The 144,179-nt window shown below is 43.5% G+C and overlaps 2 long non-coding RNA genes across 5 annotated transcripts; both read left to right on the top strand.

Moving 5' to 3' along the window:
• Nucleotides 1-24,768: 24,768 nt before the first annotated feature.
• On the top strand, nucleotides 24,769-121,389 carry LOC119034818 (uncharacterized). 4 transcript variants are annotated; one of them, XR_008393011.1, is made up of 6 exons: nucleotides 24,769-24,988; nucleotides 36,009-36,103; nucleotides 97,049-97,244; nucleotides 98,218-98,305; nucleotides 98,567-98,686; nucleotides 121,018-121,389. It is a non-coding gene; the product is annotated as an uncharacterized LOC119034818 (long non-coding RNA). The 4 variants fall into 4 exon arrangements; XR_008393012.1 differs by lacking the exon at nucleotides 121,018-121,389 and adding an exon at nucleotides 101,966-102,080; XR_008393010.1 differs by lacking the exon at nucleotides 121,018-121,389 and adding an exon at nucleotides 101,963-102,080.
• On the top strand, nucleotides 104,219-108,226 carry LOC128628584 (uncharacterized). Its single transcript, XR_008393013.1, has 2 exons — nucleotides 104,219-104,262; nucleotides 104,932-108,226. It is a non-coding gene; the product is annotated as an uncharacterized LOC128628584 (long non-coding RNA).
• Nucleotides 121,390-144,179: the final 22,790 nt, after the last annotated feature.

The raw sequence follows: 144,179 nt of genomic DNA, 5'->3' as shown, positions 1-144,179 counted from the left end.
TAATACAGCTGATTATAAGATTTTAATGACTTCAAGTTCATTTCCTGGGAGGAGGGGGAGGGAAGGGAGGCAGATGGAGACAGAGAAAGAGCGTGGAGACGGGGAGCAAGGGGAGCTGAAGACTTCACTCCCAGTTGTAGCCGGGAGGAGCTGCACCCTTTGATTTTGAAAGAGAAGAACATTTCATCTTTTGAGTCACCCTTTGTTTTAGGCCTGGTCTCGCCTCAACCCCTGTGTCCAGTTGAAGGAATGGTGAATCCTGTCTGCCTTTTTCCTCTTTGTTTAAAAAAAAAGACAAGTATGGCTGTCCCGGCAGCTTGCTATTGCCCCACCCTCCCCCGCCACCCACCCTGTCAACTTCGAGGAGTGCTGGCTGAGTACCTCAACAGGTCAACCGTCCCTGGGTTTCAAAGGCTCGTCCCTAGCAAAGCCCCCAGGGAGCACAAAGCCACCAGTAAGCTTCCTTCCTCTTGTTCTGTAGTCACAAAGCTGTTCCCTGCCTGTAACGCAGGAGGCTGAGCCCAGAGATCTCGACTGCTGATTGCTTATTTGGATAACCTGAAAAAAACCACAGGGAGGACTGGATGGAACAGCCACAGCCTTTATGCTCACATTACAGGGAGCACCGACTGGAGCAGATCAGCGAAGCAGGACTGCACCCCCGAGTCCAAGCCTTGTTTTCAGGGGTCCCAGACAAAGAGGGCACGTGTCTTGCTTGTGACTCTAAACTACATTACCTCGGTGTGTATAGGCAGAGGGGAAAAAGGTCAAGAAGCAGTCACACAGGACAAGGAGCTGCTCCCAGAAGGAGATAAGAAGGGAGTTAAAATTCATTTCCAAACAGTACACATTCCTTCTGGCCAGGGGCCCTCTGGCCAGCCTTCCATCATGGGGTTTGGAAGAGCCATGTCCAGCACAATCCCACACAGCCCTTCTTCATGTGCAGAGCACCCCAGGGATGGGTGCCTTTGATGGGAACTTTGAGTGGTGCATGTGGACCATCTACACTTGGCCTGAGCCATGCAATGGTGAGAGGTCCAGGTGGTGCATCTGCTCAGCTGCTTCTCTGCTCGCAGATTCCCCACAATAAACCCCATTTTGTATCTGTACGGCATGATCCCTTCTGCTCCTTGGGTACTGGAGTCCTTTTCAAAATGAGGTTAAGTCTCTCCAGGTACCTGGAATAGCAGAGGGACAGTCCCCCTACTGCAAGAGATTAACAACCAAGAGAACTTTTTTCCTGGGAGCAGATGAAAAGGAGAGAGGCAAGAAAGGTAGATCAGTTTTTCTTGATGCTGAAGAGAAGCCAGTTCTTAGAATTTTCTTTTGAAAAGGACGTCGATAAATGCTTCTCTTACTATTTCCAGAAGCTGTCTAGAGCCGCTGGCTTCTTGGGCGCTGGCTGATTTTTTTTTTTTTTTTGCTTGTTTCTGGGGAAAATAGTTATGGGGTTGCTGAGGGCAGTAGGTTCTCTCTGACTCCTGAGTGAGGACAGAAGGACAGATGGTGAAGTGTGGACCAGTGAAGTGATTTGTTGATCAGCACGTGAAGTGCACGACAGTACTGTGGGCACAGTGGCTGTGGTGGGCGCAGCTCCTATGTGGAGGGATCATCCTTCCTTCCACAGCCTCCAGTTCAGTTGTCTGTTTCTTCCAGAAAGGACCCTGGAGAGCTCGCGCCTGAGGCCCCTGGGCAGATGCCCTCAGGTGCAGAGCCCCAGCGTCCGGGCAAGGGGCGCTGCCTTATCATTCTGGAAGCTGGCTAAAGTAACTACAGAAGAAATTGATTTCTTTTACTGCTGAAAAACAGCCTTTGTGCAGATGGAAGGTGGCAGCTCCTGATCCAAGCATATTGATTTGCTACAGTTGTTGGTCTGCTCAAGTTGTAGAAAAACTCTGCACAATTGGCTGGCTAAGGAAGCAGGAAGGAGGCGCAGCCAGGCAGACTCAAGTTGGGATTGGCCAGATGTGGGTGGAGCCTGCGGCCTTTCAACAAACAGTTCTAGTGAGGGGCCACTTCTCTGGCCTAGCCTCTGTCTTCAGGGCACGGGCTCCAACTTCAGCATGAGAGTCAGACAGACAGTCCCAGCTTCCAATTTCCCTTCCCTCAGGTACTAGATAGTGGACTCGATCAGGTACTTAACCTCTTCTCATTCATAGTCACAAGATTTTTACTGAGCTCCTACTGCATGTGCTAGACACTCTGCTAGGGCCTGGGGATAAGGGGTGAGTGCCGCAGTGCGCTCCAGCCACGCATCCCAGCTGGCACTAGCACCACTGTCTGGGGCTGCTGCTCAGTGAATGCCAGCCTCAGGTCCTGGGAAATCTCTGCGCTTTCACATGCCTGTGAGGCAGCTTTGGCTTCCTTTATATTCTGGATATGTGCAGACTGCCAAAGGTACAGATGGGAGGGAGGCTGCCTGGCTTCCCTCTCTAGCAGTTTAATTGGGAAAGAAACTTGAACCCAAGGCGGCCCCTCATGTTCTGTGAAAAACACTATTTTGTTTCCCTAAAAAGAGTCTGGAAGCAGCCAGAAGCTGTCTAGGAGAAGAGACAGGCAGCTGTCACCTGAGAGAGAGCCTCGCATAAATCACATGGACGCAAGGAAAGGAGGGCAGGTTCAACTAGAACATCAGGGCATTTGTGGCTTTTATCCATTGATGACCTGCCAGAAAATGGGGCTGTGCTTTTTTTCTTTTCCTACAAATCAACACTTTAGAGCTAAAAGCCCTAGCCCCTGCCACTGTCCCCTTCAGACAGATTAAAGGACAGTTCTGGACACCCAACCATGGCTCTTTAAACATTTCTCCTCCCATGACTGCTTTTCCAGGACAACCAATGCTGATCTGCTCAGCACTCTTGCAGCGTTCTCTCCTGGGCTGCCTGATACCATGATTATCTGATGCTAGGTGCTGAGCATATTCCAAAATCATAGTTCCTTCCAATTAAACATGGCAGTTTAACCCACTGCAGTCAGCTCTCCTTCCTCCTGCAGCCTCACTATTATTCTATTCTTTGGTGACTGCCAAAGAATACAATGCTCTGACACACAGGATAGAGGAAATGTGGGAAACTATGAGAGATGTCCATGCTTTCTTAGAGGACAGAAAGCAGATGAAGACCTGAATGGTGACTGACTCACCAGGGAGAGGAAAGCTAGGGCTGCGGTGACCAGGGAGGGGACTGTGGAGAGGCGAGCCAGTGTACCACGGGGGGCTGCATGGGCTGAGCCAAGGGCTTGATTGAAAATCTGCCTGGGTTCAGTTCAAGCCCCAGGTCCTTCCCCAGTCGTGGCAGAGAGGTGATAAACACCCTCCTCCCCTCCAACACTCCCAGATTCTCCCTTTAGAATCTGATGCAGGAGAGGCTCAGGCCAGGAGGACATCGTGCCCCGCAGATGGTGGGGGTAACACGCAGGTCGACTTGGGGATCCATTACAGGTCCACAGTCAGAATGAGGGGGCCCCCAGCTCCCTTCTGGAGCCCAGCCCTCCATGTGCTTACAGCCAGGGCCTGACCCTCCTCCACAAGGGTGGTTTCTTCCCTGAGGAACCTGAACAGGAAATGCTTACAGATGTCTGAGGACCTCCTTAAACCTTAGAAATTGGTAAGTCTAGCCTAAGCATTCAGAACTTCCCAGTGCTTTTATTTTTATTTGTTTCTTATAAAATAAGTCCAAACTCAAACTGCAGACTCCTTCCCCCCTGTGGTGGGCGGTGTCTGAAATCTCAGTTTCATGTGTTAGCCTTAGCTGAGTGGCGTGCCGCCTGCCAGCACTCTGTGGTTTGGGAAGCAGCCAGGGCCAGGGTGGGCGTTTATACGCAGAATTTGGGCTTCCCCTTGTCTGAATCTCTCCTCCCCAGATTGCCCTTCACTTTGTTATTGCCCAGGACCCTGATTATTCAAGCCAGCAAGCCTGAGGGTGTCTATTAAAGTGTTTACCCTCTGCTTGGTACAGAATTATACTTTCTCTTGGTCTAGAAGCCATAACAGAATGAGAAATGACCCTTTGCTTCCAAATGTCAACTGTTCTCCAATATCTGTTGACTTTTGATTGCTTTCCAGGGCCTTCATGTTATTTGTTTTTTATATTTTGTTCAGAGTTTACAAGCCCCCCTTTTTTGAGGAGGGTGGGTTTGATAAGAGCTAATAGGAACTACATTTTTCGGTGTATAATGTACGCCAACATTTTTGGCCCAAACTCAGGAAAATAATCTTTAGTTTTAATTTTTAATCATTTATATTTAGATACATGTTTTTGGTATTATAAAGCAATTTTAGCATTTACTTTTGAACATATTATGGTACAAGAAATTTTATGTAATAAATAATTACAAAACACAAGAACAGATACAAGGTATTTTAGGCGCTACCCACGTATAATGTGCACCCTTATTTTTCCCTCAGAAATGTGGACAAAAAAGTGCACATTAAATGTGGCAAAATATGATACTTTTTGGTAACTTTTGTTCTCTCATCATTTTCTCCGCCTGACTTTTAAATATGAACAAATGGCTGAGGATCAGTAGATGTTAGAGGAGAGTGTCCGGCATAAAGACAGAGAACAAAATGAAACGGACAAGCAACAGGGAAATTTGGGGAGGGAGGTGCTCAGAGGAAACAGAGATATTGCCCAGAGTAGAACAAAACCTAAAGATAAACCTTCCATCATAACATTCTTAGAAAGACAAAAATATTTAATCTGCAAAATAATAGCTGGCTACTGTTTGAAAAAAACAGGATACAAGAAAGGTCTTAGAAATTAAATACTAGAAATACACAAATATTCAGTAGTGGGAGAAATTCCATAAAGTCCACAATTCCATGAAACCAAAAGACCGATGAGGACACTAAGATTAGAGAATCTACCTAAGAAGGCCAACACCCGACTAATAGAAGATCTAGAAAAGGAGAAAAGAGAAGATGGAGAGGAAGATATTATCAGACAAATAACACAAGAAAATGTCCCTGAACTGAGGACCATGAATATGTAGAGTCTAGATCAGGGTTTAACAAAAAATGGCCCATGGGCCAAATTCACCCGGCTACCTGCTTTGTAAACAAAGTTTTGCCAGAACACAGCCATGCCCATTGTTTACCTGTTACCCATGGCTGCTTTGCTCAAAGGACAGAGTTGAGAGCTGTGACAGAGACTCTGTGGTCTGCAAAGCCTGAAGTATTTACTATTGTGTCCTTTCAAAAAAACACTGGCTGACTCCTCGTCTGGATAAAAAGATCCTAGCATTGGCCAACACAATGAAAAGGAAAAAAAAAAAAAAAGACTCAGACCAAGGACAAACTCCAAGGATAAAGAGAAAATCCTAAGAGATTTCAGAGGGAAAAGAATGTTACATACAAAGGACCAGAAATCAGAACGGGACTGAACCGCTCAAAAGCAACGTTGGAGGTTACAAGAAAATGGAGTGATGCCTTTGAAACAGCAGCAGATGAACAACTTCCAATCTGGAGTCCGGTCAAGGGTAAGGATGGGATAAAGGTGTTTTTAGACAAGCAGAACTCAAACATTGTACTTTCATTTTTCTTTTTTAAAAGATTTTATTTATTTTTTTTTAGAGAGAGGGGAAAGGAAGGAGGAACAGAAGGAAAGAAACATCGATCAATGAGAGAACATGGATTGGTTACCTCTCACTTGCCCCCAGCTGGGGACCTGACTGGGAATTGAACCAGTGACATTTTAATTTACAGGCCAGTGTGAAATGCACTGAGCCACACCAGCCAGAAAAACTTTCACAACAAAGGAGTAAGCCAAGAAATGGAATGTTATGGAGGCCTCCGTGCAGGGCAGTGATGGGGGGTCCTGGGACGACAGCTGTGTTCCAGGCCCAGACAGCAACCAGTGCAGGTGGGCGGGTGTGGTGGGGAGGGTCTGGGGGAAAGCACAGGGCACTGATGGCTTGTCTGTGTAGGGGAAGAAAACTTCCCCTGTCCTCTCAGATTCTGCGACTGGCCTAAGAATGAAACCAACATAAGATAAATTAACAGGAGAAAAATATACAAACTCATTTAATATGTGCACACTGTAGTCTTCAAAATAAAAATGAAGAAAGCTCAACAAACGTTATTATAGAAAGAATAATAAATCATGGGGATGTGACAAGACAATGGGGCTTGGGCTCCGGGCAGTGAATCGTGGGGCCTGGGAATGGGAAATGCATGGTGGGAACTGATGGAAGATAAGGGCCGAGTGAGTTCGCACAGGTCCATTTTGGCATAGACTCCCAGACTCTGGTGATAGGATTGTTTTTCTCTTCCTGTTACAGGAAGGGTACCTTTCTCATGGGGAGTTTCATGACCTGCTTTTAGGTAGAAACAAGGAGTGGAGAGAGCCCTTCCTGTAGCTGCTATTTCTCAAATGCCTTCAGCCCAAATCACTAACGCGCCGCAGCGGCACGTTTCCGGTGGCACGTTTTGAAATGTTTCATCTCTGTGCTGGGTGCAGCGCAGGCGAACACTGGAGGGGTTTCACACACTGGGGAGTGTTGGGCAACACTTAGCACTGGTTTTGTAGTAAATCCCCCCCAAATGCAATTATTTCAGGGAAAACCACAAAAAGTTGTTTGAGAAGGAAAATGTAGTCCCAGTACCAACTCAACAGTGACTTGCATCCTCCGCCACTTGGCCCCTGTGTGTTTCCCCTCCCGAGGGGGGCGTCTGAGGAACAAGTCATTCCCCTTGTCCCGCCAGCCCTGGGGATGGCAGGATTGGGAGCTGCTGATCTTTCAGCAATTCTAACACTTTCTAACCAACACTCTAGACTAAATTTTCCTTGGTTGGGTTATCTGGCATAGGTTTATGGAGTCTGACTGGTATAGAAGTCAGTTAATAATGTCTGAAATGGATAAATCAGGAAATAGCAGAGTAAGCATCAGGGTAATTATATGGAAGTAAGGGTCAGAAAAGAAAAGAAAGTGAAAGAGTTGAACATGTTGGCCTTTGAACTTGGAGATGGGGTTGAAGGAAGAAGGATATATTATGGGAGATGAAGAAGGGATGAATATTTTACAAAATAGGTCAATGGTCTTTTTGGTTCTGAAAGACAAGATTTTGGTACAGTTTAATTAAGACAGAAGAGGTCTACCCAGTCTGCCTGAGCAGAACTATTGAGCCACTCCCTTCCCAGTCAGCTCAGCCACCCCAAACCCATCAGCATGGGAGCCAACATGGGGAGTCTCCCTGGGGAGAAAGGAGACGAGGGAACCAGTCCCAAGCACGTGACACAGACGCACCTGGGAGAGAGCAGGTCTAGCACGTGTCTGCGGGGGTGGGGATGGTCTGGAAGCTCTAGGACAGTGATGCCCTTCCTCCAAGGGGAGTGTTTTCCTGATCAGTACCCTGATCCTTGTCTGCTGTTGAGAAAAGGTCCACTTCCCATGGCAACCTGGGAAGATGTTAGTGGGACTAGAAGAGAAGTGGCCATTGTCCAGGTGTTGGCCCTTGGTGAACAAGACTCAATGGCCCGTGAGGGGTGGGAGCTCAGAGAGAGGGAGGGATGACCACCAGAAAAGTGGAAGTGCTGTCTCCCCTGGAGTGCTCAGTCCTAGCGAGAAGGAAGCGGGACGTCCTGCTCTTTGGTTTTGCACGGATTCAACAAATAGCGGCTGAAGGACTTCTCTGTTCCAGGCTCTGCCTGGGCACTGGAGACACAGGCTGAATAAGGCAATGTCTTTGCCTCCTTTTTGTTGCTGTCAAATTGATCCTAGTGCCTTTTGTTTTACCAGTCTTTCTTTAAAAGGTTATCTTGCACTAGTGAATCTCATTGGCTAAACCCAGGCCATCAGCCCTGAAAGGAGAGAGCATACAAGCCAGATACACTTTGCTGTCCCCATCAGCGATGACCGTTTACTGGTGCTGTGTGCCAGGCATCCTGTCAAACTCCCTATGTACCTAATGTAATGTGACAGCAACCAGCATCTGTCTGACTCCGAAGCTATGTTCTGGACCATTTAACATCATTCAAATACTAACATCTTAAAACCCTAATTTACTTTCCAAGAAAAGTACTTCAGCCCCAGCCAGTAGAAGGTTATTTTAGGATCTGCATCTTTGGGGGAGGACAGTTTTCAAGCATTCTTTCTCTCAGGAGAGGTTTTTGAATGTCCTTTAGATCAAATATGCCTAGGCTTAAATAGCCTGATTGTTAAAATATTCTCTTTTAAATGTTAAAAATCTCACTTTCAACCTCAGGTTCCTTGTTCAGCTGTCATACAAAGTGCTGTGTAGACTACGTAGCATGTTAGTACATGAGAGAGTACATCTTCACGCACAGATAAAATTCAGTACCTGAAGGTCAGATCTCGACGGGAGTCAGGTGGAATATGACATGGTCTAACGGTCCCATGCAAAATGTCCCCATGCTTATTAGAAATATAACTGAGGTCACCATCGGGGACTGTTGCAACAAAATCCCTTGGAGAAAAAATGCTAATTTTTAATTTCAATTACCGGTGTGCTCTTTAATTCAAATAAAATGCTCCTTGTGCACTGAATGTTTTATGAGATTCATCCGGAAGACCATCCTCCCAGCCCTCAAGGGATTTCTATCAAGGAAAGGTCTGATACATCCTGGGGCCAGAGAGGGCTGGACAAACGCTACAGAGGACAAGGTGCTTGAGCTTCTTTTCTTGTGTCAGACGCCACAGAGACTAACCCTGACTAACGTTTCTTCTCCTGTTTGGAGCCTTGCTGTGGGTAGATAAAGACAGTGGATGGAGCAGGACTGATACTTCCTTTCTTCAAGTGTGCACGAGCTCACCTCGAAATCAGACCCTCAGTCATCAGCACCAGCAGTAAAATGAAAGCCACACAGGCTCTTCCAGCCTTTATCAGACCTATTTTCTCACCTGTCAAATCATCTCAGGAGTTTGTAAGGAAAGTAAACTCTTTTCAAGCAATTTCCCCTGCTCATTCTCTGCTGTGATGGGTGATGACTAGGAAATGGCCATGTGTAGTGAGTCCAAGGGGACACTGGTTTGTTCAGAGTCTGCTGGAATGAGTCATTCCTCCTGCTACACTTTTCTCTGGTGGAGGTGGCTTCAGTTCTTATCTGGTACCCCTTTACTAGGTGTATGCATCAGTTAAGGTTAGTTTAGTAAGGCTGCAAGTAATGGCCCAGATATAGAATGAAAACATACCAATCATTTAACTCATTAACTGAAGAAGAAGCCAGTAAGATATTAAAACCTATTCAAAGGAAAATTCCAAGACCAGAGGCATATATAGACAAGGAGGAATACTAAAACGAATTTGCTTAGTAGAGTAAAACTGTGGGAGATCAGCTGCACTTCTGCCAACAAAATTCAATTGTATATTTACAGGCAAGAGCCATTTACATTGCTGGCAGTCCCATATGATTTTACAGAGCCGTGAAATGGCTCAACAATACCAACTCACACAGAGATTCCACAGAACCAGTTAAACCTGGAGGGTGCACTGCTGTTAGATAATAACTAAGTTCCCTTTGAAGACGATTGGTCCATGTTAACATCCTTCATGTTTTCCCCCTTGCCCTGCAGTGGCTTAAACCAGTAGGGTGTTTATTTTTCTCATGTACCCAGAAGCCTGGAGATAAGCAGTCCTAGGGTGGGGCATGTTTTATGGAAGCATTAGATCCGGTCTCCTTCCATCTCCTGTTTTCCATCCTTAGGTTCATCCTCAGGTTCATCCTCAGGTTCATCCTCATGGTTTCAAGGTGGCTGCCTCCAGGCATTTCTTTTTGAACTCCAGGTGGGAAGAGGGGGAGAAATCCTAATCCTTCTCTTTTTGAGACTTATCTCTTCACATTTGGGAGGGAAAAAACCTGCTCAGGAATCGTATGGCCACCCCTGGCTGTAAGGGAACGTGGGAAGGTGAGTGTTTTGGCTTTGTGTCCTCCACAGCAGAGGGAGATGAGGGGGAAAGGGCACACACGGCAGTTTTGTGGAAGTCTGTCTGTATCTGCCATCGTATGTGGAATTCCTCATTCATAGTTTCAAATGGGGATCCTACAGAGTATCTTTATTCAACACTATAGATAAACCTGTATTTAAGGTTGTAAAGACATTCACATTAGGTACATGCAGCAAATTACACGTATAACAGTAAGATTACAAAATATTGAGCTTAAATATAAAAACCCAGCCTGCTACCAGGAGGGTCATGAACCAAAGCTCCAAGTTCAGAAAATCCCTCAGGCATACAGAGTTGTCTGGAAAAAGCTTCCAAGGAGTTGAGTTGATACATGGAAGAAAGCTTTTTACCTTCATTATTTTTAGGACTGATAATTGAATCCAAAAGTCTTACAGCTAGAGGCTTTTGTGCTGTATGTAGTAGGTAGAATTTGTAGCAATGGAACATTTGAAGTGGTGTGTTTGATCCAGGAGGGTTATTCTTTTGTGCTTTTTGTCTTAGATTTTCTATTCCTTTTGATAGGGAAACTGCCCCAGATGTGTGAGCTGCGTGCTTCTAGGTAGTGATGTGGAAAGCCTTACCTGCTATTTAGTGTACGTTGCTCTCCACTTTGGGAACACAAGAACTCAATCCTATTGGTGTGTGTCACTTTGTGGGTTAAGACGAAAGTTTTCTCTCCCTGTCGAGGTTTTCTCAGCTGATCTAATAATTGAATCTACACGAGACACATTAACAGCAAAAATAACCCAGTTTTATTATATATGTACATATGAGAATCCACATACATGAGAGTCAGAGGTCCCCCATGCACGAGAGGTTTAGGGAAAGTTAAAACGAGGCATATGTGACGTTCTGAGCTAAGAATGAGGCGAGGCACCTTGTGGCTTCACAGGGGAGGATGGTCATCGCAGGATGGTCCTGTAATTAGTAGTTCACCCTGCCATCTAGATAAGTCGAAAAGTACATCCTTGATAATCTCTTATTATGAGCAAGGCCCCTAGTTTGAATTCTTCTACATAACGCCAGACAGGAGAGTGGGGGGCCATGGGTCACAGGAGTTTCTGTGGAGCCTGCAGAGTCTTGGTTGCTTTCAGCTCAAAATAATTCACATATCACAGAGGCACACCTTAGGGTGACTCATTCTGAACCCCTACAACCGCAGCCTTCTACATTCAGAAGGTTACAGAAGTTTCTATTCTGCAATCCTTGCCTCTGCTTTTTTTGAGTGGGTCAGAGGTACAGATAACTCCTCCTTGGGCACTGGTTTCTGTAGCGTTGGTCTGGTGTCCCCTCAAAATGTCTCAAAGACATTTGTCATTTGGATGGGATTTTATTTATTTTTTAAAAGATTTTATTTATTTATCTTTAGAGGGGAAGAGAAGGAGAGAGGGAGAGAAATATCAGTGTATGGTTGCCGCTCATGCATCTCCTGCTGGGAACTGGCCTGCAACCTAAGCATGTGCCCTGACTGGGAATTGAACCACGATCCCTTAGTTTGCAGGCCCACGTTCAATCCACTGAGCTATACCAGCCAGGGCTGGATGGGATGTTAACTATGATTTACTGAGTATTATAGTTTCGGTAGCCAGAAGGAACCCCACGTGTCTTGTATCATCCATCACATCTCTCACTCGGGGAAGTGGTAAGAATTGTCAAGCCATGCAAGTCTAGATGTGTGATTCCTTTCTCTTTTTGAAAGTTAGACCATTCCTGGTTGACCTACAGAAGAAAAAAACTTTTTAGTCTATTTATTGGTCCATTCAGTCTGCTATAACAAAATCCCACAGACTGGGTGGCTTATACACAACAGAAATTTATTTCTCACAGTCCTGGAGGCTGGGAAGTCCACGATCAGGACCCCAGGAGATTCAGCGTCTCGTGACGGCCGTTTTTCTTCCATTTCCTCACACAGCAGAAGGGGTGAGGGGTCACTCTGAGGTCTCTTTTACAAGGGCCTTAATCCCAGTCAGGAGGGCTCTGCCCTCATGCCCTAATAACCGCCCGAAAGTCCCACCTCCTGGTGCCAGCACATGCACTCAACACGTGAACGCTGCGGGGACGCAGGCGTTCAGTCTACACCACCACGTCAGGTTCACTGGCTGCAGCCTTGTGCATTAGACTGATGCAAGACAGATTAACCAGAGAAAAACAAACAAGTGTATTATCGTCTGCACTGATCGGATACACATGGGAACACCTAGTAATGAGTAATTCAAAGGAGTGGTTAGAACTTGGGCTTATGTGGAATCTTAGCAAAAGAACAATACATTTTAGAGAAATGACAAAAAAAAGGAAAAGGACTTTGAGTTTCTAGGGAGACAAATTGTGGGAAGTAAATATATGGGGAACCTAATGGAAGAGGAGGGCTGTTTAGTAAAATTTGTGTAGATTCCTCTGGTGCCATTTGTGGGCTGATAAGTGTATAGAATTGTCTCTGGTGATTAACTTCTGTCTAGGGTGGTTGACAGGGGAGGGGAGTCACTTTTACAAGCTCATGTCCAGTTTTTGGATAAATAGGGGGAGGGCAGAGAGTTTTCTTGTATCTGCTTCTTCTCAATTGCCTTCACTCAAGATAATCCTTGTGGTGTTCTTCCAGAAAGTGGCCTGAGTTGACCTCTGAGAGTGGTTCCTTATTGACTTGACCTAGAAAACTGCACAAAATCATGCAGATTGAGAAGTTCCAATCTTTGTATTCACTAGAAGAACACCTGTGGGGCTGCCCAGGCCATCAAGGCTGAGCACATCCGAAAAGCCACCAAGGATCTGAAGGATGTCACTTTACAGAAGCAATGTGTGCCATTCCGTCATTACAATGGTGGAGTTGGCAGTTAAGCCCGGGCCAGAGAGTGGGGCTGGACACAGGATCAGTGGCCCTGCAAAGTGGTGCATTGTTGCTGCATGTGCTTAAAAATGCAGAGAGTAATGCTGAGCTCAAGGGTTTAGATGTAGATTCGCTGGTCATGGAGCACGTCCCGGTGAACAAGTCTCCCAAGATTCAGGGCAGAACTTAAGAGAGTTCATGGCTGCAGTAACCCCTTCGCCTCACCAAAGGGATCCTCACTGGAAAAGGGCAGATTGCTCCCAAACCAGAAGAGGGGGTTGCACAGAAGAAAAAAGATATCCAGAAAAAACTGAAGAAACAAAAACTTATGGCCCGGCAGTAAATTAAGCATAAAATAAAAACTAATAAAAGTAAAGAAAAAATTCCTTTTGCCAAAGTGATGTTATTTAGGGGTAGCATACACTGTACTGACGGGCTCCGGGCTCTTCTGGGGAGCGGCTGCCGGCTTGAACTCTGTGCTCTTTCTGCTGTGTGCCTCTCCAGCTCCCAGTTCTACTTTTCAGCTTTCTCATTTCCTCCTCTTTTTATACAGCTGTTTTCTTCCTCTCCTATCTCTGCGACTTTCCGTGTATCGATTTCTCAATATTTTTAAGCCCCTGTCTCTGATTTGACTCCCTTTCCTTGGGCTCAGTGAGGGCCTTCTGGTTTCTTCTCAGGAGGCCATCAGGAGGACGGTCTCCCCAGGACACAGATCCCTCGTTTCTGGGAATCCCTGCTTTTTAGACACAAAACCAGGACGCTTTCTTTCATTCAGAACATCTATCGTTGAAGCTGGTGGCAGAGGCCTGCAGGGATACAAATGGCTGCAGTTCAAAGGCTGACTGCTGATGGGCACCCTGAAGAGCCCAGGGTAAAATATACCTCGGGGCTTTTAACCTTCCTTGTGGGGGTCACAGTACAAATTGTCCATTTCCATTTTGATGAGTAATGTGAGGCTGGAGAACTGCTGGCTTGCTGAAAAATGTCAGTGCCAATGTAACAACGGATAAAGGGGAGCTGCCTCCTGGAGAAGTCGCCGGGCCCCTCTTACAAGCACAGAGCTTGTTCAGGGTTGCCTTCAAGCCACCCAGGGGCAAACTGGGAATAAATGAGTGTTTGGTGAGAATGAAAAGTCTTGACCAGGTCTCTATCTTCAGTGTGGGTAGTGGGAAGAGTCCCAAACCCCAATGAGGAGATTTGGTGCTAATCTTGGCTTTGCCCCTAGATGGACAGATTTTGCTTTTCATGACCTCTCTGGATCTTAGTTTTAAAAATTATTAAGTTTACAGTCTCCAGGAGCATTTCAAGCTCCAAATACGTGTTTCTCAAGAGTTTTCTATTTTCACCAACAGAACCCGGCTGAAGGGCAAGGATAGTCAACACTCTTGCTCAGGAGGCGTGTTTGATGGGACGGGCCCTCACAGTGCAGGGCAGGCATTACCTGAAGGGGTAGCAGTGCTTCATAGAAAAGTTCTTTGTTACTAACTAGAACACCCCATGCATGTTTCCTTTGTGTCCTTGGAGTGATGGATTCAAAGAGCTTAAATGACTTCAGGAAAGAAACTTAAATTTTTGAGAAAGCAAACCTTTATTTTCTACAAACTGCACTAGAAAAGATGTTCACAGAAGTGCATGCCATAGAGAACAACCTTGGGCACCCAAGTATCAGGGGCTTTATCTTCCACCTTTTCTTTCCAAAAAATAAAAAAGCAGAAACTTGCCTCTCAGCAGACCCATAGTTGAAACAAAGATCATGGACCATCAGGGCAGATACTTCCATTTAGATCTTTGATTTTATTCATCAGTGTGATGTCATGTCCATCAAAAACATCCTCTATGTATTTTTCGGATTTATACATGCTTCTTTTCCTGGACTGATTGTAAATTTCATGTCTATATGTTCATTGCTAGTATATAGAAATCAAATAGACTTTTTTATGTTGTTTGTAAAGAGTAGATGCCTCCATGCTGTAGGCCAGTTTAGGGAAAGGCCAGTGAACAAAGAGAATAAGGGAGTCTTTGACATTATGTATGAAATGTGTTGAAGAAGAGAATAGATGAAAATATGACTTTACCCTTCAAGGTGAGCAAACAGTTACTCCCCTTTGAGTCAGACAGTGATGCAGTTTCTGGTAACATGAGCAATAATAATTAAAATTCCTAGTCAAGATTTACTGAGTGCTGATGGCTGGATATAGCGTCTAAAGGGCTTTCCAATTCGACCTTCACTACTGCCCTATCAGGTAGGTAATATTATTATCAGTGAAGAAACCAAAGCTCTGAGAAATTATGTGCCCTCATTCTCGAAGTAAGTCAAGGGTGCCGGGATTGGCATTTGTACCTGCAGGTGGAGTGTGTAGCGATGCATATGTGAAGTGTTGTGTCTGACCCAGGAGGGTTATTCTTTTGGGTTTTACCTGACCGGAGAGGTCATGCTCTCAACCACTTTCTGTTGTCTTTAGTTCTTGTCAGGACGTGGTGGCCTCACTCAGCACAGCTGCTGCCATTGGCTACTCTAACTGCTAGTGCGGCATTTTCCAAACCTTTCTTCTGAAACTGAGGCTCTAGAAGAAATGTGCCAGGCTTGTGAGGGGCACTTTGCAAATGGAGGTAGCCTCTGGGCACCTCGTGAAGTCACTGTTTTCTCCCAACCCCCACTTTAAGTTTGTACATTGTGTATTTTTCCCTCTTGAGTTCAAATCGTTTTTTCCTTTCCTTCTCCAAATTCCATCCCCATTTTCATTTCTAATGCAATTACAGTCTGTTTCAGAAAGCTAAATCTGTAAGTGTTTCTGGCTAAAGCAGAAAATTCATTATATTTCTTTAATTGTAACCCACATAGGAAAAAACACAAGGATGAACTTTTTATTACAATTCCCATCCAACCCACATCTCTTGTCCTCCCACCACCCTATTTCCCCCACCCCCCTTGCTGCTGCAAGATCGTGCAGAGTTCCCTAAGGAGGGGCTGAGCGGTGCAGGAGGGAGGGTCTGAAATGATTGCCTGGGTAGGCCTTCCGCCTTCCAGAGGGTCATTTTTAGCAAATGAGGAAATAAGAAAAAAAGACCTTTATAAATGCATATCCAATATTTAAAATTCCTGTTTAGAATACCCTGAGTACATATTTCTGGGCAAAGACCCATTATTTGGGGGGTTGGAAATTTCATTCTGTTTGTCCTTGTGGTCTATCTCCCCTATTGTTTTGAATTGGATCCAGTGAATGGGTGATACAAATGCAAGCCTCTATGTTGAATTTCCTTAATCTATGCTAAACTCCTCTATTCGTGTTGAACAAATAAACCATTGGACGTTAAGGAATCATCTGTTCATTTTGTTTTTCTCCTGAAAAAGTGAGCTGAGAGTTATAAGGGAGGGAGGGGGACTGTGAAGCTGGGAGAATTCCCAGAGCAGCTCTGCTTGGGGAAGCAGGTTTTCTGCCTTCTGTCTCCTCCTCACCCTGGTGTGCTGGTTAAGCATTTGGAAGCGGAGCTCTCCTTGGGCCCTGAAGGGCTTATGGCTGGTGCATCGCTCCCTGAGGTGTCTTTAAAAGGAAGGGAGAGGAAACCGGTGGATTTCTGGGGATTTACCTGCTCGGTGCTCAGGTTTCTGAGAGGAAACTAGCCAGCGGGAAGGTAGCTCAGCCCAGTGGACTCAAGATGCCTGAGAGCTCCTGCGGGATTTATTGTAATCGCTCCCCACAGCGCGCATTGCACCAGTGTAGTCCTGCCCTTGCCCACCAGGAGGGTGGCAGCTTAGACAAGCACAAAGTTTGAAACGTATCACAGACACCCTGCGGGCCTTGCTTTTGCTGCACTTGTAGCTAAACGGGGTCATCCCCAGCCTGAATCCTGAGTGGAGGGACATTCCCTTCAGCAGTTCATGAATGTTTCCTTTCTACCATAATAACAACAACCTTGAAGGTTGGTTTAGGGCTCTGTAGGTCACCAAGACTTTCGTGTCATTTAAACCTCTTTCTAGGCAGACACCCCACCCCCAACATACACACACATTGAGGCAGGTCCCCACTGCCTGTTATCCCATCTGGACCCTCCTTTAGACTATGTCTGGTCTATTTCTGCATTCTCCCGGTGTCCAGCAAACCCGATCTCAAGCATTTGTTTGGACAGTTGTGAATTGAATCCAGGCTCCAAGTTCTCTCCCAGATGTCTGTCTAATTAGTTTAAGCATTAGCGGTAAGGCAGCCATGAGTGAAAACAAGTTGATTTGTTGCTCATGTCAGGGCAACTGGCCTTCTTGCATTTTATTTTTAGTAATGATCTCAAACAACAGGCTCCTTAAAAAGCATGTTTCTTTAATGGTGGAGTTTGAGACTTTGTGTCTTGTTGCACTGGGGAGTTTTTTGTATGTACTGTATGCTGTACCACTGAAGTCCGCCCCTTATATAAGCATGGCTTGCCCCTCTACCCTCCACCAGACGTTCACTGAAGGCCTTCTACAGCTCAACCGCTGTGCCAGGCCCTGAGAAGTTAAGATAAAGATGAGGATATCCAGTGCTAAGCCTGGGGGCCAGGGGCAGGGTCTAAGGAAGAGACCAAAAGAGAACCACCGGGTAGGTGATAGCAGGAAAACAAGGGAGGAGGGAGTCACAAAAAGAAAGATAGTAGGTAAATGAGTAGGAATCAGACCCTTCCAATGCCCAGAAATATGTAACTATATGGTAGAATGCTCTGGGAAAGTTAATAAAGCTTCTGCCAGTCCTATGTGAACACGGGGCAACATGGAGAGAACTTGCTTCCCCCGCTCGAGAGCAAATAGTGGTAAAACAACGTGTCTGAGTTTCAGGTACACAAGGGGATGATGGGATATATGTATATATTTTCAAATGGTTACCACAGTCAGGTTAGTTACTACATCCACCACCTCACAGTTGCTATTGTCTTTTTGTATATGTGTGTCCTGAGAGCTTTTCTGATCTACTCTTTTAGCAACTTTCAAGTGCATTATCTGGTACTGTTAACCACAGTCATCATGCTCTACATTAGGTCCCAGAACTTATTTGTTTGACTTATAACCGGAAGTTTGTACCTTTTGGCTACCTTCACCCGTATGACCACCAATGTACTGTTTCTATCAGTTTAGGTATTATTATTTTTTGCCTTTCTCTTTCTAACTTATTTTACTTATTATGATGTCCTCAAGTTTTCTCCATGCTGTGTAAATGGCAGGATTTCCTCCTTTTTTTAATGGCTGAATAATATTCTATTACATGTAATGGACTATTTTTATATATATCAAATTTTCTTTATCCATTCATCCATTATGGACACTTAGGTTGTTTTCATGTCTTGACTATTGTACATAATGCTGCAGAGAACATGGCAATGTAGTTATCTCTTCAAGATAGTGATTTTATTTTTTTTGGATATGTAACCAGAAGTGGGATTGATGGATCACATGGTAGTCCTATTTTTAAATTTTTGAGGAACCTACATATAGTTTCCCATAACAGCTGTACCAATTACATTCCCACCAGCAGTGCACAAGTGTTCCCTATTCACCAGCACTATCTCTTCCCCTCTTTAATGATTTTATTTTTTTAGAGAGAGAGAGGAAGGAAGAAATAGATGCATTAACTTGTTGTTCAGTCATTCATTCGTTCATTGATTCCTGCATGCGCCCTAATCAAGGATCAAACCCACAGCCTTGGTGCATGGGGATAATACTCCAATCAACTGAGCTACCTGGCCAGGGCTCTCTCGTCTTGATAAAAACCATTCTAACAGGTGTAAGAGAATACCTCACTGTGGTTTTGATTTGCATTTTTCTGATGATTAGTGATGCTGAAACATCAGATTAGTTGATTTTTGATTTTATGGTGTTGAGTTGTATGAGTTCTTTTTAAACTTTGGATATTAACCCCTTATTAGATATATGGTTTGCAAATATTTTGTCTCATTCTATAGGTTATCTTTTTATTTTTTATTATTTCTTTTGCTGTGCAGAAGCTTTTTCGCTTAATATAGTCTCACTTTTTGGTTTCTGCTTTCATTACTTGTGCTTTGTGTCATTTCATAAAATCATTGCCAAGGCTGATATTAAGGACCTTTACCCATGTTTTCTTCTAGGAGTTTTACATTTAAGCCTTTAATCCATTTCAAGTTAATTTTTGCTAGTGGCAAAAAGTAGAGATCCAGTTTCATTCTTTTGCATGTGAAAATTCAGCTTCGCCAACACTATTTATTAAGAAAACTATATTTTCTCCATTGAGAATTCTTGGCTCCTTTGTCAAATATTAGTTGACTATATATGCATTGGTTTATTTCTGGGCTTTTGAATCTATTTCATTTGTCAATGTGTCTTTTTTTAATGCCAGTATATACTGTTTTAATTACCATAGCTTTGTAGTATAGTTTGGAATCAGGAAGTATGATGCCTCCAGCTTTGTTATTCTTTCTAAAGATTGCTTTGGCTATTTGGGGTCTTCTGTGATTCAATATACATTTTAGAACTGTTTTTTATTTATGTAAAAAACTCAAAATAGAATATTAAGAGGTATTGCACTAATCAATAGATGGCTTTGGATTGTATGAACATTTTCACAATAATAATTATTCCGACACATGAAGATGGGGTATCTTTCCATTTGTTTGTATCCTCTTTAATTTCTTTCATCAATGTCTTACAGTGTTCAGTGCATAAATGCCTTCATAAGTATTTTATTATTTCTGATCCTATTGTAAATGAGATTGTTTTCATTATTCATTTTTCAGATATTTATGGTCAGTGTACAGAAACACAACTAATATTTGTATGTTAATTTTGTATCTACAAGTTTATTGAGTTTGTTTATTAGTTGTAACAGTTTTGATTGAGTTTGTAGGGCTTTCTTTCTTTATAATATCATGGAATTTGCAAACTTCTTCCTTTCCAACTTAAATATGTTTTATTTCTTTTTATTTCCTATTGCTCTGGATGAGAGCTCCAGTGCTAAATAGTAATGATGAGGGTAGACACCCTTATCTTATTCCTGATCTTAGAGAAAAAGCTTTTAGTTTTCAGCCACTGAGCGTGATGTTAGTTGACAGCTTCCTCAGGCAGTAGACGTTCCTTGTTTTCAGTATGTGTCAATATAAATGCATTAGGAAAGAGCTGTTTTCATTTCAGAATGATCTGGACCTGATCGAAAAATATGCTGTTTTTGCTGACCAAGGATACTCAAAGAAGATTTTCACTTTTACAAAAGAAATGTTCCTATACTCATGTAGGTCTTTAGTAAAATTAAAGCAGCTTACCACAGACTTTCAGAAAGCAAGAGATACTCTTTGCTTTAGACATTTTGACTTACTAAAGGTTTCATAGGAACACTATATTTTCAAATAATGGGGGAAACCTGTATATAGTTGTATTAAGTTCTCATGGAACGTGTATAAAAAATGAATCAAAGTAATTAAGTCCTTACAAATTTTAAAGATTTGATATTTTTCAGATCATACTCAATGATTGCAATGCTAACAAATTAGAAATCAAAAAGATAAGAAGACACACATTTGTAAACTTTAACGGTTACTTCTAAATAATCCCTGTGTCAGAAACCATGGGTATTAAAAAGTGTGTTAAGTAAAAAGCACTAGCTGAGCTGAGCACTAGTAAAGCTGTTGTTAAAGACTTGTACACACCAAAAGATGTATAGGTGTGCACGCGAGATATAGTGAGGAAAATGACTTCCCAAGGATACTAGGGAAAGAATTTTTATTCAAGCGGAGATAAAGATTAGGTTGTTTACCAAATCAAAGGACTGGCAACTGCATAGGGAATGAGCTCGACTTGGTCTTAGTCTATTTGGTCAGTCTTTGTATTCAGATTTTAAAGTTGGAGTTTATGCTCAAGTGAGTACTTATTCATGATACTATTGGGGCTGATTGGTTTAGGAATTAGTGTCTTGTTTGGGAATTACTGGAAAATATAGATCAGGTATAGACTGTGACAGATTACGGTGGTTGTAAATGTGAATTATGCACAGATTGTAGGTATTACAGGATGCTATTGCACTTAGAGGTAAACAACAAAGAAATACTATGTATCATAATGTGTGATAGTGTATTCAGAGGGAAATTTATAGTCTTAAAAATATATGTGCTACTTAGAGGGAAATTTATAGCCCATCAGGTTCATATTGAAAAAGAAGCCTGAAAATAAATAAGCTTAGCATCCAAATTACGAAGTTAAAAAGAATATAAACTTCCAAACCCCTAGAAGGAAGAAAGTAATCAACAAAAGGCAGAAATGAATGATCTAGGGAAAAGAAGTTATAGTAAAATGATCAACAAAAATAAAAGTTTTGTTCTCAAAGCTCTAAGAAATTTACAAATCTCTGGCAGAATTAAGAAGAGAATGGCAGAAGCCACAAAGAAATAATATCAAGAATGATACAAAGAACAAAACTACTTACACAGGCAAGTTTAAGAATATTAAAAAAGAATGTTAGGAATAGCTTAATGCTAATGAGCCCTAAGGTATGAGAAATGCCCACATTTGTAGAAGGTGTGAGTTATTAAAGAGTGCGACAATACAGAGCTAAAGCAGCCAGAATTCCACTGCCCTTCCCATCCATCTTGTCTATTGCATCATCCCTCGTCTGTGTCATGAAACACGGTCTCCATAAATATTTGTTTGAATTACTGATTAAATTCACATATAGCAATTGTTACCTATCAGCGTATTTATTTTTATATGTATTTTAAAACGCAGTTCATTTGTATGTTGTTTTTTTAAGCACCAATTACACAGCTACTTTCATAGATATTAGATTTAAAATGAAGTGTAAAAGACAGACAGCGCCTGGCATTTTTTTCACCACTTAAAAAAAAATCTATGAGTTTTAAAGCAGCTAATCTTATCGCAGTTTCTTTGGCAATGAGAGGGATAATACGCTCTTCCTACAGCCATCCTTTTGTGAAGGAAAAAGAAAAAGAGATTTTTCTAGCAGTTCTCCTGGGACAGCATCCTATCCACATGGAGTTTGATTGTTATTAGCAAGGACTGGAACAGCATTACTATTATTTTATAATGTTATTAGACAAAATTAGCAAGCCCTGGGGACTGTCGTATATGGCTCAGGACCCAGTTTCCTGGCACCAATCAGTGTGGAAACAAAAAGGGAAAAATAACACGAAGCATCGTAAAGAAAGCTGTTCCTCCGGCAGCAGACCTCATCTGAAAACATAAATACGGCTCTGGCCCCCAAACTGTGTAGAGATCAGCTACAAGTCCTTTCTGACCACCAGTTTTATCTTCCCTTGGACGGAATGACTTTCCTAAAACTTTTCTTCAAGAATGCATGGGTGGTGGGTTTTTTTAGTGCTTGTATGTCTGGGAATGTTGTTGTTGTCTTTCCAAGTGAAGGACAACCTATCCAAGGTGAAAATTCTCATGGACCTCACTCCCTCATTCTTACATACTAGTGTTAGGTGTTTTTCTGGGTACATGTGTGTATATATGTAAGGGTACAGAGAAAATTCTGAAAGGATATGTGCCAAATTTTCAACAGTAGTACTCTTGCTAAGTAAGGAATAGATTGTGTGTGTATGTGTGTGTGTGTAGTATAGTGTGGGGAGTGGGTAGTAGTCAGAGACCCTGCTAATGTCAGCTGTAGAATTTTAATTTTTTAAAGCAAGGAGGGTGTGACATACTCCACATAAAATTAAAACCTAAAGCAATCTCTTGGGCCATGACATTTTTTCCTTCAAGAATCTGTAGACATCGTTTTACTGACTCTGGCACTTAACAAATTTCTTGAACAATTTTTGAATGCCAACTAGCATCATTGTACAGGGGATGCCTTAATGAGGAAAAACGGACTTCACGCGGCTTCCAGCAAACTGGGAGGCAGAGACGCTAATCAAGGAGTCAAAGAAGAAAGACAGTGGTAAGGTCTTTGAAAGGGAGGTATCCGATGCAATTTTCCTGTTGACCTGGTCTGGAGGTCAGCAAGGAGCCCCTGAAGAAGGGACTGTGACATAGAAGGGGGAAAGCACTCAGGGAGAGGGAACTGTCAGTGTGAGGTTTCTGTGACAGGAGACGAGCTTGGCACCTCTGAGGAACTGAGGGAAAGTCAACGTGTCTGGAGAGAGTGGTAAGTAGCAGCCAGTCTATGGAAAAGCCTTATAAGCCAAGCTAAGGACTTTTTGTTTGCCCTAATACCATAAGAGGCAACTGAATGGTAGAAATATGGGATATATCAGATTTGCATTACGAAGAGGTCACTCTGGGTACTGTGTGGAGAATTCAATGCAGAGGAGCCAAAGTGAAACTATGACGACAGAAAGGAGTCGATGGCAGCGTGCTGGGAGAGAGATGCAAGTTGCCTGGACTAGAAAGAGTATAGAGATGGGGGGCCGGTATATTTGAGAGACCTTTGGGAGAGAACACATACAGGACTCCATGATCAATGAAATGTGGGGGTAGGTGGTAGAGTGGAGTCCATCCAAGACAACTCCTAGTTTCTGGCCCAGGTGACTGGGATGATGATGGGGTCGTCCATGGAGGTGTCATAGGAAGAGGCCCATAGGTTTGGAAAGACTATCACAAATTTCGTTTTGGATGGGTGGAGTTCAATAATCATTTTAAATATTTAAGTGGAGATGCTGAGTAGCGGTGGTTCTGCAGATCCAGACCCAAGGGAGAGTCCGAAGTGGAGATTTGATTCTCTGACTCAGGCTACAGATTTCAGTGGAAAGCAAAACACCAGTCTTCTGAGAGCATAAAGCTCTGTACTTGGACTAGACTGCAGACAGCTGGGAACCAGAAATCAGAAAAGCCTCCTAGATTAATGTTTCCACCCTGCGATTTCTATCAAGAATGCTCCTCTGTCTGCTTTTGATGTGCGCTCAGCTAAGAAACCTTTCTTCACCTTCCGTTAGGGAAACACAAGAACCAACTTCTTGTGGGCCAGTTAACTTCACTCTGTCCCTTTGCTGACACCATTTTGGAAATGCTTTGTTTTTGTTTACAGAATGGTCTGGCTGAGAGAACAGGGAGGATAACTTGAGTTACGCAGTCTGGGAGCCCTGGAAAGGCGATCGGAGAGAGAGGATGGTTGCTTTACGAAACCAAGCTGACCAGAGAGCAGCTAAGTTGCTGCCCCACATCTGTCACTTCACGCGGACTCAGACTCTGTCAGCCCTGAATTCCTCAGGGAGCACACACCTAATTCCCTGGGAAGCGTGTGAAATGTGAGTTCATGACATCATCTGTGTTAAAGACTCAGGACTGGGAGACAGCTAGTTTGGAATGTGACTTTGGGCAGGCCGCCTCTGTGTCCTGTGAGCCGGGACAATCTGCTCTGATTAGCTATGAACTAGGTCTGCGGATGGTGGAGTGAAGGGGCTCATTACTGTCTCTGTCTCCGGGGCCATCTTGATTAGCACCAAGAAGCACTCTTTTCTCGGGGGCTAGAGAGTCTAAGCTGAAGGAACCGCTACAAACCTAAGATGTGGGGCCTGGACATTAATGCATACTGACATGAGTCCGCATGTGTATTTCTCTCAATTAGATCCCCTCTCTTCTTTGGAATCCAGCTGCCCCAGCTGCTGGCGGCGTTGTCATTAGCTGAAGGCTGACAGCACCCCTGGAAATGAGCTTATAAAGAATAAATGAACCTTGGGTTCAAACCCCTTCGGGGTCTGGCTCTCTGAAGCTAGGCAAAAATGAAAACTCAGCTGCCTAGGCTTTGCGTTATTACATTTTCTAGGTTATATTGGTCTCCAGGGGATCTGCTTGAAGCATTTCTAAGTTGTTTGTTTTGATTTTTAACTGGGGAGATCAGATTTTAAATAACCCTCAATTTTCAGAGAAGCCTCCTTTAAAATAAGAGTTATGGGCAGCAAGGTGACTATTTTAAAATGCCCCGTTCTCAGTTAGTATGCGGAGCCCCAAGCCATGGTCCTGGCTGCTGACTTGTGTGCAGCCGCAACTTTTTGCCCCAGTTAGCATTTGTTGGGTCCAACACAGCTATAGGCTGCTAGTTTTTCTGCTGCCTCATCAGCAAAATGGACAGTTAAGTTCCCATTGCTGAGGCTTTATTACTTTTGAAGATGTGAGAGGCAGAATAGAGCACAGCTGGGTCCCTGGCCCAGGTGGAGTTTGCAGGGCTGGCAGAGAGGGGAGTCAGCTTTTGACTGTGAACTGAAGACAGTTTAACCTATAGGTGATTGTGAGGGATTCTAGTATGAAACCCCCAGATGCTGGTGTCTGAATAACTGTCCTTTCGGGAGTTACACATCAGGGTTCAACACTTCCTCAGGTAAGTGTCATCAAAAAGGCCAAAGGGAAACAAGTTTTAAGAAGCTCAGCCATTGGGATGAGGCGGCTACAGTGGGTCCTGAGGCCGGACAATTCATCCACCAGTGTATTTGAGTGGCTCCCACTGTCTTGGAAATGCCCCTTCCAAGAGGCATTAGAGCTCAGTCTGACGAAAGCGGGGCTTAGGGATGGAAGCACCATGGTGATTTCTTGTTACATAATTGTGTGGGCGGAGGAGGCCTTCGAGCTTTCTAGGCTCAGGTCTTAGTTAAATCTGTGGGTAATTGTGTGTGGCCACATGTTCATGTGTTTCTATTTCCTAAAATGAATGTTTTTTTTTTAAAGATTTTATTTATTTATCTTTAGAGGGGTAGGGAAGGAGAGAGGGAGAGAAACATCAATGTATGGTTGCCTTTCATGTATCCCCTGCTGGGAAGTGGCCTGCAGGGAACTGGCCTGCAACCCCGGCATGTGCCCTGACTGGGAATCGAACCGCGATTGTCTGGTTCGCAGGCCCGTGCTCAATCCACTGAGCTACACTAGCCAGGGCCTAAAATGAATGTTTACTCCAGAAAAGACCCCAAGTGCAGAATAGCAGCACTTTCCCCGGAAGTGGATACACAACAGTCCTTTTTTTTCCACGCAGGCCCTTGCTCGAGATGGTGATTTACCAAAAGTGAGCAATTGTGCAGTTGAAAAGTCTTTAAATTAGATTGTCTTGGACATGCCGTGGAGTGTCTCACTGCAGGCCAGGTGTGTGTGCAAAGTAATGAGACTGAGGTTTAAATTTTTATGTAACGTATAAAACAGAAACAATGATTCTGAACTTTGACTTCTCTCTTCCTCAGCTTACCATAGAGTAATTAAGGCAGGCCCCCGAACACTTGGTAGAGCAACACTCTATTTTATGTGGCAATCTTTCATCAAGGGCTCCTGTTGCTTCTTCTGTACTTGTTAACCATCTCCAAGGAGGACAGGTCTCTCGTGATCTGGGGCTTGTTGAGGGAGAGGGGAGTTTTCGTCCTGGAGCCTCACTAGGCATGTAGTTGCTCTTAGAATCCTCTTGTCTCCTGAACTGAAAGGTTGGTTGGCTGCACAGTCCACTTTTTGCAGTCTTTTGTTCTCATTTTTTCCTATTTTCCAAGAAAAGAGTGGACCAGGTTAGCAACTTTCTACTATCAACAATTCCTTATTTCATTTGGTGGCTGGTTTCTGAATAAAGAGCTAATAGGAGCCTCAAAATCATCTAAATTTCTTAGTAGAATCTCAAAGCATTAGAAATTAAGAAGGGCATTAAGCAAGGCAGGCATTTCTGACAGGGAACTTGTACAAATTAGAACACGTACATTTCAGATAGCTGTGATTTCTCTTCACACTGGTCATCTTAGGAATCCATGAACTTATTCCAACAACGATGCCATTGCTCAAAATGTCCATACATCTCTACTCATGGAGTTGTCTCCCAAGCTGGTTGGCAAATCATATGACCTATCTCAAAATGATTCACTGTCTCATTTTTTAAAATCAAGACCAGTATTTTTTTTTCAGTACTGCATAGCTGGATCACTTCCACTCATCTTTATCTATCAAGATGAGCTCCAAACAACTTCACATTCTCAAAATCAAATTTATCCCCAAAGGATGAATACTTATCAGCCACTATTAATGGGATTTTAGAGAAAATGCCATAGGCTATGAAAGCAATTCCTAAAATGAAGCTCCATGAATTTTTTAAATGGCAGTCATGTTTGACTAGTGGAGATTTCTTTGGAGCAAATAATACTTGTTCAGATGTGCAAGTTCTGATAGGCTGGTTAAAAAGAGGTCTCATTTGGTTGGGGAAATGAGATAAGATGGTTTAAAACCTTATTTCATTTGAGAAAAATGTTCCCTAGCTTTGCCAGTGAACACAGGGAAAGTATTAAGCATCTCTAGATTTCTGATTCTTTACTTTGAAAGTGAAGAGTTTAGATTAGAAAATCCCTAAGGACTCTTAGTTTCAACACACCACAATTCATTCATCAAATATTTATTGGGCAACTACTCTTAAGTATCAGATGCTGTTCTAGAAAAAGTGTTACAAAATTCTTGTCCTAAAAAAATCTCAAAATCTATCCAGGAATGTGGATGATGCACAATTAAAAATCATCAGTATTGTCAGATGATATCCTACCATCTATTATTTTATACAACATAATATAATATTTATTGCTGTGTAAACTGGCTACTCGTTCACCACATATTTTTCTTTTCTTCCCAGGGACTCTTTTTCCAGACTCCTTTGTAATTAATTAGGTGAAGCCAGGTGACAAGAGCCTGGCTAATTGATGTCGGCAGAATTGACACTCTAGAACTGGTCCATGAAACCCTCCCGTGTAATAGAGAGAGACCGCCACAAAGCAGGAGAAGTGCAGAGCCTAAAAAATGAAGGAGGCTGGGGCCCTGAATGCCTGTGTGAAACTAGGGTTCACCCATACATCCTGACAACCTGCACTGGACTGTAGTATGAGGGAGAAACAGCATTTACTGGGTTAGTCCACTCCCATTTAGGGATAGGTGGCTATGATTGTTAGGTTTCCCTGCTCAATGCATTTGTCTTTCGGAGGAAGATGGTGGTGAAGGCAGATAGCTGTTATCACAGTGCCTCAAGTGGTCAAAGAGCTAAAGTGAGTCCTGGGGGCAGGGGGACCAGCTATGAAAGGAAGATCAGCGCAGAAAGAGGGTGGAGGGAGAGAGCAGCGAGGAACTGACAATAGCGTAATTATTAGAGTAGCTGATTGCCTAGCCCCAGGATGTCTGTCTACAAAAGAAATTACTTGGGGAGGCGGGGAAATGGTCTATTCAGCAGTAGTAGAGGTAATGGCCACTGTTTGAAATTAATCAGTTACTCATGAGAATTCTGCAGACAATTCACCAAGTCACAATTGTCCGACCTAGACAATTGGCATGATTGTCTCCTAATGTCTTCTACCCTGGCCTCTGTCTCTGCTGCCACACTGCCTTTGTGACTCATGACTCTTTTTTTTTTTTAAAGATTTTATTTACTTATCTTCAGAGGGGAAGGGAAGGAGAGAGGGAGAGAAATATCAATGTATGGTTGCCTCTCATGTGTCCCCTGCTGGGAACTGGCCTGCAACCCAGGCATGTGCCCTGACTGGGAATTGAACTGAGATCGCATGGTTTGTGGCCTACGCACAGTCCACTGAGCTACACCAGCCAGGATGTGACTCATGACTCTTGTGAGAGCCATTCTCCTGGGCACAACTGTCCTCCCCAGGTGACCATCATTGATGTTTTCTCTCTGGCCCTGGGGGAGAGGAAATACTGCTTTCCTCTTGTCTAAACATCCCCCCAAAAAACAAGTGTTCAGGTGAGGGGGAAACTTCCCTTGCAAGTCCCCCCGAGTGCCATGGATGAAAGTGAATGTGACCGAGATATGATGTGATCTGCTTGGGGAGGAGAAGTGGCCATTTTCCCAGAGGAAAAAGGCTGTAGGCTGGTGGCCAGTTTTTCCTAGGAGAAAAAGGCCTCAAGCCCCCTCCTCCATAGCCTTTTACTGGGTTCTAATACACAAGAATACAGGGTGGCAAGGATCAAACAGTAGATAACATTTCAAAGAAATCTGAGAGCTTAGTATGAGTCAGTCTGTCAGGAACAGAGTTTTAGGGTTTCCTGCTCAAACCCTTAACATATGAATGAAAGCACTCTTAGCAGAGCAGATTTCACAGATTTATCAGGAAATCTTTGTGATGCCAGATTTTTCCCCAGGACAAACTCTAGCAAGGTAAGGAGCTGTACCTCTCCCCATCAGGTATTCAGGCTTAAGGGGATTACAGTCAGGAAGCCCTTCTCCCAGAGAACATGAGGACTTGGGCTATGTCAAAACCGGGGGGATTTGAGTCCATTGCTCTTTGTTGCAGCCCCCCCATCCCCAGTCCTTCCACAAAGGCCTTCCAAGTGATTGAGTCTGGCTTAGATTGCCCCCTGCTGTGAGGGGTCTTACCCGTCATTGACTTCTGACCAAGCTTTGGGGGCAGGGAGAGGAACTGAGGCAGTGTTTGCTACCAGAGACAAGCTTTGTCTCCTGCAGCTGGCATTCCAGAGGTTGTCCCTCGCCCTTAGCCACAAGGGGTTGAGATACAATTCCTAGAACCAGGCAGAGCAGTCTACATTTGGAGCTTCTGATTCAAGATGTAAAAACTGCTCACTCATGGGCACCCCTTCTACCTGAGACCTGGTTGAAATTTCAGGACTTAGAGAAAACAGAAAAAGGAATAAGCTTATAATGGCAAAGAGTGTGGGAAGAGATATCATTGGTGAATAGATTATTTTAAGAAATCCACAGAAAGGGATATTGAAATGCGTTGCTTAGTGAGCAAAGCAGAAGAAGCCACAGTGGGTCTTGCAGAAGAGGTAGAAGCTGACCTTTTCTGTGAAACCCGTAGGAGGTCCTGCACACTGCGTCAATAGTTATAGAGGGTAATAGTGAGAGGGAGGTGAAATGAGAAGCATTGGTTGGAGAGCTGCAGAAGTCAGCCCATTCTCCCCTTCTCCTTCACCTCCTGCCATGGAACAACCAGGGGATTGCATTTACTTCAAGACTAAAACACAAATAAAAGCCAAAAACAAAAAGCCGGACAAACCATAACTGAAATAGATTCTCTTTCTCTAAATAGAGAGAACAATCTATAGAGACCTAAGACATTTGACGAATATTGCTGCCCCAGAATTTAGCATTTTTTCTTCTGGAATTTGGGCACATTGTCCTTCACTGAGCACCTTGAAGCAAAGCCTGCCATTAAACCTATCCCACTCAGATGCACACAGGTAACAGTTGGCCAAGGCAGGGTTCTGTTGGGGGAAGTAATTGTACAGACCTATAAAGCAGCAGACGGGAACTGTACCAGCTACCTAGAATGACCAGCCTTGTCCCTTACTCTTGATTGTGAGTGAACAGTACATGAGGAAGAAGAGCAGTATGTAAAAGAAAGACTAAAACAAATATAACTAACCTGAGAGAAGCTATTTCAGGAAATAGAAGATACTGTTTAAAAACCTGATCACGTCTTTACAGAGAATTCAGAAGATTTGTGCTCAAAACAAGAATAAAAAATGATATAATAATTGTCAAATAATTAACTTTTGCAATAAAAATTATGTTGAAAATCTTTTAAAATCAATAACAAGTATTGATAAAGAAGTGGAAGCAACAGTCCAAACCATAGAGCAGGGAGATAGACAGAAATCATGAGCTAAAAACTTATATAAAGAGAAGATTGATCCAGGGTCCAACATATGATTAATGGTAGTTCCAGAACTAGACTCTATAATATAGAGTAAAAAATTTTTATTGTGAGAAAACTTTCCCAGAGTTGAAAAAAAACCCACAAGTCTTTAATTCGACAGGGCTCATCAAGTGCTGAGCAGTATGAAAGGAAAAAAGATCCACACATAAGAAGAATCTCATCTAACTCAGAGAGGTCAGAAAAAGAGAAGGTCCTAAAAGTTTTCAGTGTGAAACAATTAGCAAATCAAATATTCTGTATTGTAACAACAATCAGCTGGTATCAGCAACATGGGTTGCTGGGAGTTAATGGAGCAATGCCATCAAGTTCAAAGGGAAAATTAATTTGACCTGGATTTTATTTGATCTAAAATTCTGGTATCCTGCCATGCTGCCAATCAAGTGAGAAATTAGAATACATTTTTAGACATGCAGGGCATCAGAGTATTTCCTTGGCAAAATAAGGGAGTGATTTTTAGCAAAAATGAGGGACAAGAAAGCCATGATTAAGGAGAGTGGTTCCAACCCAACAGTGCGGTGAAGGAAAGTCCAGCACGGAAGCTGTGCGTCGGGCCTGGAGAGCGATCAGTCCACAGGGAGAGAAGCCTCTTGGAGGTTGTCTCTGAGAAATTGGAGTTTCCATGCAACACTAACATTGAGAAAAAGGAAAAAAAATTGAGGATACTTTAACAGCCTATTAATTTTCTTTTAACAATAAAAAGAAAAGGCAATTAGAAATCTCAGGGAAATTCAAATAGGTTTATAACAAAATCATAGGTTGTATAGAAGTTTTCTTATATTGTGACATGATTGGAGCATTGGCTGAGTGTCTGGACAGGTAATGTATTTGACCTTGACACTCACAATGTTCCTCTCCAGATGTTTCAGGGGTTATGGCATTTTATCTGTAGAGAAGAAAAAATAATTATATGATACTATTTGACACTATAGTAATTAATATTTACATAGTAATTACAGCAAAGAAGGTATTTATTGGCTTGTTAAGTTTTAGGCTTCCCCTGTAAACAAAGTGTGGAAGGCTTAATTAAGGTTATGGAATAGCATTTAAAAGTTATTATCATCAACCATGCATAAGAAAATATACAAAAGAAATATGGATAAGAAAAGTAGAGAAGTAGGGACAGTGAATTATGGACAGTAAGATAGTAAGTGGCAGGTGATGGTCAAAAAACACTGTCGAAAGTTGATGGGGAAAAATAGGTGTTTATGTACAGTATTTAAAATTGCACTGGTTGCTAATAGATACTGTGAATAGTCAGTTGAGTGTCTCTATTTATTCCTGATAGAAAACAGAAGGTGGTAAGAGAAACACTGTTGTCATATTCTCAGCTCATCACTAAGCAGTAAATAATCGTGTTAATTGCTAAGAATGTTGACTGGGGAATATTTTCAAATTAATGAGTACAAAAATACAGTGCCTTTTAATTATGAAAACTTTTTCTCTAAAGGGGAGGGGCCCTCTAGGGCACTGACTTCCTGTTTTCAGTGCTTGAGGCCCAAACAGAGTAAAGAGTACAAATATTCCAGGTTTCCAACTGTCCTGATTGTCCTTGATAATCATAAAACTGTTGGAGCAATACGGTGTTAAAAGCCAAAGAAGGCCAATTTCCAGATGCACCACTGAGCACGAGTGTGCTCATTTTGCCAGCCTGTTTGATTGCAGTTCAAGTGGCACTTTCTCGGGACGTGGGGTTGGAGGCAGCTGTCCCTTCTGTAGACCCCAGGAGTCCACCGAGGCAACCTGTGGGCCTCCTGTGACCAGGACAACCCTCTTGCTGAGCCACCCCCTTAGATTCAGATGCCAGAGGATGTATGCTTGGGGCCCATGTCTTGTATTAAGCTCATGGCTGCTTCTGCCCCATGTCAGTGCCCTGCTTGCTGACTGACAAGGCAGTAGAACTAAGTGGGAAAGACAGTCCTTCCTGGGCAGGCTGTCTTCTGAACTGTTCTAGAAACATGAGCTTCTCATTATGAGGAAAGAGATGCTTCCCATTCTGGGAGAATTGCCTGCTGACATCAGTAAACCCACTAAGCCTGACACTCTCAGTAGGAGGCCCCTTCAACTGGGCCTTTAGTCTGGCATCTAAACTAACTTTTCTGTACAGTGATATCTTCCACTTTAGAGTGGAACTTGGGTCAAATATCTATATTTATTGTCTTTCTTACAATGAAGAGGGTGAGCTTCCATAAAATACAGTTTTCAAAACTAGTATTGATTTAATACAATCCAAGAGATAGGCAAAAGTGTATTTAGCTAACTGACAATGGATCTCTAATATCCTAATATTTCAAATGAGCTAAGCCTTGCAAAGCTGAGCCTCATACTGAGGGATCCTCATGAACTGCTTTCTAATGATGGAAATAGTGGCTGAGTTTTACAAAGTGGAACCTCACTGCCATAGCTTCAACTGATTAGACCAGCAAAGGTGTATAGATTGGGACATGTATAGATTAGGAAATCCATAGGCTGGCCAGTGGCGACCTATGATGTCCCATGAAAGCTCTGCCAAATAGGGACAGCATGTCTTCCTCAGAAGTCTGGACTACAGTTAGGGCTGGAGGGTTAATTAGTTTCTAGGAGGGGCAGAAATGGGACAGCACGGTGAGTGAAGGTAGGACATGGTATTATGGCACAGAAGCGTCCAGGAGCACATGATAAGCATGAGTGTACAAGTTATAAGGCAGAGAAGGGTCACTAGAGTAGAGGCTGACTTGGTTTGTAGGGACAGGAGTGGCAGGAGCAGAAATGGGGATGTGTCAGTGCTAATGGTGGAGTGCAGAGTAGAAATTAATGAATTGCTTTGACTGAGAGAATATCTGAATTAGGCTCCTGTATTTCTTCAAGGCCTATTATGTGTCTGTTTCTGGGGTTCATGGCACCCCCTTGCTTCCATGCATGTCATTGTGATAGACTTCCACAGTGTGAACTGAGCTGCATGGGTCTCTCTTTTTTGCAGCCCAGAGATCCTGGCTGAACATGCCAACCCATGCGTCCTGCCTCTCTAGTTGGACAAACTCCTGTGAGTTTGCTTTTCTGAGATGAGGGAGGGATAGTGATGAACTGAGACAATGAAAAGATGGTCTGAAACAAAGCAAGTCAGCATTGTCCTCTAAGGACTGATAGCAGTCCACCAAAGAGATCTTTCCTGGGAGACTAGGAGGCAGCAGGAGGGCAGTGAGGAGAAAGTGCTGTATGCTTGGGAATTATGGCAGAAACTCAATGTCTAATGTCTTTACCACTGAGGACTCCTGCCTCCCACAGCCCCCCTCCCACAACCGCTGTGATTTTCTCCATGGACAGGAAAGCAATGGTATTCATTTAGGTAATAAATTACTTCCCCATTGGAATAGATATGAATTCTATCCATAAACTCAGAATGCACAAATCTTACTTTTATAATCTCTAATTTGATTCTAATTCCTCATTTCACTGAGTTGGAAGGAAATGTAACCCCAGTCATTCTTCAAGTCCTATGTCCCAAGTGGAGCGGAGTGTAGGGGATGATGCTGGTCAATTATGTACATGAGCTGTCAGTTCTGAGATCTCCACGGTCCCTTCAGGCCCATCTGCCACTCTCCCATACCATGTTTAGGGCATTAGAATCTTCACTGTGGCTGGAAGCCCAGGACTGGGGACCTTTCTGAGTATGGTGTGCTGTCGTCCCCTCTGAGGGTTGCCCCTTCGCTGGGAACATTATCTTGAAAAAAAACCAGCAGTCCAAGCTCTTTTTCTTTCTTTCCTGAGCCAGATAGGAAATCTGTAATTTTTAATTGGGAAGAGCCTTCTTCTCTAAAATGTACCTGGGTGATAGATGGAGCAGGAAGCTCAGTGCCTGTGGGAAATCTATAGCTAGAACTTGAACATTCAGACACACACAAGTGTGAGTGTGTGTGCATGTGTGTGCTCACGTGGATTAACATCGTCTCTCAAATCGTGGTTTCTCTCCCAGAATGCAATAGTAAATATGTTGATTGTGTGAGCACTGTGTCTGAGGCAACATGGTAAGTATTATATAGAAGCCATGGGATTTCTGGGGTTTCCCTCGGTTGAGTCTCAAAGGGAAGAGGAGCCACGTGGGTTAAAGACACTTGTAAAATAAATTCTGCAAATCAAGTCAATGAACTATCAGGTCAATGTCATTAACTTTAGGGAGACCCCAGATGAAGCTTTATTTCTAACATATCTGGTTACAGGAAAAGTAAAAATGTGTAAGTGTCTCCTTAACGCTTCTTGTTGCCACTAAATTGCTGTCCACTTTTTTCTGACTCTGGGTCTCTGCAAATGAATGGCATAACCCTGGACTTGAGGACAGGTTTCCTTCCAGGACTCCTGAGATTCTCTTCTCAGTGCCTTCCTGTTGATCTTCCAGAGTGCATGGAAGTGGCCTCCTCTTTCAGTTTTTTGTCTGCTGATAGCTTGACATCGTAGACGTGATTTCTGTGGCTGGAAGGTGCTGGCTCATCAATTCCAAAGTTTTCTAAAAAGTGCCTTTTGTGCCCTGTGGCAGGAGAGAGGGAAAAGCCAAGTTGAAGTAACTTTCCTTTGACCAAGTTGAGTGTACTCAGGACTTTGTTTCTGTTATTTCATCTGACTTCACGTAGCCTTGCAGAGTAATGGTGTTCTTTATTTACAAATGTGAAAATGGGGCTCAGAGAGGTGGAGGGATTTGCTCAAGGTTTCAGAGCAGAGCAGAAACTGGAAGCCAGTTCCCTTGTTTCCCACTCCTGTGCTCTTCGCCTGCTCTTCAACGACAGCTAGTCAGGGGGGTATCATGAGCTTTTAATGTAAAATGAGCACCCTTCAAGCCCTGCGTGAATAACAAAACACTGTCAGATACATTACTTGATCTCAAGTTGGGTACAGTTTAGATGAGTACTTATGTCTGTCTGCGCGTGGCACCCAACTAGGTCAAGCAGAAACACATTCCTTGCCCTTAGGATCTTACAGCCTAAAAGGAAGTCAGACTCAGCACTCTGCTCTCCTGGTGGGTGCAGGAATACAGTCTGAACCTGTTTTTCTTTGCTCACTAGCCCTAAGTAAACAGAGCCCTGGAAACCTTAACCCTTCACAGAGCCTAAGGAGGATGGTGAGATGTTCTCCACCAGCCACCGCCTTTTCCCTTTTCTTCTTTGTTCTCTCACTCTGATCAGGGACCTGCGGCCAGCCTGCCTTTTGTCAGTCATGTAGCAGATAAAAGAAGCAGGTTGGCCTGACCTGGATATAGGCATTGTCAGCACAGGGAACCCCCCACTTCTTCCCCAGCTGTTGGTAACCTTGACTTAAATGTAGAGAAAAGAGGGGTTTGAGTTGGGAGCAGGTGATAAAAAGGAAAGAGGGAGAAGTGGTAGAAAGGGTGTCATGTCCACTCCTCATCCATTGCTTTGCACAGGGCTTAACTCACCTGAGGTCAGAAATGGACAATGATGTCTTTGTGGCAGTGTGGGCTAGGGCTGAGGCCAGAGGCTCACAGGAGAGTTCTGACCCCACAGTGCTGCTTGGGCTCCAGGAAAAAAATGCTGCTTGGGCCCCAGCCTGGCCCATGTGGCTCAGTTGGATGGAGTGTTGTCCCGTAGACCGAAGGGTTGCAGGTTTGATTTCTGGTCAGGACACATACCTGAGTTGTGGGTTTGATCCCTGGTCAGGTTGTATATAAGAGAGCAACCAATCAATGTTTCTCTCTCTCTCTCTCTGCCCCCTGCTCCCCACCTCACCAAGGCAATATAAAAAAACGTGGCCCAGTTTGGGAAGGAAGACATTCTCCCTCATTCTGCACAAGCCCCTGCACCGCCAGGCCACCCAAAGCCAGGCAGGTAAGTCAGCCCCTGGCCTAGACAGGGCATCTTGTAATGAACACAGGAAGCATGGGTGTGGCTATAAACAGGTGGGAGCAGGAGCCTGAAAAGAATAAAGCAGACACCAGGGATTCTGAAGCTGACAGACGGCTCTGTGGGCATCCTTTGTATCCCATAGTGAAATGGTGACAGTCATCAAGTTTTGGCATGGGTGGAGGCCTTGGAAACATTGTGACGTGATCCAGGTGACATTTGGGGTACAAGTACCAAGAGGCTTTGTTATAAGGGGTAAGCTCTCTGGGTACAAACCTTATATAAGTAGATAATGGACAGATATTAAATTTTGTCCCTTTCAAATTTTATACCTTTTTTCTTCCTCCTTTTATATATTTTCCACATATGTTTCATCTAGTTAATATATGTTGTCTCTTACCTCTTATGTTCACAAAGCAATAAGATCTTTTTGTTCCTAATTTTTCTGGCCTCTCTACACCATGCAGGCCTGGTCTACTCCAGGTAGTCTCCAGTTGTTCTAAGTAGGAATCATCCCCTGGACTGAGAAAGTCAACCCATCAAAACCTCCACGAATTGTTCTCTCTCTCCTACAAGGCACCCAGAGGCACAGCAGAGACACTATTTAAGGGACCGGAGATTTCCTGGGGAGTGAATATAATTAGAAAAGAGGGCTGCACCCTGAGGCAGGTGCTGTTGAGGAATCTGGAAGAGGCCGAGTGAGAAGTAGGTCTCTGAAATTGGTTTCAAGACCTGCCATCTGAATCTGACTCTATGGATGGGTGGCGTTACTTCGCAATACATTCTTTGCTTTTACAGCTAGATGCCAAGGAGGCAATGGCTTTGTCTATGGCTTCTATGACTCTATGGCTTCTAAGCCCCCAGCTTAGAAGAAAGTTACCCTCTCCTGACCCTGCATTTCTCTCCTGCTGCAGCCTCATTTCTCTCCTTCCCTTCACAGTACAATAATTTTTGAAAAAAATGTGTTTGTACCCACTGTCCTCACTTCTTCCATTTCTTCTTGAGATCACCCAAACAGGCACTTCTCTTCACTAGTTCACAAAATCAGTCTTGTTAAGGTCACCAGTGACCTCCCTGCTGCAAATCCAGTTTTTCTCTCCCAGTCCTTCGGTCCTCAGCCTCCGGAATTGTGTGACATCCCTCACTCCCTGCCTCTCGCAGCCTGTTGCTTCCGGAACACCACCTTCTGGCTTCCCTTGTACTTCATTTACTTGCTCCACCTCTTCCAGAGCTCTAACTACTGTCTGCTGGAGAGCGCAGTCCGCTATTCTAATTACATTCACTCCCCTAGGAAGTCTCCTCCAGTCTTATGGCCTGAAATAGCCTCTCTCTGCTGTCACTTCATTGCACAAATCTCCAGACTTGTGCATCCAGCTCCATCCTCAACATCTCCACATCTCACCTTCTCTTGCTCCATATCCGTGCCATCAGAAAACCCTGTTGGCTGTTTCTTCATAATACACTGTTTGTCTTCTCACCTCCCAGCCCTAGTGACCTCTCTCCTCATCTGTGACAGGACACTCCTTACTACTCTTGCATCTACACTTACCTTCCTGTAGTGAATTACTATGTAATAGCAAGAGTTGTCCTTTTAAAATCCTTTGAAAATGTAATTCTTAATTTTATCATTCCCCTGCTCAAAGCTCTCCAATAGTTTCCTGTAATAGTTGAAAGTCTTCAAGGATCAACCACAAACAGTAGCTTTGCTCTCATTTCCTACCGACCTCCCTCTCTGTTACTCTGTTCCAACCCCACTGGCTGACTTGCTATTCTTAGAGTATGCCAATGTGCTATCCAATCAGGGCTGTTAGCCTGTTCGCTAAGTTGGATTACCTTTTCCCATAGAGTGGATGGCCCATTGTAACAGCCCTCTATTGAGGCAGTAGTAGCAAATCATCACAAATTTAGCAGGTTTAAACAATCCCACTTATATCTCATAGTTCTATAGGTCAGCAGTCTGGCACAACAGGGCTGGGTCCTCTGCTCAGAGTCTCCCAAAGCTGAAGTCAAGGTATTGCTGCCAGGCTGTTAGCAGGAGGCTCTGGGAAAGAATCTGCTTTCATGATCATTCAGGATGGTGGCAGAATTCAGTTGCTTATGGTTGTGGGACTGAGGTCCTCATTTCTCCGTCTAGCAGCTCTTAGAGGCAGCCCACAGTCCTCATGGGGCCCCTCCATCTTCAAGTCAGCAAGGGTGTGTGCCAAATCCTCACACTCTGCATCTTGCTGCTTTCTTCTTCTGCTCCTACTTTCTGTTTTAAAGGACTCACCTGATGACACTGGGTCCACCCCATATTTCTGGATAATCTCCCTACTTTAAGGTCAAACTGATTAGCAGCCTTAGGTGGTCTCCTTTGCCATGTAATACAACATAGCCACATAATTACAGGAGTGGCAACAGGGGGTAGAGATCATGGGGACTATAATTCTGCCTATCATGCCCATCTTCCCACTTTAGCCATTTGCTTAATGGCACTTAAGTCTCTGGCTCCCTAATCTGGATAGTGCCCACCCCATCCTGCCTTCACTCTCCAACTTCTCTCCCTGCTTACTTTTTCTCATAGCACTTATCAGTGCCTATACTTGGTTAGTGTATTACGCTTCTCTTCACTAGATTGTCAGCTATATGATGGCTAGGTATTTTCCAGCACCTAGAGGTGTGCCTAGAATATAGTAGATGCTCAGTAAACACATGTTGAATAAATGTAAAGAAATGAATGACACTTTGTCTCTTCAATAATCCAGATGAGCTATCTTCAACAACTAACTGGTTTTCTGTTTCTTAAAATACCTCTCTAGCACTTTAATAGATATCAGTCACCAGATGTCTGAACATCTTCTACAAAGTCCACTCTTCTTTGGGAATCCACCAGGCTATGCTCCATCTTGGATTTAAGGAACTTTTGGTCTTTGGTGGACCCTTGAACCATTTTAGGGGCAAAATAAGGGGTATAATGTTTACCCCACAATTCTGATGAAAGAAATGTCACTTTCCTTTATTTTTCCTGATTCACTTGAATCTGTTTTGAAGCCCTATTGCTGCTGACTGGTAGGAAATATCAATCCTCCTTCATTATTCATGAATGATTAAAAGTGACACACACACTGGCCCGCAGTGCCCGTGGTGTCATGGATGAGACATGACACAAGTTCACATTGACTACTGAGTCCTGTGGAAGAAAAGGGGCAGCACTGCTACTCCCTCAAGGGGGGACAGCCTCAGAACAGCCTGGCCACTCTCTCAAGGGGAGAGCACCCCAACCTTTGCCCAGACAGGCTTTTATTTGGTTTAATTTGGACAGGAATACAGGTACAGCTCATTAATCACTGTCAGGCAGTAAGGATCAAACAGTAGATAGCATACAAAGAACTGTTAGGGCTTCTTCTGAGTCAGGGTCTATCAGCTAAAAGGCTACAAAACTTTGGGAAATGAACTCATTTCCTGCTCGGGCCTTTGTCATTTAACTAAGAGCATTCTTAGCAAAGCAGGCTTCACAGGATTTTACATATCCTCTCTCAGGCCTGATCACCTGGGGAGCCCGCCCTTTCCAGCACAGGGCTGCACCACTTTGTCATTGTTTCAGGCTTAAGTCAGGCAGAGGAGGCAGATAGCCAAGGAATTTTCGGAGACTTCTCACGGACTCAGGGGAGTCAGACTTTGTCAAAGCCGAGGGGCGAGGGTCCATCACCCCCTTTCTTCATAGCCCCCCAAGTCCTTCCATGGGGCCTCCATGTGATCATGCCTATTTTAGGTCGTTCCCCCCTTGGGGAATCTTACCTGTCATTGGCTAAGTGATCAAGCACGGGAGGCCAGTTATGGAAAAAGGAGCAGAAGCAGTGCTCCTTTCAGGGAGATAAGCTTTGCCTTCTTAGTGGCTTATGGTCTGAAGGTCACTCACTCAGCCTTGGCCCTGGGGGTTACAGCTTCTGAAACCAAGCAGGGCAGTTCCCAACAAAAAAGGAATACATACTTTTCTCAGGGAATTTATTGTTTAGTAAAATTGATTAGATGTATTAATTACACATTGTTTTTATATTCTTCAGTGTACAAATGTGTTAACTGATGAGAGATACTGAAAACAAGCTTTGGGAGTACGTGGTGAAGAGAGATAATGGGCACAGAAATTAATGCTGAAGACTGGGCCCTGGGATTACACATAAACTAGGCCTGGTGTATGGGTAGAGCCCGGATAGCTGCTGATAGAAAAGGCAGACAAAGTTGGGGAGAAGGGTATGAGGACCAGTGTGAAAAATGAAGGAGAGGCTGTGTATAGAGAAAATGGGGAGCGATAGAAAAGAGGATAATGCTGAAAAAATAAAAGGAAAAGAAACAGCCCTATCACACATACTACCACAGTCAATTCCAGATCACAGATGATAGATCTCAATGTCAGTAGCCAAAAATAAAAGTGTTGTAAAATAATACAGGACCTCTATAGAGGGAAAGGCTTTTAAAAAGGACAGTAAAAACGTAGTCATAAAGGAAAAGTAGAAAATGGGACTTCGTTGCAATTTAAAGCCACTGTCCATCAGCAGATATTATTAAGAGAATTAAAAGGCAAGCAATGCAATGGGAGAAGTAATTCAGAACATATATAACCAGGGACTGGCATCATGAATATATAATGCATTCTATAAACCCATAAAAAATAACAGACAACCCAATGGAAAAATGGGTGAGATATTTGAATAGGCATGGGCACTTCATAAAAGAGAATATTCAAATAAGCAATAAACATATAATTAGTCTTGGGGAATGCAAATTAAAACCATGATAAAATAACACCTCATTTTCACAAGAATAGGCTAAACCCTAAGGCTGACAATACCAAGTTTTGGAAAAATATGGAGGAGTCCGCATTCTCATACTCTGCTGCTGGGAATGGAAATCAGCACAAACACTTTAAAAATAATTAGATATTTTCTACTAATATTAAAAACACATACCTTGTGATATAGTAATACCACTCCTAGGTAAGTGTCCAACAGAAATACATACACACGAGTACCAAGAAATGTGTATAAGAGCAACATTGTTCTTGATAACCTCAAATTGGAAAGAACCCTCTCTAATATCTTGACTAATAACAGGAGAATGAAGGAATGAATTCTGTATGTTCATGTGAGGGAATGCCAGACAATCAAGAAAACAAATAAGATAGAGCCACACACAGTGTTGGGAGCCACCCTTCCTGGTTTCAGAAGTTGTAACATCCCTCCCACCCCAGGGCTAATGCTGAGTGAGTGACTTTCAGACCATAAGCCACTAAGGAGGCAAAGCTTATCTCCCTGAAAGGAGCACTGCTTCTGCTCCTTTTTCCATAACTGGCCTCCCGTGCTTGATCACTTAGCCAATGACAGGTAAGATTCCCCAAGGGGGGAATGACCTAAAATAGGCATGATCACATGGAGGCCCCATGGAAGGACTTGGGGGGCTATGAAGAAAGGGGGTGATGGACCCTCACCCCTTGGCTTTAACAAAACCTGACTCCCCTGAGTCTGAGAGAAGTCTCTGAAAATTCCTTGGCTATCTTGCCTCCTCTGCCTGACTTAAGCCTGAAACAATGACAAAGTGGTGCAGTCCTGTGCTAGAAAGAGTGGGTTCCCCAGGTGATCAGGCCTGAGAAAGGATATGTAAAATCCTGTGAAGCCTGCTTTGCTAAGAATGCTCTTAGTTAAATGACAAAGGCCCGAGCAGGAAATGAGTTCATTTCCCAAAGTTTTGTAGCCTTTTAGCTGATAGACCCTGACTCAGAAGAAGCCCTAATAGTTCTTTGTATGCTATCTACTGTTTGATCCTTACTGCCTGACAGTGATTAATGAGCTGTACCTATATTCCTGTCCAAATTAAACCCAATAAAAGTTTGTCTGGGCAAGGGTTGGGGTGCTCTCCCCTTGAGAGAGTGGCCAGGCCGTTCTGAGGCGCTTCCCTCTTGAGGGAGTAGCAGTGCTGCCCCTTTTCCTCCACCGGACTCAGTAGTCAATGTGAACTTGTCTCATATCTCATCCATAACACCGAGGACACTGCAGGATGGTGTCCTTGTCAACACAGTAACCTGGATAAAGCCAAACAATATAATGTTGGATAATATAAGCCAAACATTTTAATTATGTGATTCCATTTAAGTCAGTTCAAAACAAATTGTGACTATGATATTCAGGGATAATGTTTATGTGAAGAAACAAAAGGGTCGATTCCAAAAAAAAGTCAAGATGGTAGTTTCCTTTGCAGAGGGGGGAGGGGCAGGGATTGGGGAAGGGTTCCGAATGTTGTCTTCTATTTTTAAATCCTTACCCGAGGACATTATTTTTTATAGCTTATAGAGGGAGAGGGAAGCAGCTGTGAGAGGATGGGTTGTGGTGTGGAAGATTGATCTGAGAAACATTGATTGGTTGCCTTTTCATATACACCCCATCAGGGGATCAAACCCACAACCTGGGTATGTACGCTGACCGAGAATTGAACCTGTGGCTTTCTGGTCTATGGGACAATGCTCCAACCAACTGAGCCATACAGGCCAGGTCCTGAATGTTGTCTTCTTGATCTGGGTGGTGGTCACATAGGGCATCACTTCATGGGACATCACTGACCTGTACAATTTAGATTTCTGTGCTTTTTTAATGTACATATTATGTGTAGTTCACAACCAAAAAAGAATAAGAAATATAGCTTTAGAAGAGACTGTTCAACATCTGAACTGCTAAGTTTGATTTGGACTTTATTCTGTAGAAGAGGGAGCTATTGAAGTACTCAGTTGTCAGGCAGGAAGGCGATCTTTTTACTTGCAGTACAACACTAACAGAAATCTAAATAAAAGACAAAATTTCTGTACCTCCACTTTCACTTTGGGGCATTTTTTGCCACCTTTGCTTCATAAATGGATAAAACAAGATACAGTTTTAATTTTTAATACTGTTTAAAAAGAAATAGGCCCTAAGAACATTCCATGTCACACTAACTAGTATTCATAATAATTTTTATTGACTTTATAATCTTCATTTGAGTGGATTTATCTTAATTTACTTAACCATTCTCTTGTTATGCTTTAAATTCAGCTGACATTTTATTATGGACAATACTTCATAAACACCATTTCCCCAGTGAATGACTGCCTTAGAATATATTCTCAGAAATATTTTTTAAGGTCAAAGATTTTGAATATTTTAATGAATATTGATATTTGCAGAAGAATTTTTACTAGTTCATATTGGCAATATGCATGAACAGGCTGATTCATTTAGTCATTCAGCAAATATTTATTGAGCACCCAGTATATGCCAGCACTCTTCTGCTGTTGGAGAGTTTAATGTTAAATTGGGAAGACACAAAAATTGTGTACAATTGGGGGCCAAGGAAAGGTGTCCCAGAAGACCAGATGTACACAGCCAGTTGGCTGTGAAATAGGTTGTTTTAAGAGATGTGGAAGTCCACTGGTGGTTTTTGAGCAGTAGTTGATATGAATAGAGTGGGGTTTTAGAAAGACTGGTTTGGCCTTCTGTTGCAGAAGAGATGTTGGGGGGTGTCTCATGCCAGAGAAAATAGTGTGAAGCTTTGGGGTGAAAAGCAGTGAGGGTTTGCCCTAGGGAAGAACTGTGGAAAGGAGACCAGAGATGTGACTGTAACGCTAAGTTAGGAGATGCTGCATAAGCTATGTGAAATGCTATAGTACAAACACAAAGAATAGTAAGACCATTAGATCTGACAGTTCCACACTGCAGATGGCTGATTGACTTTAGGGTCTAATTGAGACACTTGTCTGCCCTGCTCAATGCCAAACACAGTTTTATGGCTGGATAATCATGTGGCCTGATTAGTGTGGCTATGGGGAACCTTAATGTCTATATTCCTAATTTTCTGGGTATTTAAAAATATGCCCTCAGTGATACTTGACAGTAGTAGATTTTTGCATTCCTTATATATTGTGATTTTCCCAGGATGCTGCTGGACTTCTACTATAATAGACTCTGACTGTCTGTTACACTCGATCCTACATCACTATTTCAGTTTATTGCTGAAAATGAACACAAGTGGCATCAAAATACTCTTAACAGCTTTTACCAGCTCTCTTCATAAAGCAGGGAGGCCATAAATCAGGCAGATGTTAAACACCTGAGTCGAAGCTGTGTCTCTAGGTCTGAGCCCAGAGTCCCTGGGCTGGTGCTGATGTGTGGCTGGACAGCACTAACCAAGAATCCCAGACTTGGGATCCTGAAACCCCACAGAAGTAATGAACTGTAACGTTTTTACAGAGATGGGGGAATGGAAGAAGTGTAACAGGAAAATGGCTTGGACTAGCAACCCTTCATCTGCTGTCTCTCCTGCTTCTCTGTGTGGGTCGTGGGCATTGAGGGGGACCTACAGGCCTGCGCTGGCCCAGCACCTGTGTGTCTCTGTGGGGACCGCGTGTCAGTGCTACAAGCTTCCAAACCAAGACAACGAGGTGCCGAATGTTCAGGAGACTTCGGCTCAACTTTGATAATTTAACATTTTGAAAAACCAGAAACAAGTCCTAAAAAGACTGAAATATGCATGAGGGAAACTTAGCTGTCCATATTTTTCTCTATTTTTGTTGGCTGCCTTTTAACTTGTCTGATGTCTTTTTCATCTATCCTCACATAATTTGTGATTCCCTGCATTTTCCTTGGTATTTTCATTCTAATCTACAAGGCCAACACTTATTTTCTCTCTTGTGGGCCTCTTGGAAAATTGCTGACTCCGTCAGAAATCTTCTAGGACAACACACCTGTCATTTGTTGAGAACTTACTATATGCCAGCCATTCTGCAGGTTCTTTGCATGTATCATTTCTATAAGATTACCTCCATGCTTTCTTTACCTGAGACAGTGGAAGCTCAGGCTGCTTAAATGGTATTCAAGGTCACAAATTGGTAATGCCTTTCCTAGGATCAGAACCTATATCTGATTGAGTCTAAAACTTAATTTTCTTTCCATGTTGATGTACTACCACCCATCAAAAAACTTAAAATAATCTGAACCCAATTTTACCCCCTTAGGAATTTGGAAAGTTTGATGCTTCATCAAATTTATTCATACATCTGCTCTTCTCATCTCTGAGCCCCAGGAGTGTTTAATGCCTTGCTGAGCTTCAAGCTTCAACTCTCCTGGATCAGAGGTGTGGCTGAGGTTTTTAAAGAAAAATCCTATCCTCTCTGAGCCGCAGACATTGAGGAGCATTACTGCTGAGTCCCGGGCCTGCCCTGGAGCCGAAAAACATCCCTAACTGTGTCCCCATCTGGCAGATAAATCTTGCTGTCATAATGCCTGTCACCGACCACATCTCATGTGCCAGGCTGTCTTCTGAAGAAGGGTTCACCTCTCCAGGTGACTGTTTAGGCTTGGATCACTGCTGCATATATCACCTAGGCAAATCAGCTCCAGCCAAGAGCAAATGCATGCACATGTCAAAGCGTGATTTCACCGGAGAAAATACCCAATGTGTCACAGTCGACCTAGCACTAGTCAGAATGACCTGGTCTGGTAGCTCATAAGGAAAAGAAAGGCCTGGGAGCCGAGCAGGAAACCGATGTGCAGTTACTGTTGAGTCCATGGCAAGGAGAGATCTTCAAACAATACTTGCATTGAAAAGTTTTCACCTTTTTACAAGTGCTTTAAACACACTAAAAAGTAGAGAAAAAGTCAAATGAAGCTTCATATGCCCATAAATCAGATTAAACAATCATTAGGCTATTGTACCACGAAAAACTTACAACAATGCTCACAGCTTCAGGAATCAAATTTAAAAATGAAGACAATTATTAGGTTGGTAAGGCTTATACTATGGACTGTGCCTGATTAAAAATTCACATTCACATTTGAATTCCCTTCCTCTCATTGAAATGTTAGAAGTAATTCACCAATCATCTGTTCATTGCTCGAGAAATTTTTGTGTAAAAACAAGCATATATATGTATATTTTAAAAGACTGTGTGTGGGGGCGACTTTCCTCGAAAGTCCCCCCAGCCACCATGGATGAGAGTAATCATGACTGAGACATGATGTGATCTGCTTGGGGAGGAGAAGTGGCCATTTTCCCAGAGGAAAAAGGCCGTAGGCTGGTGGCCAGTTTTTCCTAGGAGAAAAAGGCCTTGAGCCCCTTCCTCCAAGGGCTTTTACTGGGTTGTAATACACAGGAATACAGGGTGGCAAGGATCAAACAGTACATAACATTTCAAAAAAATCTGAGGGCTTAGTATGAGTCAGTCTGTCAGGAACAGAGTTTTAGGGTTTCCTGCTTGAACTCTTACCATATGAATGAAAGCACTCTTAGCAGAGCAGATTTCACAGGTTTATCAGGAAATCTTTGTGATGCCAGATTTTCCCCCAGGACAAGCTCTAGCAAGGCAAGGAGCTGCACCTCTCCCCACCAGGTATTCAGGCTTAAGGGGATTAGAGCCAGGAAGTGCTTCTCCCAGAGAATGTGGGGACTTGGGCTTCTCAAAGCTGGGCAGGGCAAGAGTCCATTGCTCTTTGTTGCAGCCCCCTGAGTCCTTCCATGAAGGCCTCCCAAGTGATTGAGTCTGGCTTATGTTGCCCCCCCACTGTGAGTGGTCTTACCTGTCATTGACTTCTGACCAAGCATTGGGAGCAGGGGGAGGAAACTGAGGCAGTGTTTGCTACCGAGACAAGCTTTGTCTCCTGCTGCTGGCATTCCAAAGGTCGTCCCTTGCCCTTAGCCACAAGGGGTTGAGATACAATTCCTAGAACCAAGCAGAGCGGTCCACAACAATTGTGTAACATTTATTTCATTTATTCCTAAGAACTCACATTTGGGAGGTCAGAAGGAGAATATTGGCCTATAAGCCTTGCACATGCCAGAAAAGAGGAGTAAAAAGAGCAAAACCCAAACTCCCTGTTGCTTTTTCTCAACAAGTAGAAACCAATCTACTTGTTTTAAAATGTTTACTGAGTGCCTGCTCTATGCTAGACCCTGCCAGGCACACCAGTAAATAATACAAAAAGGAAAAGGCAGCATGGTGTTGGAGGGAGTATCGGCTCTACCACGTTCTAGGTGTTCAACACATGGTCCTGAACAACATTCCCAACAACAAAACTGTTATTATTATATACTATCAGGATCGAGTCTTGATTATCAATATATACTATCAGGATAAGGTCCTGCCCTTAAAAGCTTTCAACCTCATTAGTTGAGTCAGATACTAAAAATAACAGGTGCAGCAAAGTTCTAAACAAATATCATGACAGAATTGTCCATGGTGGGGAGGGGGAGGCATAGTGGGGACAATAAGAGGGAATTAACTCCTGGGGGTGATTCTCTCCCTCTCTCCTTCCCTTCCCCTCTAAAGATAAATAAAATAAAAAAAAAGAGGGAATTAACTGTTATCTAGGATGTGTGATAATTGACCTGATACAGTACAGACTCCGTAGGTGCCCTCCAGCTGGGAGTGTGGGGTGTGGGTGCTGGTGATGGAATGGCAGGCAGTTCAGTGGAAAGAAGAACCTGAGTAAAAGGCACAGAGGTGTGAATTTACGGAGGGCTCATGGCACTCTAAATAGGCACCTGGAGGGAACTGGTGGTTAGGCAGGAGGCCACATCAGAAACAACTTTTATGCCTTTGAACTATATCCTGTAACCAGCAGGGAGCCAGGGAAGAATTTCAAAGGAAGTTGTCACAGGATTTAGTCTGGGAGCTATGGGTGATGTGGTTAACAGGGCCTAGAATAGCTGAACCTAGTAATTGTTGGGAAAGACAATTGTTAAATATTATGTCTCTATAAAGTTCCAGAGTTATTGTAAAAACTGAAACGTGATGGTAATGAGAAACATGAGGACATTGTCACTGTGTGTGATGCGGTGCTGTCCGGTCAATCTCACTTAGAACCCGAGTCCAGCCCTTAGGTCCATGGAACCTGCCAGGACCTTCTATCCCAGGTACCAAAGCTGAGCCCCTACAGTCAGTTTTGACCTCTCCCTCTTATTCAGAGTACCTGTGGCCCACTGCCCCATCAAAGATCTAGAAAATCATTCAGCCCTATTGATTTTATCACCCAAATGTTCCTCATATCTAATCCCTTTCTTTGTACTCACCTGCTACTGTCTTAGCACAAGCCCTTATCAACTCCTTTCCCTGCCTCCGGTTTTCTAAGCTTCTCATTGCCCGCCTTCCCAGATGGAATCCTGTGACTCCTTTGTTTGAAATTCTTCACTGGCTCCCTGCTGTTTACTGGATACAGTTCAAAGGCATAAAAGGTTGTTTTTGATGTGGCCTGCTATTTAACCACCATTTCAATCACGGTGCCCATTTGGAGTGCTGAGAACTCTCCCTACATTTATACCTGTATGTGGGCATTAATGTGGGTGCTAATGTAATATCATTAAAGCAAGGGCCCCATGATCCAGTCTCAACACATGATCATGGTCAAAAAAACATAGTTTGTCAACGAAAAAGAAATATGCAAATAACTGTGTTTTTTAATTGCTATTCTTGGACATTGGGAAACATTTCTCTGTTTATAAGCCTTTTCTCTTCCATCCATTTTCTTGCATATTGCAGATACCGCCCACCTCTCTTCAGAATCACCCCTGCTTGGCTTGCCCCAGCCCTGGCTCTGATCATATTGTCCATCTATTCCTCCTCCTTCTCTTGAGTCTGTGCTGCGTAAGGACCAGAGGGCCAGAGCAGGCAGCAATTGATCAGACAAAGCCAGATATCTCTTTAGTGAGCAGAGAGAGACAACAGGCTGGAAATATATATAATTACAATTTGGATTTCATTACGCAAAGATGAATCAGCCATCTGTGATGATGGACACCTTGCTCCCCAGCGATGTATACATCATAATCATTTTATGTTTATTTTTGTTGTAGGCAACTTTCATCTTGTACATGACATTGCCAACATTATGATGAGCCAGGAAAGCTTGCTTACTGGAAGAGAGGTTGAGGGCAGCTTGTGTTAGGGGAACCGCCTCTGCCAGGAAGCTGAGTCTGTCTGTTTTCCTTCTTTGAATTCACACTTCAGACTGCTTTAGGCTGGCATATCTTGTGGTGCTTTAGGGAGGTGTTTTAGGATTGGCTAGCATGAGGGTAAAGAGCTCTAAGGCAGCCAGGGCTGAGCCAGCAGCCTGCCTCAGCTTTGAGGGTCTTCTTGCTGGAGGTCACTTTTCTCTGTCGCCTTGTCCTGCAGCCGTGCAGGCGTAACCCTTTTAGCCTTCCCCACTGCTGACTCCCCCTGGCTCCTTGCTTAACCGCTTGCTGCAGCAGCTCTGGGGTGTTTCAGCTTTTCTGTCCTCTTCTTCAGCTCAGGTGCTGTTTGCTTCTCTGGACTTCAACCCGCTGCTGCTTTGATCCCTGCATTCTAAAGGACCTTGCTTCCCTGGGACTCGCTTCCACCCCAACTGCTCAGGAACTGAGAGAACTTAGCAGCAGGAGTTGATGAGCCAATGAAGGACATGACAAGAGAAGGGATTAAATTGACAAAGTTGGGCTGAAGAGAAGGTAGAAATTTTAGAGTGTGTTTTTTTACCTTGGTGGCTCTCAGGTGTAACCTGGAGTGTTTTTTTTTTTTTCTTTTAAAGCTTGGGCCCCAAACCAGTTAAATTGAAATCTTGTGGATGGAGCCTGTGGAGGGCAGCCTCCTGGATAGTCCCCAGTGATAGTTGCCCTGTGTATTCATGCCCTTTTATAACCTCCTCCCATTAAGTGTGGGCAGGGCTTTGTGACTTGCTTCTCATGAATAGAATAAGGTAGAAGTGAAGGTGTGTGACTTGGAAAGTAGGTCTTAAAAGGCATGTGGCTCTGCTTTCTGGCTCTCATATGACTTGCTTTGGGGACAGCCAAATGTCATGTCATGAGCAGCCCCACGGAAAGGCCTGTGTGGGGAGGAACTGTGGCCAACGCCCTGTGAGTGAGCTTGGCCGTATAATCTCCCACCCCAGTCAAGTGTCAAGTCTCAGGCGACTGCAGCCCCAGCTGGCGCCTTGATTGAAACTCTAAATCAGAGCTCCCTGGCTAAGCTGCTTTGATTCTCAACCCACAGAAACTGTGAGATAATAAATGTGTGTTTTTTAAGCCATTGAACTGTGGGGTGATTTGTTACACAACAATAGATAACGAATACGGGGATCAGGCAACTGTGTTTTTTACAAGTTTCCTAGGTGATTCAAAAGCGTAGCTGCTAGGAACAAGGATTAATGGAAAGGAGGCGTCTCGGGGCTGTGGAAGAGAACGGACACCACGTGTCAGGAACTGTGCTACATGCTTACGGTATACCTGGTGTCTCACTAGGTTCACCGTCCCCTCCACAAGTTACATGCTATCATCATCTCTACTTTACAGATGAGAAAACTGAGGTTTAGCAAATAAACTCACCCCAAATAAGAAGACTTACCACCAGGTCTAGCCTTATTCAGAAGCTTGTGTTTCCACTGCTCTTTCTGGTGCAGCATCCCCCGATCCCCTGAGGGAAAGCTTGGACCAAGGAGAGAGGTCTGGGTCCTGCCAAGCCTGGGGCTGTAATTTACCTGCTTGTCAGTCATTTGTACCTGGGTTTGCCTTCTGCTCGGTGGCTGCTAAGTGCCTGCCAGAGGAAGTGCTGATTGTTTGCTCACCAGGGACGCATGTGTACCAGCATCCAGCACTCACTCAGCAAACCCTTGCTAGGGAAGCCAGAGGCAAGAGTGTTTTGGAAAAAAGAGGCCAGACCAGGCTGTGTATCCCTTCTAGACAGCATGGATCAAGTGGGGAATGTCCCTTCATTCCCTGGAGATTCGTGGTCCTGGGGTCCTGAGCTGTTCTCTTTGACCATTTAAAGTCACCATTTAACGGTGAGCACTAAACCTGAAGCCCTTTCCAATTTCCACCTCCCATGGATTAAAATGGTCCCCGTGGCACCAGGTGTGCCTGGGCCCCCAGGCACTAAACACACAGCCTAACTCTGTCCAACTCTAACCCCGAGAAGAAAATCTGCCTTGAATTAAAGATGGTTCTCGAACAGCTAGCCATAGAATAAGTAAGAAAGCATGTCTCCTCCATTTGCAACTTGTATGAGAGTGTGTTAAAATCACTGTTGTCACTCTGACCTGTGTGCCTGAGTTGGTTGAGTGCTGTCCTGCAAAGTGAAATGTCGCTGGTTCAATTGCCAGTCAGAACACATGCTGAGGTTGCAGGTTCAATCCCCAGTCGGGATGCATACGAGAGACAACTGACTGATGTTTCTCTCCCACACTGATCTTTCTCCTTCCCTTCCCCTTTCTCTAAAAATAAATAAAATTTAAAAAATCCTTGTCATCCAGACTTCATAGTGTTCATCAGGCTTCAGCTATAGAGACCATTCCTAATAGAAACACATTATCATAATTAAATAATCTTTGATTGCTGATTCCAAATGAAAAACAGAAAGAAAGAAAAAAACCCAAACCCAGCTCTCAATTTGTTTGGTGAGGATTACATCAAGTTAATATCTTGTGGAAATAGCTCAATAATTTTAATTACTCAGCAACAGTGTCCTATAAATCTGGAAGTAAGTAGCTAAGTCAATTAGCTGTCTCAGTGTCCTTAGTGACCTGAAACTGTCCTGCCACAGCACTCGATCACACTCCTAGGGCTTTGAAAGGTAGTGAAAGCCATAGGGAGATGCCATGTTCCTCCAATGATCATCCATCACAGTAAGTCAAACAGGGCAATGAGGCAAAGTGCTGCCAGCCGACCTGGGGCTGCGGCTGGGGCTGGAGAGAAGTGGGAATCGGTGAGGTGTGAACAATCCGCCCACGAGGTCAAGGCAACGCTTTACCTCCTGCTCCCACTTTGTCTCTGCCTGGGAAGTCCAGATGCCGTTTAAAAATGTGTATTTGCGATGAGGGTGATAAGACATTTACAAAGTAAAAAAATATATATGGAAAAATGTGAAGGAAAAGTAAAAATCAGCTATAATTCTACTACAAGTCGATACCTACTTTTAAAGTTTTGGAAACTTTCTAGTCTTTGTAACAGACATGCATATTTTTGAAATCTGCATATTTCACTTTCTTGCTTTTTAATTTAGAATCATGTCATTGAAAAGTCATTCAATGGGTGGTCAGTATTCTATTAGAGGCTGAGTCAGGAGTTAACTAACCACTTTCCATTGTTGGACATACAGGTTGTTTTCAGTCTTTCATGATAGAAATACTACTTCTACATGCTTTAGTTTACATATATTTGTCCTTTTCCCTGATAACTTTTAGGGTGTTTTTTCTGCTTTTACTACTATTTTTTTTCCTTTTTATTGAATGCATTGGGGGTGACACTGGCTAACAAAATTATACAGGTTTCAGGTGAATGATTTACACTCATCATCTGTACATTGCATTGTGTGTTCATCACCCCTAATTCTCTTAGTATACATTGCAAAAAAAGGACTTTCTGGGCCAGATAATCACACATTTTTCAGTGCTTCTTGGTGTGCTGTTAAAGTCGTCACATCTGTAAGATGCAGGACCGCCTGTTTGGTTGTGCTGAACAGCACACGAAGCACCGAGATGAGAGGATGAGCGGAGTGGAAATCAGGCTGTCTGTCCCGTGCCCACCTTGCACCCTGCAAGTGGGACACCACGCAGAGGCAAAGGAATGCTTTTCGCCAATGCTCCAGAGGTCGACCTGATTGCCACACCATTCACCTGCAGGGGCTCCCTGCTCAGAGAGGCTTGTTTCACCTTGTCTGTCTGCACAGGTGTCCTTTTGTAAATCCCACAGAGGCACTGTATGTGCTAGCTAGAGGTTGGCTTAACAGCATGATCTTTACAAATTGACATGGAGAAATTGGTGTCTCATTCAAATTCACATTGGGTGTCTCTTTCAATGGTTTGGATTGCCAGAAGCCTCTCTTTAAACCGTCTCCACTATTGTCTTGCATCTTATCAAACTGCCTTCAAATTGTTCCCTGGATCACAAGGTTTTCCGAATTAGGCTTTTAGTCTTATCTCAGGCACTGTGATTCCAACACTAATGGGGTCGCTGTTTCTTATCAACCTCCTCCCTGGGTCTGATACACACTTGGGCAGAAACAGATTCACTGGGAAGCTAATGTAGAGGAAGCTTCTGGGGCCTCTAGTACCCAGTTTAGTATTAGCAATTTTTTATGGACAGTCACCCAAATTATATAACCTGTAAAATATGAGCTCACCCCTTCCTAAAAGCTACCTCTTTTAATGATTTTCAGTCTGAAATTTCATCTGAGTGTCCATTAGCGCTAACTGGGGTCTTTGGAAGCCAAGGATGTAGCCAACTATTTTTAAATATTTGCTTCAACTAGTCAAACTTTTTTAGTATCTACTTTGTATTTTCTCCAGTAATTGACTTTGGATTGTAGTCATCTATTCTGCCCAAATACATTAAAAAATATATATATCATTTGAAATATATATATATATATATATATATATATATATATATATATACATATACATATATATTCTTTTTTAAAATACCTTGCGGCTTGTCTGTCCTTTGGCTGCCAGTTCCAGTCCAGCAACCCTCAGCCTTACCTGCCCACCATGTTCCTTCTACTTTTTTCCTAGGACCACCAGACCATCTCCACTTAACAAAGTCATCAGTGCCTTCTGATTACATTCATGCTGACCAACTTCGAGCCTCTTGGCAACCATAGAGAGCCCCAGGGTCTACTTATGTACATGCCATTGCCCGACTAATTTTTTGTGAGACACACATTCTCATTTCAGGGGTGCTGTGTGGTCTAACTTTGCTTCGTAAGCACAACCAGGGATGTTGAATCTAAAGGTAGTTTAAGGAAACTGCCTGGTGTTACATCTTGTCCTTGCCCTTCCACAGCTTAGGTAAATTTTTGATTCAGTTTTCACATCTGTAAAATGGGGATACTAATGCCTACCTCACCTGGTTTTCTGAGAAAGAATGAAATAACACATATAAAAGGTTAAGCACAGAACCTATATCTTGTAGCTTTATAATAATTATCATCATTGTTTTTAAAGCAATGGTAGTTGGAATAAATTAAGATCAGGCCTGTTTTGCTTTTTGCTCTATCCCTAATGCTTAGGGATAATGCCTGGCACCTAATACATGATCCATAAATGTTAATGCTTAATGATGTATATGGATCCAGAACTTACTGTGTCTTAGGTGAAGTTCCTCCAAGAAATTGAAGTCTGGTTCAAGAGACTGAAGTGTCAGATGAATGATGCAGTGGTTTGTGATTTAATCAAGGATTCTCAAAACCCTCAAGTAATTAAGAAATGATTTGTTTAAAAAAAATTGGTTGTTTCCTCTGGATCCAGGAAATAACTCCTGAGTGGTCCATGGTGCCAGTTCAACTGGCAAGCAAACTTGGGCTGAAACCAGGCCAGTGGGGTAGGGTGGGAAGGAGTCGGGGTGGGGATATTCACCTAGAGGCATTAGTGCCAGAGCACCTGCCTTGAGACAGGGCCTCTGAACCTCAGATCCCTAGATTCTGGGTGGGAGTGAGTATTGTCAGTGAACCCCCTTAAATGATATCCAGGATCCGGGGGATATCTGAGTATGTGCATATACATACTCTTCTGGGGATCTGAGTACTCTTGGCAATTTTCAAATAGTCCCAAGTCCCAAGGGTTAAGCATCATGGAGTTTCTGCTTAAAATCAAAAAGACGGAGGGAGAAGGAGGGTTCAGGGTGGTGTCTGTCATGAATATGGAAAAGGAAGCAGTGGCATTGTGTGACACCTTCCATCTCCTCTGTCCCTCAGGTAGGACAAAAAGGCTGTTTTTCAGATCGAACTGTGCCATTTCTCCAGTGTAGCACCTTTGGGTGCTCACCAAACATTACCAAGTGTTTCTATTCTTTCTGAGTCATCAACCTGCTCCTTGGCTTCTGAATGGGAATTAGACCAGGAACATCCATTCCCTGAAGGTGCCCAGCTGGAAGACCAAGAAGAATGTCCAGAGCAAACATCTGGGACTGGAGAAATAGAGCGGATATGTGTGCGTGTTTATCCTACGTCACAGGGGGAGATGCCTGCATTCTTCTTTCCTATCATTGTCTCATCATAGGAGATCCAGGAGGAAAAGCTTCATGCAAAGACATTGAATTTCTGGAAAGGGGTTTCACGATGGACAGCTGCTGACTTTGATGTGAAAGTTATAAACTTCTCCCCTGGCCATCAGGCTGGAGTTTGGTCATGATAAAGCCATCCCTTTAAGGCTGATAGATATCATTCAGCTTCAGATTTTAGCCATAAATATAAAATGTTCCTTGCAGAAGAAGCTCTTTTAAGTTGAGTCTAACTATAGGTTCCTTTACATTCTCCAGGCCCATTCCTTTGGTGTTGTCGTCTTACATCTACAGTTTGTTGATATGACAGTTAGACAGGAACCTAGAAGTTGCCCAGGGGTGTTCAGCTACCATGACCCACCCCCTATGCCCCTACCTATTTGAGGTCACCACCTCACCCCCTGAAGTGCAGGGAGGTGAGTGCTTACTTTGAGACTGAAAGTGAACAAGCACTCATCTCATTTCGGGAGCTTTGAGATACTCCTTGAAATGACTGCTATTTTCTATTCCATGAATACTTTTCTGTAATTATTCTTTTACTTTATTTTTGTTTTTGGCACTATTACAGATGTCCCCATTTCCCATGCCCTTTTGCCCACCTCCATCAAGCCCCTGCCCCCACCTTCCCTCTGGCCATCACCATCCTTGTCTATTACTCTGTGTCCATTAATACTTTTAAAAAGTTATTTTTAAAGAGAAATATAAAACTATGAGACATGAATGAGTGGAAATGTATTGAGGCTAAGTGTCCTATGTGTCAGGGGTCATGCTAATTCCCAACTTGTTGGTTCTAATTGAATACCACCCCACCACCCGAGTGCACACGTTACTAAGGTCAGGTACTTTGGAGTATGTGACCTGTTCCTTGCTATCAGGCTCCATATGCCAGACCTTGTCTCTCAATTTAAAAGTTTTAAAAGATGCACATTATCCTTGGTGGTGTTGATGTTTTATTTTAACAGCAGTGAGTTATGCTGTGAATGTAAAGATGTAGGAAGAAGGGACAGTCAAACCTGGCTCTATTTCAATGCTGAATATGCATAACTTATGATGTAATAAAAGTTCAAACTTACTATTATTAGTTTTGGATTCCCACTGTCTCTCTAAATTCAACCCCTGCCCTCAGAATGAAAGTTGGCAAATACTCAATGGTTCTAAAGTCACTTTAAGTCCTGACACACAATCTTAATTCAGTAAGTAGAATAAACCTGTCCATGATGTGAATCAGTGTCTCAGTCTTCTTCATGTAGGGGTGAGGGGTCTCCTGATCTTTTCTGAGCCAAGGCTGGTGATTGGCAGCTGCCTGCCTTTAAGGGGCTGTGATTGGTTTCTGCTCTTTCTCTTACACACCTTATCATAGATTCCCAAATTGCTATTTTATATTCTACAAAGGCTGAAGAAACAGAGGATGAAACAGATGTAAGAGGAAAGGAGAGCTTCACCTGGCTGGGTGACTTATACTCTCAATCTGGAAAGCAAACTCATTCTTTCTCTTGAGATCTACAGACACTCATCACTGGGGATCTCATACACCTAAGTCTTGCACTGTGGAGCATGCCCTCCATTTCTGAGGCGAGGTTCTTCCCAGTGCTCCACCCAGTGCTGTGCTGGAGCTGGCCTACACTGCTTCACAAAAGCTGGTGTAGGTGCACATCCATTCCCAACTGTACATTCAGGGACTTCAGGCTTGTAGCTGGAAATGGGCCATGGTGGGAATATACACACTCAAGAAATTGGGGGGCGGGGGAAATGCACAAAATCCAACCTTGTTGGTTTGTTTCCAGAGAGGTGGTTCTGAAACATTCATCAGCACACCCCTGGGTCTGCCCTGCCCAGATGAGGTAGTAGCATGCTCTCCCAGGCAGTCTTATTGTGTCCCATTTAACTAGCACTAGCTCAGTTCTCTTTCACCCATGTCTATAGGTAATCCTTTTCATATTTTGTCCTACCAAACTCTGGAAGCATTTCAGGCAGATCATGAGGTAGCAGTAGCAGCCACTTTCTCCAAAGAATCTCTTCATCACACCCTCTCCCCTGTGGGGGCAACTTTACCCGCAAGTCCCCCAGTTCACCATGGATGAAAATGAAACTACCAAGACATGATCTGCTTGGGGAGGAGAGGTGGTCAATCCCTCAAAGGAGAAAGACCAAGAACCTCTTCTTCAATGGCTTTTATTAGGTTTGGAACACATAGGAATACAGGTGAAGCTCATCAATCAATGTCAGGTGGCAAGGATCAAACAGTAGATAACATTTCAAAGAAATCTGGGGGCTTAGTCTGAGTCAGTGTCTGTCAGGTAAAGGGTTTGCAAAAACTTTGGAAGGCATACTCATTTCCTGCTCAGACTCTTATCATATGAATGAAAGCACTCTTAACAAAGCAGGCTTTACAGGACTTTAGGAACTCTTTCTTATGCCTGATCACCCTGGAACCTGCTCTAGCCAGCAAGGGGCTGCACCAACTTCCCCATCATAGGTTTTTAGGCTTAGGTGGATTAGAGCCAGGAAGAGCTTCTCCTGGAGGACATGGGGACTCAGGCTATGTCTGAATAGCCAGGGGGCAAGGGTCCATCACTCCCTTCTTGCTGCAGCCCTCTGAGTCCTTACTTGAGAGCCTCCCAAGTGATCGTGTCTGGCTCAGGTTGCCCCCCCTCTGAGGGGTCTTACCCATCTCTGACTAACCTACCAAGTGTTGGGGACAGGGGATGAAGCAGAAGAAGTGCTGCTGCCAGAGATAAGCTTTGTCTCCTTAGTGGCTCATAGCAGGAGGTGGCTCACTCAGTCTTGTCTGGGGGGGGGGCAGTTACAACTCCTGAAACCAGGCAGAGTGGTTCCCAACACTCCCCTCTTCATAATTTGATTCCTTTTTACAGCCTTTTTCCTTACTGAATGGGTCTAAGAATCATGGAACCAGTTCAACTAGACATTTCTTGTGTAAACTCTGCATCCGGGAGGCTGTCCCAGGTTCACTCTGGTATTTGATGTGTCTGAGTCCTGTTTCAATTCCTCTCCTTTATCCATGTCATTCTGTACCAGGTTATCATCCTAAGGCTTCCTAAATGCTGTGCATGCAAACACTATCCACATTGTGAGCCCTTAGAATTTGTGCTGTCTAGTAAGGTAGACCCTACATTCATGTGGCTAAATATAAATTAATTAAAAATAAACAAAATTTAGTTCCTCAATTGCACCAGCCATGTTTCAAGTGCTCCATAGCCCCCTGTGACTCATGGTTTCTTTATTTAAAAAGACATTTTATCATTGCAAAAGTTATATTGGGCAGTGGCAATACGGGTGGATATTGCCATGAGAAGTTTCAATTGGTGGGGATCTGATATGAAAATGAAGGAAAGCCCTAATTCAAATTTAGTTTTTACAAGCTACATAACACTTCACAATTAAGATGTCATCATCAAACCCTAGAGAAGGACAAGAGATGAGGTCATACTATCTTGTGGCCTTTGGCTACAGTTTCACAGAAAATGGGCAGATTTCTTGAAAAATGTCACATACATTTGTGAATTTTAACATGTGTGCTCACGACTCTGTCATTTGCTTTTAAATCATTGTTGTGTTTTTGATACTGTCATTTATCAACCTTTGCTAATCTGCTGGAGGTGGAAGCTGGGATGTGGGCTGAGAAGAGGAAGCTGAGAAATCCCAGGAGGCAGCCTGTATACCAAAGGCCAGGGAAATGTGGTAGGTTCAACACAGCTCACATTTCTATGGGTTCTGGCAAAACTGTCTTCCCCACTAGGCTCCAGAAATGTTTCTGGTTATATAGAAAGTGGGGGCGTTATTAGACTTGGTTGGGGGATTTGACTTTACACCATCCTAATCAGTTCGTTCATAAACCTAGGTGGTGACTTCTTACACTGTAGGCTATGGAATTTACCCAGTCACAAATAGAATAAAATTTATATTTATGTTTCAGTGTATGTCTATGAATGTGCATGTTTTGAAGTATGCTAAACTAGACCCGAGTGCCAATTTTGAGATCTGAGCAAAGGGCCATGCCTGGCTAATACCTGAGAGCTATTACCATCAGCATTACTGTGCAGCATTTTAGGGCTCTGTGGGCAGAGTCCTTGAGTGAAAAATGGCTTTGGTCTTAGAAGTGGCCTTCTGAGCACAACCCATCAAGTCCAGTGCTTGAGGGCCTGGTGTGTGCTGTGACAGATCTTTATGACCTAGAGCCAAGACAGCAGTGAGGCAGTTTTGCTGATGTATGTTGACTTAATGGTCTTGATATTGTCATCCTGACTTATGAGGCTTTTCCAAGGCTGGTGGGGGTGTAGTGCCTGATGGCCGAAGAGGACATCAACATGGGAACTGTGAGGAGCTCCGGTGGTAAATCAGGGGGACCACCCAAAAATTGGAGAATTGGGCTTGGCTTTAAAGGGCATGTTTTCCCTTGGTTACACAGAATACTTTCAAGAAAAATCATTAAAATACTGCAAGGAAAAAAAAGGGCCCCCAAATTACCTGGATGTTGATGGGTGAATAGAAGATGGTTGTTTTTTTTTCCTGGGGTACAAATGTGGGATTACCTAGTTGACGGGATTTCTAAGATGCTACCCAACAGCAGCAACCCCTTTCTTCTGTTTACGTTTGGGGAGCTCAGTACTTTTCTCTGCCTCTTTTAGAAATGGCTGTTTTTTAAGAAAGTCAAAAGTAAACCAGATTGTATGCCTTGAGATATTTTTTATTTTTTTCTTGTTTAGTTCGTAAGAGAAAATGTGTGTCAGTATCTGCCTGGAGGGACCTTTGAGAACACACCTCAGTCAGGTGTCTCCAGGTTCCTGCTTCACCTGGGGCTCAGAGGAGACTGATGCCTGTCTCTCCAGATGCCACATAAAAACTGGAAGCCTGTGTCAGAATCAGAAGACCTGGTTCTGTTACAGAGTTCTTTTTCCCACTGGGTCCTGATTCTTAAACCTGTTGTCCAGATTCTTTTGGGGATCTTTCACCCACTCTCTTATAATTCCCATTGGAAAATGGAAAGATTTCTATTCTGTAGTTCAGTTTTTGCTACGTTTTTGTTCTTGTCACATAAGCTTTATTCCTGGACTCATAATATCTGGACATCTAGGTCCTGATCCTCAACTGGAGTTAATACCCCACTGACCATCTGCTTCCAGATCTATTAGAAAAGGGGCACTGAGTCTGCTGTGAACAGCAACTCAGGCTCGATCTCCTTAGGCTAGTGTTTTGGAAACACAAAAAGGAAGGAAATCAAATGTTACTTTAGTCCTTAGTTACAAGTATTTCATGACCTGGTTGTGAGCATTAACCTATGAAGAGTACGAAAATGTAAAAGGGGCAGCTCCATCCTTAAATAACTTAAATGTAGTTAGATTTTAAAACTGGAGCATATAAAAAATTAAATGATGGAGCATATGAAAAAATGGAGCACATGAAAAATTAAATGATACATTTAATTTGTTCCTTAATTGTATGATTTAAGATTTTCTTTATATATACTTTATTTTATTTTTTACTGAATTTTTTGGAGTGACATTGATTAATACAATTATATGGTCTTCAGGTGTACAGTTCTATAATACATCATCTGTATATTGCATTGTCTGTTCATCACTCCAGGTCAATTCAGTGATACAAGTATTAATAGCTTCAATGTATTAAATGCCTACTGTGTGTCTGTTGACTTACATATACTATTTTAATCTTAAAAATTACCCTACAAAGTATGACTATCTGCATTAAAAGATGAGGACCCTGAGGTTTAGAGAATGTAGGGAACTTTCCACAGGTCACTCGGTGAACAAGCAGTGGTGCCAGGACCCCTCTCCAGAGCCAGAGCTCTTTCCTCTGACATATGTGACCCTTATATCTGTTCACTGTAATGAGGGCAAAGATTATTGCCATGTCCAACACTGAGGTTAGTAAAAGGAATCATAAGGAATTCTGAAGAAGAAAAGTAGCCTGGTATAGTTAGAGAAGACTTTAGGTAGAGGTGGACTGATTGGGTCTAAGATCTAAAGAACGAGGAAGATGAGTTAGGAAGAGGAAAGAGGGACCAGCCTACATGCAGGAGGACCGGCTTGGGCCTCAGCTTCCTGGAGTGAACTTGAGGAATACACATGCAGGTGTAGCTTAGTCTCCTCAAGTCCAGCAGAGAGGCTTCTCAGGGCTGCAGAAGTACTGGGGAGGGGATGGAGTCACGACTGCCATCCCCATGGTTGGTTGCCACTCTATGCCCAGATTGCTCCTGGAACGGTCTTCCTAGTTCATTGTCCTCTGTGGCCATATTCTAGATGAGCACTAGGAGAACAAAGTTTTTGGACGTCAAACATGTTGGCAGCCCCCTTCCTGCTGGTGGAAGTTCTGGGGCTGAGACTTGCCTTAGGGTTGAATAATTACTAGGTTTACAGTGTCTTTGGCTTTGTAGTTACCTTAAAAGCATTTCAGATTTTTAGTCTGTGTATATGCTTCTGATCCAGAGCCAAAGGTCTTAACTACACAGAGGTATTAAGCAGAGGGATCACTGTTTCACAGCCAAGAGACAGCTCTCATGTCTCCCAGGTGGTCAGCTTAATAGTTTTGGGACACTCTCCGTAGTTTTCTCCCATAATCCAATCTTGCCCACTTTCATCTTTACAACCACCTCAAGAAACAGGTACGATTATTGTCCCAGTTTCACAGATGGTGAAACTGATTCCTACAGAAGTTATGCCACCAAATAGAAATTAACCAAGGTCATGAAGATTCTCCTTCCTCCCCAGGTTGGGCCAGAACCTGGCACACAAGTTCTCTAGGCTTCCCCAGGCACATTCCACATGGTCCCTGTCATTCTTTCTCTGCACATCTGCCTATGATGTTCTCCTTAAGGCATCCCTCTGCCTTTGATGGGAGGAAACACAGACCCCCAGCGGAGGAGTGTCAGGTTGCCCCACTCACGGATGCTCCTTTCTGGAAGTGGACAGTTGTGTGTGAACCTCACAGGGTACACTTGGCCCCTGTGCCTGTCAGACCACCAGGAATAAATCCCCTCGCAGCTCAGCAGTAATCAGCACGTGCCTTGAAGCATGAAATTTGATTAGCAAGCTTTTTATCTCAGCGGCATCACTTGGACTATTATTACAGGTCATAAAATTTACTGAGTCCCTCCCCTCTGACTGTGTGACCCTGATGTAGGACTCAGCGACCTCCCTGGAAGAGGAGCAGGGCTGACTGCTTTTTAAGTGAGGAACTTTGTTCTTTTTCTTTTCTATGAACTTGCATATACAGACCAAGACAATGGTGCTGGGAAAAGGAGCTCACTCCAAGGGAAACCTATGGTTATTGAGGTTGTTTTGAATGTCAACAAAGTTTTATTTGCAGTATTTATTTAATCCCCATGGCATCCCAAAGGGTTATAGGAAATTATTATGCACATTTTAAAATGAAGAATCCAAGGAGTAGAGTGTATGTGCCATATGCTCAAAGTAATACTTAAAGTAAATGGTTCTAGGATTCAAGTCTATCTAAATAAAAGTACATAGATTCCATTCTTATTCCCATTTTACAGCCAAGTAAATCTAAACACAGTAAGTTCAGATAACTTGTTGAAGGTCAAATAACTCCTCAGCATTAAAGGCCAAGTTGAAGCCTAAGATGCCTGGTGCTGTGGCAACAAGAGGACCTTAAACACCACACACGCCAACTCTAACACTTTTATCGGACTCACAGCCAAAGATCCTTCATTCCCTGCTCTGAAGAGATCTTTCTCTTAGTTATGCTGAGTCCCCAGAGCAGGGCTTCTGCGCACCCTTTCTCACAAGGCACACACAAGACAGATTCCTGTCAGGGGCTGCGCATCACCAAGAGCCACAAACCACTGCAGGCTCCAGCATGGGTTTGGCTCATTGCAGACCAGGTCTTCCTCCCTTATGGTGACTTAGCTTTCAACACCCCTACCATGGCCTCCTTTCAGCTGGCTCTTACTAGTTTCCCCTGCTCCCCACCAAATGGCAAAGAGGTGGCAAGAGGCAAAGGAAGGCCTGGATCTCTGGGCACCAGAAACTCAGAAAGTCATGAACTGCAAACCAGGGCTGTGGCAGCAGAGTACAGGGAGGGAGCCACAAGCAGATGGCATTGTCCCTGGGCATTTTTCTTTTTTTGCCTCAGGGACAGAGGCTTTATTTATTCATTTGAATAAGTTTGACATGTAACATTGTGTCAGTTTAAGGTATACATTATGTTACTTAGATACACGTATACATTATATTGTAATATGATTGCCATTGTAGTAATATTATAATTATAGCACAATATTATTGTACTCAAGGAATATTGTATTCATTATATGCTGCATTAGACATCTGTGGCTTATTTACTACTCATTGCTAGTTTGTACCCTTAAAAAAGATTAATCATATCCCCCCATTCTGTTTTTTACAAGTGTGACATTTTTTAGATTCTATATATGGGTCATATCATATAGTACTTGTCTTTCTCAGCATAATGTACTCAAGGTCCATCCATGTTGTCCCAGAAGTCAGAATAGCCTCCTTTCTTATTGCTGAGTAACATTCCATTGTGTATGTCTACCACATCTTTTTTTATCCATTCATGCTATTACTGGACATTTAGGTTGTTTCCACAATTTTGGTTAATGTGAATAATGTTGCGATAAATATGGGGGTGCAAATATCTCTTTGAAATCCTAATTTTCGTTTCTTTTGGGTACTTGCCCAGAAATGGAATTGCTGAATCATATAGCAGATGCACTCTGAAATGTAACTGACTCCAACCACTATGGAAAACAACCTGAAGGTGTCCCTGTGCATCTTACACCCTCTGTTTGCGGCTCTACCAAACCCCATGGTCAGCTAGGCTCACCAGCTGTGTTGTTGTATAAGAGAACCCCAAGATTTGAGATTTTACCCCAGTGATTTCTCAGCTCTTATTTAAATCATGGAATACAAATGGATATATGGAGAGTGGGGGTCTACAACCTAACTCCCCCAGCTGCAACTCAGTCAGTTCGCATGGGGGATCAGCATGAAGAATATTGATTAAATGTGTAATGGTGTGAGGCTTAGATGGCTATAACGATCTCCTGCCAAGGGCACATGGACCATTTAAGCCTCCCTCTTTCTAGGACACTGTTTCTGTGGTTGCCACACAGCCAGTGGTTGCCTTTATGGCTTTTTTCCTAAGTGTCATGGTTGGAAGGCCCACACTTGGATTGGCATATATTTCCTTCACTTTCCTTCATGTTAAATAAATTAAAGGGGAGATGGCAAAGTTTTGCCGGCCAAGGGGCCAAAATTTTGGAAAGGATATAACTTCATGAACTTCAAAAAGTTTTAAATTAATTACCCAGATGGAAGTGTTTTTGTTAGAGTTGATGAGTTTTGATACAAATCACCAAGGGAGAGGACTCTGTGCCTTGACACCCTGTGTGTGTCTCCCGGGTGATTCATGAGTCTCTCTGTGGAATCCAATTGATTTGCTCTAAATGAAGGTATCACTCTGCCTTTCACTGGCCCCCAAGCATATTCATATATCATAATGAAAACTACAGGGTTGCAAAATCATGACACTGTTGTTACTTGTCAGGGGTGACCTTGAGCATTGTTCCTGTGGATCCGACCTGTTGGCAACCTGTCTTCTGCTCCCTGCTTCTTTGTGTTGGCTCTGCTGGTTCGTTAAAGTGTTCTCACCCATTTGACTCCTGGAAAGGCCAGATTCAGAGAGATGCTTTATTCTGTAGGGATAAGGGGACAGCAGGGTTCCAAGAAGTCACAGACAGGGATGTCCATTGTTACTGCTTCTTTGGTCAGGAGTCCCCATCCTTTGTACTCTGTGTCAGAGTCTGCTTGCTCAACCTAGATGACATCTCTTCAATAGTGGGCTTGCTGGGCACTGCGATGGCCATTTCCCAGGCAATCCCCAAATGAGGGATTCACACAGAACAGCAGAGTGTCTTTCTTTGAAATTTGCATCCCTGGGATTCATGATCTAAGCAGTGCACTCAATTTCCTGCTATCCACAACATCACTTCCAAATATACCTCCATTTGCATGGTGTGGCAAGAAAAGGCTTTAGACAAAAACCAATGTGGATTCAAATCCCAGTTTTGCCACTTACCCTGGGACATTGGGGAAATTGCTTTATTCTTTATGAGCTTCAGTGGACTCCTATAAAAAAACAGGACAGTATACCTTACTCACAGTCCTGAATGAACCTGAGCAGAAGCTGGGACACAGTGCAGGCTCAATAAATGTTGATTTCCTGCCCTCTGAGAGATTTAGAGGCAAAGTATGCAACTCAGTTTTTATTTTTCTTGGATGTTTTGAACATCAAAGGCCGATTTGCCCAGGCCTGGGTGATGCCAGAGCAAAGAGCACACCAGCTGACCATAGCACCTTGAGGCAGAGGCTGCCCCCGACCCATCCCTGTGTCTCTGGAGGGCACAGCTTTATGCCTGGCATGGAGGGGGTCCTTGGTGAATATTTATAAATTAAGTTTGGAATCATCTAAGTTTGAAATCTTAGACTCTAATGGGACTCTAATGTTCCTACTCAAATTTACTTATCCACACAGAGGTACAATCACAGTGGAGCAATTGTCTTCTGGGTGTTTTAAATGATACTTTTTTACATAGGAATGGTAATTCATAGTTAAAATGGGCTTATAAACACAACTCAGTTCATCTCCACCACAATCCTGAGAGGCTATGAACCTGATTCTACAAGAAAAGGTAGGCTGAGCGAGGTGAAGAGATAGGACCAAGGTCTCCTGGCTACGGTAGAAATGGTGGCTTGTCCCAGGTTTTATGGACAGAAGCCCAGTATTCTTTAATTTTTTTTTCTCATGCCTCAGTGAGTTACCATCTGGTGTTATTCCCCAAATCCTAATAGACTGGTGGGTCTCAAGTTGGTGATTTTGCCCTTTGGAGGACATTTGGTAACACCCAGAGATATCCATAGTTGTCACACTGCAGGGTGAAGTGCTCCTGGAATCTAATGCATAAAGGTCAGGGATGACTCTGAGCATCTGCAATGCACAGGCAGCCCCCAACAACAAAGAATGGTCAATATGTCAGAAGCCAACAGTGCCAATGAGAAACACTGCAACAGACCCAAAGATCACCTTGTCAAAGACTAATGAGGAATGCCTCCCAAGTTTCCTAATTTCCCAAGCAGATAGTTGTATTCTGAGCAAGGGCTAAGATTTTGAGAAGACCATAATGTTCCTCTTGACAGAAGGCTCAGTCACTTCTATGGCCTTGGGAAACTTCTTGTTTATGCATTTTATCTTCCTTTTTTCTCATGAACTCTTATGGGAACAAAAATTAGGACTTAGATTATTTCTGTATCAGCCCACAACACTGTACATGCACACAACGCATGGCTCTTACTCCATAGGGACTCAGTACTTATTATTATTAATGATAAACATAAGAGCAACAATTTATTGAGCACATAGGTACCAGGAGATTTTCTAATACTATTATATTGTTCTAATTTGTCAACTTTCCTGTGAGATGTGAGCTATGACTATCCCCATTTTACAGATTTGGGAACTAAATCTCCAGGAGTCTCAAAAACTTGCACATAGTCAGAATTAGTAAGTGGCAGCATTGAGATCTGTAGCCAGGCAGCTAAGCTCTGGGGTCTGGGTGTGTAACTGTTTAGTCACAGGGTTTTACTTGCTTGGACAGCCTTCTGGACTGTAGTCAGCTTGTAAGAGTAGTGAAAGGAGTAAGACCCTCATTTCTTGTGTGCTTTAGGGTTATTGGCACAGCAAGAGTGAGACAACAGGGAGAAAGGGTATAAAACTCCTAAGAAAAGAATCTTAAGTAAAATCAGCAAAGCCAAGAACTTTTTTGGAAGGAAGAAAGAACCTGGGAAATTAGATGGTAACACGTAAACTTTTCCCTGGATGCCCCTCTTCTCTGGGGTAAAAAAAAAAGGCAAAGGAGAAAGCAACAAAACCCCAGGCCGAGAGTCCAGGCCATGAGCCTTTCAGCTCAGTCTGCTTGTCTTCAGCTCAGTCCACTCCATCCGTGGAAGGGGAGGCTGCCGGTGCCTACAGCCCGTGTGGTCGGTCTCCTGTACACTTGAGTTGCCATGGTTGTTACATATTCAGCAGAACTCTCCATGGCTGGACAGGTAATGCTTGATTAATGATTTTTATCTCTTGCTATTCATTAAAAGCTGTTCACACTGAATTTACTGTCAGGTTTTGCAGGATTCCCAGGCTTGAAGGACACATTGATATTGAAGAAAGAACGGACTAGAAACTTGAGAGGTACTAATCAGAAATGCCTACAAGAGGTACTGTGGACACTCGTCATACTCATTTATTCATTCACTCACTCATTCACACATTTCTTTATCAAACACACACTGAGTTCTTGCATGGACCTGTGTGGTCCCTGAGAAAACAAAGATACAGAAGGCATTAACAGGAAACATAAACATGCCAGGGAATGATTGGTTGCCACATAAGAATATGATTGCTCTAATGAAGGCTATAGAGTGGAGAGATTTTTGAGCAAAGACTATAGGCTTCAAATCTTGGCATCGTCACTAACTAGCTATGTGACCTTGGGCAAAATTATTTATTTAATTTCTGTGTACCTCAGTGTCTTCATTATAAAATAGGAATAATAATAATAGTACTGATAGAGTTGTGATTATCTAAATTGTAAAAGTGCTCAAATGCTGCCTAGCACATTGTAGGTGCTCAACAGAGATTAGCTATCATTGATTGATTATTGAATGTTTATTGAATAAATGGTAGTTATTATCATCTATCAAGTACAGTGAAAACATGGATGGAAAAAAGCCTAAGGAGTACGCGATGTTTCAGAGAAGGTAGTTTGTGGACTGAGACTTGCAGAGTGAAGGAAAGCAGGGTGAGGGCATTGCAGGCAGAAAAGACAGTATATGTGGGAGCAAAGAGTCCTGAGGAGCTGGCATGTCTGGGGAACTATTGGTAGGTTGGATGTCTTGATCATAGAGGATGGTGGGAGACCGGCCATAGAGGAGACAGAGCAGACAAGCAGGGATCAATTCCTATGCTCTGATGGAGATTTAGGGTGAGTCCTATATGATGTTTAAGGGCATTGAATGATTCTGATCAGGGGTGAGTCATGATTCCATTTGCAAATCACCTGGGCAACAGTGAGAAGATAGATGGGAAGGATAGAAACGATAGCAGAAAGACCAGCCAGAAGACCACAAGGCACTGGCAGGAAACAATGGGTGTACTAACACACTGGTGAAGGAAAGGAGAGGAGCAGCCTATCTGAGGGATTCAGAGAGGCAGAACTAGTGAGAACTAGTGCCTGATCAGATGTGAGGGCTGAGAGAAGAGGAATCCTGAAGGACTCTCAGCAGCAGGGTAGTTGGAGCTGGTGCCCTTTCTGAGATAGGGACATCCACGGAGGAGCAGGATCTGAATGTAAATATGAGCAACATGGATGTTAAAGTGAAGATGCCCAGTGGGGAGTTGACTCCACTGGCATTCAAGATTTCTCAGGAGAACAGAGAGGAAAGAGGTGCAAAGACTGAACCCCAAGAGACTCATGTCAAGGCAAGAAAGTGGCCCCAAGTGTCAATACTACAGAGAAGTCAAGTAATATAGGGCCCCAAAATTTCTCATTAGGTTTGTCAGCAGGTGGAATTTATAAATTTGGTGAGAGACATTGAGGAAATGAGACCAGCAGCCAGACGGCAGTGGTGACTAGGTGAAGACAAAGCAAGAACACTTTTTAGAAGTCCGATCGTAAGAAGAAATTACTTTTTTTGAAATACATTTTTAAACAATATCTATAAATCTAAGGTGCCCAACAGGGAAATCTCTGGAACAGCTTGCTGGGATAAAGAACAGAATACAAATAAGTAGGAAGCGGGTGAGGACATTTTCAAAAATGAACCTATATTAAGTTAGAGCAATTTTTGAAGAAAAAGAATATTTTAGAAGTTGTTTACATGTTTCATAAGCTCTAATCACTACTGTGCTGTACTATAAGACTTACAATTTCCAGGAACTTATTTGTGCATTGGATTCCATTACAATACAGCTTATTCTTTTGTAAGCTACGCTTCTACCAGATGTGTTTATCAGAGGGCACTGTAGTATATAGACAACTAGTAGCAAAACCTCCAAATTTCAAATGAGTAACCTTATAATACTAGATCCTCACACATTTTATATGTTTTCATTGAGATTCACAGATTCATATACATTTGCTTCCCTTAGCTCATGTGACTCAGGCTCATATTTTGCACGGCACAATCATGGTTCTTGGTCATTCTAAATTCTTGTGAAAATCCAAAAAGCAATATTTTCTTTAGACCCAGAGCATGTATTAATTTTCTCTGACTTGATTTGGGTGAAACTACTGTCTAAAAGTGGTGACAGAATATCAGAGAGGCACGGAGAGAAATCTCACACTTAAAACTATTTAAGTTAGCTTGATTCCAACACTAAATTCTGATACCAATGATAGCAATCATTTCCTGCTGAGGTGGTCTTGGGAGTCTCCATGAAGAAGGTTGTTTCTGAGGTAACATCTGAAGGATGGCTGGAATTCTGATGGGAGTAAGAACTACTCAAGTGGTGGGAATAGTGCAAGCAAAAACACAGAAGCTGAGACACAAAAAAAACTTACTGAAGGGCAGTAATTTAAAGTATAGTGCATTTTGAAGGAAGAATTTGTCAAGAAAAGTAGAGGAGATAAAATCAGAAAGGATGATTAACATCAATGTTTTCAAAACAAGAATTAGGACTTTAGGAGTTTATGGAGCCAGAATCATGTAATTACTTTATTGGGATGGGAATAACTTTTTTTTAAACTATTTTTGCAAGCCCTGGCCAAATATGCTCCCACAAACCCTCTTGCACTGTTGATAGTAATTCAAATTGGTGCAAGCAGTGTGAGGGTTTCTCAAAAAATTAGGAATGAAACTGCCTTATGATCCAGCAATTCCAATTCTGGGAAAATATCCAAAGAAACCCAAAACACTAATTTGAAAGAATATATGCACCCCTGTGTTCTTTGCAGTGCTATTTATAATAGCAAAGCTATGGAATCAACCCAAATGCCCATCAGTAGACAAGGGGATAAAAAAGCTGTGGCACATATACAATTGAATATTACTCAGCCATAAAGAACAAAATTTTACCATTTGTGACAGTATGGATCAACCTATAAGGAAGGTATTAAGCTAAGCAAAATAAGTCAGCCAGAGAAAGACAAATACCATATGATTTCACTTGAATGTGGAATCTAAAAAGCAAAATAAATTAACAAACCATATAGAAACAGACTCATAGATACAGAGATCAGATTGATGGTTACCAGAGGGGAAAGGGGCTGAATGAAAAAGATGAGGGATTAAGAAGTACAAATTAATGATGGAGGCATAGATAAACACAGCTTGACTCCTCATACAACTACAGCAAAAATTACAACTAAACTACAAAACTACCATCACCCAGGATCATCAGAAAACTGAGCTGTATGGAAGTCCAACAACCAAGGAATTAAAGAAATCACATTCATCCAGATGGGTAGGAGGAGCAGAGATGTGGAAATTCAGAGATGGGGAGATGCAGAACGAGTAGTCCAACACCCATATGTGGTGGATAAAAATCAAAAGGGATACCTTAGGAATGAGTTATCCCAGCCCTACACCAGACCATGCAGCCCAGGGTTCTAGTGCCAGGAAGATAAGTCCCCATAATTTCTGGCTATAATAACCAATCAGTGTTGAGGCAGCAGAAGAAACTATAGGTTTCCTCAGGTGTCTCCTCATAAAGGGCCCAGAGTGGACTTAGGACTTACACAGACTCACTCCCTCTGGGCTCCAGCATGGGGGTAGCAGCTAGAAGGGAACCAGTGACATATGAGGAGAAACAGAAGTGTCTGGCTTCAGGACAAGTGCTGGGGGACAGCTTCCTCCCAGACAAAACTCTAGAGACCAGGTATTGTCCCCTTTCTGAGCCCTCCCTCACGCAGAGCCACAGAGCAATGACACCATATCAGAGACTCCATTAACCTGGTTCACACAGGTTGCCCTGCCCTGGTGATTACTTAAGGCTCTACCCCATCCAACTTACCAGTGTGCTTTTTTCTACAATAGGTCACACTACTAAGACAGGGAGTCAAAACAACTCTACCCAATACATAGAAACAAACACAGGGAGGCTGCCAAAATGAGGAGACAAAGAAATATGGCCCAAATGAAAGAACAGAACAAAACTCCAGAAAAAGAACTAAACAAAATGGAGATAAGCAATCTATCAGATGCAGAGTTCAAAACACTGGTTATTAGGATGCTCAAGGAACTCATTGGGTATTTCAACAACATAAAAATGACCCAGGCAGAAATTAAGGTTACACTAAGAGAAATAAAGAAAAATTTCTAGGGAACCAACAGTGGGGTATATGAAGGCAAGAATCAAATCAATGATTTGGAATGTAAGGAAGAAAAAAGCATTCAATCAGAACAGCAAGAAGAAAAATAATTTTTAAAAATGAGGATAGGGTAAGGAGTTTCTGGGGTAACTTCAGACATACCAACATTCAAATCATAAGGGTGCAGGAAGTAGAAGAAAAGGAGCAAGAAATTGAAAACTTATTTGAAAAAATAATGAAAGAAAACTTCCCTAACTTGGTGAAGGAAACACACATACAAGTTCAGGAAGCACAGAGAGTCCCAAACAAGTTGAATGCAAACAGGAGCATACCAAACACATCACAATTAAAATGCCAAAGGTTAAAGATAAAGAGAGAATCTTAAAATAGTGAGAGAAAATCAGTTACCTACAAAGGAGTTCCCATAAGACTGTTGGCTGATTTCTCAAAAGAAATTTTGTAGGCTAGAAGGGACTGGCAAGAAGTATTCAAAGTGATGAAAAGGAAGGACCTGCAATCTAGATTGCTCTATTCAGCAAAGCTATCATTTAGAATGGAAGTGAAGATAAAATACTTCCCAAAGTAAAACTAAAGGAGTTCATCATCATCAAGCCCTTATTATATGAAATGTTAAAGTGACTTAAGAAAAAGAAGAAGATCAAAACTACAAACATTACCCCGGCTGGTATAGCTCAGTGGATTGAGCACGGGCCTGTGAGCTAAGGGATTGTGGTTTGATTCCCAGTCAGGGCACATGCCTGGGTTGCAGACCAGTTCCCAGTGGGGGACCCACAAGAGGTAACCACACATTTCTCTCCCTCTCTCCTTCCCTTCCCCTCTAAAGATAAACGAATAAAATCCTAAAAAAAACTATGAACATTAAAGTGGCAATAAATTCATAACCATTAACAACTGAATCTAAAAAACAAACTAAGCAAACCAAGCAGAAGAGAAACAGAATCATAGATACGGAGATCATTTGCAGGGTAATCAGTTGGGAGGGAAAGTGGGGAATGGGGAAAAAGGGGCAGGGGTTAAGAAATACAAATTGGTGGTACAGACTAGGCAGGGGGATGTTAAGAATAGTATAGGAAATGGAGAAGCCAAAGAACTTATATGCACGACCCATGGATGTGAACTAAGGGGTGGAGGGAATGCCAAAGAAAATGGGAGGACTGGGTGAAGGAGACCAAAGGGGGAAAAACTGGGACAACCGTAATAGCATAATCAGTAAAATATATATTTTTCAAAAGGAGTGCAAATTAGTAGTCACAAAATAGTAGTCACAGCATAGGGAAGGTAGTCAATAATATTATAACTAAATATAGTGCCAGGTGGGTACTTGAAGTACTAGAAGGACCATTTGGTAAAGTATATGATTATCTAACTACTATGCTGTGTACCTGAAACTGCTACTTGAATAATACTAAAAAAAAAAAAAAAACTAATGTCATAATAATACTCAAATAATATTGAATGTAAACTGTAACTAAAAAGTAAAATTGAAAAAACATCTAAGCTCCCATAGCCTGGGAAAGGAGAAGCAAAAGGCATAACCCAAAAGGGTAGTTAAATCCTTGTTAGCAGATGATGGGACGAAGATGGGACAATGGAGCTACGGTCTGTGCTGGCCTCCAAATGCTTGGTGGAGGTGGGGGAGGCCATCTAGGCAGATGTAGCCATGCTGGGCTGTGTGAGTCAGGTGTGTGTGGTGAGGCAGTATCAGCAGCTCTCTCCCCCGAGCCCTGCCTGACTCCACTGTGATGTTACAGTATTTACCAGCCTTTTCTTCACTTGCCCTGAATGTCCCTGGAGGAAGTGAGCTTTCCTGCTCACATTCATCACCTCTGACTTGCACTTGGCTCCTTCTCTGGAAGGAGAGATTTCTTCATGTGATAATGCAGACTGGTAATTTTTGAAGCATGCTCTGGGTCTCTCTTCATCCTTCTGTCTGTGTATATATATGAATACAGATAAACCCTCTTTTCTACTTTAATGGGACCAGGAGATACTGTTAAGAGGTTAACTATATGTTAGGAAGACCAAAGCAATGAATTTTGAGATAGGTATATATTGTTTTGTCCACCCGGTTTCCCTTCTGCCCTTCCTCTGGTACCCTTTTCATAGAAAAATGTCCATTTTTCTGTATTATGTATTTTCAGTGGGACTGTTACTCATGGTGCTCTGCTCCACTAAGCCACAGCTGTGGGCATATAACCAGAGTCTGCTGATCACAGTGCCCATCCTTCTGGCCACAATGATTGGACATGTGTGAACATGTGACTGAAGCAGAACCAGTTAGAGTCCTTCTCTGAAATTTCCTGGATGTTCTGAGATGATGATTAGAATTTTATGCAACCACAATCTTTCTTCAGTCAGAGGGAGTGAGGATACCACACAGAGAGAAGCACAGCTGAGAGGAAGAGAGATCTGATCATTTTCTTTTGAGTCCTGGACTTGGGCATGTGGGCACTTGCTCCTCCATTCCCCACTCACCCCATTGTGTTTTGCTTGAGTTATTTTGAGTTGTGTTTTGGTCACTTCAACTGAAAAATGAGTCCTGACTGATATGACATGAAAATTCTTTTCTGGCTATTTGCTTTATTATTAGTGTCACTTTTGTAGCTTTTTTGGTCCTAGACAAGCAGCCAAAGCCTTCTGAGACAAGGACTTCTCACCCACGATGTTAACATAAGGTTAGCCCTGAAGATATCCTTCCAGATGTGACAGATTTTCAGCACCCTGTATGTCTGTCTGTATGCTCACACATCGCTCTGTGGAGCGATGTGCCTCTAAAGAAATCTCAAAAATACTTTAGGCAGGGATCCTGCTCTTTGGGTTTAGTTTCACAAAAGGAAAATAGATTTTGCAGAATATTTCTTTTCTTTTTTTTTAAAGTATTTCTTAAAAACAGATGAAAGCTGTGGTGATGATATATATTAAGTATTAAAAAGAAAAGCACTTCAGAGAAAAGGCATAATTTCTAAGAATATCATTATGGTGTCTCGTAATATAGTAAACAAGATGCAGTTTCACACCCTGTCAACTTTCCTTTATGATGTGGGGTGTGAGTGTGTCTGTGTAACTTCACTACAGAAAATGAAGTAATTTAAAACCATGACAAAACCTTGGACCTTTATATTAAGAAAAGGTTTCGCTTGTGTATATCTACATCTGTATTTACAACTATATCTCGTATTATGTGTATGTATGTAATCTTACAACTGGTCCCAAGGCCTCCATAAAATGCATCGTGCAGTTCCCCACCACACCTTCTATGTGCCCTCGCCTCAGTGAGCACTTTGGTGGGTCAAGGCTGCTAGCCCGGGGCAGTGGCCCAGACTTCTCTCTGCAAGCACTTTTCAGGCTATGGTTATACAGAAGCCCATTCTACAGTCATCACTGGGCACAGCAAACCCCAAACCCCAGGGGATCTCCTGGGTTTCAGACACAGCCCCTCCCACCATTGAGCAGCAGCCAAGTGCCTCTTGGTCATCAGGACCAGCTACCACTGCCAGCATCATAGCTCCTTTCCTTGCCCACTCACCCCCTAACATGAGAAGCCTAAAATGAACACATGGCAGCCATGGCTTCTAGTGGAATTCCCACTATGTCCCATCTTGGGACCTGGGTCATGAAACAGGAACACAGAATCCAGAGGGGACCACTGAGAGTGATGGTGGGGAGGGAGCCACTCCCCACTTCCTCCCAGGTTATACCTCTGCAAAGCTGAATGCCAAGGCATCGTAATATAGAACAAAAGGTGTTGGAGACCTTCAAACTCCCTCTCTCTCCCTTCTCTGTGTCTGTCTTTGTCTTTCTTTTGGCTCTCTGCCCCTCTCCATTCCCTGAAACTCTGGTCTCCTTGTCAGAGGACAGATCCTGTGGCTGCTGAAGTCCCCTCTGTGCCCCCTTGGTCTCCTCAGCTCTGCCTCACCTGAGCTTCTACTTCCTCAGGGTGCTGGGGGACTCTGGAAAGTGAGGGGCAGGGGGGTGCCTGTAGGCAGGAGCTGCTTATCAAGGCAGTGCTCAGAAGGAGGGAAAAATCTAAAACAGAAGGATCCACCCAGAAACTTGCCAAGGATTAGCACTGTTCGAATTTACCTGGAAGAATATCCTATCCCAAGGAAAATATCACTTTCACCTTCTCTGTGCCTCCCCCGACCTCCATGGGGAGGCAGCAGGAACAGATGCTGTGGAAATCGATGGGAGCAGATGGGAGATGCTTGTCCTCTGTTCCAGGACCACTGCTCCTGGGCCCAGTCGAGGACTGCTTCCTCCCTGCAGCAGGAGCTCCATGGCTGATGCAGACAGCTTTCACCCTGGCAGGCTCGGCGCCAGCAGGGCCTGGGAGAGGAGGCCTACGGCTCTGGCAGCCTCCCCCTCTCAGTTCTCTCATGCTCTGGCTTCTCACCAACGAGTGGCTTGTGTGTATTCTCACTTCTGTGCCATTGTGATGCTGGCCTCTCCTCTAGGGTGGCATTTCCGAACCTTTGTAATTCTCCTTAAACCCTTACTCAGTTTTCTGAAGGCCCAGCCCAACTAATACATTCTTTGTAAATGTTCTAATGGAATTATTCTCAGGTATCCTATGCTCCTTTGATGATATCTCTACAGCAGCATTCAAGTGCTTTATACATAATAACTCAGTTAATTCTCATCATAGCCTTTGAGATAGAGCCTATTACTATACCCATTTTACAGATGAGAAACCTGAGTCACAGGGAGGTTAAATAACTTGTCCAAGATTACAAAATGAGTAATGTTACTTCCAGAACTTTGTCTTGCCTTCATATTGGCAATGCGCGTCACATTGCAGGCCACCTATGAGTGAATGATTGGGACGCTGGTGCTTGCTCAGAAGAGCTGAATCAAAACTGATTTAAGTGTAAAGCAAGTGTGATTGACACTTCATAACAATGAAGCAGGTTCTCTTCTTTCTGGTCCACCTGGGCCTTTTAATCCTCTCTCTGCTTCTCTTTCTGGTCATCTTTCCAGTTTATTTCTTTCTCTTCTGGATGGAGAGCCTAAGATGAAATTACCAAGTTTTTCTTGGGGAAGAAGGCTGAGGTCTTCAGTAGGTTAAATGTTTGGTGAATTTGTTGGCTTCATGTTCTTCATCTGGGTTGGATAAAGGAGAACTGGCTTTGGGCAGAGGTGGAAGGAGGAAGCCATCAAAGCACTGGCTGAGAAATTGAATTCAAAGAGAGGGAATGAAGTGGAATATATCCCTTTCAGTCCCATTGATCTTTCTTTCCATCAAAGCGTCTCCTGCAGGCTTCAGTTAAAGATATAGAATTATAGGAATTAGATATGTTACACTATCTATAATGATGTCAGGATCACTTGTCAGTGGGAAAAAAAAATCAATTCTAGGGTTTCTGGAACACTCTATGCCTGACTTGTTTCTGAGATTTTTTAATTGCATTTAAATCTTCTGTTTTGTTTCTCTGGACACATGTCATTAACCCCTGTTCTGCTGGGCTGAAAGAAGAAATGAAAGGTGGTTTTGAATGTCAGGAAATCCTGAGTCCAATGGAAGAGTCAGAATCTGTGCCTGACTGATATGGTGTGAGTGCCACACCTGCTCCTTCCTCATGCACCTCAGCGCTGCTGGCGGAGGGGGTGACTCGGTCCACTACGACCCTCATCCCACTGGAGGCGGGCAGGAAAATGCAGCATCACAATCCAGGGCTCAGCCATGGGAGTTGGGAACTTGCTGACTGGTGACAAACGCGCCAGCAGAGGGAAGAGGCCTGCTTTCTAGTTCCGACTCTGTAACTGGATTAAGGAATGGGAGAAGTCAGTGCATTAGTACTGAAAGTGTTTTTGTTCACAGAGGGCAGGGAGCAAATGAAAAGCACCCCGGCCTCAGGACTGAGTTGCAGTGCAGAAGGTGTGGGGTCTGCAATCCAGTGCAGGCACACGTTTTCCTCACTCCTCATTCCCTCTTTAAGGTCTCCTTTAGTTTGAATCCATCCCTTCTGTAATCCTTCTATTCAGTAAGGTCCTCAGAATATGGAATAAAGATAACAATGATCAAGATGATCATGATTATCTATTGTAAACCTATTATGTAATTAATTACATAAGTATTATACATCCATTAATAATGTAATTAATCAGTTCAATCTGATTGAAGAGTATGGGCCCTGAGTATGTCATTTAATGCTCAAAATAATCTTAAGAAACAGATACAATTATCTCTATTTTGGAGATGTGAAAACTGAGGCCCAGAGAGGGAAAGTGACTTGTGCAGGGTCACAGCAAGCAATAGCCGAGTCGCTATGGGCTCCCAGAATGTTTTTTAATGTAAAGCCCATGCTCTTTGCCAGGAGGAGAAAGCTCATTGGCAATAGTCCCCAGATGCAGAATCCAGTGGACTTTTCCTTTGTAATCCATGGCCTCTCAGACAGTGCTCATGTTTGAACATCATTGGTCACGTGAAAACCTTATGCTTGGTCTCCTTAAAGATATGACCTCATCTTCTGTGTTCATTAATTTTATGTGTCAACCTGGCTGGGCCACAGTGCCCAGTGCCCAGATACTTGGTTAAACATTTAAATTAGTAAATTTTGAGTAAAGGAAATTGCCCTCCCTAATAGGGGTGGGCCTCATCCAATCAGCTGAGGCCTTACTGGAACAAAGACTGAGGTCCCTGAGCAAGAAGAGATTCTGTCAGTAGAAGGCCTTTGAACTTGAACTACAATAGTAGCCCTTCCCTTGGTCTTAAACTGGCCTTACACTATCAGTTTACCCTCCAGATTTTGGACTTGCCAGCCCCCATAATCATGTAAGCCAATTCCTTAATATAAATTTCTCTCTGTTTATGCAGAACACACCCATTGTCACAAATTCACAATGGATGATGTGAGTTACTCCGAAACCTGAGTTCCCAGCCCTGACTGCTATCTCTCCCCCAGGGCTGCCGCTGACGGAATCTTTACCGGAGGATGTCATCAAACTCAGTGACTTACCATTCAACTTCCACATCACTGGGCCTCCTCCGAGTCACCTGCTTTAGCCACCAGACTTAAACCTTGGAGGTTCCCGCCTCTCCTCCCCTGCCTCCAAGCCACAAGGCCAGCCAGTGTTTCAAACTGCTCTTCCTTGAGACAATATTTAATTTTGCTATGGTCTAAGTGTTTGTGTCTTCACAAAATCCATATGATGAAATTCTAACCTCCAAAGATGATGGTATTAGTAGGTGGGGCCTTTGGGGTGGTTAGGTCATAAGGTGGAGTCCTTATCAGTGGGATTAGGCCCCTCAGAGCTCCCGGTGCCCTTCTGCCAGGTGAGGACACAATGAAAAGTCTGCGACCTAGAAGAGGGCCCTCACTAGAACCCGATCATTCTGGCAGTCTGATCGCAGATGGCCAGCCTCCAGAACTGTGAGCAGTAAATGTTTTTTATTTACCAGCCTCCCAGTCTGCAACCTGAATGGGTCAAGACACATCTATTCTTCCCTTTTCATTTCATTGTTGGCAGCACCTGGTTCAGGCCCATCTGCCTTCCTTCAGGACCTCCTCTCTGTCTTCACATCCACTCTTTTCCAGTCTACCTCTCACAGAAGTAGCAGATTTGCTGTTCCCAAGCACCATTTCTTCATCTCTCTTCTTCCTAGTTTGGCAGGACAGGACAGCCAGCCCTGCCTGGAACTACAGCTAAAGCTGGATCTGAAGTTGATCCTTTGTTTGCGAAGAAGGCCCAGCTCAGCTTCTCACCACATGCTCCCAAATCCCTGTAAAGCCAAAGCCACACAAAGAGCACCCCACTCAGAAGTTCCTTTGTGGCCAACTGTCTCTTTTCTAGAGCTGCAAATGCCCAGCAGCTGGGAGGGGAGCTTAGATGGGATGGGACTTGGCAGGCTAGGGAAGGATACACCAAAATCCAGGACTAAACCTCCCTGTGATTCTTCCTGCATGTGAGGGCTGTTTCCTGCCATCAAGCCCTTGGCCGGGTCAGACTAGGCTTGTTTCCCTACAGGCTGAACTCAGATGGAGATGTCAGAGAGGGGACAGAATTGGAGCAGCAGGTCCAAAGAAAGGAAAGAAATTTCTTAATTTCTGAATGTCACTGACACCTCAATAGAGTCATTGGACTTAGAAAGACCAATAACTGCTGGGGCAGAGGTTTGTGGAAATAACTGGCCTACAAGTATCCATAATGGAAGGCATGTGGTTATTTTGGTGTGGGGTAATGTGACCTTTTAAACTGCTTCTTAAGGATGATATGAGCACTCTTACAGTATTTGGAATGAAGATTTACCAAACTAGTCCAAACTTCTGTAGTAACAATAACAGCTGCTGTTGTTCGTGGAGTACTCAATGGTGCCACATACTCTGCTAAGCATTTTGCACATTTTAGCTCATTTATTGCTCAAAACAACCTCATGAGTTATAAACCATTATTATTCCCATTTTATGGATGTGGAAGCTGAGAAACGGAGAGGTTTACCCAAGGTGACAGCTAATAAGTAGCAGGGTCAGGATCCAAACAGGCAGTCTGGCTCCAGAGCTCATAGACAGAGGGAAGGAAGGAGACCCAATTGATTCCTGGATTTTATAGGTAAGAATTCACTCTGATTTGTGCCTGATTAGACATTGGCCCCATTGGAACAGTTTTGTTCTAACTAAGGGAGGGGTAACTTCTCTACAATGGGAATCTAAGACTTCTATAGGTAACTCAGAAGTTCCTATGGGTACCAAGGCTCTCAAATTTGGAATGGAATTAGGTCAATACGAAATTTAATATCCCTGATGGCTGATGGGTTGGGTCGGAGTACAGGTCTCTGCTCCCAGTCAGGCCGCAGAGCAAGAGTGAGGATAGTGAAAATAACTGAGGATGAACAGAGATTTTAAAAGCCCACTCAGATTTCTCTCTCTTGTAAGGATGCCAATTGCATGAAAGCAGACAGGAAGGTCAGAGGCTTCATGGATGCTGAGTCCAAATTCTCTTGGTGTACAGATAATGTTAATGGATGTTCTTCTGTATCACACTGATGAGGAGAAGACCCTGGAAATGTCCAAAGGGAGTGACACGTTGTTGACAAATCTTATGCATTTTCCATGGCCATAGGGACCTACCAGGGCTCTGACTCAAAGAACTTCCATCTGGATGGGGAAGATGTAGATGGAGCCTTCTACATTGTACCCCACGCTTCCCTAGGTCACACTAACCTTGAGAAGGACACTCGAAGAGTATAACAGTTAGAATGATAACAAAGCATGTTTGGCAAAGAGGTCTCAGACAGTGGAGATACTGGGACCCCAAGCTTCTCTCTTCCCTGGCACAGTCCCTGGTGGCTTCTGGGTTCTACTTGGCACCATTTAAGTTCCCCTACAGCTACCAGCGCACAGCTCCCCTCTCGATGGCTATAGAGTCACATTCCCTTCTCTAGTGAAGACAAATTCTCCACTGGTAACCCCAAATCCTGACTTTGCCTGGGTTGAGGACCCCTGATTTGAAATTAAATAGAGGGTGGAATCTGGGGAAGCAGAAGAAATTAAAAATTCTGGTTGCCTAGGAGAATACCCTTCTTTTGTGAACTTTTACTCAGTCACAGCTTTGGGTCCCCTTCTTTTTGCTGTCATCTTCCTCTTCTACATTGCAAACATTTAAGAAAAAGTCCATATGGCTTTCTTATCAGAAGCTGTGCTAAGAATGGGCCTGGGGAAGCTTCTTGCTTGGAAGGAGGCCCCCTGGTTTCCGGGAGGAAAGCAGAGCAGAAGATGAGAGGAAAGCTTGGAGGGCCAGGTTTGGACCAGGTGTTGAAGGCCAGACAGAGAAATGCTCTCTTTTCCTATGTGTGTCTGTGGCTCTTCTCACCAACAGGGCAGTCAGAATTTGAGGCCTCCATCTGGATGTAAGTCTTGGAGAAGAAGGCAGCAGGGCCACTTGACCTGTGTCTAGCTTGGCTCACCAGTACAGGACAAATTTAGGCCAAATGCCCAGGGCTACCACCTAGGTGGGGCATTTTGTGCATTCAGGACACAAAGGTACTGGGTTAAGGGAGCAAAAAGCAGGGTCCGGAATCGAGTATGTTGCATTAGGCTGACCCTGCTGGAGGGAGGGGCACGCCAACACTGTGAGCCAGGCGGTATCTGCCCAGAGGAGCCTGCTTTCTCTAATCAGCACAAAGATGCCACGCAGCCTGAGCTACAAAGTCCTTCCTAGGAACAAAGGTGTGTGCCTTTTGGAGGTGCCCACTGTGCTGCCGATGGCCCTCAGTGTCCCACAGCAGTTGTTGGGGGCTTGGCATTCAGAATGAGGGCTCTCTCCTTTTCTTTCAAACTCTAGTCTTAATATACAGCTACTGCTTTTGCCATGGGGCTGATCTTGGCCTAACCATAGAGGAACATGTGGCTTTGTTGGAAAGTCTGACACTTTTTGATTCTCTTCCTTTATGTGCATAACAGAGACTCTTGCTAGCTTCCTTTATCTGGGAATGCATGGACTTAGAGAACTGATTTTAGGAGACTATAGGACAGCAAGGCTTATGTTGCTTTATCTCCAGGAAAAAACCTAAGTAAACTAGGGATAGAACCAAACTGGGGTGCAGGGAGCACTTTATTCTTTATGCCACATATTATGTTATGAGGACTTTCGCATGATTGGTGCACTGTAGAATCCCCCCAAAAGGAAAAAGTCATCTGCCTCTTGGAGTCCCACATTGCAAGGAAGAAGTTGTAATTGGATGCCATCTTTGTCAAGTATCTTTGGGTGTGAATAAAAAAGGCAGTTCACCTCCAGAAGAGAAGCAGTGAGCAGCTGGTGCCCTCGCACCTTATCCTTGGACTTTCTCCTGCAGGAGGACTTGCCTTATCCTTATCTTTTTTTCAATCAGCCATCCCGGCACACAGGGCAGATGGGGCTTAAATCACTGCTCTGACCTTTGACACCAATCAAAAAGCAATCTCATTAAAGAAAAAGGTCTGAAAAACTAGTTTGAGTATTTTATGATTATAACTTAACATTATCTTGAGTAGAAAATGGCAGGATTTTGTTGAAAAAGAGCCCCGTTTGACTGATGTGTGTCTCTTCTAGTTCTGAACATTTCAATCATTGTCTTATAAAAAGAATTTTATTGATCTGAGGCTTGGCAAAGAGAAATGATCTACTCTTCAGTCAAATGTTGCCTTACAAAGAGTATGTGACCTGTTTGCATTTTTTTCTCCCCAGAAGTTTTCTGTGTCCTCTCTTTTCCCTGGTACTCTAAAATTTCATGTTGATATGCCTTGGGCTTTTTCATTGATTGTGATGAGCACTAAACAGGTCCTTTAACCTGAGAAATTGTGTCCTATGAGGAAAATGTGACATTTTTGTCTATTCCGCTTCTTTGATGATTTCATCTGCTTGTCTTTCTAGAGCTCATAGTATTCAGATGTTGAATTTCCTGAACTAAACCCCTAACTTTGATAAACAATTCATTTCTCTCATGATTTCTCTTTCTCGATTAATTAGTTACTAAGAACTTAAAGCAAATTCAAACGTATAGAAAAGTTGCAGATACAGTTGAAAGAACTTCTCTTCCCCATCGATTTGAAAGCAAACTCTGAACTTGACAGTGCTGTGTATCGGATGCTCTAGTGTGTGTTTCCTCTAAACAAGGACCTCCTCTCACAGAACCACAGTGCACCCACCAAAATCAGAAAACTAACACTGACCCACCACTCACATCTCATTCTCAGACCCCATCCAAGTTTCTCTAGTTCCCTTCATACTGTCCGTTAGAGCAAAAAGATCTGTTTCAGAATCATGCATTACGTTTAGTTACTTCTGATTAGCCTCCTTCAGTCTAGTGCAATTTCTCAGTCTTTCCTGTGTGACCTTGATACTTTTGAAGAGCACAGATCAGTTCTAGACTTTCCCTCAACTTGTCTGAGGTTTTCTCTTGATTAGATTCCGATTATTCATCTCTGGTAGAAATATCACAAAGGCAGGCTGTGTGCTTCTCACATCCCATCAAGTGATGTATGATTTGACCTATCCTAGTACTGGTGCTGTTCTCTTGGATCACTTGACTTCAGAGGTGTCTGCTAGGCCTCTCCTCTGTAAAGTTTTACTTTTTACCCTTGTAATTAATAAGTATTTTATGGGAAGGAATTTTGAACCTATGTAAATATTTTATAAACTATATAAATAGTATGAATAGAAACTATGAAGAAAGGTAACAACTAGGAAGAAACTCTTTACAGCTTGCTCAAGTTGCTAATCTATTTCTGTATATTTGTCCTATGTAAAGATTTATAAAAGAATGCTTATAGCATCATGGAATTGAGAAGGCTGAGGAGCTACGCCATTGTGGTGTTGGGCTTCTCCATTTCTTCCTCTTATCAGCAGGTTTTAGTAAATGTCATGAGCCTCTCTTTGCTTTGAAAACAACTACAGGATATAGACATTCATGTTTGTATAGGTGTGTGTGTCCATACACTGACTTTCTGGCTATGTCTCCCAAGAGTCTCTAAAAGAAGTGTACCTCAGGAGCAACAAGCATACCTAGTGCAAATTCTGGTTTTAAACATCATTTTCTAGCAAAAGCAAAGAGTGCACCTCAAAGAAATGGCTCACTTTAGGCTAGGTCAGAAAAAGCACAGGATTAGTGTGAAATATTTTATGGGACCAGAAAATTTAAAGAACAATGGGGACATGTGTAAAAAGACAGAGAAGCTAACTTTAAAAAGCATTCACTGGCCAGATCTGAGATCATTTGAGGAAGAAAATACAAATGAAACTAGAATAAGATAAAGAACCATGAGTCCATACTGATATAAGTAAAAACTTTAATAAATAAGTAAATAAGAGCTATAAAGCTCTAACTATAGAATTTCTATTTAAAATGTAGAAGGAATGAAGAAAAAAATTTTAAAAAATGACCATTTGGCAAACACTACAGTAATAATTGCAAACAAACATCAATAAATGCTAAAATTAGTGGGTGAAAATGTGTTGGCAAGTGGAATATTTTGTCCCTCACAATACAGTTACTCTTAATTGTAAAAGAAATGGAGTGCAGAGGACTGGCAGACACCACGTTAACCAAGTGAACCTAGTCAGTATTTTCAGTAATGAGACATGTCAACATTGTGTGTGCCCGATAGGATGCCTTGAGAAGGAACATTCTACAAAGTAGCCGACCAACACTCTCTGAAAGTGTCAAAGTCATTCAAGATGAAGAAATGATGAGCGTCTGTCCTAAATTGTAGTAGTCTAAGGAAACACGACTACTGAATGCATTGTGTGGCTCTGGCTTAGGTCCCAGACCAGTGAAGGACATTGGTGAAGTTTGAATGAGACCTATATACTAATTAACAGTATGATATTAAAGTCAATTTTCTGATTTTGTGTAAGAGTTATGTAAAATGTTGAATTTGGGAGAAAGTGGGTGGTAAGTCAAATTATTTCAAAATGAAAAGCTTAAAAAGATTTTTAATAAGTCAGTGGCTGTGCCTTTCTGTTAAGCAGCCCTGGGATGTCATCACAGGTGAGTCTTTCCATGGTGGTGTTCATTTTTTCTGAAGAACCCATCAACCTTCCAGAAGCAGGTCAAGAGAGAGCTTAGAGTCTCCCTATTTAGTATGTAGCTCTCATGCAATTATCCCACCTTCATTTAGTAATGCAGCCTTTGTTGAACCTTGCTTATCCAGGCCTGAAAACTTTTTGGCTCAGTTACTCCAGGGAATGCGCCTCTCTCTTCCATAGTAGGCACAGGAGGGTTGGCCGACTGATAGCATGGGCCAAGGGGAAGGACCGCACTGAGGAGGAAATGCTTCTCAGGAAGACTTTGCCCATCAGGTTGCCTCCAGCCCTACTCCTCACCCCTCTGGAGATACCTGGTACCCCCAAACACACGGGTTCAGGGGCTCTACGGCACAATCCAGCTTGCTTCTCATCAGCCCTCCCTCTGAAGACAATTGGGTTCCAACTCCCTCTGGTCTGCAGTTATCATTCCTCCATTCATTTTCCATCATCTTGCTTTCTGTCGTCTTCCCTTCAGTGCTCTTGTCCATATACTTTCTTCCTTTACATTTCTGTACTGTCACTTTAGAGGCATTTCTGTGAGAAGCAGAGATAAATTTATGCTCTCAATTTCCAGGCTTTACTGGAAGTCATCAGTGTGTTTCTGTAGCATTTCTCTGAGCAGGTTCCTCTGATCCTTGTGCGAAATGGGTTTGTTACCCATTTGGGGTTAGCCCCATTTGGTGCAAATGGAGCTGACACTGTAATTTCCGAATTCTTGAGATGTACATGAAGATTAGGTGCCTCTTTAGGATCCTTGCAACCCTGACATGTTGTATTTTAAAGGCTCTCTCTGGTCATGTGATATATACAAAAGTAGGTTCCGATTTCAGCAAACAGTGTCTAAAATATTCAGGTGATAGACCTCAAGGTGTGTTGCAGAGATCATATTCTCAGAGGGTTTGGCATACACCAGGTCATTTGACTGAAACGTGAGCTGCAAACACTCTGGAAAGGAGTAGGAAGTGGAGAGGGAAGACAACGTAAGGAGAAGCCTGTGCTTCAGAGCCAGGCAATCTGGGTTCCAATCCCTCCTCAGTCACTGACTTGCTGCATATTCTTGAGTATGCTATTTATCCTTTATATTTATCCCTTACTATCTTTAAGTTGTTACTGTATAAAATAGATATAATAATGCTCACTTTATTGTTTCATTGTGAGGATTTGATATTATAATATGAATGGTACCTAATATTATTACTATAGTCTATTAAAATGGTTTAGCTCCTGGGCTAAATCCCAAGAATGACAGAAGCAAATGACAGGGAAAAAAATTGTGCTCATTCAAGAGGTAGACTCTGTTCATCTTGCCACTTTGAACTGAGCTGGGAAGCATGGACCTGATGCTACGGTCCCCCAAGTGATCTGATTTTCATTTCGGTGACTGGGCCATTAAAGCTGTAGGGGTCATCTTCTCCCTCTGTGTTCTCACCTGTGGGTGATGCTGCTGTCTGCTTGGCAAACCACAGACCTGTCAGGTCCGGCTTCTTGACAAAAAGTTCTCTTGTTGTTTTCCTTTGAGTCTATTCAGCAAAGAGGGTGCCTGCCCCGTCCCTTTGGAAGTTAAAAGCCCTGTGTATCTTTGGTGCAAAGTGCTGACGCCTGCCCTGGGGCCTGCCTGATACTCCCCATGGGAAGTTGTACCTGAAGGAGGCACGGCAGCATGTCTGGCCTAGGCAGCTGCCCCTGAATGGGGTCATTAGATACGTAGGAGAGTATGCAGGGTCTTGGAGAGGCCTGTTTCTCTCTCTCTTTCCCACTTTATCCCCACATGGCTAGATGATGGCTAGCAGGGGTGAGACTGGATCATGCAGAGATCAAGGATTGGTGGGAATCTGCTCTTGAACATTAGTAGTTTCCCTCCAGGGAAGTTCTAAGAGCCCATCTCAGTACTGCCAGGAGAGTTGCTGCTGCAACAATGAGGAAGAGCAGCTGTTGCCTCCAGGACTGTGGTTTCAGAAACTCATAACAGCATGAGCCTTGATTTTAATATTCTCCTGTAGAGGAGCTTGGAGAACATGTTTTACGGCTGGCAAATTCCTTTAATCATAACAGAGTGTGTGTTCACCAAGGAGCCCCACTGAAAGCAAGGGGAGCGTTGAGGATGACTGGAAGCCTCACAATTTTTTAGTGATAAAAAAACATAACAGGGAGGAGAGGGCAATGTGGTGAAAGAGAAGTGACGATTTTTACCTTAGAAAGCAGAAGAGAGTCCAAGTAACCTTTTTAAAGCATACATTGGGAAATATGATGGTTTTTACTTGCATACAGACAAATATTGGATTGGCAAAAAAGTTCATTTGGATTTTTCATTAAGTTGGCTCTAGTAGTGCTTAGTTGTGTTTAACTTTATTCAAAAATATTTTGTTCAATTGTAATCTGACAGCTGTCATGCCAGCGTGCATTTAAAAAAAGGCATTAAAAGTTGGGGATTTTTGTGTAGCCACTTTAATATTGAAGATGGAGGAAAATATGCAACATCTTTAGCGCATTATGCTATATTATTTTAAGAAAGGTAAAAATGCCTTGATTTTTACTAAAATACAAAAAATCCAGCAACTAAAATGCAAAAAAAAAAAACCATTTGTGCAGTGTGGAGAAGGTGCTGTGACTGATCAAAAGTGTCAAAAATGGTTTTTGAAGTCTCATGCAGGATATTTCTCACTGGACGGTACTCCCCAGTGGGGTAGGCCAGTTGAAGTTGGTAGCCATCAAACCAAAACATTAATGGAGAACAATCAGCCTTATACCAAGCAGGACATAGCCAAAATACTCAAAATATCAAAATAAATAGTTGTGGAAAAATGTGTCTTTTATTATAGGGAAAGAAATGTGTGGACTTTTCCGCTAACCCATGTATCAAAGCACATGCTCTTCTTCATCACCTGTGGACAATGCGTCTTCAGGGAAGCTGAGGCCTGCACCCCACATGTGGGTTGACCACAACAAATCAACCCCTTGTGAGTGTTGCTTTTTAAAATTATAACTGAAAGATTTTGGAATCCACTAAATAGTGCTGATTTCAGGCCATAGAATATAATTTTGATACAAATGAATGGTACAGTTTGGCTTTGGACTTCGGGTCCCGAATGTGTTACTGTTCTCTCTTTGATACCCAGCCACTGGGTGGGGGCCACCAAGTGAATGAATTTGAAAACAAACAAACAAACAAACAAACACCATTAGAGAAAGATCTGGGTAAGTCAGAAGAATCCATCTTCTCTGGCTGTAACATTAGCCAGTCCCAGAAGGAGATGACTCTAAGAAGCATCTTAACTAAATAGTCTTGTAGAATTGAAGATGCGGGATATTATTTTTAAAACCAAGAGATAGGATTATTTTGAGGAAACATTAATAAGGTCAGCTGGCAGCCCAAGCAGGTGCCCTGGAGTAGCTCTCATCAGGGACAACTTCATCCGTCAGCTGAACCCTCAGCCTTAGGGGCTGGGAACCTCCCTGCATTAGTACATGGAAGTGAGCTCTAGCTCTGGAGTATGGAAGGATGTTTTCCAGACTCATAACATGCTAACTTATTAACACATTAATGTAGGACTTCTAATAACCAGATACATCCACTTATCTGGATCATATCCTTCCCAGCGCCTCCCCTGAAGACCCTAAGTTTCCTTAGAGAACTAACTAATGTTCAGACAAAGAGTTGCCTAGTCTCACAGAATCAGCTGTGACAGACCTGAAGAGTCGTCCCAGAAAAAGACACTTTTCAAGCACAAATTGGTCAGACTCTTGGTTAGACCTGTTTTTAAAACCGTGTCCAGGACTTTTCTACTTACCTCTTGTGTCTAGAGTCCAGGTAGAGCTCTCCATTGCATTTATCATTAGCATGTCACAATTTTCAGAATTATAACTTATCTCAGTGAAGTCCATTTGAGTTAGTGGTATCCCGTGGAAATACAGAAGAACACAGGGCCCTTGATGGTGTTCTGGACACGCTCCGGTCTCACCTGCAATGTGCTTGTCAAATTCTCTGAGGGGGGATGGCCCTACAGGGGATGAGCAACTATGGGGGAGTCATCCCATTCATTGCATATTGATTTTTGTTATTTTTCACTTTCCAAGATGTCATTTTCTGACCTTGTTTCTAAATCCTAGTGCTGATTTTAAGGACAACTCTAACTATTCAGAAGAATTATTTTTGTAGCTTATTTTCTGAGTCATCAGGAACACAACTTGTTGTAAGTCTACTTAGTCGGGTTGCATACAAATAGACTCAATAAGAAGAAATAAGACAATTCCATGGCTTGACCCCTTCAGCTTGAGTCATTAAAATGCAGCCTCTCAAGGTTCTTTACGAATTAAGGTGAGGGTCAGGGGAATCTGTGGGATGTCTCATAAACCAGCCTGTCATCCAGATGTTCTCATGGCGAAGTGTCAGATCACCCCAGTGAATCAGAGGCTTGAGGGGATATGTCCCCTGGCATTTGGTCACCAGCTGTGTACTTGTATCTGGATATCCACAGCCTCTCTAAAAAGGTCTGTCTTCTGGATCTGCTCTGTGGGCAGACAGTGGTCAACTACTGAGATGGACTAGGGCCTGATGGAAATGTTGCGAGTGCTCCTGGAAACAGTGGTCCTTGCCATCTTACAGAGGCTGTACTGAGATGTACACATTTAGCCTAGGGGATGCGTAATGAGAACATCAACGGCCCAGGAGAGGGGGTCTCACCCGTCTTCAGCTCCTCCCCTCGATCAGGGCTGTGCCTACCTCTGATATATTTGAGGAAATTTTTCAGTTTCCTAGAAGAAGCCCAAGAACATTAACCTTAAACCCCATTTAAGAACTTAATCCAGGATATTGGAAAACCCTTAAAAGAAAAGCTTTATTTTCAAAGCTTTTACTGCTTTTCTGTATTATGAAAGGTTGAGATCAAAATTCACTTTGATTTTATTTTTGTTATTGTTGTCCTATTACAGCTGTGCCAATATTTCCTTCATTGCTCTCTCCTACCCCACCTACCCCAGACACTGTGCCACCACAGTGAATCCCCACCCTGTGGTCCATGTCCACAGGTCATTTATACCTGTTCTTTAAGTAGACCCTTCCCCTTATTTTCCCCTTATCCTCCTCCCCCTTCCCTTCTGGTCTCTGTCAGTCTGTTTCTTGCTTCTATGTTTCTGGCTCTATTTTGTACATTTGTTTGTTTTGTTGATTAGGTTCCACTTATAGGTGAAATAATATGGTATTTGTCTTTCACCACCTGGCTTATTTCACTTAGCATAATACTCTCCAGTTCCATCCATGCTGTCGCAAAATGTAGAAGTTCCTTCTTTCTTTCTGCTCTGTAGTATTCCATTGTGTAAATGTACCACAGTTTTCTGATTCACTCATTTACGGATGGGCACCTCGGTTGCTTCCAGCACTTAGCTATTGTAAATAATGCTGCTATTAACATTGGAGTGATTAGGTTTTTTTGAATTGGTGTTTCAAAATTCTCGGGATATAATTCCAGCAGTGGGATTACTGAATCAAAAGTCAGTTTCATTTTTAGTTTTTTGAGGAAACTCCATACTGTTTTCCACAGTAACTGCACCACTCTGCGTTCCCACCAATAGTGCACTAGGGTTCCCTTTTCTCTGCATCCTTGCCAGCACTTTATTGTTTGTTGATTTGTTAACAATGGCCATTCTGACAGGTGTGAGGCGGTATCTCATTGTGGTTTTAATTTACATATTTCTTATGGCTAGTGATGCTGAGCATTTTTTCATATGTCTTTGGACCCTCTGTATGCCCTCCTTGGAGAAATGTCTGTTCAGGTCCTTTGCCTGTTTTTTAATTGGATTTTTTGTCTTCCTGGGGTTGAATTGTATGAATTCCTTATATATTTGGGGGATGAAATGCTTGACCAAGGTATCACTGGCAAATATGTTTTCCCATACAATTGGTTCCCTTTTTATTTTGTTGATGTTTTTGTTAGCTGTGCTGAAGCTTTTTAATTTGATATAGTCCCATTTGTTCATTCTTTCCTTTATATGCATTGCCTAAGGGGATGTATCTGTAAAAATATTGCTGTGTGGGATATGTGAAATATTCCTGCCTATGTTCTCTCCTAAGACTTTTATTGTGTCATGACTTAAATTTAAGTCTTTTATCCATCTCGAGTTTACTCTGGTGTATGGTGTAAGTTGGTGGTCTAGTTTCATCTTTCTGCAAGTACCTGTCCAGATCTCCCAACACCATTTATTGAAGAGGCTATTATTACTCCATTTAATGCTTCTGCCCCCTTTGTCAAATATCAATTGACCATAGAGACTTGGGTTTACTTCTGGGCTCTCTATTTTGTTCCATTGATCTATGGGTCTGTTCTTATGGCTGGTACCAGACTGTTTTGATTACAGTGGCCTTGTAATATAGTTTGATATCAGATATTGTGATCCCTTCTACTTTGTTCTTCTTCCTCAGAATTACTAAGGCTATTTGTGGTCATTTATGGTTCCATATAAATTTTTCAAATATTTGTTCTATATCTGTGAAATATGTCATTGGTATTTTAATAGGAATTGTATTGAATCTGTAGATTACTTTGGGTAGTATGGAGATTTTAATGATGTTAATTCTTCTAATCCATGAACACAGTATATGCTTCCATTTATTTTTGTCTTCCTTTATTTCTTTCTTGAGCATTCTATAGTTTTCTGAGAATAAGTCTTTTACTTCCTTGGTTAAGTTTATTCCTAGCTACTTTATTTTTTGTTGTTACTATAGTAAGTGGGATTTTTTTCCTAGTTTCTGTCTGATATTTCATTGTTGGTGTACAAAAATGCCTTTGATTTCTGGATATGGACTTTGTATCCTGCTGTTTTGCCAAATTTGTGTATTAGGTTGCATAAGTTTTTGGTGGAGTCTGTAGGGTTTTCTATGTACACTATCACATCATCTGCAAACAATTACAGGTTTACTTCCTCCTTTCTGATTTGGACACCTTTTATTTTTTTTCTTGTCTGATCACTGTAGCTAGAACTTCAATACTATCTTGAATAAAAATGGTGAAAGCAGACACCCTTGTCTTATTACTGATCTTGGTGGGAAAGCTTTTAGTTTTTGCCCATTGAGTGTAATGTTGGCTGTAGGTTTCTCATATTTGGCCTTTACTATGTTTAGGTATGCTCCCTCTATTCTCATTTTGCTAAATCTTTGTATCAGAAATGGGTGCTATACTTTATCAAATGCTTTTTCAGCATTTATTGATATGATCATGTGATTTTTGTCTCTTGTTTTGTTCATTATATGTATAACATTTATTGACTTGCAAATATTGTACCATCCTTGCATCCTTGGGATGAAGCTCACTTGATCATGGTGTATGGTCTTTTTAATATATTGCTGAATCCAGTTCGCCAATATTTTGTTGAGGATTTTATCGTCTATGTGCATCAGCCATATTGGTTTGTAGTTTTCTTTCTTTGTTGCATCTTTACCTGGTTTTGCAATTAAGATAATACTGGCCTCAGAAAAAGAGTTTTGGAGTCTTCTGTCTTTTTGAATTATGTGGAATAGTTTGAGATGGAGAGAAGTTAGCTCATCCCTAAATGTTCAGCAGAATTCACTGGTGAAGCCATCTGGTTCAGGGCTTTTGTGTCCCAGGAGTATTTTGATTACTGCTTCAATTTCACTTGCTGTTATCACTCTGTTCAGGCTTTCTGCTTCTTCTTGATTCAGTTTTGGAAAATTATATGTTTCTAGAAATTTTTCCATTTCACCTAGATTGTCCAATTTCTTGGCATATAGTTGTTCATAGTAATTTCTCACATCCTTTGTATTTCTGTGGTATTGGTTGTAATTTCTCCTCTTTCCTTCCTGATTTTATTTATTTGGATCCTTTCTCTTTTTTTCTTCATGAATCTAATTAAAGGCTTGTTGATTTTGTTTATCTTTTCAGAGAACCTGCTCCTGGATTTATTGATCCTTTGAATTGTTCTTTTAGTCTCTATGTCATTTAATTCTGCTCTGATCTGAATTATTTACCTCCTTCTACTTGCTCTGGATTTTTTTGTTGTTCCTCTAGTTCTTGTAGATGTAAGGTTGGGATGTTTATTTAAAATTTTTGATTGTATTGTTCAGGAAAAAACTGTCTTGTGGGAAATTTTTCTGAAAAAAATCTTAATTTTTTTGTGAACAGTTTTATATTTACTTGTCTCCTTAGGCTCCTCTTGTGATGGTTAGTCAACCTCTCCTTGTTTATGATGACTTGAGCCATTTTGAGGAGTGCTGGACAGGCATTTGGAGGATGCCCCTCTACTGAAATTTGTCTGATGTTTTGCTCATGATGAAACTGGGGCTGTGAATTTTGAGGAGTAAGATCACAGAGGCAAAGTGTCATTTTTATCACATCATATCAGGGTTTCATACTATCAGCATGATTTATGACTGTTGATGTTGACCTTGACCCTTGGACTGACATGAGTTTGTCAGCCTTCTCCATTGTAAAGCTACTCTTTTCTTCTCTCTTTTTCCATACTGTCCTCTTTGCAAGAAAGTCACTATGCACAGCCACACTTAAGGACCAGGGAGTTATACTGCCCTCTTTGAGGATTGAGTACATAAATTATTTGGAATTGTTCTGCATAAGAAATTCATCTTGTCTCCTCCCCCATTTATTAATTTATTCAATCATGTATTTATAGTAACATGACTCACAGATATTTATTTTATATGTGGATTATAATTTGATACTATTTCATATATTTTGTTGTTCAAATTGTTCCAGGATTGGCCATTGGGAACTCTGTGTACCTTCGACATACCCATCAATGTGGGTTATTTTACTTTAATTTTTTAGTACTTTCTTATTTTATAGCATTAGAAGATGCTCTAGGCTCATCTTATATATTTTTTGCCCTGGTCCTAGACTCAGTCATTTCTTTAAGGCTCCTGGTTTCTGTTACTGGAGGATGGTGTTTGAAACAAAGATCTGGACACTAGGTTTGTTCCTTGCTGCTGGAGTTGTCACTTCTTCTAGGCCCTCTCAGCTGACACAACAGAGAAATACACACATGTGTACGAAATTCTGTGCATACCCATGGCTGTCAGTATTCTATATGTAACCACCTGTGTCTGTATTAAGCTAAGTATGAGTTCATACTGATGCCTCAATCTCTAATTCATTACCGTATGGGTAATTCTAGCCTCTTCCCCTTGCTTATCTGTAATAAATTCCTACTTCAATGGTGAGAATCTTGGCTCTGCAGGAGCTTTTTTATGGAGATAAACCAGTGCTAACATGTCGATGAAATTTTTAAAAAACATCTCTGTCTTCCTTTCTGTTCATGTTCTTGCCCTTCTGCTAACATTTTTTCTAAATATATTCATAAATATATGTATATACATACCTTAATGTATATATGAGTATATTTATAATTTTCACATAAGTGCTACTTACCTTACACATTGCTTCATAATGTACTTTTTCCTACTTAACTACTATGTTCGTAATATCTTTTCAAGTCAGTAAATTGGGATGTACACCTTTGTTTTCAAAAATATGTACTCCGTAAATGAACTCACCTCTTCTACATGAATGATCTGGTTGTTCCCAAGTTTGTCACTATTATAAATAACGCCACAGTGCAAAATCCTTCTGCACATTATCTCTGTAGAGAATATTTCTTTTGCAGAAGTAGAATTTATCCAATGGAGGTAGCAGTCCTTAAATTTTTCAAAGCACTTCCAGGAATATATAATGACCTGGCACTCGGTGAGCACAGAGTGCTGTGAGGGTGCGGAGTGGTGAAGAGGGTGGGCACAGGTCTCTCTTCCCTTCCAGCAGAACCACTGCCTTCTCTGACGGAGCCTGACCCTCCCCAGGGCCCAGCAGCTGGAATCTCCTGCGAGCTGCAGTCTGGCTTCGCCCCCACGCTGCTCCGCCCCAGCCTTTCTGTTCATTCCACCCTGTCCTAACTGTCCACTGGAAGCTCCAAGGGCACCAGCGTCTGTTTTATCACATTTATACTATCAACACATTAATTTAAGTACCTGGGATGGCAGGTCAATTTGCAGATCGAGCAGGAAAAGATAGAAATTGGATTAACTCTTCACTCAAAACTCGGAACTGAACCCAGGGCAAAACCCACGAGAAAGGTGCTGGGGAAGGGCTTTCTCTGACGTCTGGGGCTGCTGATGCCACTGATCTCTGCCCTGGTGTCAACTGTTGTCCTGCTTGCTGAAGAAGGCGTGGGCGTATTTTCATTAAAGAAATTCTTAAGGATTAGAAATCTTCAATGAAGTGGCAAACTGACAGGCAGTGGAGCCTAGATCCCCCCGATCTTTCTTGTTTCCCTCAGACGTTTGTTGTGAGGTTTAGAGAAGACAAGGTACAGCACTCGGCATAGGGTACAGATTCAGTGAACAACAGTCCAAAACGGCTAATATGTACTGAGGGTGAACTCTGCACCAGACACCGATGTAAGTACTGCACGTGTGCTACCTGCTTTCACCCCCACGGCAGTATGTGAATTGAGTGTCATCGTTAGCCCAGTGTTATAAATGAGGAAAATGAGGCACAGAAAGATAAAGCAATTGGCCCAAAGTCATGCCGATAGTGAGGGGAAGGGCCAGGGTTCAAGGTTAGCCATTCATCTGCAGGGCTTGTATTTTCATCCCAGTCTGATGACCCTCAGAAAGCAGTGCAATGAAGGCTGCCTTTGGAATCCATGGCAGACACTGATAATGCCTCCTCAGTATCTATTCTTCCCTCTTCCTAACTGAACCCCAATATTTTTACAGCGTGGTAATATGCCCAGTTAACAATAAACATCTCCCCAGACTTCTTTGCAGGCAGGGTGCACAAGTGTCCCCATCTGGCCAATGAGATGTAAGGTAAAGCGACAGACTCTGCTGGCACTCCTCACTCACCTTCCCATCTTTCCTCTCCCCCCTTTTACCATCTGATTGTGGTTGGGAGGCCTGGAAGTTCAGGAGACTTCCTGTGAACAAAAGAATGAAAGCCACATGCCACAGACAGAGGAGCAGAAAGAGAGAGGAAGCCTGGGATGTTGACAACATGGTAAAGCCACCTAGCAGTCCTGGAAGGTTCACATCTGACCCTCCTGGGAAAAAGAAAAATTATCCCTTTTTTAGCAAAGCCACTCTCAGTCTGCTTTTTGTTGTCTGCAGCCAAAGCAGTCAGAATTGATATAAATCCCAGCACTACCAGTGGGTCTCTCGAGTGAGGGTTGTATATATGTATATACACATGTCTGAGTTCTACTGCGTTAAACTCAGAGCCTCAGTTCCCTTATTTACTCTTATTTCCCCTGTTACACCCCATAGTTTCTTGAAGGGCAGGTAGGAAGAAAAGAAGAGACAGAGGGAGAAAGAGAGCAAGGGAGGGAAGGAAGGAAGGAAGGAAGGAAGGAAGGAAGGAAGGAAGGAAGGAAGGAAGGAAGGAAGGAAGGAAGGAAGGAAGGAAGGAAAGGAGGGAGGAAGGGACGGAGGGACGGAAGAAGACAGGAAATGAATTACTACACACTGGGCCAGAACATCCATAGTACAGAGGATGGTACAAAATAGGAGCAACCTCCATGTCCACGGGGCCACACAAAGTCAACCTTGACGGGAGTTCTTTGTTCCCCTGGACTTGTTTCCACTCTCTTTTCTCAAGGGTTTTCCCTTTTCCCAGTCTCTGATTTCACTGGTGCTTCCTGTGGTCAAGCCCTGAGCCCCTAGCCTGGTTCTGTCACTGGCTCTGGTCATTCCCTGTTCGGCTCCCCATGAGCAGACTTATAACAAAGTCGCCTTTCATTCCCTAGGCACTGGGCACCTATGAGAGGGCATCCTGTGTTCAGGGACCTAGAGATAAGTGGTGTTTTTATTGCTGGGATGTTGTTTGGGGAACAACAGTGCACTAGGAGGTAGGGCCAACAGGTTGAGCATGAAGGCCTCTGGGGCCTGCCAGGACCCTGCTTTGTTCTCACCTGCCACCTGTTCCCATTCCTCAAACTCATGCCTTGAGGCTGTGCTGTGATTGGTGCTTTCGTATCTCCCACCTGCTTAGACTTCTGCATATCACCTAACCCCAGAATGGACCAGAGCTGCTCTTCGCCTGCCTGGCAGTCAGCCATCCTGCACCCTGCTGCTGGTCCACCTGTCTGCGCCCAGAGGGTTCCCCAGTCTTGCGGCTGGAAAACGACTCTTAATTTCCGATGGACAAAAGGGTTCCCTGAAATGGGTCTCTCCTTCCTACTTGCCAAGTAAGCTCTAGCCTCACTTCTTTTCCTCATCTGATTTGTAACTGGGGGCCAGTGGAGATTACACTCATGGGCATTCTCACCTAATAGAGCCAGGAGACGAGGCGTGTGCTGCCCTTGTGATTCTGAACTGCACAGACCCCCTGCCCCAGTGACACCTTGGGAGATGCGTGACTGACCACTGAGGACTGACGGACTGATAACGGCAGGGATCAGCCCAGATTCAGCCTGAGGCTGTTTCCCCATTTCCAATTTTAGATTCTGACTGTGCTGCTATCCAACTGTTTGCGTTTTTGCATCGTCTGCAGGAAAAGCCCCAATATTGGGAACTCAGCATCTAAGAGCCTTCAAAATCGAGTGAATTGGAACCCTTATATGTTGCTGGTGGGAATGTGAAATGGTACAGCTGTTGAAGAAACCATATTGGCAGTTCCTCGAAAAGTGTTAAACATTTGATAAAGCAATTTCACTTCTGTCTATATATCCAAGAGAAGTAGAAACATATGTTCACACAAAGACTTGTACACAAATGTTCATAGCAGCCAAATATTTATAATAGCCAAAAAATGGAAACAACTCAAACGTCCTGCGGCTGATGAATGGATGAACCAATGTGGGACACCCACACAATGGGATATTTTTTTTTGTCATGAAAAGGGACCAAGTACTGATGCATGCTGAAACATGGACCAAACCTTGAAAACATCATGCCGTGTGAATGCAGCTGACATAGAAGACCACATATTATGTGACCCATGTATGGGAAGTAGAATAGGCAAATCTATAGGCAGGAAGCAGATGGGCGGAGCCAGGGGTGGGGACGCGGGTGAATGCAGAGTAGCTGCTCAGGAGTGCAGGGTTTCCCACGGGGCGATGGGCACGCACCGGCCTGAGAGGTGACGGTGGCACCACACTGTGAGTGTACGAAAAGTCACTAAACTGCACACTTTTAAAATGGTGACTTTTATGTCTACAGCCAAACCACCCTGAACGCGCCCGATCTCGTCTAAAATGGTGATTTCTGTGTTTTGTGGACTTGACCTCAACAACAACAAAAAAAAGCAGTGAGTAAATTCAGCTTTAGGCTTCCTGTACACATAGAGCTCTCTGGTGAAGCAGTGATTTTTTAAAATTGATATATAACTGACATACAAAATTATATTAGTTCCAGGTGCAGAACATGATGATTCGGTATCTGTATATGCTGTGAAATAATCAATCACCACAATAAGCCTAGTTAACATCTGTCACCATACGTCGTTATAAAAAAGTACTTTTTCTTGTATAGTGATGTTTCTGATACCCTTATATCCTGGCTCCCGTAGATCCTGAAGCCGCTGGGCCTCAGTCCCATTTAGGACATGCCTCCAAAAGAGAACAGAATGGGGGACTGGCCTTTCTAATCTCAGGAACAAGCAGGGATATCCCACCCATGACATTATCAGGTCAGACATTTATATTCACATGTCGTCTGTGATTCTGATGGATGTCGGTCTCCGTGCTCCGATGCGCCCCTGTGACCTGGAGGCCAGGGACTTGTCCCAGGCAGGACTCCGGGTCCCTGAGGAGTGGGACACCCATCCTCTTTTGCTCCACCACACCCCTGAGGGGCCCACAGTCTCTCTCCACAGCCTCTCCCCACCCGGGAGGGAAGAATTCATGGGCTCACACTTTCCATGGACTTCTGCATCAGGGGCTGTCCTGGGCCCCGAGGATCCAAATATGGTTAAGACAGAGTCCCTGCTCTCAAGGGTCCAGTAGGGGAGGCAGAAATGTGACTGGGTCAGTGCAAGGCTAGTGTGACAGAGAAAATTCACGAGGCAGCAAGCGGGAAGGCTGGAGGGGAACATGAGTGGGCTCTGGAGGGACAAGTGAGAAGAGTTCAGTGGGCACACAAGGCAGGAAGACTTTGCAAAGCCACGTGTGTGTGGAGTGGCCTGGAACAGAGGGGGCTTGGACTGCCTTGTCCTCCAGCCTGAGTTTGGACTTTACCCTGACAGTGGAGGGAAACTTCTCAAGGCTTTTCTCAAAAAAGAAGTTCCATCATCAGATTTGCATTTTTTTTGGGGGGTGGGGGATATACTGGGAGTGAAATAGAGGCTGGATCAGAGAGTCGGAGTGGAGGCTGGCCAGGAGGCTACTGCAGCAGTCCGTGCAAGAGATGTTGGAGCCTGAGGGAAGCTACTGGCCGTGGAGATGGGCAAGGCAGGGACAGAACGGCCGGGGCAAGATGCTGAGTGGCTGTGGCTGGCGCAATAGTGGGGTGACATGAGGGAGTAAGAGCAGTCCCCGGAGACGAGCAGATCGCTGGCTTGGGCAGGAGTCATTATGTAAGAAGGGACCTAGGAGTGGAGCAGATTTGGGAGACGTGAAAAGCTGGGTTTGGGGTAGGGGGAGCCTGAGGGCCTGTGGCACATCCAATTGGAAAGGCTGAGCAGGCCACCAGGGAAAAGTCAAGGTGACTTCTACCTGTGTGTTTCTGCTTGCCACCCCCATTTCTCCCCAGGGGTTCAGCTTTGGGAGCCATGACCGGGAAGCTGCTGGTGCCTGCTGCTGTCAAAGTTATTCTAGTTCAAACTCTTTCTTCCTGTTGGCATGTGATTTCATGCTTTTCACTTCTTCCTGTAGGTAGAAATGCAGAAAATGATCTTCACCTTCCAGTGGGGATTGAGATTTTTCTCTCTCTCAGCTCTGACACCTGCTAGTTTCACTGGCTACTGAAGGGCTATGTGCCCAGGAGATGCTAAATGGGTCTGTGGGCAGGCAGGGAGAGATGTCCGGAGAGAGAGGGTAGAACATGCCTCACCGCCAGGGGGAGCAGAGACCTGCAGGCAGGGGTGGGGAAGCCGAGTGGGGGCTTCTGGGTAACGACTGGGGTGTTGCCCCAGTATAAAGTGTCACCCTATCGCTAGCATGCCAGGCTCTTCAACTCTCTCCAAGTCTCCTTCCTACTGCTCACCTATCCAGTCCACCTCTGGACGTGTCTCTTTCTGCCTTGTCTAAGGTCACATAGTTCATACACAGTGGAGCCAGGTAGAGTCTGTACTCTCTCTCCACTATAAGGACTGGTCCCAACAGGGTGAAATTAAGGGACAAGCTACTCGACCCAACCCAACCTGGCTCCAACAATGAGGCTCAAGGGGGTGTTCCATCCGTAAGGGCAGCCATCTGGAAAGAGATACCGGGGTGGTGGGTGTTCTGTGCAGCCCCCGTCCTCCCTGCCCTGGGGGCCCACCCCCACCCTGGGTTTCTCCTCTCCAGTCCTGCTCAGGCTGCAGAGTGAGGCGGGAGCCACCTTCTAGTCCTGGCTTGTTTGCCAATTCATTTTCTTGCAGACAAATCCTGCCTTGTAATATTGTTGCTGTAATGGGAAAGGGGTTCATCTATTTCCAGTTCTGCAATGTGGGCAGACCTTTAAGGGATCTGTCTATTTTCAGTCACATATTAATACGATGCCTGCCACAGCTCCAAATGCAATACCTTCTGCTCCAAATTTCAGGCCATTTTACTTAAGGGGGAGGGATGGGTGGAGGGGTGATATTTCACTTGTTACATTTTTGAATAAGGCAAGGTTAAAAGGACTCGTCTGTTCTCAAGACAATACCTAAACTGCTTTAAAAATTCAAATCTTTTATTTGTGAAAATTCTTTGCTTAACAGAGCTGATGAAAAGTGTGTTTGTGTGTGTGGTGTGTACATGCACACGTACCCATGTAGGCATTTACATTAAAGTTGTTGTGATCTCAAACTATCCCCCTTGGGACAGCAACATTTCCTAACTGGACAGATGAGTGGTCTCAGTGATGCGCACGGCTTCCTTTTAATCCGGGGATTTCAAAGTCCTTCGAAGGACCAAACTCTTGAGGCCGGCTAGTGGCATGTTTTTCAACATCATCCTGTGTGCCCCAAAGAGGTGCAGGCTAAGACCCTGCTGGTTAGAAACCCTACATTGCTGAGAGTCTTATGGGAACTCCTTTGTAGGTAACTGTTTCTTTTTCTCTTGCTGTTTTCAAGATTCTCTCCTTGTCTTTAATCTTGGATGATGTAATTATGATGTGCCTTGGTGTGTGCTTCCTTGGGTTCAGATTCTTTGGGACTCCCTAAGCTTTCCGGGCTTCCTAGAAGTCTATTTCCTTTGCCAGATTGGGAAAGTTCTCCTTCATTACGTGTTCAAATAAATTCTCAATTTCTTGCTCTTCCTCTTCTCCTTATTATATGAAATGTTAAAGGCACTTATCTAGAAAGGAGAAGATAAAAATATGAACAGTAAAATGACAACAAACCATAACTATCAACAACCAAACCTAAAAAAACCAAAACCAAAAATGAATGAAGCAAACAACTAGAACAGGAACAGATTCACAGAAATAGAGATCACATGGAGGGCTGTCAGTGGAGAGGGGAGGTGGGGAGAATGAGGGAAAAGCTACAAGAAATGAGCATAATTGGTAGCTACAAAATAGACAGGGGGTGGTTAAGAACAGTATAGGAAATGGAGAAGCCAAAGAACTTATATGCTCGACCCATGGACGTGAACTAAGGGGGGGAGGGCGTGGAAATGATGGTGAGAGGGAAAACAAGGGGAGAAAAAAATGGGACAACTGTAATAGCATAATCAATAAAGTATGTTTTTTTTAAAAAAAGAAATCCTACATCACAAGGCTTTTGCTGACATTTAATCTTCCTAATCCACGTGATGCTGTGATATTATCCCATGTTCAGCAGATAGAAAAACGCCTCTTGTCTTTGGTGGGCAGAACAGCCTGCGGAAAGCTGCTGGGAGGCCGGGAGCAAAACCCCAGAACGGACCGGGAGCTGCGCCACAACCTGCCCGGCCCCAGGTCTGCTGTGCTGCACGGTTCCTGCGCCCCCCCCCCGCCCCCCCCGTCGGTCCCCGCAGGCGCAAAGGTTTGGAGTTGCAGCCCAAAAAGCAAAATTTAAATGCCCTTCATTCTTCATTATCTGCCCTGAAACTTCAGGTTCATTAAAACCCTAATGTTTCAATCTTTTTTTTAGACTGCATTTCTTGATTCATTTCCCTTTCCTCGAGTGGGAACCTATGACTTTTAATTACCACCATCAGAGAGGAGACACATTTGTGTACATAGCTAGGGGCCTCGATGTGCTTATTATTTGCAGAGAGTTTTTTGTGTTTTCCCAGGTTCCCTTGCCTGTGTGATGCTACTTAAAATCCACCGTGGAATCTTAACACTCCGGGTCTCATCTGCTGTCAGAACTTCTAGGCCTGCCCATCTATGTATTATTCATCAACACACCTGTTCTCAAGTAGGAAACCAGAGAGATTAATTCATTTTTTTTTAATTGAAAGAAAGGAATCAGAGCTCTGATTTGTGAACCTGCTGCCCCTTCTGCTCATAAGTTATTCTGGAAACATCCCTGGGAAGCGTTTTTTCTCCTCAGCAAGAGAAAAGGACCTGAGGAGCCCCGCTGGACGGGCCTCTGCCCTGGACGGGGCTCTGCCCTGGACGGGCCTCTGCCCTGGACGGGGCTCTGTGATCCCTGAGGCTGCTCAGCTGTATTCCCTTTGCCTGGCAGGAGTGGTCAAGCCGTGAGACTGGCGCTGCATCACTGGGGCGCATTTTATGTGAGCAGGAGAAATGGCCAGAATTTGGAAGAGGGGCCACACTGCATTCTGTGAGAATTTTGCAGGGCTTCTATTATTGTCAGATTTTAAGCTTTGCTATTACTGATTAGTTTATTTTTCTAAAATTAACTTCAAAAATATTTTAAGTTGCCTTCCGGTTGAGGATTATTTCTAACCTCCTAGTTGTTCTTTTAGTGTGTATTTGTCTTGGTTGTACTGGCTTAAATAACACTCCATCCTACGGTAGATGTTTCTCTCAGAATGACTCAGTGGCTGTTTGGATTCAGAGAAATGTGGCAAATGGACGTGGCCTGAGTGGCAGAGACAGTCAGGAAACCTCCTGGCAGGACACTGATGTTTTGAGGTTAATGAAACTTACAAAGATATTTATGATGGTGTAACATGGTTTAAATCATTGAGATTATGGCTGCTGAGGTTAGGACAAACTCTACCACATAGTGGTCAACTGACCTCGGACAGGTTATTTATTATCTCTACAGCTGAGTAACCTCATCTGGAGAAAGAGACACAGACAGAGTGACAGAGAGACGGGGGTGGGGGGACAGAGAAAGGGAGAGACTAAAGGATTAAATAAGATAACTATATTTTAATGTCAAACACCCTCAGTAAGTACTAGGCATGGTATTATAACTATGGAGCTGGTGAACCAACATTTGAAAGTGCAACACTGAATGCGAGATGGTCTGACGTGTAGATGAATGCACAGGATGGTTTGCGTTGCAGGCAGCCGTCTCCATGACAACCACCCTGGCCTCTACTTAGCAGGTCCCCTGACAAACCACCCAAGGCACCATTTTGCTTATACCTCCATGATTCTCTAGTCTTTCCAGGTGCTTATGAACAAAGGCTAGGGAAGGCTTTCTTCCTTTTAAATAAGAGTGATTTTTTACTCATTTTAATTATACATGTAATACATGAATATATTCTTTATTTAAAAAATGGAAACATCGAAGATAAGGCTGAAGGTGCCTTTGCACACCGTCTCCAATCGTTGCCTTCACCCGGGAGGCGACTCTTGCCATTGAGCCAATGCATCTTCTCCACATTTCACCACGTGTCAACAGACCCGTAGAAAAAAATGCAATAGTGTTTAATGTGCGGGGGTGTTCTCACATTTGTTATCATATTCTGTGTCATTCTGATTTTTGCTCACTCAGAAAAAGGTTTTGAAGCCAATTGAATGGCCAGTGTACTGGTAAGGTTTGGCATAAGTTGCTGTGTCCTCACAAAACAAATTTTTTCTGTGTTAAAAAAATAGGTTTTGAAGATCTTTCTGCACCAGTACATATAGTAGGTTTAAAAACATCTGTGCGTGTAGGTGTGTAAGGGATGAACCAATTTGTCGCTATGGCAAAGCTGCCACAGATATCCTTGAGCCTGCCTTCTGAACACATGGGTAAGAGTTTCTCGGGCAGAAATGGAGATGTGGAATCACTGTTTATATAGAGAGTATAAACATTTTGCACCTTAATTGATACTGACTAATTACTCTGCAAGGGGATCATACCAATTTACAGCCATTTCTATAGCATGTGCAAATATCTTTTTGCCTATACCCTTTTATTTTTTCTAATTTAATATGTTAAAAGAAAAATAAGACTCCACCATGTTTGAACATCCATTTTTTCTAATTATTGAGCACTTTCATCATACATTTTGGGGCCAATTTGGTATTTATAGTTTATATATTTTATTTCATAAAATTTTATATTTATATTTCTGTGGATGAGTATTTTATAACTTTAGAATATTTTTCCACTGAATTGTTGCTCATTTTCTTTTTGACCTGTGGAAGTTCTTTATATACTCTAGATACTGATCCTTTGTTGCAAGTACTTTCTTTTTGTCCTTTAACTTTGTGAAAGGTGTCTTCTGCCATGCAGAAGTTCTTGCTTTTGATGTAGTCAAGTTTGCCGTTCTTTTATGTGTTTTGTTTCTTGTGTCGTGTTTAGAAATTCTTTTTGATATCAAGCCACATAAAAACCTTTCTGCATCATACTCTAATGTTTCTTTACATCCATGCTGTTAATGAGATTTTCTAAGTAATGCCTTAACCACATTGCAGGTGTATCTACAACCCAGGCAGGAGGATGAGCCGCGGACAGCTTGGAAGTGTCCAACAGCCCATGCTGAAGACTTGAGCAGTCCCAACAGTTGCCAGCAGAGGGCAGTGTCTGAGCGGGTCTGCCTCCCTCGCTGTCCGGGCGCTCAGGGGTTCCTTGACTCACCGTAGGGAACATTTTAACTGCTCTAAAATTAGCAAATTCCTGTGCGGAGAGAATATGTCTACTCAAGGAAAAGTCCAGGAGCAAAGTCTGTTGCTGAATGTGCTTCTCTGTGGGTAATAAAACAGGGCCGAAGGGAGAGTGCCCTGGTGGACTCGGGTTCCGAGAGTACCTGGGAAAGAGCAGATCAAAGTTAGCCAGGATCACAGAGGGTTTTCTCCATGGAAGCTTCGCTGCCTGCTCAAGTCTGGTCCCCACACTTCAAATGGAGGCTGAAGTTTCACGGAGGAAATGTTGTTTGCTGGACAAACAACTGGCAGGACGGAGACATGCAATCCCCCAACTTACCCTTTTGATTTCGTCAATAATCCAAGCCCTGTCTCCTGTTGAAAAAAAAATTTTTTTTAACGAAAGAAAGAAAGAAGGAAGGAAAGAAAGAGGAGAAAAGAAAGAGAAGGAAGAAAAGAAAGGAAGGAAAGGAGAGAAAGGAAAGAAAGAACCAGCCAGCGGCCAGAGGCACAGCTGACGGCCTGGCAGGGGTGGAGGTGGGGAGCCTGAGCGAACAGCAGACGGGCAACACTGCTGCTCAGTTTCCTCCCTCCCTTTACCCCAGGCACATCCTGGGCGAGCAGTTCTGTTTTCTGTTGCTGCTTTGTTTAATACTATCGATGTGGGATGAACTGTATCATTATAAAACCAGAAGAATATTGGCAGTGAAGTACCCAGATCTGCATAAATATATCGATCTACATAAATTTGCAAACCTGAATCAGCCTCTCAGCTCTCGTGCTCTCTGCTGGTGCCTGCTCATCCACTCTTCTCATTTTTCCGCGCTGCTCTGCGCCCAGGGCGGCCTGTGTGTGCTGGGTCAATGGGCTCCCTTGCTCACTGGTTTCTGGTTGGGATGCACCAATGAGAAGCACTTTCAAGAAGAGAGGCTTGGATATTTATGCCCCAGGCTCCCTCCCTGCGGAGCTGTAGTCGGCAGTAGCTTCATTCCTTTGCAGATTGATGTGGACCCACAGCTACAGGAATAATTAACCCTCCTCTCTTCTTCCCCTTCCATGCCTTGGGCTGTTAGAGTTTTGCAGATATCGGGGTGCATCACCACCTTGTATTGGCTTCCTCCATTCCTGATCACACCCTCAGAAATAGTCCCTTCATTAATTTATCTTTAATTATCTCTTCTGAATGTACTGTTTGATTCCTGCCCCAACCCTGACTAATACAGAATCCTAAATCCATCAGCGTTCTTCATCCTCAAATAGGTTGTGTATAAGTAAATTTTTATTGTTGTTTTTCATTCTCTTTTCCACACAAATAACCTCCAAGCCCAGTGGCGGTTGCTGACCACCTTTGGTAAACAAGCAACAAGTCACTGGAGACCTGCCTAAAACCCCTGCTGACCGGGTTTATTTTCTGCAATTCTCTCCTGTTTATTTATCGAAGACTTCTTCCCCTCAGCCCACAAAAATGTCCCATCGCTATAAATACTCTTCAATTCCATTCTAAGCTTTAAAGGCAAACAACCTGGAAGATGAGAGGTTGGCAGGAACCAATCTGGATGCTTGATGGTTTGACTAATTCATTAAAGGGTGGTTGTAGAAAGTTGCCAGAGATGTAAATTGCATTTATATGCAGTCAGCCCCTTCAGGGACAGAACTGCTGTCCTATAAACTAAAGAGTCACAGTAAACTTCCACTCTGAGTAGGTGAGGCCGTGTAGTTTCCATTTATTCACCACATGTACCTAAACTGAGTTACCCGGTCCCCTACCCCATCTTTCCCTTCTCCTTCCACCTGCTGGTAAAGGTGTGAATGAATGAACAAAGCCCAGAGATTGCAGCAGGAGGACCAAGACCCTAATCAACACATTAGATCACTGTGAATAGCTGAGAGCTTCGGACACCTACTTTAACTAATCACTAAGTGAGCCTTAGTCACTGCAGACCACCACGTGTCCTTTTGGGGTGCACCACTTCTGCACTTGCAGCTGACCAGTGCTCCATCATTCTCAATCCAGCTCTCATCCTATTTTTAGCGCTTGTCTGGTGTCATCTTCTGGTGACCTAAAAGATACCCTTGATGCCTTTTCATCCTCCTATTTCCTGTCCCATCTACCCAAGGTCTGTGGATTTCATCTGAGTTTCTCTCTCCAGTCTGCATTCGTCCCCCACCTCCACTTCCAGCACTCGGTCAGCATCCCCTGGACCACTCTACTAGCCTCATAGCTTCTCCTCTGTTGTCTGCAACGCCCTCTGCAAGGCACAGAGTGAGCATTGCAATATGTGTCTGTCCCTGCTACTCTTCTGCTTAAAACCATTCAAAAACTCCCCACTGTTTTTAGGATAAAGACCCCAAACTCTATAAACCTGCCCACCATGGTCTCTACCCACCACAGCTGTCCCTTCTTTGAGTCTTCTTCCTGATCCTTAACCTGACATCATCTCCGCTCAGGTCCTTTGCCTGCCGTGTTCTCACAACCATCAACATCTGCCTTTGCCGGGCTAACTCCTGCAGACCTCAGCTCAGACCTCCTCCCCCAGGGAGCCTTCCTGAGCTGAGACAAGACCAGCCTCCTTGTTACGCGCTCCCCTGCCTTGTGCACAGGTTGTAATTGGCGCCTATTTCTTCCACACTAAAACCCATGCTCTGTGAGGTCAGGAGTCGTGTTTGTCTTTGCGTACCTGGCACTGTGCCTGGCATATAGGACAGTTTTTAAAAAGACCTGCTAAAGGAATGGGTACAATTTCACTCTTTCCTTTAATATCAGTGAGTGGTGTTGGTACCTCCCACACTAAAGAAATGGAGGTCCGAGGTCTGGAGAGAGATCCATGTGGTAGTGGTGAGAGTTGGGGGATGGACTGGATTGTTTTATGACAGCCTGTGATCCTTCCATATCTTCTTGCCTCTTCTGCCTGTGTAGATACTGCTCCCCCACCCCACCCCACGATCAGGCTCTGTCTTGTGCCAGTGTTGTTGGGTCCATGCCCCCCGCCCTCAAGGCTGTGACCACAAGAGCCCCTCCCCTCCTCCTCGTGGTTCTGTGCCCTTGTTCATTCTTGGGCTGAGAAACCTGGGCCTTCTGTTCCTGGGCATGCTTCTGATTAGTTACAATAAAGTGCTTAAAAGCCAATTGGTTTCCTGGAATTTCGTTCCTCCCATTATTATTGGCGATGCAAATGAAGGACTAAATTAGAAGTAAGAGAGGTTTTGTTCCAATGCTTGAGTTTTCAGAACTATCCCCAGGGCGATAAGATGGGGAAGGGAAAACCCGAGCACACAGGACATCCCTTTTGTTCCCCCAAATGTGGGCTAAGATTGCAGCCTATGTGATGTATATCTCAGTGAGCCAGGGCTCAGAGAGGTAATTAACTGTCTATACCAAGGGCTCTCAAACTTCAGTGTGCTTCAAGATGTGAGAAGCTTCTTACCCAGGGATGGCTGGGCCTCACCGCCAAAGTTTCTGATTCCCTTGGTCTAGGGTGGGGCCCAAGGATTTGCACACAACACATTACCAGGCCGTGCAGATGCTGCCCGCCCCTGGGGACATAACTTTGAAAACCGCTGCACTGCAGTGCATTCCCTCCCCACGTACTGAGACTTTAATGTGCATTCAAACATCCGGGGTCTTGTGGAAGCGCAGACTCTGAGGAGGTCAGGGTGGATGTCGGTGCCTATGCTGCTGCCATGAGGGCTGCGTGATCAGAAATGAGGCCAGGAAGGCCATCACCCTTGGGAGCCCAGTCCTCTGTGAGAGAGGTCCCTTCCTTTGTGCCTTCCTGGAGCATCAGGGGATATTTGGGATGACCTTGGAAAGTGGTGGGTGCCAGGACGTGTGACTCTAACCTGAGTTTTCCAAGGTCTCATTGGCCTGGGCAACAGGAATCCAATGTCTGTAGGCCAGAGGCAGTTTCTGTCTTGGCTTCAGAAGGAAACCTGTTCTTCCTTTATTCCCCTTTGCTGAAAAGACCCTCACTTGGAACACTGACCGGTGTGAAGAGGAAATACAGTGGGAGAGAAATACTGGCAGAATCATGCTGTTGGGTCAGACAGGTGCGACGTGTCTCTCTTGGGAGTTGGGTCTCACTGAGGCTGTAAAACGGTGGGGAGTCGATGAGAAAAGTGAAGCGTTCTCCTCTATAAAAGAACTGTGTGTTACAGCATATTGTTTACAAGCATGAGCTCTGGGCTTAGACATGGACTCAAAGCTTTAAATAAAATTGCATTTGTAGACTACGGCCATGATTGGCACTTAGTGAGTGCAGAATGAATGGCATCTATTGTTATTCTTTTAATAGGGAGAACTAATTATCACAGGATCAAATTCATATCAAGAGGAAAACTGGCAGCTTGGTAGTTTGTGTAATAAAATGGTAAGACTATATTCACTGGGATTTCCTATTCTTCTGCCTACCTCAGTGCCTGGCCCGTGGAGGTACTCGGTACATATTTGTTGAGTGGGAGGAAAAAAATAATGCAAATCTAGGTGAATTAGTAGATGGAGGGATTGGAACTGGTGGAAATTGTCCAATGGAAAGAAAAATAGAAACACATGAATTCCTTTTTTTATTGTTTTGCTATTACAGTTGTCCCCACTTTTCCCCCTTGCCCACCTCTACCCAGCCCCTCCCCCCAGGCAACCCGCCCCCACTGTTCATGTCCATGGGTCACGCATGGGGAACACATGGAATAAACTCACTCCTTTTTTAGTTTATAAAATTGGCCACTACAGCTACTTTACAGTGTGATTATGAGAAACATTTGACAATGTGGAAATGCTTGGTTAATTGTAAAGCGCCAATCAAGTGTTAGCTACTTTAATAAAATGCATCAATTACCTAAAAGATCCTTCAGGTTGTGTTAACTTCAATGCCGAGGCTGAGAATAAAAATGACCAGCCCTTGGGTTTCGGTATATTGTTTGTAAAATGGGATGCAAACTTCTGCAGAAGGGCCTGAGTAGACGTGGGCGTGCAGGTAAAGACACCTGAGAAGGACTCACCTTGGTTGATAATATAGGGAGCCCATGAGCCTGGCCGGCAAGGAACAGCACTCCAGTCTCCCCCCCCCCACACACAATCTAATGCATCTCATTTATTGTTTATGCTGTTTCCACTGGCTCCTTTGCACACAGTCTGAAAAAAAACATGGCGGTTGGGCAGGGGCAGGCAGCTCTCTCTCTCCTCCAGTACTGCCTGTGCCACATTCCTTCCCTCCTTCTTTTCCTTCAGTCCCTTCTCCCTTCATTACTCTGATTAACAATCTTTATCTAATTGGCTTGTCACGAAGCAGCCAAATAGGACTCCTGGGTTCTTGCAGGGACCGTGAGGAAAACGACTCAGACTGGCCTGGCATTGGTTTTGTTTTTTGTTGTTTTCCTGCGTAGATGGAGGCAAAAAGCAAACACTGAATTTGCGATCTTAGAGAGGACATCTGGGGATAAAGGAGAGGCTCTGTCCCTCCCAGGGAACAGCTTCAGTTCGAAGGATGCCGAAGGGTCAGCCGGGAGATGTATGGCCCGGTGGAGGCTCCTGCAGAGGGTACAGATCTGGCTACAGAGGCAAGTGTTTGTATAACGCCCAGACGAGGCAGATTAGGAAAAGCACAGCCAGAAAGGCAGGTGCTTGGCATCAGTCTCGCTCCACACACACAGGTGCATGGGGAATACAGTTCTGCTGTTTTCTCTGGTTTCATTTCATGATTGACTACCCTGATTCTTAGAGCCACCCTTTCCTTATGTTTCCTTTTAGCTTTATATATAAAAAGTATATCCTTAAGACACTATAATGTTGCCTTGCCGATTTTTAAAAATTTGGTCTTTAAAATCACTTTTAACCTAAAGATTCTACCTAGACTCTCTGCTATTTTTATAAATATCCTGTTGAAGAACCTGAGCCTTTTAACCTGTAAAGTTTCTCACAATCTGAATTTTGCTAATTGCATATTCGAGAAACAGTTTACTATGTTCCTCTGAGCTCTGTATTTCCTGAAACTTGGTAGCTGGATCCAAAGTCCTAATGAAACTTAACTGTGACCCTCTTGGGCAAAACTATAGACGGCTGGTGGCGTGTTTTCATCAAGAGGCACAGAGTGTCCAAGCGGCTCCCTGCTCAGGATGTTGACAGCTGTTGATGGTCAACGCCTGGATCCGCTAACTCACTGGGGGTCGCAGAATGGTGACGTTCCATTGTTTCTTTTCTATTTAGTAGTTGGAATAATTTCATGAAGACATGTTTCCTGTCATTTATGATTCAGTTACTCAGTGCTGCCATTCACGAGGGGAAGGCAGGACAAATACTTGATTCTTTATTTTTACCAGTTTTCAAGATAATGGACAAGGGCCTTTCATCCTCCAATAGTGACCGATTAGCTTTTTTCAAATGTCATTAGGAATGCATGGATTTAAACATATTTGATGAATTTTAATACATTTATGCAAATATTATCTATATAAAAGACATTGTCCCATCTTTGGCAATGGGAGCTTCTTCAGTTGGGTCCTGGGTCCTGCTGACCTGACCCTGGGAGTCGTTGACACTGTCCCTGCTCTGTGGAATGACAAGGTGCTCCAGGCACATCTTACGCAGCTTGTGCCCCAGACCTGTAAGCCTCCATTCCTCCAAGAAGCCCTGATTTCTTGTAGTGAAACATGATGCCAGGGACGCTCATTGCTAATTTATTAAAACGTTAGTCATTCTTTGCGGTGCTTTCAGTGGACAGAGCTAAAGGGTTAATGGGGGGTGGTGTGGATTCTACCCATAGACAGTTTTCCTATAACACTTGTTTTAAAAATGCAAATTTGTTCAACCATGATTGCTATATTAAGGAACAAATTGAGCCCAACATAAATTTTGCATTTGTCAATGGGTGATTTTATACTGGAGACATATTAGGTGATGCTGAACCAAGCTGTGTAAGAATAGGCAAAATAGCAAAAGAAAAAAATCTGGAATACGTTTTTCCACAAAGAGAAAACACAACCTTTATACAAAAACCTTAAATCAAAATAGCCAAATCCTGCAGAAGAGAGACCTTTCACTGCTAGAAGTGGCCGGTGGTTTCAAACATCCCTTCAGTCTCCAGAGTTTTCCACTGTACAGATGGAAAGCCAGTAGAAGAATCTCCAGCAATGACACCGAAGGCAGCTATACAATGGATGACATTTTCGATTGTGAAGAAAGGGGTATCTATTATAAATGCATGCTTCAAAGGCCTTCATCTCAAAGGCAGAAAAAATGACCCAGACTTAAGGCCATGAAAAATCCTATCAACGCTCGATAGAGGACGATGAGCCAGCCACCCACGGCGGTGTCGCAGCTTTCCGCCCAGTTTCAGGTACGCCCCCTGCTACGTCTGCGCACCGCCTAACGCACCACGATCCTCCCCGTGCCACCACTGCAAGCAAACTCCAGGCCTTTTTCAAGGAAAATGCCTGTTTGTTTCCATGTTTATATATTTCTTCACCAATTAACATGTATAGAAATGTGCTACCATCTTTGCTAAGTTTCTATCCTTTTAAAAAATGTGTCACTGATTAAGTTTCTGAGTGTTATTCCCTTAACCCCATTTTCACCATAAGCCCCGTTGTTTTTATTGCATGATTTTTCTCAGTGGTGATGTTCAAGAACATGTAGCTCATATTCTAAACACATAACACCCGCACACCTCAGGAGTTCGTACTTGTACTCTCAATTCAATTGCAGGGTGATAAAACTTTTGCCTAAGCTCATCTATAGTATTCCTGGATCTCCTCTCTTCCATGCCCCAAATCCTGGTTCTCAAGGATATAGGTAGGATATGACAGAATACCCCAGAATTACTCATTTGCTTTGTCTTACCTTATACATGCAACAAAATAACAACACAAAATCTTCACCACCTGTGTACTAGCTGAGAACTCTCCCGGAGTGGAGCCCTAACTGGTCACTTTCAAGAGCTGGCCGGGTGAAGACCCCTCTGGAGCCCTTTGGGACCTCATCACAGGCCCCTTGCACTCACCACTACTGGTTTGGGCAGCACCCCTTCAAGGTTCAGCTGCTCTTCTGGAGTCCCCCGCCCTGCCCAGTGTCCCCTGGTACACAGGCTGACACCCGCAGATGTCCAAGCTTTTCGTGGTTTGCCCAGCCTGTGTTTTAGAGTTGGGGACACTGCATCAGTTAACTGCTGCAAATTTCCATCAACTTTACATTGCTTGGTATCTGGCTGCAGTTTCTACGTGGGGATTTTGAGAAAGGTTTAAAACCAGGTCCCTGTCCCTGCTGTCTATCTGGAACCCCTCCCTGAAAATTATCTTTTCATAGATTATCTTAAAATACGAGTATTGATCTTTTATATATACAAAGATGTTTTAAATTTTTATTCAGTCAAGTGTATTTGACTTTCCCCTATTGTTTTTATATCTAACAAGGCCTTTGTCTCTACATGTTAGATAAAAATCTCTTTATAATTTCTTATGAAATTTTAAGTTTCATTTTGCACATATTCTTCTCTTACCCATCTCATCCATTTGAACATTATTTTGTAAAATGCTATAGGAGGAGTGTCTAAGATAATTTTTTTCCTCAAACACTAAACTTCCCCAAATTCATTTATTGAATTTGTAATTCTTCCTTTATATAGATCAATTATATATATTAAGGTCTATAAGTAATTTTTTCTTGTTTTGTCTAATTTTATAGTTGTATCAAAGTGCTTATATATTTTAGTTTAATAGTATATTTTGATGTCTAAGGCATATCCCTCCTCACTATTCTTCCTTTAAAAGTCTAGTTGTCTTCACCTACATTATTTCTTAATGAATCCAGGGGAGTAAAAGCCCGAAGTCAATTTTGTGGGTAGCCCTTTGGTCCTCTATCAATTTTCTTTTTTAAAAATGGAACCATGTCGGCTTGTTTGACGTCTTCCAAACATTGTGTGACGTCCCCAGGGGCATTGATTGTGGCTGTATCTCAGCACTAGTTGGCAAGGCTCGTGACAGCTTATTCAAGTCTGGGCAAGTGATCTGGGGGAAGGTGTAGGACCTCACGCTGGACCCGCTCAGCAGGGTGACGGGAGGAGCACTGAGCTGGGAGCTAGCATCTGAACGTTGGTGTCCACCCCGGCAAATAAGGCGTCTTGTGCCAAGAGACTTTAACCTTTCCAGTTGTGATTTAGGAAACTGCTCAGCATTGGTAAGTCCAAGATGGAAGAAGATCCATTATCACAGGTGATACAGAGGTCCCAGAGACAGATGAAAGGATGCTCAGCATCGCTAGCCATCAGGGAGACGCAAATTAAAACCACAATGAAATATCACATCACACCTCTGAGAATGGCCATCATAAACAAATCAACAAACAACAAGTGTTGGTGAGGTTGTGGAGAAAAGGGAACCCTAGTGCACTGTTGGTGGGAATGCAGACTGGTGCAGCCTCTGTGGAAAACAGTATGGAATTTCCTCAGAAAACTAAAAATGGAACTGTCTTTTGACCCGGAAATTGCACTCCTGGGATTATACCCTAAGAATTCTGAAACATCAGTTCAAAAGAACCTATGCACTGCACTGTTCACAGCAGCACAATTTACAATAGCCAAGTGCTGGAAGCAACCTAAGGGCCCATCAGTATATGAGTGGATCAATAAACTGTGGTACGTTTACATGATGGAATACTACACAGCAGAAAGAAAGAACTCTTACCCTTCACGACAGCATGGATGGCACTGGAGAGCATTATGCTAAGTGACATAAGCCAGGCAGTGAAAGACAAATACCATATGATCTCACTTATAAGTGGAACCTTCCTAACAAAATAAACAAGTGAGCAAAATATGCCAGAGACATTGAAATAAAGAACAAACTGACAATGACCAGAGGGGAGGGGTAGGGCAATTCAGAGAAAAAAGAGAAGGGTCATCAAGTAACGTGTATAAAGTACACATGGACAAAGACCAAGGGGGGGTAGGATCCAGGGCGGAAGGGAGTGAGAGGGAAATAGAGACAACTGTACTTGAAAACCAATAATAAATAAGTAAGTCATGCCAGATTCCCCAGATTTTACAAGTTTTCAGAGCAAATTCTTTGTACAACCAACAACAGCCTTTTGCAGGGTGGCCAGGTGGAGCTAGGACTCTGATATGAAGCCATGAAACCGAACACAGCTAATGGAATTACAAGGAATGTTGGTTCACGATTTTGATCTCTCTTGGTTGCTGCAAACAACTGACCTGCGGAACCACAAGCCAGCGGCAGCAATACAACACATTTGCATTCTGGAGTTGATTTTTTCTGCATGGAGCTTCAGCTCTGACCTTGGGAGGTGAGGGCTGACATTTATAAATGCCTTCTCTGTCTTCCTGAGACAAAAACAAAAACAAAATTAACATGCCCCAGAAATGGAACGTAAAAGCTCCCATCTTGTAAATAAACCTGGGAAAATATTCTGGAATATCTCATATAAAACATCAGCCTAGAGCCTCAACTGAAATTCAGTAGGTTTTACTTTATGGACAGCCTATTGTTTAATGGGATAGAAGGAGTCAAATAGTAAAATTCAGCCTTCAGGAAGATGCAGTGATACTAACCAGGAACAGACAGCTCATGTCTGCGGGCAGTGAATCCTCTAACGACACTGGCCCATTAATCTTTTCATGTTTTTTCTCTTTCCAGCAGTCGGAACCTTCAATGCACCTGCAAGAAAGCACATTCACTGATTCCATTAACACATTCAAACTCAGAGCTCTGAGGACTTCTAAGGGTGACCACTTCCATCTCCCTCATTTCACCGGCCTGTAGGCCTGGAGAGATGGAGGGACTTGACCGTGGCGTGTCTGCGCAAAAGCCAGGCCTGCCAGGTCATTGCTGCAAAGTGGCAGCTGCATTCATAGATTTCACTCTCTTCATTTTATAAATGGATGAATGGGGCCAGCAACAGGGAGACTGTGAGAACAGATCCTCAAGGGGTGTTGTGTGAATCCTATGGGTAAGAAAAGCATCGAGGAGCGGAGTATACATGAGGGTGCTTTTGTATATATTGCCCATAAGGCACTCTCGAAGGGTGCAGTTTTCTAAACACCCGCAAATAGGACAAATAAACAGTGCATTTTAATTATATAAAGAAAACAATAAGGAATGATTTTAAGCTTGCAGGGCTGCCATAGCACCATAAATAAAGTCAATGCATTGCTAGGAACACGAATTAATTAGTGTTTAAATAATAAAAAGGATTATCAATTATAAAACATTGCCACAGATTACTTGCTGCACAAACAGCTTCTTTTGCTATTACTCATAATTCTAGCTACTGATTTTCTATAATTGTGGACCACAGTTTTCCTTTGGATGAACAGCTGAGCAGACTTAAAATGCAAAGTCAAGTTCCTATTCACACCAATAAAAGTTGCCTGGTGCCCCTGTCTGCCTCCGCTGACCCTTCAAAGCTAGCTTGCTTCTCAGACTTCATTCTCTGCTGTGAGAGAAACCTAGGAGAAACAGTCGCTCAGTATTTGCTCATTAAGGTTAGAAATGGATTTTACATGAAAATCAAACATCCAAGAAAGTGCCTGAGGCGCCATTTTCTGTGTCTGTGTGCAGCTTGTTGGATGAAATCATTCCAGCTTGTGATACCGGGCCGCCAAGGTGGAGGGCGGAGCTTGCTGGCTGGTAGATGACATGGAGCACTGAGATTTATTAGGAGACCTCGGCCTGTAGCTCAGAAGATCAGAGTTCAGGCCCCACCTTTTCAATAATCTCAACGTGGAATTTGGGAGAAGCTGTTTAACCAGTTTGGGATTTCATTCCCCCAGTTGAAAGGCAGATTGTGCCTTGCCATTTATTACTTCGAGAGGCAGTGAACGAGGATCACAGCTGGCGGGTAAGCCCCAGATAAGACCTTTAAAATAAGTTGTCTGTTAACTCTCAGGCTTGTTGGGACCGGGTCCACGACCTGCCCTGTGTGAACAGGGCCAGAGGAACAAAGGTACAGGCCCTGGGTGTTCCCCACCCTCCTGACGCCCTCTGAACCCGCACACCACGCCAGGCCCCGTCCTGCTCACAGAGCCGCACTTACTGAGAACCCCTGGAAGGTGAGCACCGTCCTCACACATCACATGGGTTTTCTCACTCAGTCCGCTCAGCAACCCTACGAGCTACGCCATTTCTGTCCCCTTTTTACAAATGAAGACACGGAGACACCCAAAGCTGAAGGCTGCAGAGCCGGCAGACGACAGAGCCAGGACGTCCACCCGCAGGGTTCCTTACCACCCAGCTAAACCGTCACCAGCGCAGACCTCCTGTGACGGTTTCAGTGGCCCCGGCCTAATTTAGAAGGCAGTCGTCTCATGTCAAAGGGTCCTTCCAAGCAGAGGCCTCCACTTCTTCCAGAAAGCTCTCCATAGCACTTTCGTAGCACCCTGGGCCCACCCTTCCTGGCCCTCAGTTCAGTGACCCCACACGGCTAGGAGCTTCAGGAGGACAGGGACAACTCACCCTGGGTTCCCAGACCCTTACCCAGGGTCGACCCCTAGTAGGTAAAACTTTGTATAACAAATCCGTCTCTCTTTCTCTCACACACACATCCAACACACACACAAGGACTGATGGCCTTCGGTTGCCAAAAGTTCCAGAATTTCTCTCCGGATCCCCACAATTTATAATCTTTTCTTCCCTCTGACCAATGGCCCTTTCTCCACCTGCCCCCCAAAGATGGCTGCAGGGGTAGAGGTGAGAGAGAATGGCTGCCCACTCCAATTTTGGCTTTGCTTCAAACATAGCGTGGGGTTTCTGGTGCCTCTTACCCCACCCCCTTACTCTTCCTCCCCCAGGGCACTTACTATTTTTCCAGACCTTTTTTGAGGGGATCGGGTAGAATGGCAGTGGATGGAGTCCATGTGAGCAAAAGGGTGCTTCTCTCTGCTTAGTTACACCCTTACCGACTGGCTGTGAGCCAACCCATCCTGCTAACCACACCGCTCTACTTTGAAAAGTGACTGCAATAAAGCAGGAAATAAAAAGCAGAAAGTCCATATTCTTTGGCTGATCAGTCTTTGTAATAAATGCTACAAGGTGGAACAGAAATAAATTTATGAACTATCTGAACTGCAATTCCTTGATTTCAAAGTAATGCAATTGTGGGGAACTGTCAGTTCCAACTGAAGAGGAAAACAAACTTCAAGTTTCTGGCGTTCCCCACCCTGAGCAGTCACTGAGGACATAAATGCGGTAATTGTTCAGAGCTCCTGAAACAGTTGTTCAGAGCTCCTGTACTGAGCCCAGCAGTCTGTGCTGGGCTCAGTGGCCCTGTGTTTGCTTGCAGACTGAGCAAGCGAGCAGCTCACTCGGTGCACTCAGGTACTCACCTCCTCTCCAGCTCCCCCTCCTGCCCACTGTGGAAGGGATATCGATACTGCAGCCCACAGCAGTCTACAGAACTCTGATTCCCGGAGGCAGGGGGGAAGAGCCCACTGTGTTGTTGAAAGCAGGGCCCACCCCGGGTCTCAGCAGCAGAAGCCAGGCTGGTTCCATCACAGGCCCTCAGGGCCAGGAAGTTCATCTGGATGGATGGGAAATGAGTCAGAGGGGAGCTGCCAACCCGGTGCAAAGGATGCTTTGCATAGACTTGTCAGGGTTGCCGAGGCCTCTGGGCAGAGTGGCCCAGACGGCACAGTACTCTGCTGCAGGGAAGACAAAGTTCTGCTCCAAGGCACAGCCTGCCCAGAGAGACTGGGAGAGGACCGTGATTCAGAATGCACCTGGGATCTCGCTTTTGCTCACTCTCTGAACATCCAGAAAATCTGCGGTTAGGGCTTTATTGACTCATGGACTGTGGGATTGTCTGAAATTTCTTGGGGCAAAAATTTTTTCCCTTGTTTGTAATTACTGAATTTTGCCCTGTGTAATGCACACCCATGTTCTTGGCCCAAACTTTCAGGAAAAAAATGCTTTGTTTTTATTTTTAGTTCAATATTTCTTCATATTTAGATACTTGGTTTTTGTATTATAAAGGAACTTTAACATTTATTTTTTAACACAGGGCACAAGAAAGTTTATGCACAAATAATTACAAAACACAAGAACAGATACAACGTATTTCAGGTACTACCCTTGTATAATGCACATTCTTATTTTTCCCTAAAAAATATGGGCAACAAAAGTGCACATTATACATGGCAAAATAAGGTAGGTAAATTCTTTGTGCTTTCTTGTACATTTCTTATCAGTTCTTTGCCTCTTCTCTCCCAGTTCTCTGCACAGTTGGCCACACCCTCCTTTTCAGAGCCCTCCCCTTTTTTACTCCCAGGACAATGCCTTTCCTGGGCCTGGCTCCTTCTCTCTGCTGCTCTGTGGTCTTCTTTGAGGGCTCATGTTCATGTGCCCTTGGAAGCTGGTCTCTCCAGAGTTCTACCCTCTACATTCTTGCTTTCCACTCTCTCCCCAGGGTTCCTATTTAGACCCACCTAGGTGCTCATTTATGGTCCAGCTGAGACCTCTCCCAAGTTCTAGACCCACGTGCACTGAACCCGTCCCCTCGGACAACTCATAGGCACCTCAGATTCAACACAACTCAACATAGCATCTCCCCCCTGTGTTCCCCCTCTCACTGAATAACTTACCCGAGGAAGAACCCCAGGAGACATTCTTAATTAACTGCTCTCTATAAGCTACTATGTCACAGCAATTTTATTTTCTAAGTATCTTTTGAATCTCTCTGTTTTTCTCCATCTCTATCTTCATTATCATAAGCTTTCAACTGACAGCTATAATAGTCTCCTAATTCATCACTCTATTTTCAGTGTATCCCTGCTTAGTTAGCAATGGTCTCTATAATACTGCATCCAGAAAACCCCCAGCATCTCATTTTTGAAACATCTTTTATTCTCTTACGGGTTTGTGAGCCAGCTGGGCAGATGTGCCTCAGGCTACAACAGCAGGGGTGGCTCAGCTCCATTTGTCTCCCATCTTCCTCCTCCTGGGTCCAGTGAGCTGGCCAGGGTATGTTTTTCCCATGGCTAGACAGAGGAATAAGAGGGCAAGTGGAAATACTCAAGGCCTCTCAAGGCCTAGGCTTAGAAATGTAACACCATCACCTCTACCCAGATGCCATTGGCCAAAACAAGTCACATGGCCTGACCCGAGGTTAAAAGGAAGAGAAGCACACTGGGCTCACTATGAGACCATGGTAGGGTGGGGACACAGGGGCCAGTGAGCAACGGGCCAACAAGGCAATCTACCACTGGCCCTCTCTAACCCAGTTCCTACCTTGCTGCTAGATTTTTAACCTGCAAATCTGATTATGTTACTCCCCACTGTTTTTGAAATAGAGTCTAAACCCATGATGTAAATGCAGCTTATCTCTCTTCTCCTGCTACCAATCACTTTGCTCTTGCCATATTGAATAATATTTATTTTCTAAATTTGCCTGGACTCTCTTACCTCCAAGTCTTTGCATACGTAGCTAGTCCTTTTTCCTGGAGCACTTCTTCATCCTCACCTCACCCCATCACCTAGTCCCTGTCCCCTGCATCTTCTGGTTAACTCCACCTGCCCTTCATGTCTCTCTTTATGTTGTATCCTCTAAAAACTGCCCCTTATCCCATGACAAGGCTGTCCTTAGGCCCACTTCCTATTCTGTGTACTCATGCCCATAATAACTTAGCCATCCGTATTGTAACTACCCAAGGAGTGGGACTAGTTTTAGTCTTACTGCTTAGCCATTATACCTGGGTCATTGTAAGTACTCCATAAATAACTTTTCATGGGTGATTACCACATAGGAATCTGTCCATGAATATAAAGCTTAATGCCTTTGTTGTTGATGGTGCTGTTTTATATAACCAAAAGACAACAAATAAATACATAGCAACACATACATGTTATGAAGGAGACTAAGATGCTAAAAGAGGATAATAAATTATATCAGAGGGCCAAAGGAGGTGTTTTTTTTTTTTTTAGGAAACTTTAAACCGAGACCTGAAAGATAAGGAATTTTATCAAGGAAGAGCTGAGGAGGGAGAGATCCAGGCCCAATGAACATCATGCGCAAAGGTCCTAAGGCAAACAGTGAGGCAAGTTGCTGTGGCAGGTGTGTAGCAAATAAAGGGCACAACAGGAGCTGATGCCTTTTAAAAGCCTTCGGTGCTTTCACCGAAAGCTTGGTTCTGGTTGTTCTTTGGTAAGTTTTCTGTGGCATTAACTCCAGGAGCCCCTTTGCTGACGAGAAGCCAGCACAGAGCAAGGCGCAGGCTCTCAAGGCCCACAGTCCCCAGTAGCCTGCAGCCTGTCCTCTCTCTGGGAGGTAGAGGATGGAGGAGCAGGGGTGAGGGAGTCAGCACGGCTCCTATCATTCCTGTCCACCTTTCTTCCTGGCCCAGGCTCTTTGCTGTAACTTCTAGAGATTTTCAAAATTAGAGTCATTACCTATATAGGGAGCCTGCAATGCAAACCAAATGAGAGGCTGTGGCAGGCTAACGAGGGCCAGAGACCTGGAGATCTAATGAAGATGAACAACTCTGTTAGAGGTAGAGGACGTCATTGCTTCGTGTGCTGGTTGGAGCAGGAACGAGGTAAGTTCAGGAGTTTTACTGTGCTTTACAAAGGCAAGTAAAATTGAAATATACAACTCTATTTCTATCTGTATCTATTTAATATTTATCTATCTATTCCATGTGGCAAGGGGAAAATAATACTTAGATGACTCAGACAGGTGAAGGACTTTTTCATGTGGCACAGTTAATCAAGGTTTCACCATTTTCATCCAAGCTTCAGGTGATGAGGTCATCAAAGGTCAGGTGAACCTCCCTGAAGGCAGCATGGAGGGATACACTTCGGAACAGCTGAACAGACATCCAAACTGAGGTGAAGGAGGAACACAGACACATAAAGCAAAGTAAAAGATGTTTTACCCTTCTATGTGTAATTTCTTAATCTAAACTGTTTGAAAAACACAGGCAGTTTCTGAATTAAACTTCATTCCAAATTTTGTGACAATTTTAGAAAGTCCTTGCCAATATAACTGGTAGACTGTTATCCTCAGAATCTGTTTGAATTGGTTTTCAATTTAGGAACTCAGTGAGACCCAATGCTAGACTCTGTTTATGTGTTTCCCCCTTAATGCAGTGAGGTTCCAGTGTGTTGGTTTCCCAGAATTTCAGGCCTTCAAGGAATGCTGATGAGCCTGGCAAGGAGGTGCCCGGATGGCATGGCACAGGCTGCAATTAAGGTCAAAGCTCTCAGTGAGCTGACAAAAGGCTGGGAATTTGGGGATCAATTCTCTCCATTAAACAATACCAAGGAAAACTCGGAGGCATGTAACTGGGAAACTATCTTGAAAACCACTTACTTGGGGTAGGTCAATGAAGTTTATATTATTTTGAGCTCATCCAGTTTTGATGGGAGCTTTTGTTGGTTCGTTTTCATGAAAGTTCAGGCCCTACTTTTATTGTCAGTAAGTTAATAGATTTTATTTTTATATCCTTTTATCCCAGCACATAATTCTTTATGTTCATAGATTAATATTAGGGGAAATTTCTTTGCCAAGTAATGATCCATGTAGTCATAATAAAAAATAAAAATTTCAAAGGTTTTCAGAGCCGGAAAGAATTATTGCGGATACAAGTGGGTCTATAACTGTGTTGTCCAAATGTTCCACCGAATTTATTAGCTATTTTCAGCTCTTTCATGATTGAGAGTGAACCTCTTGGCAATTGAAGCCAGAAAATAATCTGTTGAATGTTAGAGCTAAAAGTCACCTTAGATTCTACACAATCCAATTCATGCAACTTAGAAATGAGGAGACTGAGACCCTGCTGACTGACAGCTCCCGCCAATTCAAAATCTTTCCGGTCATGGTCAGGTCATTGATTTCATAAATAACAAACAGGATTCTTGATCTTTTTTTACCAGTCTAAATTGCTTTTTAAGAGAGACTGAGGCTAACAGAAGCTAATTTGCTTCAGATGATATAGTCCTGGTAGAATTAAGACTAAAACTCAAGTCTCCCTACCATTCAATCTAGAACTAATTTCCATGTAACCAAATTGCATCTGTAAAATTGGGTCATAGTATCTGCTATATTGTTGTGAGAATTGAACTGTGTGAAAACGTTATATTTACCTAGAATTCATTCTTCAGCAGGTAACTTGCCTAAACAAAAGGTATGGCTGTCTCGCCCTGACCAGGGTGGCTCAGTTGGTTGGGCATTGTTCCGCAAAGGCAAAAGGTCATTGATTTGATTCCTGGGTTCCCAGGCAGGGCACATGCCTGGGTTGTGGGTTTGGTCCCTGTTGGTACACGTACAAGAGGCAACCGATTAATATTTCTCTCCCTCTCTTTCTCTCCACCTTCCCCCCTTTCTAAAAAAATAAATAACGTCTTTAAAAAAAAACTCCAAAAGGTGGGTATCTCAAATCACCTGAGGGTGGGTTTGCATTTGGACTTCAGGAGAAGGCCATAATCAGGGCCTGGGACCCATCAGGGCTCTCTCTCCATCTCTCCTCACAGGCCCTCTTGTAATACCTGTTTGATTCTTCATTGCCTGCACACAAATCTCCTCTGCTTTTCTGATCCACATGGTGCATGGTCACCCAATTTGCACATGAGAAAGACTGAGTCTCTCTCTCTCCGTTTCCACTGTATATTCTCAGGGAAAGGACTTTACTTGGTCACAGTCTGGTGTAGACCACGTAACTCAGTGTGTTGGGGGAGTTATGAAGCAGGGACAGTAACAGGATTACCATAAGTTATGGAGGTGCTAAGGAGAAGACAGTTCTCCTCTGAGAAGAAAATCCCCAGGAGATAAAAGACACAGACGAGATTAGGCGCGTTCAGGAACACACCAAGGCACATCATCATTACATTAGCCAAGATTAAAATGAAGGAGAGAATCCTAGAAGCAGCAAGACATAAGGGGACAGTCACCTATAAAGGAGTGCCCATCAGACTGTCAGCTGATTTCTCAAATGAGACCTTACAGGCAAGAAAGGGCTGGAAAGAAGTGTTCCAAGTCATGAAATCCAAAGACCTACATCCAAGATTGCTCTATCCAGCAAAGTTTTCATTTAAAATTGAAGGGCAGATAAAGTGCTTCTCAGATAAGGTCAAATTCAAGGAGTTCATCATCACCGAGCCCTTATTATATGAAATGTTCAAGGGACTTATCTGAGAAAAAGAAGATAAAAAAGATGAACAGTGAAAGGACAGCAAACTCACAGTTATTAACAACCACATGTAAAACAAAAGCAGACTAAGAAGACAGCTGGATCAGGAGTGGAACCATAAAAATGAAGATCTCATGGAGGGTTAGCAACAGGGGAGTGGGAGAAGGAGAAGGGGGGGAGAAGGTACAGATAATAAGTAGCATAGACGGTAGGTAGAAAATAGGGGAAGGGTAAGATTAGTATGGGAAATACAGAATCTAAAGAACTTGTGACATGTGGTCATAAACTAAAGGGGGTAGAATGGTGGGGGAGGAGTGTGTAGGGTGGAGGGGAATGAAATGGGGGGAATAGGACAACTGTAATGGCATAATCAATAAAACATATTTTTTTTAAAAGACGCAGCACAAGCTCCTTTTGGCTTAGAATTCAATGGTTCCCTTAACCCTTGGAAAGTAGGACTCCATACTCAGCTGACTTTACATTGTGCTTCTCCCTCCCACCTCTTTTATTTCCTGCTGATGCTGGCATGAGAGTGTTAGTTATATCCATCCTGTAGGCAGTCCTGTGTGTTGTTATTAAACACCCGGCTTTAGCTCAGGCTGCTATAACAAAAGACCACAGATGAGGTGACTTATAAACAAGAAACTTATTTCTCATGATCTGGAGACTGGAGGTTTGAGATTAAGGTGCCAGCTCCGTTGGGTTCTGGTGAGAGTCCCCCTCCGGGTTGCAGGCTGCTGTCTCCTTGCTGTGTTCTCACAGAACGGAGAGGGGCAAGGAGCTCTCTGGGGTCTCCTTTATAAAATCACTAACAGGATTCATGGGAGCTTCACCCTCGTGGCCCAATCACCATCTTCCCCATCCTTGCTCTCAATATATGACCTTGTTTCCAATTTTCTGAGGAAAGTGAATCAATGAGAAGGGAATTTCCGCAGATCCCCACCACCACATCTACCTCTACCAGCATCTCACATGTGTTCTGCTTCTGTGTACATTAGCTCACATGACTACCCACCTCCTTTTGTCTTTCTGAAGACACCCTTCTAGCAATCTATCTCTCTTCCACGTCGTCAGTTTTCTTTCTCTACTAAGTCATTCTCAGGATTATACAAGCATGCAGCTGACTCCTCCCGCCTGGCCAACCTGTCATTTCCTAAAATGCCCACCTTCCTTTTTGGTCCTCAGCAATTACAATTCATGTTAGATCCATCAAGGGCATCTTCTTGTCCCAGGTAAGAGGCCAGATCCAATTATCACACCTGGGCTACTCTTGGCCACATGAGAAGACAGCAGGCTGCCTTCACTTCGCTGCCTGAGCAACCAGTCAATCTGAAAATATTCACCATAACCCAGGCACTGGGGATGGCAGTCCCCAAGTCTGGGGGTCCCTGCCCTTAGGGACAATGCTATAGAGAGGCCAGCCAGGTCATAGACACAAATACCAAATAAATGAAAACAAATGATGCAGGGTGCTGTGAAGGGAGCCAGATGTGGGGAAGGTTCTTTTAAGGTATGACATTTGAGTTGAATCAGAATGAGAAGTAAGCAACATACCAACATCTGGAGGAATAGATTTTCAATGGGAAGAAACAGAAGTGCAAAGGCTCTGAAACAGGAATGAGTTGGGCCTGTTTATTCTAAGTTAGAGAGATCCTATGAGGCCATTTCTGCACCATCCCCACATCTCTGCTGCCATGGCCTGTGGGAAAACGTCTGTAGGTCTTGACCCCTTCCAGAGACACCAAGAAGAAGACAGACATATCTGTTGCTCACTCCCCGATTCCCAAATCTGTTGGTGTTTATGTTGCTCCATCCTTGGCTTAGTTAAGAATAAACCACCTTGTCAGAAAAAAATTGTGAAAGGTTTTGGGCAAAATTGATTACTGGATGTTCCATCTCAGCACCCTTCTGATCCATCTTTCACCAGCCACTTTACACCTTGGTCAGATGTGGAATGCTGATGGTAATGGAAGTGATTCTCGCCCATAGAAATGCAAACAGTTTTCAGTGGGGAGGCAGTTGATCATTGCCTTGAAGGTGCTGAACAATTTTATCTCTCTATTTCTTCAACATTGTTATCGGTCTATACATGTTTTGTAATCCTCCTTTGAAATGCTAGTTCCCTCATTGATAATGACATAAATGTCATTTTATATTCACGTGAGTTAAGATTTTACCTTTTATAAATACAGTTGACCCTTGAACAACCAGGAAATCAGATGCTGACTGCCCATAAAGTAAAAAATTCATATAACTTTGGACACCCCCAAAACTTAAGTACTAATAGCTTACCAACAATAAAAATGCCTTACCAATAACATAAAAAATGAACACATAACACTGTGTTTGTTATACAAATTACATACTGTATTCCTGCAATAAAGTAAGCTAAAGAAAATATTATTAAGAAATCCAGAAGGAAGAGAAAATATATTTACAGCATTTATTGAAAGAAAATCAGCACCTAAGTGGACATGTGCAGTTCAAACCCATGCTGTTCAAGGGTCTAAGTATCCTTTGGAAACTTCAACCTCCTCTCTGTTCTTTCTCTCTTGACATCTTTCTGGTTCTCAGCAATCACATGTCCTGGAGGATGGTCAGAGCAGACGGCACGCTCCTGAGCTTGGAGAAGTGAAGACTCATGCCTCTTGCTCACTCCTGCTCCAGCGCTCCATGGAGGGCAGGAGGGTGTACCTCTCGCTGTGGGTTCTTTAGGAAATGGGTCGAAGTATCCTTAGGAATGGTCAGGAGTCTGTTTTCAGGGATGTAACTGTCCAGTCTCCAAAACAAAGATATCTCGCCCCAAATGCCAGGAGCACCCCCAGGGAGAAAGGCTACTCTTAGACAGCATTGATCTATAGAATGTTGCTGGTGGATGTGAGGGTCTTAATGACTATCCCCTAAGAATCCCACTGGGACCTAGACAAACATTCCATTCATTTACCAAACCACTAAACTGGAGCTAGTTTTATGGTCATATTTCTCCCCTGGCATGCAAAAAATGTTTATGGGCTTCAATAAACTCTTCTCTCTATTGAGAATTGAGTTGGGTATATATTGTTTTAAACTTCAGCATCTTCCAGTAAGATTTATATTCTTGTTTTGCTTAAGATTCACATTTTAATGTGGCAATAAAATCAAGTGAAATTGTCTCATTGCAAAGGATCCTATTTAGTTAATTATCAGGCCTCATGCCGCAAATCACTGGATTGTGTTTCTTGTACTCAGAGAAGTCTGCTATTTTCTTCCTCTGCTCACACGAGTTGCATGAGCCCAAGTCATACTGAGGAGCAGAGCTGAGGCTAGAGGTTATGGGGAGGTGAATGTAGAAAAGAAGTAACTGCCCTATACTGTGCAACCCCCCAAAAACCCACCATGTATGTATCAATTCAGGAAGCAGTGCGGTGAATGGGCAGTGTCCAGATTCTGGGGTCAGACATTGAATCCCAGCTCCACCATCTACCACCTCTCTAAACTCAGTCACGTTGTTTAACATCTCTAAGTCTTTGGTCCGTCTCTCCTCCCATCTAGGTTATAATGATGCTATATCAACCTCCTGGCTTTGTATTAAAAATTAAATTAAGTAATGGGTTTCAAGAAGTTGGTACCAAACAAAGCAGACAGTGAATATTGGATCGCTCCCTAGTCGAGGTTGAACAACCTTGAGGAGCGTCCAGCATGATGTGCCTGATGCTTGCCAGAGGTCACCAAGCGAGTCTCCAGATGACTGGGAGCAGATAAAGGAGCATCCAGGGGCTAGGGATTCAGGCAGGAGTCTGAGTAATAATGAACAAATGAGGCCAAAAGAAACACAGAGAAGGGGCGATAGACACACAAGTGAGAAGCAACAGTGGGTGTTATTAACCTGGTTACACAGGGAGGATTTCTGTACCAAGACCAGGAGGACCAGAGGCTGCAGGTAGAAGACAGTGGCCACTTCACTTCGGAAGAAAGTTGGGGTGAGCAGAATTGAGGACTGCCACACAGAGGCAAAATAAATGAGGAGATCTTCTGCAGGTCCCTTCGGCAGAAAGCACCGTCTGCTCTTAAACAGATTTGGTTTCCCACCCTTCTCCATGAACCATGCAAACCAGTAGTGCTGGGGGCAGTCCTGACAACCCAGGATGGCAACAGTGATGAATCAGTGATTCAAACACAGGTTCAGGGGGAGCCTTCAAGCCCCAACAGTGACTTGGATAGCCTGGGAGATCTCAAATGGATTTTATCTTTGGTGTCAATTCTGAACAATCGGTAGTGGCTGCCTGGAATACTGTCTCAGGAAATATTTTGAAGGCCACATTTGGGAAGAATGTTATGATTGATGATTTAAGTCTGCCAACAGCTTAGAAATGAAGAGGGGAGGTACGCTCACTGCCTTGTAGCTAGAAGTAGTCCAGCCAGTTCCTCCTAGCTGGTATGCAGCTGGAGCATGCCCACGAGATGTTGGGGAAGGGATTTGCTCACTTATGTATTCATTTGTTCAGCATCCCCGGAGTAGCCTTCCCGGGCAGCACTGCGGCCCTGCAGAAAGTGAGGGTGCACTGCAGGAAGAAGGTCCCAGGACTCTGGGGGCAGCTCTGCAGATGCAGCGAGGCTTTGACACTCCATTTAGATTCAACATCAGCAAACAACCCTGGGAAGTAGAGATTATTATTATCACCCCAATTCATAGGTTAGGAAACTGAGGTTCTCAGTTTTTAAAACAACTGGTTTAATAATTCCTGCTGTAATAATTGCCATGTCCTCAAATGCACAGCCTTTTGCCTCTTTCGCTGAAAGCCAGGATGAGGACGAGACTACGCACGTGCAAAGCCGTTGGCCCTCTGTGTTATTTATGAGCAGCCTTCCTGACACACTGGCCGGCCCTCAGCCACGCTCTGAGCATCCCCTGAACTTGGGGAATGCCTATTCAGTGAACTGGCCCATATTTTATCTGCCTACAAAATAGCTATTTAAATATCCCTTGAGTATGCACTATCTGAATCATTAAGGCCTTGGGGTGCATCAATTACACTAATTTGGGAAAGTGATCAAATTCATGCAGAGCTGTTATTTTTAAAGAAAAGACATTTCGGTGTATTGATGGGGAATTGGTTTACGGAGGATATAGATTTCCAGTTATCTCCTGTCATGGCAAGAGTCCATCAGTTTCCTTTAAGAGATGGAGAGCACATTACGCCTGGTATTAACAAAGATCAATTTCAGTAACGGACGACATTCAACACGAGGGAATGGAACTGAGCTGGGAATATATGACGTAATGTTTGAAGCGATAAGTCATGCGGGGACTCCAAATTCTTGCGTTAACAATGATTAAATGGAATTTCTGTCCCTGCCTTTTGCTAAAGGTGATAGTTCTTTACTGTAAAGTATAATGTGTCTGTTTGGGCATTATTTGGTAAGTAGGCAGTTAATAATTGGTCTTCGTAGAAATTTCAGAATTCTTTGGTCTTAACGTGAAAGGAAGGCCTTATCTTTACTGCCAACTCGTTTCTACCCTTCAAACTGAAGTGACAGCCTTTTATAAAGAATTTGGCTTTGGGTGTTATCTTTCAAGAAAACAGTATTCCAAACTTCAATACAGTGAATAGAGTTGCAAAGACACCATGAGGGTAATATGGAAAGAGAGTAAAGATAAGCTGTCTGCTGAGGTGTGAGATGCAAAAAAAAAAATTACTGATAAGGTGGATGGGAACAGCCCCGGGCAGGATATCTACCAGTGTCTCTACGAAAAAAAATCAAGCTAAACCTGACTTTTTCTCCTTCTTTGTGAACAAGCTCTTCAGGGCTCATAAAAACTATTAACATTTATCTATTTAAGTATATTCATGCAGATATCCAGAGCTGGAAGAGGCCTCAGATGTTTTAGATGAGAAAAACTAAAGCCCAGGGAAATAATGTGACTGACAGAGAATCAGTTTTCCCTCCTTCCGGCTGTTAGGTATTTCTTGGTAGCTAAATTTTTTTTTGAGAAAAATTTAGGAAACTTTACTTTTTAAAAGGAACATTGTTTCAATATTTTGATTTTGCTTTGGATGGTGGCATTGGCTTTTAAATAGGCACGAAAAACTAGCACCATGATGAGGTGCCAGAAGTTCTGACTTGGAACTGAATTGAATGCAATTTTTCTGATACCATGTCTCTTGGGGATGACATAATAAGGATGCAGAAAGCACATTCTCATGGAGTAACATTTACAGGCCAGGCAAAAACAAGAGAAACAGTTATATTAGAAAACTACTTTGGGTTCAGCAAGTAACATCTATTTCTTTACCAGAACCCACCCTGGACACCCAAGACTGGAAAGCAAACAGAGAAAAACATTGAGCTACCTGAGGGCTGACACATACGACAAGTCCAGTGCAGACACAGTTATGGGGGAGCCAAGATCTAAACCAGGAGGAGAGAACAGGACCCTCACCCTTCTTCTTATTTTATTTATTTTTCAGCCATGTTAGCTACCAGAAGCTCTTCTTAGTCCTCAGGGTTGACACACTCTTGTCCCTATGTCTGCCATGTATAACCAGTCTCCCTGACACCCTCCACTGCCTCTTCAGCTGCCCCTCCACTGATCATCAGCACACTCTCAGTCCCAGCTGTGGGATTGTTGGACACACCCAACCGCCCATTTCCTCAAGTCCTGATGCTTCGTGAAGTTTGTGAAAACCCAATCTAATGCCATCCTTAAGCAACCCATTAGCATGTGAAGATTCTTGCTCTGGTTCCATAATGACTATTTCAAACCTTTCCCACTGTCCTCAGTTGCTCTACCATATCCCCGTTTCCAGTTTCCATCCCCTCATTTGTAGCATATGACTTGGCTTTCTGTTCCCTGAGCAAGACATCAGTAGGGTAGTTCCTAAATTATCCTAAAGTTTCATGGAGTCCAAACAACCTGAACTAGTTCATCCAAGAGTTGCACAAGCCAGAAAGGAGACAGGCTGAGCCATAGCAGGGGATGGGGAACCATCTGGACACCAAGGTGGGTTCCCATGCCGGAGGTCCTAAAGCTGAGGCAGCAGGATTTATTTAGACCCCCTTCCGGAGGGCTCTCTATGCCTCACTGAATTTCTAGTTCATTTCACATCTTAACTAAAGACCTTAGTGTCTCTTCTGCATGAAATTCTTAAGTCGTCCCAATCACAAATAAACTTGCTCTGAAAGGCATTTCAGATACAGAGCGGGAGATGCTGCATAATGAAGTTGTATTCTTTATGTTGACTTAGACTGAGGGAGTCCATTTCTGAAATGTTGTAACTCAGATAGAGCTGTGGCCCAATTATTTTCCCTTTTGTTTTCATCATCTGACTTCCCAGCAGGTACAGAATTTTAGCCTGGAGAAAATTTTCAGTCAGGTATCTTGCCCGAGGCATGGAGTCGTGAAGATACTGACAGATCAGGGGTGTGCTGGGTTGAGGGACCCTTCTGTGGTTGGCTTCACTGCCTCATCTTTACATTGTTTTTGCACTGCTTGTTTCTGGTGATTTACAGAATCCCCAAGCAGGATGGAAGAAGTAATGACCCAGAGCAAAGAGCATCTGCTCATTTTACTTGTCTTGGTCATAAGATTTTGATATCTTTTGGCTCTTCCCTGATGCAGGAAGGTAATCAATAGCAAGTTATTTTGGAAATCAATTCCTTATTATGGGAAAAGTTCTGTGCACAAATAGGCTCCAGGGACCCTAACGCCATCGAGGAGGCTTCGTTTTACATAAAGTTCCTGAGCAAAGTCCAGTTGCTGAGTCTTTACCCAGGCTGTAGAAAGGCATGTATAGTGGGAGAAAGATTACGAAGTAGGTAAGAGAAAGCTTCCTTATAGGTAGCGTACAGACTTCTACCCAACCTCTAAACTCAGTCGGCTACCCTGAAACTCCAGTTGTCCCGTTGCATCACTTGGTCTCCTTTCTCAAAAGCTGAATAAAAGCTAAGGTGAGAAATAGACAATGGGTGGTGGTCAGTGAGCAGATGTGCACACCACTGAAGGGAGTAGCCTACTGGTCAGTGGGAGATGGACCTACCACAAAAGGCAGGAGCTATTGGTTAGCATAAGAGCTGTGGGCCAGGGCTCGTCTGCAGATGTGTTGATCTAGCCAAAATCTCAAAAAAAAGGGAGGGAGGAGTGGGGAAAAAAAGAAAATTCTGTAAATCAGTTTATATTCTTTAACAAGCTAAAATGTTCACTATTAAAAGGAGCCTAGAGCCCTGGCTGGTGCAGCTCTGTGAATTGAGCACTGGCCTGAAAACCAGAGAACCACTGGTTCAATTCCCAGTCAGGACACATGTCTGGGTTGTGGGCCAGGTCCCAAGTAGCAGGTACTTGAGAAACAATCACACACTGATGTTTCTCTCCCTCTCTTTCTTCCTCCCTTCCCCTCTCTCTAAAAATAAATAAATAAAATCTTTAAAAGGAGACAAATTGTTCTGAAATAATAGTTATAAATTTTGTTTTCTCAATAAATACGTTTATGTGTTAGGTTTGCTGATTTATATCTCACCTACTGCCAAAGAGAGCTTAAGGGAAAAGAACAAAAAGGATTTGTGGTGGCATTTTTCCCCTCCTGCCACTGCGAGTTTTGTTGAAGACACACTGAGTGCCTCATTCCAAGTGGCCCTGAGTGGCTATTCCTCTGTGGTATCGGCTCTCATGGGAGTCTGGTTTCAGGCCTGGGGGTAGTGGTGGCCTCCCACTCAGCAGTGTCCGGGTGACTCAACGTTCTTTGCTGTTTGACTTAACCCTGCCCACACCTTTGTAAGAAGGCTCTTTATTAGCATGTCCTCACTGAATGATTGTGTTTTCTATGGAACTCTCATCACTATAATCTCCGACATGTTGGAAAACCTATGAAATTGTAACACTTAACCCCACCAATTTATGAAAAGACTTAGTCCTGGGCAGTGCTTTGCACTTGTTCAATGCCATGTCTGTTAACTCTGTCTTTCCTGCCGCATCTCTGAGGAGAAGGGGTGTCTTGGCCTTCTATCACTCCTGTCTTACAGGAAAGGAAATGGTGTCACTGGGAGTTCAGGAATTTGCTGAAGGCCCATGACTAATGGGGGTTAGGGTGGTCAAGTTCTCGGCTCTCCAGCACTCCCCTCTGGCCCAGACTGCTCTGACCCAGCAGCCAAAGGAAAGTGGACCATTGGCTTTATTCTTTACCCTTTATCAATTTGTAAAAATTGAAGAGAGATGGTCCTGCCACTGGGTCACCCTTAGCATAATTTCCAACTTCAGAATAACAGGACTCCTTTCAAGACCGTGGGATAGTCTCCTTTCCCCTTGTTTCCACAAAGGAATCCCTGCTGCTTTATAAATGGTCAGCCTTTTACACCAGATTCTGTTTCAGAGACCTTTCAGAAAGCCTGACTGGCGGTAGGCAGCCTGGGTTCAGCAAAGGAAAAGAGCTCTCATTTAATGGTTTCAAGTGTGTGTCTTTCTCTGGCTTGCTCTCTGCCTGTTTACCTGTTTCTTTCTTCTTTTAAAAATTATTTTATTGTTGTTCAATTTTTCTGTCTGTCCCTTTCTCTTTCCTCTTTTCTTTTTGCCTTCTTTTCATAAGAGGTCTTGTGGGACAAGCTGACAGGCCTTTGCAGGTTGAGTCGCCCATAAACTACTAACAGTGGGAAGCCATTGCCACCTTGATGCCTGTGAACAGAGCCCAGCAAGAGCTGTAGTCATGAAGGCATGCTGCTCGGCTCCTGGCACAAATGTGATACTGAAGTAGGGAGGGAACAAGGAAGAATTACCCCAAGTTTCACCCTCTCTCCTTTCACCTTCTAATCTCTTGCTGCTGCTTCCCATTAGTCAAGGCCAACTGTAAGCCAGAAGGCAAGGGAGCCTGGGTGATGCAATCTGTAGGGGTAGCCTTGGACAGAGAGTAGATGGAAGCAATGGCAGGGGGTGGTGAGTGGAGAACAAATAGAAACTAGCCAATATAGGAATGACCCCATCTATTATTGATAATAGTGAGACTGGTTAGTGAGATGAGTGAAAGATATTCTAGTTAATTACTTTAACCCTCACTCTTCCCTTTAAAATGGTGTTGATTCATTTCTTGGTGAGTTTGGAAAAGAGCAAGATATTGATGTTACTCTCTGAGTATTTCTGTTTCCTCCACTCAATCTGGCCCTTTGCTTTGTGCCTTGTTAGCTGGAGCCATCTATGGACTCCTTGACTTTTCTCTTCTGTGGAGGCAAGTTAAGAGTTGCAGCTCTTTCTTTTTCCTGCCTTCTCCTTTGCTGAATGCCAAAGAAGAAGACCAATTTCTGTAGATGGGGCCCCACACAAGCCATGGCACAGACAGGTCTATTCAAATGGCAACCACAGTTGGGACACCCTTGCTTCTACACATCTTTCAATCACCAGATGCAGGAGGCCCACTTACCATGAAGCTAATGAAATGTAATCATCAGCACCCCCATCCCTACAAGTCCCTTCCAAGTTTCACAAAGGCCCTGAAATTTCGTATTCATAATGTTGCATTCTTGTTCTTAAAGATAGCCCTCAAAATTGCATAAACTTCAGGCTCCACAAGACCTGGACCTACCCCTTCCTCTATATCTTTGCCTCTGAAGACACATTTTCTACCTATGACTAGTGTGGCAGTGTTTACAAAATCCAAAGCAGAGGCAATTAATTAATGAGAGAGCTACTGGCAGAGACTCCTAAGACATATGGTCCAGTTAGTGGGCCCAAACAAAGGAGTAATTGCAAGGTGTCATTGCATACTAATAAAGCTGTGGCGGCAAGATGCAGTCGGTGACACAGATGACAAAGGCAGGCTGCCAAGGACCGGCCAGTCACAAACACATTCTGGTGCTCTGCAGTTTAATAAACCTTCTATGTGACACCAGGGGGGCAGTCACCTTATCTGCTGGCTGACCAACTTGCACACCTGCTGTTGGGGGAGGTATGATGAGAAGAGCACAAGGGCCCCACTGGCCCTTCCAGGACTGAACCTGGTTCAGGCTATGGGGAAGCCAGCAGGGGCTCTGCACCTGGGTATATCTGTGGATGCCAGTCCTGGGACACTGTGCCCTGGTTGGGGTTACAGAGATGGACCTGTGGCTCATTAGTTCTGGGCCCAGCTAACACAGCCAAGCCCTGGATTAATCCCAGTCACTCAGGTTTCTTTTTATCCACAGTCACAAAACACCTGCATGCCTCATGCTGCTCGTCTTAAGAGTGACTGGGTTTAAGATGCCTATGCCTTCATGTCAATTCTTCACTTTTCAGAAAAACCCACCAAAGACCCATTCTCGAGTGAGAACCTACTGTGTGACAGCACTGAGGATTAAAGGAAAAACAATTCACATTTTCTTTATATTGCTTTAGCATTTTAATACTTATCAGGCCCTTATTAAGAGACAGGAAAGAGAGAGGAGAAAGATAGAGGGGAGAGGAAGGAAGGGTAAAAGAATATACTTATAAAAGGGACTCAGAACACTGTGAAGTGATGTCTCTCTGACCTTGGGCAAGAATGGCTTAATCTCTCTGAGTCTCAGTTTTCCAATTTTGTAGAATGGGAATAAAAATAATACCTGGAAAAAAAGGAAAAGACTTCATAATTTCTGGTTATAAAAACCAGCATGGATTGAGGTTATGGAAGACAGAAACTGCTGGACTCCCTGGCAATTCCTCTTAAAGGGCCCATGCACAGACACCAGCATAGGGGCAGTTTTTCCCAAACAGAAGTACAGGCACAGGCCACTGTACCTTTTCTGAGCCCTCCCCCAACAGAGCCACAGAACTGGCAGGCAGGTGCCACATCTGAGACTCCATCAACTCACACTGTTTGCCCATCCTGGTGATTCCCTGCTCCACACAACTTTCAAGCCTACCCAAACAGTTTCCAATGGCCTTTCCATACAAATAACTTGTCTTGGCCCATGCTTCAGATTTTTCTAAATTCTCTCGAACAAGTTGCATCTGGCTTCAGCAAGCCCCATACCTCTCACTAAGTTGCCCCAGGCCCAGCACTAGCAGCAGCCAGCCTCAGTTTACAGCCTAGCTTCTCCTGGGCGCCTCCAAGCCCAGCACAAGTAACGGCCATCTGCAGGGTGCTTTGTAGCTTATACAGTGTGGCCCTGGACAGAACACACGTGGTGGCTGATTCTGGACCTCCCAACAGCAATCAAGGCTCAACTACAACAGGAGGGTATATACAGCCCACACAGTGGACATACCCTGAGTACCCAGCTTAGGGGGTAGGGGAGGCTGTGCCACTGGATCCTAAAAGACGTCTACTAGATTAGGCCACCCCACCAAGCCTGGGAGATGTAACAGCTCCACCTAATACATAGAAAACAAACACAGGGAGGCTGCCAAAATGAGGAGACAAAGAAATATGGCTCAAATGAAATAACAGAACAAAACTCCAGAAAAAGAGTAAATGAAATGGAGATAAGCAATCTATTGGATGCAGAGTTCAAAATAGTGATATTAAATACGCTCAAAGAACTTTGTGAGAACCTCAACAGTATAAAAAAGATCCAGTCAGAAATGAAGGATATGCTAATTAAAATAAAGAACAATTTACAGGGAATCAAGAGTAGAGTGGATGAAGCTGAGAATCGAATCAGTGATTTGGAACATAAGGAAGCAAAAAACAACCAATCACAACAGCAAGGAGAAAAAAGATTCCAAAAAAATGAGGGTAGTGTACCAGCCACAGAACCTCAGGCTGACTTCTCTCCTCAGCCTCTTCCATCTATACCGATGCCCATCATCTTTGCCTCATCAAGATTGTTCTAACAAGCAAATGAAGCAGACATCATGCATGAGCTTTTGCTTGTCTGTGAAAGACAATGGAGTGCGCTACTACTGGGAAATTATACAATTGCTCAGACATTTGCGATTTGCCTGCCTTATTATCTTACATGTGACTCTCTGTCAGCACCCTCCCTCTATCCTGAGCTGAGCGTTCGCCTTCTTGGATGGTCAAGGCCCCCGAAAAAAGCCGAATTCTACATCTATTGCCTGCCAATACCCTGAAAGACTCCACTCTGGAGCAGATTCCTTTCAGAACCTCCACTCCTCTTGAAGCGGGGCACTGAGGACCAGCCCCACACTCTGGCGCTCCGTCCCAGCTGGCCTGTCTGTTTCATGAACTCCTCTCGGAGCCACGATGAAAGGGCGTTTTTGATGGGCAGAGGTGTTAGCACTTTGTGTTAATTATGCTTCCTGGCATTTCCCCATTTCCTTCCTTTCACATGGCCTGACAGTGCTATCAGTACCACCCAAATACCAAGAGGTGAAGAGCAAATGAAACCACAGTAAATGTGGATGCATAGCAGGCTGGTTGGAACACAAAGGACATTAGTCACCTCTTTTTTTTGTGTCAACTGAGTAGGCTGTTCTGACCTTACCTGGTCTGGAGCCCAGAAGGGACCTCGTAGCTGAGATTCACTGATGTCTGGACAGGATCTAATTTCTAACATCTGGTGCAGACAGTCCCTTCAGGAAAGACAAAGAACAGCTTGTCAGGAGCTCCTTAATGTCATTTTCGTGATGCAATAAGAGAAGGGAGAGAAGAAATACACCCAGTCTATCCGGGTAGCTCTGAGCCCATGGGGATTAGCAGTAGACAGGGAGTGTAAGTGCAGGAGAAGCCAGGGCACCTGCACTGCTTCTCAGGACCAGCGCGGTGACTGAGAACTCTCGGAGAATCAGGAGGGGGCCCTTAAAGATTTTTAGGAAGGTTCTGTTGGTGGTCAATTCTCTTGACATTTGTCTGAAAAATGTTTTCTCTTTTCCTATATTCTGAAAAGAAGTTCTCACAGGGTTTACAGTTTTTTCTCTTTCTTTTAAAAATGTATTTATTTATTTGTTCATTTATAATTGTATTTTCCCAATACCATGTGTCTCCCCGACCCTCTTTCACTCCACCTATCCTCCTCAGCCACAATCACCACACTGTTGTCCATATCCACGAGTCTTTCCTTTTTTATTTAATCCTTGTTTATTCTATTACAATAATCCCAAATTTCTCCCCTTTGCCATCCTCCACCAAGCCCACCCCCGAGTTCTTTCTCTTTATTTATTTATTTTTGCTTGATCTCCCCTACCCACCCCCATTCCTCAAGCTGATAGAAAGCAGGGCTTACTATTATTTTTAAATATTTCTGGTTTTTGTTGTTTGTTTCCATTATCATTTATCCTTCCCTGCTGCAATCATCACATCGCTGTCCATGTCCATGAGCCCTTTCTCCTTTTAGCTCAATGCCTCCACCCCCTACCACACTCCCATAGTTGTCATCCTGCTCTCTATCTTTGAGTCTGTCTCTGTTTTGCTGGTTAATTCAGTTTGTTCAGTAGGTTCCATATACATGTAAAATCATGTCTTTGAATGTCTATTTCACTTAGCATAATGCTCTCCAGGTCTATCCATGCTGTCTCAAAGAATAAAATTTTCTTCTCTTTTAGAGCTGAGTAGTATTCCACAGCGTAAATGTCCCATAGTTGTTTTATCCACTCATCTACTGATGGACACTTGGGCTGTTTCCGTGTCTTGGTAATTGTAAATAACACTTCAATGAACATAGGGGTGCTTATGTTTTTTCAAATTAGTGTTTTGGGTTCTTTTGCATAGCATTCCCAGGAGTGGGATTGCTGGGTCCAAAGGCAGATCCATATTTAATTTTCTGAGGTACCTCACACTGCTTTCCACAGTGGCTGCACCAGTCTCCATTCCCACCAATACCGGCTCCTTCTGGAGTCTGGAGCTCCTGGAGCCAGTAGTCTGCCTTCTGGCTTTTGCTGTTGCTGTTGGAAAGGCTAGTGGTTTTCTCTTGCTGTCCCTATGGTCCATGTTTCCTCTCTGGCTGTCTTTAAGACTTCCTTTTTTGGCTTTGGTGAGAAAGCAGTTTCACTACAATGTGTCAAAGTGTGGATTTCTTTTTATCATTCTGCTTGGGATTAGTTATGCATGATTCCAAATTGGGAAAATTCTCCGCCTTTATTCTTCACGTGTTGCCTCTGCTCATTTTCTGTATCATCTCTCTTGTGAACTCTGCTTAGATCGGTTTGACCTTCTCTCTTCTCCACACTCTGCTGTCTCTCGGGCCTTTAACTGTGGGAACCCCAGGAAACGGGTATTTCCTCCGGAGAAAACTTTTGCATTTGCTTCTGCCATCTGCCAAGAGTGCTTTCACACTGAGCTGCTTTAAACTAATTTCTCATAAATTAGTCACATTGCCTTTTGGTGTATACACAATAGTATGAATTCAATACCGAAACCTGCATGGAAACAAGCCTGTGCTTACAAATATTTGAAAGAGATTTTCTTTTATCTTCTAAGAACCGAGGCAGAGACAGACATGCTTCCTTGTTAGTGCCCTTGTGAAGTGGAATCTTGTCTTCATCTGTCCTTTCACTGAGGGTACAGCACGGGGATCTCTGCCACCTGCCCCAACATGGCCATGGACCCAAAGCCATGGAATAGGAACAATGGAGCCAAGAAACCCATATGGGCAGTTACTGCCTTCCATGGCCACTTGTTTCCACACTCTCACCCTTTCTGCACTGTCCCGAGCACTCTAAATTTTGAAAACATTTTCATTCAGCATTTTAAGATGTCGTTTGCTTATTTGTTTATGTTGGAGGGACAAGGTTTTTAGGATTTCCAGAAATGGAAGTCCACATTTCCATATTTATAATTCCCCTCCCTGGAGAACTTACCAGCTTTTCACTCTCTTTATCTTCCTATTGTCCTCTGGAGGCCCACCCATGAGTGGTTGAAGCTGCCTCTCCACAATCCCTTTCAACCAGAGGCCTGAAAGGCAACCTCTTACTGTGTGGATGAAAATACTATGTTAGAACCTGTTTGTATGTTTTTCTCATGCATTGCTTACTTTCTATTTTTCATCTATGCTTTACCATGTGCACATTATATTAGTATAGTAGTACATGTTTACAATGTATTAATAAAGGTACATACTTTTTAACTGATGGGATATGTAATCACAATGGTTTGGAGATTTCATTACCTTTTAAAGCCATCATGGTTGTATGGCTAGAGAGAAAAATGCAGAAATTTGCATGCATTGAACTCAAGTTCTTTAGACTAAAAAATGAAAGGTCTGTCATGGGTTATGAAAACAGACCCCATGCCCTGGGTGGTGGGGAAGTAATGTGGTTGCTAGGTCCAAGGCTGGGGGCCCGTGTCTAACCCTCTCATTGATCCATTCTCCAAGATTCATTTCTCCTTCTCTTACTATAACCCATAGTTACTCATTTCAACATTTCTCTCTACTGCATAATAAGATTTCCCACAGTTTTTCACTCACCTATTGACACCACAATGGTTTGATTTCTCTGCAAAGGGAAAAAAGCAACTAGAATTGATGTTAAAAAAACATATTGGTGCCTGCAAGCAATGGACAGCTCTGGGCCCACACTCACTAGATAGAGCTTGCCTGGGTTCTCTCCAGGTCCCCTGCCTGTAGCTCTTTGCTGGGAACCAGGCTTCCTCCCTGCTTTTTCTGATGTTTCTTCCTCTGCCTATCTGCCTCTGCCCCTTTGGCTGGGTTATGTTTACAAGCCTCTGATAACAGGCTCATTGTGAAGGTGGACACAAGTGATCAGGGTTCAAGAGAAACACCTAGCCAGATGCCCTTAGTTTGTCTACAAACAGGAGTTAGAGTCCAAGCTCTCTTCTCCATTTTGAAACTGCTGTTCCAGCCTTGAATTACATTTCTGATGAAGATTCCAGGACCCTCAATTCCCAGTGTGACCCCAAATAGGGGTGCAGGAAAACTCATGGTCTGGGGCTATTTGCTGTTTATAGTCTTAGAAGGTAGTAAAGAGAAGGCTTAGATGAATGTGTATGTGTGTACATGTGTGTATAAATTGACATAGTCCACAGATTACATGCAGTCATAGGAAAGTCTTTAGATGCAGAATTGAGATACTCTGGCTTATTAGTACAGAGGAGCCATGGCAGAAATTGACAAGACATTTTGTGCTGCAGCGCTTGTGTGCACTGTGATCACCATCACATAGACACATGAACTGTGCGCATGTCACAGTTGAGTCATTCCCTGAATCACTCAAAGCTGAAGCTGATGTCATTTTTTCTCAGAACCTTTGAGAACTTTGAGTGCATTAGTGTGGACAGAGTTAGTCTAGGCTTTGACTACAATGAGCCAATGAGCATTGTTACTTCCTGTGTGGTCAAGTTAAAACAAACTAGGTCTCCAAATAGGCTTGTGTTTTCTCAGCCATGAGCCCTTCCCTGTTTATATTTTCTCCTTAAGGGGGATATTTTTTAAAAGCCTATTTCACTGAATCAATTTTAGTGGGCCCTTTAAAAGGGGAGGTGAGCTGGAGGTAGTTCAGTTTGTTTTAATAATAAACTTCAGCTTATTGAAGTGAGCATTAGTGTATCATGTCCCCATATGGCAATCATTAGAGACAACAGAAACTTGAGAAGTTTATTGCTCTGAGATAGCTAATAAAAGAAATTGAAGACATTTTTATAGGACCTAAAGGTAGTGCCAATAAAATAAGGACAAAACCTACTTGTAGGTGATAGGTAAGAGCAGGAAATCTTTGAGGAACAAAAAGATCTTTGCAGTATAAAAGGTGGGAGTACTTTTCAAGTAAGATGTCTATGATTCATATGCATATTCATTTATTCATTTATTTTCTTAGTGGCTCAGTCTAACAATGTTGATTGAGCACCTGCTATATTTCTAAATGTGGTGGGTTGTGAGGATACAAGACAAGATCCCAGCCTTGAGGACCTTACATACAGATGGTAGACTAGGAAAGAGAGCACTGGAGTGGAAGAGGGTGGGCTAAGTGGTAGAATAGGCAGGGGGTGATATGCCAGTGCATGCTGGGGAAACAGGAATGCTTTCTACCTGACCCGCCAGGGCAAGGCTTGGGTGTGGATTGTTACAGGTGGGAGGACCTGAAGGTGCAAAACCTGCAAGAATGGAGAAAACAAGGTGTCCATGACCAACTGCAAGTGATTCTTTATGGCTTCCACTAGCCCAAGATAGGGATGTCAAGAGGTAAATCCAGAAAGGTAAGCATGGATCCAGCTCACAAAGAACTTTCTGCAATCCCTGGCAATGGGAAACCATTAAAAGGTTCTAATCGGGGGAATGACATAATCAAATTTCCATTTATGAAAGATGGTGTTGGTAGCATATGGGAAATGGCTTGGTGCCGGGATATGTGAGGATGGGAGGCAAGTCAGGAGCCTGGTAAAGCAATAACTAAGTTGAAGGATAAAGGTGGCTGATGTGAGACAGACAGAAGTGAACAGATTGAAGATACATTAGGAAGATGGAATTAGTAGGACTTGAGAGTAGGTTGAATACAGAAGGAAGAAAAATAGAAACCAAGCAGAAAGCCAAGGATTTTGGCTTATGTTACAGGGCAGGAGAGATGGTACCATTCACCAAGATAGAGAACACGGGGGAAGGAGGGAGTTTGAAGGGGAGGAGAGCGCATCTCTGTTTGCCTGTGGGACATCCAATAAAGTCTTAGATACATGCACTTGGAGATCAGGACAGGGAGCTGGCAGGACTTAGACATTTGGGAGTCATCAACCTATTGTTGAGATAAGAATGAGATCACCCTAATAGAGGGTGAAGGGAAGAGATCTTAGAACAGAGCCCAGGGAAATCAACCACGGTTGAAGAGATGGAATGGGGATAAGAAGCCTTTTAGGTAGCCTGAGGATCAGCGGAGAAGTTGGAAACCTAGGAGAGTGCAATGCCAGAGGTACCATCAAAGAAGAGAAGGATGTAAAGGAGGAGAAGGAGGGAGAGGAGGAATGAAAGGCTCCATTAGATTCAATAACGAGCAGGTGTTTGGTGGTCTGGGTAAGAGCAGTTTCAGTGATGTGATGGGAAAGTGGGTTGCAGAGTGAACGGGAGGTGGAGGAGTGGAATCTGGGAATAGAGATAGTCCTTTTCTGTCAAGATTCTACCTGTGCAGGGGAGGAGGAGAGTGACAGGCCAGAGCAATTATTTAGGAGCTAAATGATAAGCACAGACTTGAGGTGATTCAAATGCTCGTGACAAATAGCCAACTGGGAAGAAAATATTCATGAAACAGGAGGCAGAGGGGTGGTCATTGCAGAGGGCTCCCTGAGAAGGAGGGCTTGCCCGGGTCCAGAGTGCAGCAGGAGGGAGTGGCCTGGGACAGGAGGACAGACCTAGTGTCATTTAACAAACAACTACAAATATCCAGGTGCAAACACCAGGAAGCGTGTATGTTCCCACTTCTGCAATCAGTGGGTCAGCTAAGTGGCTCCACAAATCCTGATGGGACTTGCCTGTCTGGGACTTTACTGCTGTCCACGGATCTGGATGAGCTGCTTCTCCAGTGGCTGCAGTGACTGGACTCTGCTCCCGATGACCCTCAGCCCCATACAGAGGCCAGTGGGGTAGGCTCAGCTTGTCCTCCTCTTGGTGATGGCAGAGAGGCAAGGGGACAGGCTCCCATAGGCAAATCCATTTGCAGTTTCTGTGTGTCATGCCTCCGAACATCCCTCTAGCTGAAGCAAGTCGTGTGGCTATGCCCCATCTCAAGTCATGTGACCTACATTGCAAAGTTAAATGGCAGAGGACATGGGTGCAGGGCAAGATGAAGAATTTTTTAATACAAGTAAAAGAGAAATACAGTTTTGACATTTTGTCAAACACAAGAAGAAAAAAAAAGTTTGCAAGAAGCCAAGGGAAAAAGGCAAATTAAAGGCCTGGCCATTCGCTGCTCTTCCGTTCACACCAAGGTGCTGCTGCATTATTTATGTCTGCAAAGGTTAACACTCTACTGCGGCTAATGAGTAAAGCAGTCTGGAGGAGAACACATCCTGATAGGGCCAGCATTACCGTATAAAACTTAATGGCAGCAAAGTGAGCTTTAGTGCTTTTGTAAAGAGCCGGGAAGCCCTCCATCATCTCACAAAGTAGGTAGAATCTGTTCTTGGGCAAAAGAGGAAAATA

The sequence above is a fragment of the Artibeus jamaicensis genome, unplaced genomic scaffold (genome assembly GCF_021234435.1).
Source record: "Artibeus jamaicensis isolate MK-2021 breed Jamaican fruit bat unplaced genomic scaffold, CSHL_Jam_final contig_851, whole genome shotgun sequence".
Lineage (NCBI taxonomy): Eukaryota > Metazoa > Chordata > Mammalia > Chiroptera > Phyllostomidae > Artibeus > Artibeus jamaicensis.
This window is presented reverse-complemented; position numbering and strand designations above follow the sequence as displayed.